Raw genomic sequence first — 143,028 nt, 5'->3', positions numbered from 1 at the left:
AGATCAGGCACATCAGCTCCACAAAATCAGTCAAGCATTAATATTTGATTGTGATTCCATAAATATGTGATTATTCTCTAATTTTAGCATAGTTTACTAAATACTCAATTAACATAGCCTTGGGTATAAATAGAGGTTGTAACCTACGCAATTGATATAGTGAAAATCCTACGAAGTTCTTCTACTCAATCATTGTTTTTCTTTAACTTTAACTTGGTATTCGTCCACTGCAAAGGGAGAGCTCCCAGAATTTGCTATGGCGCATCTTCTCCTAGTTTCGACTACATCATGTCTTCGTTTACACATCCAGTGACAATCAAACTCATATAATTTGGAGGTCTCAAGTTTTGCCCGTATTAAAAGGACATGGATTATTTCAATATATAAGTGAAGATGTAATAATCCCTCCTGAAATAGTTTCTTCTACCAATGAATATGGAGATTCGATCAGTGTTGTCAATCCTGATTATCTCGTTTGGGAGCAACAAGATTAGCGTCTCCTTAGTTGGTTTCTCTCCACTCTTTCTGAAACCATCTAGTCATATAGGTTGTCGGGGTTTCGTGCACCTCATCACAGAGTCTTTGGCTCTCCCTAGAGAAAATGTTCTCCTCCCAATCGAAGGCACAAGTAATGCAGCTCCGTCTGCAACTTCAAACTGTTAGAAAAGGAGAAACTTCCATCACAAATTACCTGCAACATATGAAGTCGATATCAGATAACCTTGCGGTTGTGGATCAAAGAGTTCCTGAATCAAACCTCATCCTCTATATTCTCGATGGCTTGGGCCCTGAGTATGAAAATTTAATTGTGTCAATCACAACGAGGTCAGATATGGTGGGTATTGATGATCTTACTAGGCTTTTGTTAACCCATGAATACCATCTTGAGAAACTCCACCAGAAGGACTTCAATTCGGCACCAACGGCCAACATCGCGATAGGCACCTTTGGCTGCATGCATCGTCATCCCTTTTCTGGCCATGGTAGGACTTCTTCTTCTCCTTCTGGAACTATCCAGAGTTTCTCTTCTATAGGAGGACCATCCAACGCCGATGCTTCTAGAAGTGGGCCTTCTTCATATGGCCCAAGCAGACCCTCTTCATTCTACAACCCATCAAGGTCCGTTAACCCAACATCTAATTCTCGCGGTGGTTGGAATAATAAAGGACGCAACGGAAATCAATGACCCAAATGCCAATTATGTGGGTTGTTTGTTCATATTGCAACTAATTATCGATCGAATCTCTCGTGCCAAATTTGTAATGGTATAGGACATTCTGCTGTCTCCTGCCAACGTTGATTTGATCACAACTACGGCTCCACTAACAATCCAATTGCAATGGTTGCTACACCATCTACTATTGTTGATCCTACATGGTATCCAGATTCGGGTGCTACTGATCACCTTACTGCTGAATTGGACAATCTCCATCAACACTCTCCATGCTAAGGTATGGAAAAAAGTATGGTCGAAAATGATAATAATCTCCCAATCTACAATATTGGTCATTCTATTGTTAAGAGTACCGATAAGTCACTACACTTGCATAATATATTGCATGTGCCTACTATAACCAAAAATCTTTTAAGTGTTGTCCACTTTACGACCGATAATAACGCCTTTTTTGAATTTCATCCGACATTCTGTGTTGTTAAGGATCGGGTCACGAAGAAGGAACTTCTTCGCGGAACACTTGATGGGGGCTTGTATCTACTAAATCGATCTAAGGAATTCAACACCAAACGAGCTACTTTTCTTGGAGAGCGCTCCTCAATTACTACATGGCACCATCAACTTGGACATTCGTCTTCAGTAGTAGTATCATATTATCTCTACTTTCCAGTTACCTATCTCAGGAAATAAGATAGTTGCTTTTTGTGATGCTTGTCAATATGAGAAAGCTCACAAAGAACCATTTCCAAATTCGCAATCTCGAACTACAAGTCCTTTAGAATTAATACATTCAGATGTTTGGGGTCCATCACCCATTTTCTTCTCTAATGGATGTCGTTATTTTGTGTATTTTGTATATTTTGTGGATGATTATAGCCGCTATACTTGGATTTATCCTCTCAAGAAAAAATATGATGTCTTATCGGTATTTATAAAATTTAAAACATTTGTTGAGAAATAATTTGATATTTTATAAGGTTTTTAAGTAACATGCATTTTATAAGGTTTTTAAGTTAGTCTTATATTTGGTATTTTTTGTTGTTTAAACTAACTTAAACCACCTAACCCTCTCCCTTTGACATTCATCAAACACAATATAGAAAAAATAAGGAAGTAAAAGAAAATGCAATCGAGAAATTGAATTAAAATCAGATTGACTCGGGGGAATCTAAATTAGAAAACATTGAAAATTTTTCAAAAACTAGTTTTCAAATATAGGTTTATCAAATTAGATTTGCAAAAATAAGTCAGATTTTTTAAATAGATTTAAAATATTTTTAAGGAAATATTTTTCAAAAACTAATTTCAAAATATTTTTAATTAAGGGAAAATAAGTATAAGAGCAATTAATCCTCCCTTGAACCTTACATAATTTTAAAATAAAACTTTTGAAAATATTTACTAGAAAAATATTTAAAGTATATTTTTTAAAAAAAAATTGGGGTAGGATTTTAGAAAAGCAATATAAGAAATTGAAATAAACTTTAGGAGATAATTTTTTTTTTAAAAAAAAAAATATTCTCTCTCTAAATTTGATATTCCTCTGAATTTATTACTCCTCCTTAATTTATCTCTTCCCTTAAGTTAACATAGTTTTCTACCTAAGTGTCAGTGTTAGTAACACTCATGTTTATCGAGTATATTATTTACATAAATATTTATATATATACTTAGTATAATTGTTTGATAAAAATAAGATTATTGAAATTAATCAATAATCAATTATTCCCAATAATAAGTAATAAGTAATTTGCTACAAACTTAATAATAGTTAATCATTATCAATAATTTATTGATTAACTTTTATTTTACTTGACTTATTAAATTTCGTATTAATTGACTTAATATCAATGGATTAAAAATAATAGTTATACTTTATATTTTGTTTTTCATTTACTTAATCTTTTAGTTTTGATTAAGTAACATAAGTTACGTTTAATTAGGATTAGCTAAGTTTATAATTAGTATTAATTTACTAAGGTTCAATTTGAATCAATCGTTAATGATGATAAATTATGATTTGATTACAGTGAAGTTAAGATTTTGACTAACGTTAAAATTAAGATTGATTGAGTTAAATTAAGGTTAAGTTTTAAGGTCATGTCTAATTTAGAGTACAACTAATTTTTGAAGTTTTTACTTCAATTATTTACTTATTAATTATTTAATTCAGTTTAGAATTTTAAGTTAATAATTTCATTAGGATTTAGATTTAGTTTAACATTAAGTTTACTTGAAATGCTTTTTAAGTTAAAATAATTGTTTAAACAAATTTTTAAGTTAAAACGATTTTTAAAATAATTTTTTAAGTTAAAATAGTTTTTAATAAATTTTTAAGTTAATTTTAAAAATAAATTTATAAGTTATTTTTTTAAATAAATTTTTAAGTTATTTTTTTAAAATAAATTTTTAAGTTAATTTAAAATAAATTTTTAAAATAAAATTTTGAGTTAATTTCCAAAATAATTTTTAAAATAGATTTTATTTTAAATATTTTTGTAAGGATTTTAAAATAGTTATTTAAAATAAATTTTAAATAATTTTTATAAGATTTTAAAATGAGTTTTCAATAATTTAAAAGGTTTTTTCATAATTTTTAAAACAAATTTTAAAATTATTTTAAAATATTTTTTAAAAGGATTTTTTAAAATACATTTTAAAATAATTTTTAAAAAATATTTTTAAATAATTTTTAAAAGGATTTTTCAAAAGATTTTTAAATAAATTTTAAAAGGATTTTTAAAAATATTTTAAAAATGTTTTTAAAATAATTTTTAAAATGATTTTTAAAATAATTTTTAAAAGGATTTTTAAATAATTTTTTAAAAAAAAATTAAAATATTTTTATATAATTTTAAAATGATTTTCAAATAATTTTTAAAAGGATTTATAAAATGATTTTTAAAAGAATTTTTAAAAAGATTTTTAAATAATTTTTAAATTGATTTTTATAAGTACTTTAAAAATATTTTAAAATTTTTAAATAATTTAAAAATATTTTTTAAATGATTTTTAAAGTAATTTTTAAGAAGATTTTTAAATATTTTTTTTAAAAAAATTAAAATGATTTTCAAAAATAATTTTTAAGTTAAAATAAATTTAAAATAAAATTTTTTAATTTAAAGTAATTTTTTTAAATGATTTTTAAATTATAATGTTTTTTAATTTAATTTGAATTTTAGTTTATTTTGATTTTAATTTTAATTTTATTTTTATTTTAATTCTAATTTTAATTTTGATTTATTTTAATTTAATTTAATACAATTTTAGTTTAATTTAATTTAATTTTAATTTAATTTAATTTTGATTTAATTAATTTTAATTTTAATTAAATTTTGAATTTTTAGTCCTTAGTCATTTCACCCGATCTAAATTTTCAACTAAGAAATCCTACAATTTTATGAAATCCTACAATTTATGAGCACACAAATTAGGTTCAGTTTTAGGATTTGGTTTAACTTTGTGTTAGATTCAGATTTAGCTTTGGGTTCAACAAACAGACATTCTTTGGATAAATTTCTGGGTTATGGTGAGTCACTTGGACATCATTAGAGTAACCATACCTTCGAGGTTTTCCAAATAGTCTTATCCACTAAACTTAATACAAAACTTTGGTCTAACTAGTTAGAATCTGTAAGGGGTAACTTCAGATAGTTCCACTTTACCAAATGCACCAGGTCAAAGCCATATTTTCCTAGAAATGCATAGACTAAACTTCCCTAACGTACTATCATTCAAAACTTCACCAACACCGTAGGTCAAGTTAAACTTTGTCCCTTTTTATTCTAATTCTAATTACCTTGTCGGGTATGTTAGTTTTGGATGTGTCAGCTATTCCAGAGTCTCCCTCTGAATTATTGGCCTGTATTTTTAAGTTTTAGTTCTAGGTTTATGTCTGTTACTTTTATAATTATATTTAACTTGATGATAATCTGATTTTTGATGGGTTCTAAAATATTTTGATTTTGATTTTGTCGTTCTAGGTTTATGTTTTGGTTTTTGATTTGATTTATCAGATTTTACATAGTATATTTTATCTTTGAGTATGTAATATTGATTAACTTCTACTTATGTGGTTAAGTACGCTTTCAGAATCCAAGATTTATTTTGTTGTTTATGTTGGGTTACTAGTGATTTAAATATTTTATTTGAACTTGACTTGTAGCCAAGTCCGATTTTATTGTAGATTGCTTTTTGATTATTTAAAATAAGATTTAAATTTTTAGATCTTGTTGTAAATTTTTCTAAAAGACTTTTTAATTTATTATTTTCTGATTTTAGTGTTAAATTTTCCTCCTCAAGTGTTAGGTCTTGAGTTGGATTAGAATTTGTGATTTGTTCCTTGAGGTTTTGGTTTTCCTCAAGGAGCAATTTATTTTCATTTTCTATTGTAGTTAATTTTTTATCTAAACAAGCAGTTATTTTAAAAAATTACTTATTTAAATTCTTTATACCAAGGCTAAATCCCATAGCCTTAACCTCTTCTTTATCACAAGGCTAAATCCCATAGTCTTAACCTCTTCTTTATACCAAGGCTAAATTCCATAGCCTTAACCTCTTCATGACAAGGCATAAATGAAGGTTTCCTTCATTCTCTCCCTTTCATAGAGGGCAAACTCCCCCTGCTTGGGATGAAGGCCTAACTTAACCTTCCATTCTCCCCCTTTGTCACACATCAAAAACTGAAAACAAACTCTTCTCCATAAGAGTTAACTCTACGTTGTTGACAACCTCATATGTTGTTAACAACCCCACAATGATTCATTGCCGCCTAAGCTCCCCCTTAAGCTCTACTTCACTTCACGATTCTCATCCTAGAGCATGCATCAACTTCCTAATGAAACTCTCATTCATTGTATTCAATGCTCCCCCTTGAGCAGTAATCTTCTTCACAATGCTCATCCGAGAGCATTTATCATCCTTGCAATGAAGATAACCAATATTCCATTATTCTCCAATACTCGACCCTGAGTATTATCTATCACGAAAGTTTAACCCTCTTCCAAGGTTCTTGAAAGTAAATTTTCATGCATTCAATAAGTAATGCCCCCTAAAAACATGGTCACACTTCTGTCATTGCACCAACAATGACTTGGGGTTCCTAAACAATTAGGAAAACCAAAACTTGAAGTTTTGAGGTTCAAAATTCAATAATGAAACTAAACCCCAACATAAACTTCACCTAAGTCTACCTTAACCAATCCATACTTACTTTCATCATGAAAACTCCCCCTAAATGTATACAAGTGTATTCCAAAGGGTTAGGAATGATTATTGAAACTTGAAGTGGCTTAAAGTGCTGAAATCAGACTTTTCAGGCCAAAATCAGACTTCTCAATCGATTGAAGTTGGGACTCAATCGATTGAAGCTACTTCAATCGATCCATTGATTGATTTCGCAAGCTTCTGCTTGTAGAAATTCCCTTTGAATCGATCGACTGATCGATCCAGCCTGGGTCAATCGATCGGCTGATCGATCCACTGACCCTCTGTTCACGAGAATTGGCTTCCCAATCGATCGACTGATCGATTAAAATCATCCCAATCGATCGACTGATCGATTGAGTTTCTGATTTTCTGAAATTTAGTTTCAGCGAAATTTAGAAACTCCCAAAAAATTCTACAAAATTAAAAAAATTATGAAAATTCATGTAGATACTCTTTAGGGTATACTCTATCAAGGAAAAATCATTTTTTATGAAAATACTTCCTATTTTCAAAGAGTGACACAAATTTGAAAACTCTTGAAAATTTCAATGTTTTCTCCTAGTTTGTGTCTAACTTTTCAATGATGAATACTATCAAAAGATAGTCTTCGCCAAGGTTTTCAAAAGCATTTTAAAACATTTTAAAAACCAATATCCAACCATGTTCTTTGGGCTCAATGCACATGACTTGTACATTAGCTTTCCCAATGATTGGAAAATACATAATTATGTGTTTTGATGAACCTAAAACTCAACAAGATGCACTAAATTAACATCTTGAGTTTTGTTCACCATTATAACATCTCACTTGTATCTAATGTGTACTAAAACACATACAAGTCACCTTATGATTCTTTGTGAGATGTAAATTTGGTTTTGCCTTACACTAATGGATCATGCATATCTATCTAGGCATTATGAGACTTCTGATCATCCACCTAGGATGTCACTAGGTATACTCCTACTTGTTGGAATATTTACCATTCATAATAGATGTCATTTGTCCTTAAGAGCAAGGAAATTGACATGATGCATGATGATTAATAGCATACATCAAAATAAGCAATTTTCAAAAGAAAAGTATGCTATAGCTACATGATGTATGTATGACATGACATGATATTTTTGTGTTTTTCATACTAAAAATGAATGCAACACATGATGTCATGACATGTGATAAGCAATCAATCATGGCAAATTAGCGTAAATAAAATACCTAGATTACCTATCTAAGTGTCCTTAAACCTTAGCTAATCTTAAAATTGAATCCTAGATAGCCCAATTTCATCAAGAAAGTGTCAAACCCCAACTTGGCATTTCTTTAATCTCTTGATTTATTTATACCAATTAAAATTAAGCACATTCGTCAAATTTTGGCACATTTATCCTTCCAAAGGAGTAATCATCTTACATTTTAAGCCCAGATTTGCCCTTGACTCCCTAAGAACATATCAAACTCCCAACTTGGTAGTTCATATGATTATCTAAATTGTGCCAATTTAATTCAAACATAATTCCTTAAGATTTGACACATGTTACTCTTTCCAAGAGTGACAATTTGGATTAAGATTTACATTTTCCTTAATTCTATAAGAAAATCTCGAATTCTAAATTTGGCATTACTTTTGTTTCTCTCAAGTGTGTCAATTTAAATTAGATTCAACTACTCAAATTTTGACATATTTTACTCTTTCAAAGAGTAACACTAATAATCTTTTTCATTTCCAAAGGTTAATAATAACCTTGAAAATGCTCTCAAGTGTCAACTTTACCAAGGTTGGGTTAACTACCTTTCCCATTGGAGTTGACACTCTCTAAACTCATCTAGGGTGTAGAGAATATGCTCCTAGGAACCCAAAACCTATTGGTACTCCTTGGATGCTCTAGGTACTCACTAGAGATGACTTCCCTAGATACCTTCCTAAGGACCTTTCTAGGCTTCTTAGAAGCCTTGGTCACCTCTACTAGGTCACTCCTAGGGATAACTTCCCTTGTAACCTTCTTTGTGACTTTGTTAGACTTCTTAGAAGTCTTAGTCACATTGGTCATGCCAAAAGAACCTTTAGGGATTCCTTCCCTAGTATCCTTGACTTGACCTTTACACCTAGGGTTAATCCCATAGCTATATGGAACCCTATGAAAGGAAGTCACATTCTTTTTAACTTTAGGTTTGTATCTCAAACCTCTATAGCCATTGGATGTCTCTTTGTTAGGACCAAAAGTAGTTAGAGGGGGGGTGAATAGCTCGTCGCGTTCGCTCGGTGCTCGGCGTTGCTTGTTTCTTCAAGAATGCGCAGCGAAAAATACAGAAACAAATACAACAACGCTAACACGGTTGGTTTACTTGGTATCCACCTCACAAGAGGTGACTAGTCCAAGGATCCACACCACACACGCACCCTCCACTATGAAAACACTCCTTTTCGGTAACTACCGAGGGCGGAGAAGCCCTACAAGACTCTCAGTACAAGAAGAAAGGAAAGGGAAACAAAATACAAGCGCAAAGCTTACAATGAGTACAGAAAACCCTAACCCTAGCTTCTCTTCTTGCCTTTGATCCGCCTCTTGACTTGGAAAGCTTCCAAGATCCTTCAAGAACTGGCGATCTGATCTTTGAGAGCGCTGTGGAGGAGCTGGCGAGTAATCTGGAGTGAATCGGTGAAGTTCTTGCCGCAGCCATCGAACGCCTGCAGCTATAAACGACGCCAACGGTCGGATCCCGATCGATTCGAATGTTCCCAATCGATCGGGGAGGCTTTGGATCGATCCACGGATCGATCCAGAGCGCCTCTGTGCAAGACCTGCCGATCGATCCACGGATCGATCCGCGGATCGCTGAGGGCCCCCAATCGATCCATCGATCGATTGGGACCTCTCGATCGATCCACGGATCGATCCGGGCTCTCCATCATCAGACAGTCCGATCGATCCATCGATCGATCCAGACTTGTTTTGTCTAAAACCAAGTCCTAAATCTCCCAAACCAACATCCGGTCAACCTTGACTGTTGGTATGTCATGCCTAGCATCTAGTCACTCCTTGACCTGCTAGGCCTCCCTTACCAAGTGCCCGGTCAATCCTTTGACCCACTTGGACTTTTCTCTGTGCCAATATCCGGTCAACCTTTGACCTACTTGGACTTTTCTTTCATGCCAAGTATCCATCAATCCTTTGACCTACTTGGACTTCCCAACACGGATGTCCGATCATCCTTGATCCATCCGGATTTTCCTGCCCGGCTTTACTCACTGGGACTTTCACCCAGCTTCACTCACTAGGGTTTTCATCCGCCTAGCTTCACTCACTAGGACTTTCACCGACTTCACTCACCAGGGTTTTCCATCCGCCTAGCTTCACCACTAGGACTTTCACCGGCTTCACTCACCGGGATTTCCATCCGCCTAGCTTCACTCACTAGGACTTCCTTCCCCGGCTTCACTCACCAGACTTCCTCCGGCTTCACTCACTGGACTTTCATTTTGCCTAACATCCCGTTAGGACTTCCCATCCAAGTATCCAACAACCTTGACCTACTTGACTCTTCTTCAATCGATATCTTATTGTCAAACATCTAAACCCAAACCGAGACTCGGCTTGGTTACCCAGGTCAACCTTGACCTGAGGGATATTGCACCAACAATCTCCCCCTTTTTGATGTTTGACAATACCACAATAACACTTACAATCCCATATGTAAGTTAGGCTAATCCCATAGCCTCCTTCTTCATGCCACTAGGTAATGAAAGCATAAATTAAGCTCTTCATTCTCCCCCTAAGAGGGCAAACTCCCTCTAGGTAATGAAAGCCTAACTTACTCCCTTTCATGAGTCCTTTCATTCTCCCCCTATGACCTTCCCATAGGTAATGAAGGACTAAGCTTAACCATACATTCTCCCCCTATTGGCACACATCAACCCATCGTTGGACACACATCAACCTATGCTCCAATTCTGGGCACACTTCAACAAATCCATTTGTTGAAGACTCTCCCCCTGAAGAGTTGCTCATCGTTGTTCACAACATCACTCGTTGTGATCAACACGATAATGAAGGTCCCATACGCTTCATTTATCCATAACGTCTCCATCAATGTAGACAACTACTCAACCTTGAGCATTATCGACCACTTGAATGTCCACTTGAAATAATGAGGATATCCACTCCCCATTTCTCCCCATTTCAAGTTTAAATGCTCAACCTTGAGCAAGTTCACAACAGAAGGTTAACCACCTTCCAAGGTTCATGAAAAATAATTTTCATGTCTTTAAAGAGTCCCTCCCCCTAAAGACATGGTGGTAACTTCTGTCATTGCACCAACAACGACTTGGAATCCCTAAACCTTTAGGAAACCCAAATTTAGAAGTTTTGAGGTTCAAATATTCAAAATTTGAAACAACCTCAACCTAAACTTCTACTTAGTCTTCGTTAACCAATCCATCCTTGTTTTCAACATGAAAACACCCTTTGTTTGTATACAAATGTATTTAAGGGGTTTGGAATGGTTACCTAGACTCAAAGAGGTTCAAAGATGCTGAAATCAGGCCTTCCCAGCCAAAATCGGCAACTTGGATCGATTGGAGTTGGGTTCCAATCGATTGAACCTTTCTGAATCGATCCACGGATCGATTCAGACTCCTTGGATCGATCGGCTGATCGATCCAGCGAGCTCCTGAAGCCGTTGAATCGATCCATGGATCGATTCATGGAACTCCAATCGATCCATGGATCGATCGAGCTCGATAGTTGCTGAAATTTCATTTCAGCCAACTTCGAAACCCTAGAAAATTCTACAAAATCCAAAAATTATGAAATTTCGTGTAGACATTATTTAGGCATACTTAATCATGGAAAATAGTTTTCTATGAAAATACGTCATATTTTCAAAGATTGACACAAACTTGAAAACTTGCAAAACTTTAGTGTTTTCTTCAAGTTTGTGTCTAACTATTCAATGGTGATTACTATCAAAAGATAGCCTTCACCAAGGTTTTCCAAAACATTTTAAAACATTTTCAAAACCAATATCCCATCATGTTCCTTGGGCATAATGCACATGACTTGTACATTAGCTTTCCCAATGATGGGAAAACACATAACTATGTGTTTTGATGAACCTAAAACTCAAAAGAATGCACTAAATCAACATCTTGAGCTTTGTTCATCATCCTAACATCTCACTTGTATATAATATGCACTAAAACACATACAAGTCACCTTAGAGGTCTTTGTGAGATGTAGATTTTGGTTTTTGCCCTAATCTAGGGATCATGCATATTTATCTAGGCATTTTAGAAATGTTAGACCTCCACCTAGGATGTCACTTGTCAATAAGTATCGTTAGATGCCATTTGTCCTTAATTACAAGGAATTAAACTTAATGCATGATTATGTTATGGCATACATCAAAAGAAAATAATTTTCAAAAGAAAATATCCTATTGCTACATGATGTATGAATGTCATGACATGGTATTTTTGGATTTTTCATGATAAGTCATGAATGCAAAATACAAATAAGATAAAATATGATGTCATGGCATATTATGAGCAAACAATCATGGCATGGTTTAGCATAAATAAAATATACCTAGATTACCTATCTAAGTATCATTAATCTTAGCTAATCCTAAAACTTAAACCCTAGATTGCCCAAAGTGCTTCAAGAGAGTGCCAAAACCTAAGTTTGCATTTCTTATTCCCTTGATTAATTTATGCCAATTAAAATAAACATGTCCTCAAATGTTGGCATATTCCATTTTTCCTCAAGAGTAGCACTTTTAAATTTAAGGTCCGGATTGCCTTAAATTTCCTAAGAACATACCAAAAACCCAACTTGATAGTTCTTATGAATTTTCTAATATGTGCCATTTAAGATTAAAATCAATTCTTCCACCATTAGGCACATTTTACTCTTTCAAGGAGTAATCAATAATTCCATTTCATTTTCAAAGGTTAACAAAAACCCTGAAAATGCTCCTTGAGTGTCAATTTCCTCAAAGTTGGGTTAACTACCCTTCTAATCGAAGTTGACACTCTCTAACCCATCTATGGGGTAGAGAAGATGCTCCTAGGAACCCAACACCTATTGGTGCTCCTTGGATGCTCTAGGTACTCACTAGGGATAACTTCCCTAGATACCTTCCTAGTGACCTTGTTGGGCTTCTTAGAAGCCTTGGTCACATTTTCTAGGTCAACTCTAGGGATAGCCTCCCTTGTGACCTTGTTTGTGACTTTCTTAGACTTCTTAGAAGTCTTAGTCACATTTGTTGTAAAAATACTCTTAGGGATGACTTCCCTAGTATTTTTGGCTTGACCACTAGACCTAGGGTTTGTTCCATAACTATATGGAACTCTATGGTAAGAGGGCACATCCTTCTTAGCCTTTGGTTTGTATCCCAAACCTCTATGGCCATTGGATGGCTTTTGTACCCCTAAACCTAGGTTATGCTCATTTTGCCCTAATAGGATATTTTCCATCCTTTTTAGGGTCTTTTCCATTTTATCAAGCCTTGATCTCAAGACTTGATTTTCTATCACTAAGTCCTTAGTTTTTGGTTTTTCATTTGATCCATGAGCATTTTTGTTTCTAGGCTTGTATCTTACATCCTTAGAGTTATCGCCTAGGTTTTTACCTACATTCCTAGCCTTAGGGATAGTAGTTTTGGCATGTAGGGCCACATGCTTTTCCTTAAAGCCCTCATGCTTCCTATTCTTATGGTAAATCGCATTAAAATGATAAAAGTTAGAACTATCATGCTTTTTACCATAATGTAAAGGGTAGGCTCAATAAATGTTACCTTCTTCTTTACCTTGGAGGCTCCCCCTTGCCTAGTGCCTCCTTGAGCCTTGACCACCTTCTTCCCCTTGGGGCATTGACTTCGGTAATGCCCCTTTTGATTGCAAGAGAAGCATATAATATGCTCCTTGCTCTTCTTTGTGTTGGGAATGATCTCCTTGGGTTTCGCCTTGCCCTTTTGTGCCACTTGGCCCTTCTTCTTGGCCAATTTAGGGCACTTGCTCTTGTAGTGCCCATGTTCCCTACACTCAAAGCATATAATATGATTTTTATTATTAATTGAAATATTTATACCTTTGCTTGTAGGGTGGCATCTTTTTCTTTGGATCCGGAGGTAGAAGCTTCCTCTTGATCGGACCTTGATTCTCCTCCATTTGATTTTTCTTGACTTGTGGAGGTAGAAGCTTTTTCCTCCTCTTCTTCTCTTGACCCGGATGTAGAAGCTTCTTCTTCTTCTTGATCCGGTGTCACCAAGGATTGCTCCCCCTCAATCCTAGAGGTGGAGGCTTCATCATCTTGAATATGAAACAAGGAGTATGCTCCCTCCTTGTTCCCTTCGTTGCATTCCCTTGAGGATGAAGCTTCTTGGATTTCCTCTTCTTCGGAGGTTGAGTATCTCTCAACCTCGGAGTCCTCCTCTTGGTCTTGCTCCAAATAGTCACCCTCTCTGGATTCTTCATGATCTTGTACAGTGGAGGGGATCTCTTCATGAAGCTTGGCCAATTTGCTCCATAGCTCCTTTGCATCTTCAAACTCTCCAATTTTGCAAAGGATGGTGCTTGGCAATAAATTGACCAAAAGCTTGGTCACTTTGTCATTTGCCTCGCACCTTTGGACTTGCTCCGGGCTCCATTTGCTTTTCTTTAGAACTTTGCCCTTTGAATTTCTTGGAGCCTTGAAGCCTTCCATTAGAGCAAACCATTGCTCTATCTCCATCATAAGAAAATTTTCGATTCTTGATTTCCAAGAATCGAAACTCGTAGAAGTGTATGGTGGAGCCACCCTTGTGTCAAATCCAAGCCCATCTTGGAATTGCATCTTGAAGTTGAGCTTGATAAAGTCTTGAACTTGAAGAATTTGCTCCAACTTCTTCACCCTCTAGCTTTTCTTGTTATGCTTGACCCTTCCGGCGATGATTCCGGTGAAGAGCGGCCTTGCTCTGATACCACTTGTTAGGACCAAAAGTAGCTAGAGGGGGGGTGAATAGCTCGTCGCGTTCGCTCGGTGCTCGGCGTTGCTTGTTTCTTCAAGAATGCGCAGCGGAAAATACAGAAACAAATACAACAACGCTAACACGGTTGGTTTACTTGGTATCCACCTCACAAGAGGTGACTAGTCCAAGGATCCACACCACGCACGCACCCTCCACTATGAAAACACTCCTTTTCGGTAACTACCGAGGGCGGAGAAGCCCTACAAGACTCTCAGTACAAGAAGAAAGGAAAGGGAAACAAAATACACGCTTACCAGCTTACAATGAGTACAAAACCCTAACCCTAGCTTCTCTTCTTGCCTTTGATCCGCCTCTTGACTTGGAAAGCTTCCAAGATCCTTCAAGAACTGGCGATCTGATCTTTGAGAGCGCTGTGGAGGAGCTGGCGAGTAATCTGGAGTGAATCGGTGAAGTTCTTGCCGCAGCCATCGAACGCCTGCAGCTATAAACGACGCCAACGGTCGGATCCCGATCGATTCGAATGTTCCCAATCGATCGGGGAGGCTTTGGATCGATCCACGGATCGATCCAGAGCGCCTCTATGCTCTGAACGATCCCCGGATCGATCCAGCTCCTGGGCATCCCAATCGATCCACGGATCGATCCAGAGGCTCTCTGTTCGCTGGGACAGGTCTGGATCGATCCACTGATCAATCCAGAGCCTGGATCGATCCACTGATCAATCCAGAGCCTGGATCGATCCACTGATCGATCCAGCACTTGATTTTTGTCCAAAACCAAGTCCTAAACCTCCCAAACCAACATCCGGTCAACCTTGACCTGTTGGTATGTCATGCCTAGCATCTAGTCACTCCCTTGACCTGCTAGGACTCCCTTACCAAGTGTCCGGTCAATCCCTTTGACCCACTTGGACTTTTCTCTGTGCCAAGTATCCGGTCAATCCCTTTGACCTACTTGGACTTTTCTTTCATGCCAAGTATCCAGTCAATCCTTTGACCTACTTGGACTTCCCAGCACCAGATGTCCGATCATCCTTGATCCATCTGGATTTTCCCTTGCCTGGCTTCACTCACCAGGACTTTCACCTAGCTTCACTCACTAGGGTTTTCATCTGCCTAGCTTCACTCACTAGGACTTTCACCTGGCTTCATTCACCAGGGTTTTCCATCTGCCTAGCTTCACTCACTAGGACTTTCACCTGGCTTCACTCACCAGGATTTCCATCTGCCTAGCTTCACTCACTAGGACTTCCTTCTGCCTGGCTTCACTCACCAGGACTTCCTTCTGCCTGGCTTCACTCACCAGGACTTTCATTTTGCATAACATCCCAGTTAGGACTTCCCAGTCAAGTATCCAGTCAACCTTGACCTACTTGACTCTTCTTCAATCAATATCTTATTGTCAAACATCTAAACCCAAACCAAGACTCAGCTTGGTTACCCAGGTCAACCTTGACCTGAGGGATATTGCACCAACACTCTTGTCTAGCTTTTCCTAGGTTATGCTCCTTTTGACCCCTAAGCATGTTTTCCATTCTTGCTAGAGTCCTTTCTAAATTATCAAATCTTGACCTCAAGACTTGGTTTTCACTCCATAAATCCCTAGATTTTGGTTTTTCATTGAATCCTTGAACATTTCTATTTGTAGACATATATCTAAAGTCCTTGGTGTTATTGCCTAAGTTGTTATTTACCTTCCTACTTTCATGATAATTAGCATTAAAATGATAAGAGTTATTTCTAATATGCATTTTATCATGACTAAGAGGAATTGCACTATTTAAGTTTACCTTGAGTTTGCTCTTAAAAGCTCCCCCTTGATTTGTGCTTCCTCCTTTGACTTTAGTTGTCTTCTTCCCCTTTGGACATTGGCTTCGATAATGTCCATTTTGATTGCACAAGAAACACACAATGTGTTCCTTGCTCTTCTTTGTTGTGGGGATTGTCTCCTTGGGCTTCTCCTTGCCCTTGGATATTACTTGGCTCTTCTTCTTGGCCAATTTGGGGCACTTGCTCTTGTAGTGCCCATGCTCCTACACTCAAAGCAAATGATATGATTTTTATTTTTTACAATTGAAGTTTCTATACCTTTGCTTTTAGGGATGATGCTTGATTCTCCATTTGATGTAGCTTGAATTGTGGAGGTTGCATCATCTTCTTCTTCTCCTCCTCTTGAGAGTGTGGGTGCTTCCACCTCTTCAACTCTTGAGGATTTGGATACTTCCACCTCTTCCTCTCTTGAAAATGTAGAAGATCTCTCATCTTCTTCCTTCTCCTCCTCTTCCTTCTTCTCCTCGAATGTTGACCTTATGTCAACATCGGATTGGTCCTTCTCTTCTTGGACCAATGAGTCCTTCTCCTTAGGCTCATCCACTCCTTGAAATTGAGTGGGGTTCTCATGATAGGCAATGACTTTTTTCCAAAGATCACTTGCATTCGTGCATTCACCTACACTCAAAATTATGTTAGAGGGTAATAGATTTAATAAAAAATTTGTTACCTCCTTATCCGCCTCCGCTTGCTCCATTTGTTCCTCGGTCCAATATCGAGGTCGGAGGCGCTTACCCTTCTTGTCCGTTGGAGCTTCAAATGGGTCCTCCAAAACAACCAATTGGTTCCAATACATTTAGAACCATGTCTCCAACCGAGTTCTCCAAAATTGAAGTCCTCTTTGTCATACGGTGGTGAAATCCGGATGTCCCATCCGAGCGATCCTTTGGACTTCATCTTCTTCTTCGTCTAGCTTCTTGCTCTCTTGGCGATTAGTCCGTAGAAGAGCGACCTCGCTCTGATACTAATTGTTGGGACCTTTGTGCCCACTAGAGGGGGGGGTGAATAGCATTTCGTCGAGCTTACGTCGGTTTGCTTCGTCTTGTTGTTGTGCAGCGGAATACTCGAAGATAAACACTCACAATGCTAACACCTAGGGTTTACTTGGTATCCACCTCAAGAAGAGGTGACTAATCCAAGGATCCACACACGACACACTATCTCCACTATGAACAACTCCTTCTCGGTCGTAGCCGGAGGCGGAGAAGCCTCGTACAAACTCACACTACAACACAACACTTCCACAAGAAGAAGAAAGGCAAATACAAATGAATACACTCTTCCTTTAGCTTACTTGTTGCCTGTAGTAGCCTCCTGAATCTTGGAGATGCAACCCAAGAGCCTTCAAGAACTAGCTGTGAAGATCTGGAGAAATCACTGTGAAAATCGGAGAGGAATCACAGGAAAGAATGCAAAGTTCTAGTGAAGAAAATGCTCCGTCCAGACTTTAAACAGTGCTCCCAATCGATCAAATTCATCCCCAATCGATTGCCACGTCAATACCGCTCCATCGCAGTCGTCCATCACATGCATCCCGCTCAACGGTCATTCCCAATCGATCGACCGATCGATTGGGACTTTCTGAATCGATCGCCCGATCGATTTAGAACTTTTTTGTGCTCTCGTATCCACGTGAGAGCTTTTGCTGCCCAATCGATCTACCGATCGATTGGCAGCTCCCAATCGATCGCCCGATCGATTAGGAAAGTCTCTGTGTTCGCAATTTCATATCCCAATCGATCGGTCGATCAATTGGGCCTTCCCACAATCGCAGCACAGTCCAATCGATCAATTGATCGATTGGACCCTGGTTCAATCGATTGACTAGCTTGGACTTGACTCAATCTCAAGTCTAAAGTCTCCAACCCAACTTCCCAGTCAACCGTGACATGTTGGGTCTCCATGCCTAGCATTTGGCCACACCCGACCAACCTCGAACTAGCCTTCTAGCCTCCTCCATCAGTCTTGCGTCCCTCGGATATCTCCCCATCCTTCACGCCTTACCTTCAGGAGCTTCCTTTGGCCTCATCCTAGTTGTCGGGTCTTCCTTGCCAAGTCATACTAGGACTTACCTTGCCAAGACAACATGCTTGGACTTACACCCTTTACCAAGATCACACTTGGACTTTCCAATTGCCTGGCTCCTCACCAAGATTTTTCCTTTGCCAAGATCACACTTGGACTTTCCAATTGCCTGGCTCCTTACCAGGATTTTTTCTTTGTCAAGATCACACTTGGACTTTCTCCTGCCTAGCTCCACACTAGGACTTTCCCGTTGTCTGGCTCCTCACCAGGACTTTCTCCTGCCTAGCTCCTCACTAGGACTTTCTCGTTGCCTGACTACTCACCAGGACTTTCCAAATGCCTAACCTTCAGCAAGGACTTTCCCAGTCAAGTCTCCTGTCAACCTTGACCTACTTGCCTTGTATTCTCATTAACCTGGTCAATCCTTTGACCATCTCCACAACCGGACGATTGCTCCAACAATCTCCTTATATTGTCAAACATCAAAACTCAAATCCTGACTCAAGCTTGACTCAACTCAAGCTTAGTCAAACTGGTCAACCTTGACCTAGGGAAATTACCCCAACATCTCCTTCCTACATTTTGATATTAAATAGTTTATTTAAAAGAAGGTTATGCTTAGTTACCTTGGCGTCGGTCGTTCCTTCGTGTAGTTCGATCAGCTTGTCCCATAATTCTTTCACATTTTGGTGCGGTCTCAATCGGTTCAGTTCTTTCTTCGTCAACCCACATTGCAGCGTGTTGAGAGCTTTGAAGTCCGTCAAGGATTTTTTTTTCTCATGTCCGGAGTCCACTGTTCCGGGTCTAGTGGATTTCTGGAGTTGTCGACCGGCACCTTATAGCCTCTGGTGATACTGAACCACTGGTCGAAGTTGGTTTTCAAGTAGACCTCCATTCGCATTTTCCAGTAGGGGAAGTCGTCCCCGTTGAATAAGGGGGACACACTGTGCTGAAGCCTTCGACTTGAGTCATTTTTATCCTGCACACAAATAAATAAAGAAACGAGGAATCCCAAGACTTGGTCTTGGATTAGTAGTGCGGAATAAAATTAAAAAGAATCTAAAACTGAATTGGTGTTGCACCAATTCAGCTTAATTACTACGAAAAGATTTTCAAAAAGGTAACGATACTAGTTTGGATTTATAACATAAAACTGAAAATCGAAAAAAATGTAAAAGAATTTCACCCCCTGTCTGATTGGTGGTTGCACCAAGTCAAAGTGGTACATGTTCTGATACCACTTATTAGATCGAATAATTCACTAGAGGAGGGGGGTGAATAGTGATTTAAAAATTCGAGTAGAAAATTGAGTACGCAGCGGAAAGATAGAATCAAAAACAAAACAATGTTAACACAAGTAAGTATTTAATTCAGTTTAAAATTTTAAGTTAATCAAATGTTAATAATTTCATTAGGATTTAGATTTAGTTTAACTTTAAGTTTACTTGAAATGCTTTTTAAGTTAAAATAATTATTTAAACTAATTTTTAAGTTACAAAGATTTTTAAAATAATTTTTAAGTTAAAATAGTTTTTAATAAATTTTTAATTTAATTTTCAAAATAAATTTTCAAGTTATTTTTTAAATTAAAATTTTAAGTTAATTTAAAATAATTTTTTAAAATAAATTTTTGAGTTAATTTCCAAAACACTTTTTAAAATAGATTTTTTAAAATATTTTTTTAAGCATTTTAAAATAATTTTATTTTTAAAAGAATTATTTAAAATAAATTTTAAATAATTTTTAAAATAATTTAAAATGATTTTTAAATAATTTTAAAAGGATTTTTAATAATTTTGAAAAGATTTTTTTAAAAATATTTTAAAATAATTTTTAATAGGATTTTAAATAATTTTTAAATGATTTTTAAAAGGATTTTTAAAATATTTTTTAAATAAATTTTAAAAGAATTTTTTAAAATGATTTTTAAATAAATTTTAAAAGGATATTTAAAATATTTTTTAAAGAATTTTTAAAAGAATTGTTTCAAAAGATTTTTAAATAATTTTTAAAAGGATTTTTTAAAAAGATTTTTAATATGATTTTTAAAAGAATTTTTAAAATGATTTTTAAAAGGATTTTTAAGAAGATTTTTTAAATAATTTTTAAAGGGATTTTTAAGAAGATTTTTTAAATTATTTTTAAATAATTTTTAAATAATTTTTAAAAGGATTTTTTAAATATTTTTAAAAAATATTTTTAAGATGAGTTTTAAATATTTTTTAAAAAAATTAAACAGATTTTTAAAATGATTTTAAAAAATAATTTTAAAGTTAAAATAAATTTAAAATATTTTTTAAAATAATTTTTTTAAGTTAAAGTAAATTTTTTAAAATAATTTTTGAATTATAAAGCTTTTTAATTTAATTTAATTTAATTTTAATTTTAGTTTATTTTGATTTTAATTTTCATTTAATTTTAATTTTAATTTAATTTAATTTTGATTTAATTTTAATTTTGATTTAATTTAATTTAATTTAATTTAGTTTTAATTTAATTTAATTTATTTTTAATTTTGATTTAATATATTTTAATTTAATTTTTATTTTTAATTTAATTTTAATTTAATTTTCAATTTTTAATCCTTAGTCATTTCACCCGATCTAAATTTTCAACCAGGCAATCCTATAAATTTGTGAGTTGAATTAGGTTCTGTTTTAGGGTTTGGTTTAACTTAGTGTTAGATTCAGGTTTAACTTTGGGTTCAACAAACATACATTTTTTGGATAAACTTCTAGGCTATGGTGTGTCACTTGGACATCATTAGAGTAATCATGCCTTCAAGGTTTTCCAAATAGTCCTATACAAATTTAATACAAAATCTTGGTCTAACTAGTTAGGATCCGTAAGGGGTAGCTTTAGTTAGTTCTGTTAGGATGTATACTAAAAGTCTAGCTTTTGGTATAAACATTTATTTAGAAATAAGAATCACATTGGTCAAATGTCTACATTTATGATAAATGTAGTTGTTCAATTAATTTATATTGTAGATAACATGGTGTGTGGTGTCACACACAGAGGATCATGTTATTAGCACCTTATAAATTATAAACAGTAGCTCACGACCAAGATGGAAAGGAACAAACCATTGGAAGGTCGTAGTGTAATTAGGTATTAGTTTATCTTAACTATATAATTACACTAGTACATTTAGAGTGTATTGAGTAGGACCATTAGAGGTCGTTTCTTTTATATTGACTTCATAAAGGAACAAAGACCTTAGTTATTATGGAAGTGTGTGCTCTTAATCCTAATATAATAACAAACACATATATTTGATATTTATTTCTTTAATTTATCAATGAGTGAGATTTAGTTTGATAAATCAATAAGCCCGATAAGTCTGGAAATGATATCACTTATAGTGTGTGTTGTTTATTATAAAAGGAAACTATGTCCTAGAAATCTAGGTTGAGAATGTCCCCAAGAGGAGCTCATAAGGATTGTCATGTTAAACCCTACAGGTGGACTTAGTCCGACATGATAATAAGGTTGAGTGGTATACTCTTGGACTAAGATATTAATTAAGTGAGTTGTTAGTAACTCATTTAATTAGTGGATATTCATTATCTTAAACACAGGGAGACTAACATACTCATAATAAGAAGGAGCCCAAAAATGTAATTTGGGATTGGTGTGGTAGTTCAATAATAGTTCTCTAGTGGAATGAATTATTATTGATAAAATTAAGTTGTGTGTTCGGGGTGAACATGGGATGCTTAATTTTATCGGGAGACCAAAATCAATTCATCCTCTCGGTCCTTATCGTAGTCTCTTAATTATAGAGTATTATACCCACCTATACCCACCTTCGTACCCATCTAAAAGGGGCCGACCAAGCTTTGCTTGGAGCCCAAGCAAGGGCCGACCAAACCATGTTTAGATGGGATTGATTGTGGCCGGCCCAAGCATGGGTTCATGCCTATGTGTGCCCGGCCATTATAAATAGAAAAGGAATTTTAATTTTAAATTTTTTCTTATGTGGAATACATGATTTAAAAGAGAGTTTAAAAATTAAAATATTTCCTTTTATAAGATTCTACAAAAGATTAAGAGAAGAGTTAAATCTCTTTCTTTATTTGTAGATTAAAAGGTTGATTTTAATTTTGGTAAAAACTTTCCTTATTAATCATTCACATGTTGAAAAGATAAATTTTAAAATTATAGAAATTTCCTTTTATAACATCAACCATGAAGGGATTATTAAAGAGAAATTTTATTTTTAAATTTTTTCGGAAGCAAATTAGGAAGCTTTAATTTTTCTAGCGAAAAATTTCCTTGTTTGCTTGTTTTGATGTGGCCGGCCATATGCATTAAGAAAAGGATTTTAATTTTAATTAATTAAAATTTTCCTTTTCAATGGCAAAATAATTAAGGAAGGTTTTATTAAATTTTTCTTATTTGCCAAGGCTAAGGATTATAAAAGAGTGGTTTTTGGGTGCCTTCATGGACACAACCTCTATTTTATTTCTCCTCTTTTTTCCTTTTGGTGGTGGCCGACCATATTCTTTTCTATCTTCCTCTTGTGTGGCCGAAATCCTTTATCTCTTGGAGCTTGGAGGAGGTGGTCGGATGTAGCTTGAGGAAGAAGGAGAGAAAACTTGCATCCCTTGGAGCTTGGTTGGTGGAAAAGGTTCTTCATCCTTTGGAGGTTTTGTGCTTGGCCGAAACTTGAAGGAAGGAGAAGAAGGTGCTAGGTGGTTCTCGTCTCGGAAGATCGTTACCCACACAACGTCCGAGATTAGAAGAGGAATACGGTAGAAGATCAAGAGGTCATTATTCACAAAGAAAGGTATAACTAATAATTGTTTTCCGCATCATGTTAGTTTTGTTTCTTTGTAAAAATACCAAATACAAGAGGCATGCGATTCTAGTTTTTCGAATTAGTTTTTGAAGTTGTGTTCTTTTGTTTTTTCTTTTCCTTGTGATTTGATTGTTCTTAGTGGTTAACCTAGGGTTACTATGGGAAGGTTAAATATTTAATTTCCTTAAAAGGCTTTGTCTAGTCGGTGGTGGTTGTTCCCATATCCAAGAAGGCCAAGTGCCTCGTCATGCAGTACTGGAAGTCGTTTTTGAAAATAGATATTTAATTGTCTTCGTGACCTAGGTGATTTGGATTGAACGTGTTAAGTTCTACAGGAGATCCAAGTCTAAACCTAAAAGAACAAATAAATTAAACTTAGGATCAAACGTGTTAAGTTCCGCAGGCGATCCAAGTTTAATTTAAAAGAACACATGGTAGCTAGGAAAAAGTTCATACCATTGTATAAAATTTTTGTACAGTGGAACCGTTAGGCTTTCCGAGTAACAACCAACAAGTTCCACTTAGTCAAATGCACCAGGTCGAAGTCATATCTTCCTAGACGTGCATAGACTAAGCTTCCCTAACGTACTATCATTCAAAACATCACTAGTGTCGTAGGTCAAGTTAAGCTTTGTACCTTTTTATTCTAATTTTAATTACCCTGCCGGGTATGTTAGTTTTGGAGGTGTCAGATATTCTGGAGTCCCCCTTGAATTATTGGCCTGTATTTTTAAGTTTTAGTTCTAGGTTTATGTTTGTTACTTTTATAATTATATTTAACATGATGATAATCTGATTTTTGATGGGTTCTAAAATATTTCGATTTTGATTTTGTCATTATAGGTTTGTGTTTTGGTTTTTGATTTGATTTATTAGATTTTACATAGTATATTTTATCTTTGGGTATGTAATATTGATTAACTCCTACTTACGTGGTTAAGTACGCTTTCGGAACCCATGCTTTATTTTGTTGTTTATGTTGGGTTATTAGTGATTTAAATGTTTTATTTGAACTTGACTTGTAGCCAAGTCCGGTTTTATTATAGATTGATTTTCGATTATTTAAAATAAGATCTAAACTTTTAGATCTTGTTATAAATTTTTCAAAAAGACTTTTTAATTTATTATTTTATGTTTTTAGTGTTAAATTTTCCTCCTCAAGTGTTAAGTCTTGAGTTGAATTAGAATTTATGATTTGTTCCTTGAGGTTTTGGTTTTCCTCAAGGAGCAATTTATTTTCATTTTCTATTGTAGTTAATTTTTTTTTATCTAAACAAGCAATTATTTTAAAAAATTCTTATTTAAATACAAATATACCTCTTCGGGACCTTCAGAACGAGTACGGACTCATGACTCAATTCGGATTCGGACCCGTCTTCTGATTCGTCCTTCGATTCTACTTCGCGAGCCATCAACGCGAGGTGACTCTGGTGCTTTTGATCTTCGGCCTTCGACTCTTCTGAAGACGAGTCGTCCCATGTTACTTTGAGAGCTTTCTTCTTGGTTGTCTTCGTCTTGTCGCTCTTCAATCTTGGGCACTCGTTCTTGTAGTGACCTTTCTTATTGCACTCAAAGCAAGTCACGTTCCTTAGTTCAGATGGGGAGTTGATCTTCTGCAGGTCCTTTTTGTTGAAGCTCTTCTTCCTCTTGGTGAACATCTTCCTTACCAAGTTCACCAGGTACTCTTTGTCTTCAGAATCCTGATCGGACTCATCTTCAGGTTCAGGCTTGGTCTTTGTCCTTTCCTTGGAGAAACCTGCAAACAAGACAATATCTTTCTCGGTTCCGGCGTTAGTCTGCTCGTGTAATTCAAGTTCGCAGAATAACTTGTCTAGTTTCAATTTAGATAAATTTTTTAAAATTTTGTAGGCATCCACGATAGATGCCCACAATAAATTCCGCGGAAAAGCATTTAATGTGTACCTGATTAAGTCACGATTTCCATTTGATGGCCTATCGCGTGGAGTTCGTTGAGGATGTTTTTGATCTTCGCATGAAGTTGACTCACTGTTTCTCCTTCCTACATTTTGATATTAAATAGTTTATTTAAAAGAAGGTCACGCTTAGTTACCTTGGCGTCGCTCGTTCCTTCGTGTAGTTCGATCAACTTGTCCCATAATTCTTTCGCATTTTGGTGTGGTCCCAATCGGTTCAGCTCTTCCTTTGTCAGCCCGCATTTGCAGTGTGTTGAGAGCTTTGAAGTCTGTCGAGGATTTCTTTCTCATGTTTGGAGTCCACTGTTCCAGTTCTAGTGGATTTCCGGATTTGTCGATTGACACCTTGTAACATCTGGTGACACTGAATCACTGGTCGAACTCGGTCTTCAAGTAGACCTCCATTCGCTTTTCTCAGTAGGGGAAGTCGTCCCCGTTGAATAGGGGGCGCACTATGCTGAAACCTTCGAATTGAGTCATTTTTATCCTGCACACAAATAAATAAAGAAACGAGGAATCCCAAGACTTGGTCTTGGATTAGTAGTGCGGAATAAAATTAAAAAGAATCTAAAACTGAATTGGTGTTGCACCAATTCAGCTTAATTACTATGAAAAGATTTCCAAAAAGGTAACGATACCAGTTTGGATTTATAATGTAAAACTGAAAATCGAAAAAATGCAAAAGAATTTCACCCTCTGTCTGATTGGTGGTTGCGCCAAATCAGAGCGGTACCTGTTCTGATACCACTTGTTGGATCGAGTAGTTCGCTAAAGGAGGGGGGGTGAATAGCTATTTAGAAATTCGAGTAGAAAATCGAGTACGCAGCGGAAAGATAGAATAAAAAACAGAACAATGTTAACATAAGTAATTTTTTACTTGGTTCGGAGCCTTCGTCGACTCCTACTCCAAGGTCGGCACTCTTTGAGTGTTTTCGTTGGACAATCCACTAACAGTTCAAAAAATATGATTACAAGTGAAATTACAAATGCTTTTAAAGTAGAAATACCGACAACAATAAGGAATGAAGAAGAAAGGCAACATGTTGTCGGAGAAGCTTCGCAGCAGGAGCACAGCACAGCAGAGCAAGCGTTAGAAGACGTTGTCGTCAATTGTACTTTGCTCCAAGGCTCACCCTCCTTATATAGGAGGCTCCGGACCCTCGGATCCCTTCCGGGCGCTTGGAGCGTGACGTAGCTCGGTCAATCAGAGTGTTCCACATGACGAAGCAATAAGGGGATAACATTTGCACTCCGGGCACCCGGATCCCTTCTGAGCGCCCGAACCTCTATTTTCCAGCAGCCTGCAAGAAAACGTTAGTCCGAGGTAAAATGCAAAATTACCCTGCAAAATAAAGTGTTAACATAGTTTAAAAAGGAATAGTAATTAGATTCCGTCTCGCTGAGATTGGAGCTGAGATCGGAATTTAGTCAGGATCTCAACTTAGAGTTCCGAAATGGTTCTAAGTTGGATCGGCGCTTAAGTTCCCTTTCCGGGAACGCGTCCTCATAGTCACTTTCTTCCAGTGACTTACCTTAACTTACCTGCTAGACGTTCGGTCAACCCTTCGACCCGTCTGGACTTCGTGCCAAATGTCCACCCTTCGACCCATCTGGACTTCGTGCCAGCTATCCGATCGGTCCGTCGACCTAGCTGGGCTTCTCCTGCACACTTGGTCACAGCGTTAGATCACAATGAAACTAACTTAACCTTTTTTATCATTTATCAAAACTTGAGTTAGATTGTTAGTGTTAACCGCACCAATAATTATATTTTAATTTATTAGAGTATCCACAGTCGTAAACTTTTTGTAGAATTCTCTATGCTATATCGCTACTATATCAAAAGTTAAACCCGACTTTTTTTTTTAAAAAAAATTTCTTCACTATCATAAACCTCTTCAACAATTTTTTATAATCCCATTATCAATTTATTTATGTTTATTTTTCATTTATCTGTATTTATAATTTCATTTACTATATATAATATTAATTAATAGTTTAATTTAATATTTATAATTATATTAATATTTTAAATTGTATACATTTATTTATGTAGAAATAATAATTTGATAAAAATAAATAAATATTTTAAAACATATAAATAAATTATATATATATATATATATATTTTAAAAATTAAATAGAAGAGCAGGCCCTTGCTGCCCTCACGAGAAAAGAATAAATCATATATATATATTTGGGACATATTTACAGTGGAGGTGAGTTTTATAATGGAATTTTTATAATATAAATCCCATACTATAACCGCAGGTGCCCCTATACACATTGATGAGCAGGACGATTCCGGTGAGCCGACTCACTCGACTCGTCATCCAAAACTTCAAAACCAAACCCGTCCGAGTTGACTCGACGTCCGAATTGCCTTCCTCCTCCCCCGTCTCGCGTAAACCCTAACCCTAATCTTGTTCCTCATCTCCGGTCGATCTCTCCGCCATGGGGAAGTCGCGAGCCAAGAAGAATCGTTCTAACAATCGCAGCAACAAGAGGCGTAAGCTTGGGCTAAAGCCAACGAATCAGCGGCAGCAGCGGGCTTTGCTCCCTGGTAACCGCGTTGAGCACCAGGAGGACCCCGTTCTGTTTGGCGGCGGCGAAGAAGACTCTCCTGTTCCAGTTTCTTCTCCTGTTCCAGCTTCTTCTCCTGTTCCAGTTTCTTCCCCTGATCAGATCCAGCCCCTTCTCGAGTCGTACAACAAGGACCAGCTCATCGGCTTCCTCCTCGACGCTGTTGCTGCCGATGCGTCCTTCCTCGCGCACATCAACGCCTTGGCGGATCGCGTCATCTCCCATCGCAAGGTCTTCGTGCATGGTCTCAGTTGGGATTCCACTCGCGAGACCCTGCTGCAGGTCTTCGAGCCCTACGGCGATATTGAGGACTGCAACGTGGTTGTGGATAAGGTAACTGGGCGCACCAAAGGCTACGGATTTGTTCTATTCCGCACTCGCGCCAGCGCGGTTAAGGCTCTCAAGGAGCCCGAGAAGAAGATCAAAAACCGCATGACCCATTGCCAGCTCGCATCCATCGGACCCCCTGTTGTTGCTTGTTCCGTCGGTGACAGCTCTGGACGGAAGGTGTACATCAGCAATGTTCACATCGAAGCCACGCGTGATAGTCTCAGGGCCTTCTTCTCCCAGTTCGGGGAGATTGAGGGGGGTCCTTTTGGTTTTGATATTAATACGGGTAAATCAAGGGGTTTCGCTATCTTCGTCTATAAGACCCAGGAAGGGGCGAGAAAAGCACTTGAGGAGCCGTACAAAATGTTCGAGGGCCACCAGCTGAACTGCCGACTAGCTTTCGAACAAGGGCAGAAGGAAAAGGTACCGGTTGCTGCCAATCCCGCAGTTTTGGCTTCGAATCCCACTGTTCTGGCTTCAACCCCGACAATTGCAGCTCCCTCTCTGGCTGCGACTCCGCCGTCTGTATTGGCTGCTGTGGCAGCTGCACAGAACATAGCGCTGTACAACCAGAACCCAGCAGCTTACCATGCTTTGCTTGGACAAAACCCTCTATTAGCAGCAGCTGCACCTAATCCAGCAATTGCTACAGCAGCTCTGAACCCCACAGCTGGATTACTCGCATCACAGGGTCAACATGGAGTAGTAGGCATTGGAAGTGGAACTCTTGCATTTCCAGGCGTTTATGGTTCTCAGGCATTGGCGGGTCTGCAAGGATTACAGTCATATCAAGGTGCCTTTTACGGGCAGTCATCATCCATGAGGCCTAGCGGGTCTTTTGGAGGATTTCCTTGATGCTTATGGTATGCTATTTAGTTTGGTTATGTAGAGGATTTCTAAATTACTATAATCTGTTTGTTCTACTAATTTTTTTTTGCTTCTCTGGTAATCATTATGATTTTAGAAATGACCAGCATATTTTACATGCTGTTAGAGCTCAATTTTTTTTCATGATTTGTTGGTCATTAGAGGCTAACCATATTTTCATTATTCTGCTGACTGATAAAAATATCAACCATGTTCGTCCCAGCTATTGGGTTGGCTAGTTCCCTGCATATTAGTGAAATAAAAAAATGCTATTCCCACTTGAATTTAATCAGGCAACGAATGGAATTATGAAACTGAACTGAATATTTCCTTTTGAACACATTTGTCTACATGACCACAACAGCTATCATGTAAACTTATGGAGCACATGTGAGTGGAAACCAAGTTTGATATATTTGAAATACATAAAAAATCAACCTTTTACATGAGATTTTAGGTTGACTTTGGCCATTGTTGTTAACCAATAATGTCTACTTACTTTACTTTCGAATATAGATAATTGAGAAAATAATAATTCTCAATATATACGTTACTTTCAAACTAATATGTTTCCTATGAAGGAAGGAAACAAAGGAAGAGAGAAAATTTTTCCCAGTGGCACTTTCCCTCTTCTCCTTTGGTAGAAAAAGGGGATGGATGTTAAAGACTAGGGAACTCTTTGCTTACATTTTTTTTATAATCTATATTGCTTCTGCCTGATTTGGGCACAAAACTCAATATAGCATGCAATTAATTCAAATTTGATCTCAACAAGTTAAAAAAGTAATTCTTTTTTCAAATCTTCGTTTTTTTGAGTGCGTCTTTAGCAAATAAAGGTTTGAAAAATTTAAGCTTCCCTTCCTCTTTCTTTCCCTTCAAGGAGACAGTCTGACAAAAGTTATTTTACAATGCCTAAGCTGATTGCTACTTTTGTAGGAAGCAAAGCCTAATGATTTTGGCAACCTTGATTAGTTCCTGAGCATAGAAGTTGCTGGTCACACAGGAGATTTGTCTCTCTACTAAAATATATGCTTGACATTCTTGTATATGATTGACATGCTTGGGGAGGCTAGTATTGTAGGAGTAAGCCAACTATAGTTCCATTTTATCTCTATATTAAATGATGCCTAGATAGGGGAAGTTGTTATGTTATCCTCAATAGCATAAGAGCCTTGATGAAAAGTTTAATCACCTTAATTCCATGGATCTCATTTCGCTCGAAGTGTGATTACTCAATTTCTCCATGCTACAAGCATTGGTAGGTAGTTTGAAGATTTTGTGATATTCTAACTATGCACTAGGATATCTATTTTTTTTTTTTTTTTAATTTTGTGATTATGTACATTTTTTGGTTACAAGGTATATTGATGTGGATCCGGCAAGCTGTCCGATGGATTAATGGCTGTTTAAATCTAGTTATTGTATTCTCTTAAGGTAATTCAATATCTTGGAAGAGCAAGGAATAAGTAATTGTAGCTAGGTCATGTGTAGAGTAAGAATTCAAAGATGGATTTGGCTATATGTGAGCTTATTTGATTTAAACACTTAGATAATTGAGTTGGGTAATGCTCCTATATAGTTGACTTACTAGGTTGCTGTTTGTATTGCTTCCAACGTAGTATTTGATTTTACCTAGGAGACTATGACTTCATTCATTTGTTTTAATGATTATTTAGTAGACTTACTAACTTAATACTTGCGAGGCCCTAGAATACAGCTCATTTGAGGGGTTAGGATGCAAATAATTAGGATAATAAAAAACTGTGAATATACAACTCCTAGAAATGCATGTGTAAAAAAGACAATGATAATGTATATATTAGATAGGGGGTGTATCTAATTAATTTAATATTAAAATGTAAATTATTTTTTTAATTTTTTAATTTTTTTTAATTAAATTCTAATTATTTGTTGTCTTATCTTTGTTTTACATAAAGCCAACTTTTAGGTTGTGTAATTGCTTTGCAATGTAATTTTGAGATATAAGTTGCCAAACAATGAATTATTTTCACACAATCTACTTCAACTAAAAAGTATTGCACCTTTGATAGTCAAGTGCAATGCCAAACCAAGCCTGAGTATGTCTTCCATTTTTTTTTCTCTATTTGTCCCTAATTTAGCAGACCCCCCTTAGTGGGATAAGGTTTGGTTGTTATTGTATTTGGTCCCCAATTTATCTCTTAGTTTGTTCTCTTTTCAATTGAATAATAATGTTCTGTGATAATATCACTTGAATATTAGCTAGTAATCACCTATTTCATCCATTTACAAACTATATCATGCACTAATTATTATTTGCTATTCATTGGAATTAAGAAACATTTGTGAGATTCATGTACTCTGGCCCGAAAAATAGTTGTACAATGAGCTCTATAGTGATTTTGAGAATGTTTCATATGCAAATTCCTGATATGATTATATTTTTGGTGGATTTGGTCCAAACTACTGCTTCAAACAATCATCTGCAGGTTGTTAGGGTGATGAATCGTTTTTTCCCTTATATCTCATCTTTATCAAAACACTAATAATTATTGTGAGTATTGAATAATAACACACGTCTTTTAGTTAAAGTCCCTGAGATGATCATATTCTTCAGTGGATTTGGTTCAAACCACTTCTTCAAACAATCATCTGCAGGTTGTTTGGATGATGATTTTTTTCCTTTATATCCCATCTTTATCAACACATTAATAACCTTTGTCAGTATCGAGAATTAAAATATCTTTTAGTTTGTCTTTGTTTTGAGTGATATAGATCCTGTTAATCTTGTTTACTTGAAAGAATTAGTAATATAAGCAATAATAGGGTAAGTTACTTGTTCTTCAGAGAGGTTGATCTAATTTTTTCTCATGCTAGTCTGTCCATTCTCATATTTTAATTCAGTTTCGATGATGAGCAATTGATGAGATGAACCTTGGTGGATGAGCATATGCTGCAGTGATTATGTTTCTCTAACAATTAAAGACCTATAGTAGATACTAGTTTTTGGCTCTGAATGAAATAATGTACGTCCAAATGTTTTGGAACAATTTTAGGTAACTTGATATTCCATTCCGGTCACAATTTCTTCTCTTCAAGTTGTCACAGATATAATTTTGTACGATGTTGGGTGGTTGATATGCATTATGCATAGTCCACACTGATATTTGATTTTTTTTTTTTATTTCTGCTTCTTGTTGGATGTTTTTGTTTTGACCTGTCATTATTTGAATTACTTTTTTACTTGGTTGTCAGGTATTTATTCTTTTAAGTTCTTTCGATGCTCTTCTTCCTTCATGTTTTGTAATTTGACCTGTCATCATTTGAATTACATTTTTACTTGATCATCAATTATTTATTCTCTTTAAGTTCTTTTGATGCTTTTCTTCTTTCATTTTTGTAATTTGATCTGTCATCATTTGAATTGCTTTTTTACTTGATCATCAGGTATTTACTCTTTTTAAGTTTTTTTGATACTCTTCTTCCTTCATGTTTTGTAATTTGACCTGCCATTATTGGAATTTCTTTTCACTTGGTGGTCAGGTATTTTTTTTTTCTTTTTTAAGTTATTTTGATGCTGGAGAGAGCATATACTAGCAACTAAGCTAAAATTTTCCTGCATATACAATATCCACAGTTCAACAAAATTCGCAGATACCTGACAACCAAATGTTGAATTTTTTTTTGTTAATCCTCCTGAGACCTTATATTTGCAGATGCAAGACGAAATGTTGACCCGAAGGAGGTTGTTCTGAAAAGACTAATGTCGGTGCCTAAATGGCCAGGTCTTCCATTGAAACTTTTATGCTTTGTGTCTCAAGTTCTATCTGTTCTAAATTGTAACTTCCATGAAACTTTTGATGATTTCCTCATTTTCAATGTCGTCTATTTTGTTAAATTTAAATATACTCTATCTTAAGCATTTGGTACATTTCTATATCTGTGAATATATTTATATGATTTTCTTTTTTTTTTCCTTTTCCTTTTATTTTGTGATCTAGAAAGTTTTATTTTTAATATTCTTAGATGACCGGCTTGATACTTATCGTGAATGATTTTGTTCTTCATACTACCCCTGATTTTGCCTATAAATTTCTTTTTGGAATTTCTTTATTCTATTCTTCTAACTTTTGTAAATATTAAGATTCGGTTTCTACTCTCAACGGTTTATATTTTATTTATCATATTAGTAATTTTGCTTTTTTTAGTTTTTAATAATCTTGCCATTCACCACATGGTTCAGAACATTTGTTACGACTAAATTAATTTACCATGTAGGCATTGCTGAAAACCAACTAGTGTTGGTGAAATCACTCTCCTTGACATGTAGCAATGAATCATATAATGTGTCATTACATTTGAGTTATAAATGTGCTCGATTATATAAGCGTCTACTTATGGCACACTTTTTCTTTAATGGATTGTGGTATAGACAAATAGTTTCCCTATTTGAAAGGTTCTATCTTATGCAATCACTTGCAGCTTTATGCTCTATCTTGTTCTTTATAACTTAAGCTAATGTAGCACATTGAATTCGCATAACACCTAGGCTAGATTATTAGTTTGAGAAATTGGTTTCTCCTTCGTGCTGTTGGCATTTAACTACAATGCTTTGATAATTGTCAAATGCTGTAAATTAGACGTTTGTATTTGATTCAACTATAAGAGTGCAATTTTGCTCTGACTAAATTAAGAGAAGAAGAAGCTTGGTCTCAATGGATGGACCATGTTTCAACCTTGAGGATCACCATTAAGCATGTTGTTAGACCGGAAGACACTAGGTTTTCGGTAGTGCTTAACTAGATGCCTAGCCACCGAGATGAAAGTAAACCTATGGGTCAATTAAAGAGAGATTCTAAGAGCCTGAATCTCTAAATAGGTTGGTTGACTAGGATCTTTTATGTGGTTAAGCAGGATTGACAGGTACTTGAAAGTTAACTTTTTTTAGGTAGGGAAATCTACAAATTTTATAGGTCAACCTAAAGGTTAGTTGACTAGAGGGAATTGGAAGGTCCTCCTAAGGATGGTAGTCTAAGCAGTCAACTTATAAATTGTAAGATCAATCTATTCTTTTTGATAGATAACTCGAGGTGACTGAACTAAGAGTTTTGTTTGGTCAGCTTAAGATATAAATGCTGGTTCCAATAGTCAGTCGAAAAATTTAAAAATATGTCAACCTAAGGCTTTGTTATTTGGGAGGAGGGAAATAAAAACCGTGGAAAGATTTTCGCGGTGGAAAGATTTTCCCTTATTGACTTGAGAAAAAGGAAGGATTATTTTCTTTTGTTTTGTTTACCTAATTGATAGACGGATTCAGAAATCTATCCTTTTTGTTTGAGATAGACGGATTTATAAATCCGTCCATCAATTGATTTTTGATCAGTTTTTCTTTCGCTTAAATCTGGTGGAAAATGATTTCCTGCCTCCCTCCAACGTTGCCTTCAAAACCAAATTTCCACACACCTCACCGTAAACCCTTGCAACCATCGTTGTCTAGTTCCCGTCCTCTCTCCCTCTCTCTCTCTCTCTCTCTCTCTCTTTCTGGCCTCAATCCCACATTGTCAATGAGAGAAGGAAGCGAAGGCGCTCCTATGACATGTGGAACGATCCGAAGAAACAACACAGGGTATGGTGGGATCACAAGGAGCAAGAGGAGGTGTTCCTGGGGTCCCCGGTGGGTGAATGCGAGGTTGCACACGATCTTCAGCAACTCTGTCGCGATCCTATCGAACTCTTTCCCAACCCTCCTCACCCTCTTCCTCTTCTTCTCGGTAGGTCTGATAGAGGATTGAACACCACTCTTGGCGTTGCTATCCTTCCGAGGCTTCTCGATTGCCACCTCTCCTTCGTTTCTCTTTGATGGGTGAAAGATCTTGCCTGCAGCAGCTCCGAGCTTTGAGATCGTTGGCTTTGTTGGCATGGTGGGAGGAGAAGAGGCAGCAGTTCATCACGGGATCTTCTCTTGCTTAGCGAGGAGCTTCTTGATGTAGCCCTCAACGCAACCCTTGTGGCGATGGCGACTGAAGCTCAGACCGCCCATGAATCAATGCACCTCGTTGGCCCACGAGAGGAGGGATCACTATGTACTGAGGTGACGGTTGTGGATGGTGTCCTCCAGATGGAGAGCCTCGCCTAATGGAAGTCTCTCAACAGGGAGCAAAGAGGAGGTGTTCATGGAGTCCCCCCAGGGTGAACGTGAGGTCGCTTATGATCTTCAACAACTTCGTCGTGATCCTATCGAACTCGTCCCCAAGCCTCCTCACCCTCTTCCTCTTCTTCTCGGTAGGTTTGGTAGAGAACTGAACATCGCTCCCGGCGTTGCTATCCTTCTGAGGCTTCTCGATCGCCACCTCTCCCTCGTTTCTCTCCGATGGGTTAGAGTCGAGGCATGAAAGATCTTTGCCCGCAACGGCTCTAGGCTTCGAGATCGTCTGCTTTGTTGGCATGATGAGAGGAGAAGAGGCAGTCTGCCACGACATCTTCAGGACAAGAGAATCAGAGGATTCGGTCCCCTTGATGGAGCCCTCAATGCAGCCCTGGAGGCGATGGCCACTGAAGCTCTGCCCGGTCCATTCAGTCTGCCCGCCCATGGACCAGTGTGCCTTGTTGGCCCATGAGAGGAGGGATCCAAGATGGGTGTTGGCGGATTGACTCGTTCATCATTTGTGAAGAAGCGGGGATTGTCACGGTTGGAGGTAATACGATTCTCTTTTCATTTTTTTTTTTCTTTTCCATCTTTCCCTTCCTTCCGTAGATATTTTTCTTTTCTATCTCCGAATTCATTTCTTTTCTTTTTTTCCTTTCTCTTACCTTTCCCTATGGATTTTTTTCCAACATCAATTCTTTTCCTTCTCCTTTCCATCTTTGGAAAAGTAAAAGTCGAATTTCATCCTTAGTTTGAATCTTTTGGTAACATCTCTTATACCTAGTATTTAAAAGGAAAATTATAACTAATAGATGTGAGTTTTCAAAACCTTCCAAGAAAACTATGTAGTTTTGACACAAATGCTGTTGCATATCTGGAGTGGTAAAAGTTGTCGATTATATTTTACTTCCATCCACCGAGTGTAGATGAAATTCAGTTTGAATTTTGTTCTTTTTGGGAGTCACATAATGGAGTTAATTGATTGTTTCTTGTTCAACCTTGATCCTATGTTTCCTGAAACAATTAGGCATTGTTACTCTAAAGGAGACTTATAACTAAGGGATGTTGGACTTTTAGGTCGTCCGTCGCTAGTACATCTTGATTTATCTTGATGGATGATAGAAAATTTTTTATGAGATCATAGGCCATCGGACCGATCGCCTAGATTCTTATCCAATTTAATTAATCTCTTTTTTTTCCTAAACAATTAGGCATGCTTAATTGTTGTCTAACATCACTATTACCAATTTCTAGATCTTTCATAAGTAATCTATATTGCCATCGTATGCAAGCTACTACTTTGTTGCCAATTGTTCTTGTTTGATTGATTGACTTTGCTCAGCGCCTCTTTAGAGTACAAAACACAATCCCAACTCATGAAAGTAATCTCATCAGTTGAGTCTAAGAGCGATCATTGTGACAGAGACACAAATTGTCAACATGAGCACACGTTGCCACTGCAACAGGGGCCGTGATGCCATGGCATAAAAATCTCTGTTGGCAACAGAGGAGGTTCCCCCCCAAAAAATAAGAAAAAAAATAGCAAAAAGGCAAAGCGAGATGGACTCGCACTTGGAAGTAAGCAAACAGTCGAAGAGCTTTGAGGGGCACACTTGGGGCCGTGCATGGGACACGCATGTTGGCTCCACATACCCTCCATTTCATGAGGCTGTAAAGCTTAAAAAGGAACTCTACGGCTGTGGGCTCACTGATATGATATGGCCTCAAAAAAAAATCTATTTAATTTAATTTTAGATGTGACGAGTTGATATTTTTCTCATTATTTATAAATCTAAAAAAGATTATGGAAAAGTACGATTCAATTTATTAATGCATGAAAGCGGCAGATGGAGGTCGGAGGTGGTCCTCTTGCGGCACGTGTGTTGCATGTGATCCGCTGGCGGTACTACTTCTGTCGGAATAACGGCGTCAATGTTAACGGCGTCAGCTCCGTCAGACTGGACTTTTCCGGGCGCTTCGTCACCCACGTGGCGGTTTCCGGATGCCGCGATGCCGCGCGCGGGACTCAGATCTCCCGCATACTATAACCTACGCGCCCCGCCGGGATGTGCTCCGTACAGAGAGGTTCTATGCGAGCGGCCTCCTTTCGCCGTGAGTCTCCCCGACCAGTGAAACTCGTCCACGTCGCGAGTGTCGTCTCTCTATAAATACTGGCTGCGAGGGATCGTTGCGAGACCTACGAAGCGGAGGAGCCCCAAAAGGACGGAGGAGAAGGAGGAGGAGGAAGCGGCTGCTTCGCTGATCAGATTGGGAAGATGTTTGTGGAGAAGTTTAGAGTGGAGAGCCCCAACGTGAGGTATGGGGAGGAGGAGATCGAGGCGGTGTACCACTACGAGACGACGGATCTGGTGCACGAGAGCCGGGACGGTGCTTACCAATGGATCGTACGCCCCAAGAGAGTCCGATACGACTTCAAGACCCAAACCCGCGTCCCCAAGCTCGGGTATCCCTTCTTCCTTTCCGCTTGCTTGAGTTCCGTTTTGATTCGCCTAACGGTGAAAAACGATTTCGTTCTGTTGTGGATTGTAGTGTGATGCTCGTGGGATGGGGTGGGAACAACGGTTCTACCCTCACCGCCGGAGTTATCGCCAACCGAGAGTAAGATTTCGCCAAAAAGTTTGTGAATGTTTTGTTGTTATTGTCGATTATTAGAATGCTAATGTTGCTTTATGTTCAAATTATTGTACAAATTAGTTTTTTATTTAATTCGGAGGACTTGTTTTGATGGATAGGGGCATCTCTTGGGTAACCAAGGACAAGGTGCAGCAGGCCGACTATTTTGGATCGCTGACCCAGGCTTCTACCATCAGGGTTGGCTCCTACAATGGGGAGGAAATCTATGCCCCTTTCAAGAGTCTCCTTCCTATGGTAAAAAAAAACAAACTCTTCTTTGCTTGTCTCACCTTTTCAACGCCCTTTCCTATCCAAGAAAAAAAAAATTGAGGTTCTTTTGTGAAATTAGTTTTTCCGAATTTCTATCATCAAATTTCAGAACCATGACCTGGTGGGAATTGTGTGTGATAGAAATTTGCTTTTTCATTGAATTTGTTAGGTTAATCCAGATGATATAGTGTTCGGTGGATGGGATATTAGTAACATGAACATGGCAGATGCCATGGGCAGAGCCAAGGTCCTGGACATAGACCTGCAGAAGCAGCTTAGGCCCTACATGGAGTCCATGGTCCCCTTGCCTGGAATCTTCGAACCCGACTTTGTTGCGGCAAACCAAGGTGCCCGGGCCAACAATGTCATCAAGGGAACCAAGTCGGAGCAAGTCCAACAAATCATCAAGGATATAAGGTGATCTCCTACCTTCGTGTTCCAATCTCATTTCTGAGCAATTAGAATTCGAGGAATAAGTTCAGATTATCTGATTGATGTTTGTTTGGGTTTAATGGTGTAACTTAGGCGTTACTAATAATTTTATCATTGGTTGTCAGGGAATTTAAGGAGCAGACTCAGGTGGATAAAGTGGTTGTGCTGTGGACAGCCAACACAGAGAGGTATAGCAACGTGATTGTTGGTCTGAACGACACCATGGAGAATCTCATGGCCTCACTTGAGAAGAATGAAACCGAGATATCTCCTTCCACATTGTATGGTATAGCGTGTGTTCTGGAGAATGTTCCTTACATTAACGGGAGTCCACAAAATACCTTTGTGCCTGGTACGGTGCTTGAGCAAAGTGTGTTCTGAAACTTTAGCTACTGATATTTAGAATACCTCAGTCTTCTCTTATATGTGTGCAGGGCTCATTGAGATGGCCATTCAAAGAAACAGTCTTATAGGAGGAGATGACTTCAAGAGTGGGCAGACCAAAATGAAATCTGTCTTAGTTGAATTTTTGGTCGGGGCAGGAATCAAGGTATCAAGAGTTTTTTTTACTATATTTGTATTCATTCCAAACCTAATTAGTTTAATGTATCTTACATTGAATGTTACAAATAGCCAACATCTATTGTTAGCTACAACCATCTGGGAAATAATGATGGGATGAACCTATCTGCCCCACAAACCTTCCGATCCAAGGAGATCTCAAAGAGCAATGTCGTTGACGACATGGTCTCCAGTAATGGCATCCTTTATGAGCCCGGGGAGCACCCTGATCATGTCATTGTCATCAAGGTAGGTTTCAATGCACAGATCCCTTTGATTATTTATTGGACTACACTACAAAACCCATCCTTTGCTCTATTGCAGTATGTACCATATGTTGGTGACAGCAAGAGGGCTATGGACGAATACACGTCCGAGATATTCATGGGTGGAAGGAGCACTATAGTTCTTCACAACACCTGCGAGGATTCCCTGTTGGCAGCTCCCATAATTTTGGATCTTGTCTTGCTTGCTGAACTGAGTACTAGGATTCAGCTTAAGGAGGAGGGAGAAGTACGTTATTGACATTATTTCTCATTTGGTAGCTTTTTAAGCAAAGCTGTGAGTGTTGATTTTTTTTCTTCTTGTTTTGCAGGGCAAATTCCACTCTTTCCATCCAGTCTCTGCAATCCTCAGTTACCTTACCAAAGCTCCACTTGTAAGTAAAATTTATAATTAACTGTTTGCACTCACTTTTATAGTGTGAATTAGTCAAGCAATTAGTTCTCATGCTTTGATTGTCCAAAAGTTGACGTACAATGAAGAATTCCATGAAGATGCATATATTCTCTTTACAGTTGGAAGCCAACTTCTCAAAAATCAACTCTAACTCCTTTTCTGAAGAAATCAGATTATTCTCTGATAATTTTATCAAGCACGCAGTATCAATGTCATAGAATAAACAATGCACATAAATATTGTTGCTTATTTCTGATGATCTGGAACCAGCTTCAATGTTAAATGTCTTGCTTTAACCATTTTTTATTATTGGTGTTAGCTTTCATATAGTCAAGATGAGGTGGCATGACTGTGTGGCTTTATTTCGTCCTAGCGAAGATGCCTTTTTTTGTGTTTTTGTGTTGTGTGAACAATATTCCTTTCTTTATGACACGAATCTTCAACATTAGGAAGCTGCATCATTCTTTAACTTCGTGTTATGGCTAAAACAGGTTCCTCCCAGCACACCGGTGGTGAATGCTCTGGCGAAGCAGAGGGCCATGCTGGAGAACATACTCAGGGCTTGCGTTGGCCTGGCTCCTGAGAACAACATGAACCTGGAGTACAAGTGAAACAAAGCATATAGAGAGCGAGGGGAAAGTGATCAAAGAAAAGTTCAGAAAGGTGTCTCTTTAGCTGGTTTTTCGTGTCTATGCCTTGGTCGTCATCTCCTCCTCTCAGGCAACAGTGAGAGTAGTGCCTCTCAAGGCAAGAGCTCAATTTATAGGGCTTCTAATATATATAACAATAATAATGACTCGCGTGTTTTCGTTGTGAAGTGTGATGGTGGATCTTAAATCATAATTCTAAAGTCTGAATGTCTCCTGCTTATTTTAATCATAATTTCTGGCTTGTCTCTTTTTCCTACAACTATTTGTTTGCTTTTCTTCACTGCGACTGTTTGTTCTCTCCAATTTAGATATGAAAGCCAATGAACACTATTGAGTAGGTTTCAAAGAAAACCTTCACAATTGCTGCTCGATGTTAGGAAGATTGAGATGCATAGCCCCTCATGTTCAATCTACAACTTACAGTTGCCGAGGACGATCGGAGAGGGCAAAGAGCTTTACTTGTTGCTCTGTTCGCAGCTCAGGAACAAGCAGAGCTCCTCTGAAGTCTGAAGAACATCAGTGTCGCTCCCTCAATAGATAATCGATACGAAGGAAGAGTATTCATGGTACATGACAAATTAAAATAGTCAAAAAAACATATTGTCTAATATGGAAATTGTTTTATACCAAATATAAAATCTTGAAAAATTAACTTATTTGTGGTAGATATGGACTATAAATATTTTTAATTCTTACCATACAAACACTAAAGAATTCCTTAAAATTCATTTTATGAAACTAAATTCCTTATTTTTTAATTCTCCTATGCGTCTTAACTTTTTAAATCAACTGTACATCATTAATAATGAAACTATCTTTTATCTTCTTTTTTTAATAAATTTTTAATATTAAACTTCATTCAATCCAAGTTATCTAAATAAATAATTATAAATATATAGATAGATCTGAATCGAATATTAAGATAATTTGTATTTCTTCATTATACTTTTAATTAATTATAACTTTTGTCCATCGTTTTTTTATTGAAAAAATAAAGAAATTTAAAGATTTATCTCTTTTTTTTCTAAAGACATCAATATAATTTATAATAAAAGATGATTATACTCATCCTAAACACTTCTCATCAACAAAGTAGTCATAGGTTTCGAAGGGTCACATTGAAGAGTTTGATCAATGGTGATATTGAAGTTCAGTCGATGACCTCACACTCTCGCAATTTGTACAACTTCTTATGGCTCTCTATTTTTTATCTTGCCAAGTGATTAACTAGATAGTTAGAATTTGATCAACTAGAATTTATTTTGTAAATCATTACTAAAGATATTATATTAATATCATCTCTATATATTAATTATAAGTATGCATTGCAATTCAATTGGTCAGCCAATTTTGAGTAGATAGATTTAACATTTTTAATTATAGATCGAATTAATTGATTTGAATTTTGAATAGGGAAGTGCACTGAATTGAAGAAGCTCCAATATTGGTGGGTGTTGGCATTTAAGCAAGACCAGTGGTTCTCATTTAGAGCTAATGAGCCTCCATTTAACTAGTATCTACTCTACTTAAATACACTCATTAATTTAGAGAATTCAATACAATTTAATGGAGGCTGGTGTGTGTATATATACATATATAAATGTTAAACTGCAAATGACCCTTGTGAGTATTAAATTTTTTTTTTCGGATTTATGTATTAAGATATATTTAAGCTAAATGAAGTAATTTTTTTTTTTAAAAAAAATAACACTAATGCTAAGGGGTGCGTGTGTGTGTATATATATATATGGATTTATTATATTTTCTCAAAAGAACATTTTAATTTGTATGGAAGGGCGCACCTAATTTTTAGAATACCCTTTCTGTCTATTTCAATCATAAATTAACGTAAACAAATTAATTTTAGAATACCCTTTCCATCTATTTCAGTCATAAATAAAGTAAAAAAAATATTTCTTTATTTAAACCGAATCAAATTTGTTCCATAATTAAAGTTGTCAATTATTGTCATATTAAAGTCCTTCCTAAAATAATTAAAATGTTACTTTATTAATTTTATTTAACTTTTCTTTATTTTCTTATAGTTAGATATTAAATAATAAAAATCATTTTAAAAAAAAATTATTAACACTTTTTGTATTTTTAATTTTTTTATTAAAGCTATAAAAAAAAATATGGATAGATTTAGAAGGTATAACTTATGTATTTTTTTAAAATCAACAATAACTTTTGCCTGATTTATTTTTGATGAAATAATTAAATTTTTATTTATTTTTCTTAATTTAGTTCAGTTCGGTTTTGATTTAAATAAGGAAAATCAAATTTTACCTTAATTTAAGGCAAAAATAGATGAAAAAAATATTATGAAAAATTAGATGCTTTGATAAAAATCAAAGCGCGTACTCTTTAGAAAATTTTTAAAAATGCTTTTTTCTACGTTCTTCATATATTTCTTATCCAACCAATAAGCTATACAATCTTCTATTAAAAAATAAAAAATAAAAAATAAATTGCTCAATGTAGTCCCGAGATAATGAATGGTACACCGGCAGAGCATTCGCACCTTATCGGTTTCTAAATATCTATTAAGTCTGAATTTTGATGTATTAATGGATAATTTTTTTTTTATTGGACGATTGACTAAGCGCTTCTCGATTTAATGGTCAATAAGAAATTTCTATGGGATCAAAATGATCATCCAGAATTAATCAACGTAAGTTGGACATATGGTGTTATATATATATATATATATTATATTTTTTTTTGTTTTTTAAAGTTTAGTTCATGCTTTCACCAAAACAACAAAACTCGAGGACTATATTTTAGAGAAGGATTTTTTTTTTTTTTTTGATCAACAAGGATATTTTTTTTAACCAACAAGGATTTTTTTTTAATTAATAGAATTAAATAGGAGAACTAAAAAGGTGGTGGCTGCTTTAAATTTGAGTTCATCTGGTGACTCAAATGTGGAAGCTGGAGAGTTAATAAGGAGGAACCACCATACCATGCATTCATATCCCTCAACTGCACTCCTCCCTCACCAACTAATTCATTTCGCATTTGTTGCATCAAATCCATTTCATTCCTCTTCTCCTTTTTGTTTTTCTGATTTTCAGTAAAAACTTCTTTTTTGTTTTTCTGATTGTCAGTAAAAACATATCCACATAAAAAAGTAAGTAAATCAAGGATATATCATGTTGGCAATCCAGTCTCCTCCTTTTGTATGTGGCATCCTCTAACTACATTCTTACTCCCATTTGGAGCCTTTATAAGTAACTCAAAAGCATATCCTCCCCTGAACAAGAACTAGTTCTCTCACTTCTCCTGGACTGTTACATTGCCCATGGTGTCCTTGCAAACAGCCATCTCCCCCGCGGAGGAGGAAGAGGAGAAGCCGTGCGTGGAGCTCGAGAGCCGCATGGTGACGAGGAAAAGGAAGTCGCCGGCCGTGGAGGCATGCAAGTCGGCAAAGAAAGCTAGAGAGGAGGAAAAGGGAGGTGTCATGGAGCTTAACCTCCTCGATGCTCACCCAGAAATCAAGGTGAGTCGTAGAAGCTTTGGATGTCAATCGATGTCATTTTGCTAAATTCATTATGTATTTACAGTCAGAGGTCGACCCTAGAGCAATGAAGGTGAGCTTGAACCTTGACCTTGAGCTCAACTTGTCAAGCACCCAGTCGGAGACGGGTTGTGTCTCCAAAGGAGAAGAGAAAGAAGAAGACGAGGTAAAGAGGACAACGGAGGAGGAGATAGAAGAGATGGTGGCGACGGTGTGCATGCGTTGCCACATGCTGGTGATGATGACCAAGGTCGCCTTGTCGTGTCCCAATTGCAAGTTTGTGCACGCACCGGACCAGAGTTCATCCTTAGCCTTGATCAAATCGGTCTAGGCTATTTGTGCCGCAAGGATTAACAATAAGTTATCAGACCACAAGCGAACTAAGTGTGCACCAAGGGAAAGAAAGCAAAAGAAGTGATAGAAGGTAGCACAATATTGGATAAAGAGTGAAAACATTGTACAACTTCCACATAAATATGGTGGAGAAAGTAGGGGGTAGGCGATGTCGATCGATTATAAATATGCATACTCATCCAAATGGTTTCGTAACTCGTCCGACCATGAATAATATGCAAACTACAAGCATTGGGGCAAAAGTTTTAAGAGACTACAGATATGAAAGATACACGAAGAACAGACCGTGAGGCATGCGTGTAGCATTCAACGCGCGGTTTTTCTCTTCAGAAGATGTTCAATCTTGAGGGAATTGATCTTTGCAGCGAGAATAAAGTCGTTCTCAGTAAGCCCTCCTACATATTGAACAAACATTTATGTTACACAACATGAGAGGAAAAGGAACTTTCAGAAAGATAAATCCAATAGCAAGAAGTATATAACATAGTTTTCGATAAGGACACATGAGTATCAATCTCATGAAAGTGAATTGGTTTTTTTCTACTAATTCCCACACTAAGTTACAAGCCTAAATCAAGTCTAGTTAAAAGAAAACTTGAATATATCAAAAGAAAAGAGGAAAAACATTTATCATGTTGATGTCCATCTTTTCATAAATTAATCGAGTTTAACTAAAACTTAATTGACTGTCAAGATGGAGATAGTAATGTGCAAATTTTGAATAAGGACTATGTGTGGCCAGCATATATTATTAATAACACATATTAAAAAATGACAATTTAACCATTAACTTTTAATCAAATCCGAGTGCTAAAAACATATAAAATAATTCTGAGAAATCAACACAAGGATGTATCAAAACAACTATAAAATGCATCAATAAATATCTTGTCAAACTAAAAATAGATTTTTAAGACAATTGTGTAAAGCAAACTGAGAAGGTTTTATCCGGTACTGATGCAATATATCAAATATGAAATTTCTTTCATTTTTATTGGATTTTCTGTTGGCTTGCAATATATGAAGGTGGTTGTCTGAATATATGAATTGATGCGGTAGATGATTGACCATCAGTGGATACACTTGTGAAGTATACGTTATGAAAAATAAAAAATGAACTGAACTATGTGATATTCTACAGAGAAAACAACGGAAACTAAATGCACCAGTAAAACAATCAATGGAAGGAACTGCTAAGCTTCGTGTTAAAAGATCAGAAGCATGCACTCTTAGACTTGCTAGATTGGTGGCCACAAGCAATTTGAAGAAGCCCATTTAACCATGAAAACCTATCTATTATATAATGACATTAAAACTTACCAACTGAATGAGTCCACAAGTCAATTTTGACATTATTCCAACCAACCAGATGAAGATCAGGATGATGACCTGCATAAAGAGCATCTGCGTCAGGAGATGTACAAAGAAAATTATTTTTATGGTAATTTGAAATCATTCATTTTTTTACAAGGACTGACAATAACAATTAGTTCATCCTGATCTTCTAGGGCTTATTTAGTTACGCGGGAAAAGAGGAAAAAAAAAAAAAGTGGTGATTGCTGAACGTCACTGATGGATTGCAACCAGAAATCCAATACTTGCGATCACAAACAATTGGCCAGCCGAGGTCCAACAATTGCAAATGACCTTTGACAACCTGTAGGCAATCGTCTGGTAATCTTCGAAGGACACTTATTGTTGGTCTGGTGATCGCTGTCGACTAACTAACAGTAGACTAAAACTGCCGGTGGTTGGGGGGTGACATTTTGTTTCCTTTTTCCAGTCCCTCTGGTTTTTGAACAAATCAATTTCAGTTGAAAGCGCAGATTGAGAAAATGATTCTCGATTCATTTCTCTCTGTCAATGAATCCATTCAAGTAAATAAGATTTTCCTATCTTTCCCTTTCCTCCTCCCCATCCATTTTGTATCCCGGCGCTGACCATCGACCATTGGTAAGGCCTCATTGATGAATCCATCAAGTGAATATTTCTTTCCTATTTTTCCTATAATAATGTCGCTGATGACTATCAGACCTTCAGCTGTCAGAAGCAACTACCAGATCACCATCAGCCAACACTTACAGATTGTTGGCTATCGACAAACTACTAGCAGTTGATTGGCAATAATCATCAAACACAACGTTGTCAGTTACCGAAAGTTGCCAGTGATTGCCAATGGCTTGAATTTGGTAATTGTCAGTTGTCGATAGTTGTTAGTGACCAACACTACCACCATGATCATATACTCCTTTAGTCCTCACTCTTTTCCTTCTCTTCCAAATAAATAAGATCTTTCCCTTTCATTTCTCCTCTCTTTCTTTTCTCTTTGCTACAAGTAAATAAGGCATTCAATTCAATTTTAAAATAAACAGTGCATCCCTAAAGTTTCTTAATTCTTGTATTACCTCGAAGCACTAAGGCTATGTTTACTTGGGAGAGTGGAAAGCAAAATTAAGGAAAAGTTTCCTGGAAAAGTTTCCGTCGTTTACTTCATTAAAATTTTCCGAAGGAAAAGTAACGCAATCCATCCGCGGATAATTTTTGAGCCAAAATCGATCACCTCAAAATCGGACGAAAAGCAGCAGATGGAAAAAAAAATGACGCATGTACCCCTTTTGCATTCACAAAATTACACCATATACCAAAAAAAATGACGCATGTAGCCTTTTTAACTCATAAAATTACACTATGTACCAAAAAAAAATGACGCATGCACCCTTTTTGATTTACAAAATTACATCATAAGTATTCACCTTCCTCTATCAAGGTAAACAAGTGTGCAAAGGAAAAGATTTCTTCACCATTTCTTTTCTCTTCCTCCAAAGATAACTTTCCATAGTTGATTCCTTTCCTTTCCTCATCCACACTCTTGAGTAAACATAGCCTAACAGTGTTACTTGATGGAAAGATGACATAGTAAAACATATGACATCGTTTAACTGGAGGTGAAAGAATTATAAACAGATCTATACTGGATTGCTAGAATTGCAAAAGGTAAGACAAACATTTAGACTCTAAAAAAAGTAAGATAAACATGCATGAATTTATAGGGAAAATTATTTGTATGCAAGTTGTAGAGAAAACTTAGACCATATCAATAACAACAACCAAGTCTTATCCGACTACGTGAGGTCGGTTATATGGATCCTTCTATGCCATTAAGCTCCACTCCCTACTATATCATCATCTATACTTCAATAAATTTGATCTTATTTTATTGTTACTAATCAAGTCTTTTTTGATCTTCCTTTTTCCTTGTTCCTTGTTTAATGTGTGTATTTGCATAGTTTCACATTAGGCGAGAATTTATTGGTCGTTTGTGTTGGTGCAAGTTGCACCAGAATCAAACCTAAGTTTTGACGTTGTCAAAAGTTCAAGTTAAGTCTTGTTGTGATCTAACAAGTTGACTGAGTGTGCAGGCTGTTTATTCAATCAGAAAGACCTAATTGGAGCCTAGGCAGGAGAAATCTTAGCAGATCGTGGAACCCAGGTGCAAGTCTAAGTGGGTCGGAGGGACCCGACGCTTGGCAGTGTGATCGAGAGGTCTGAAGGACCGAAGATCAAGGAAAAAGTCCTGGTGAGCCGATCAAAGCTAAGTGAGAAGTCCAAACTAGATCTGGAGGATCTAAGTTTGGCAGGTAGGTTGAGGTAAACAACTGGAGAAGCGACAGTGAGGTCGGGTTCCTGTAGGAACAACTTTAGGTCGCTGATCCAACTGAAGAAACCGGAAAAGTTTCAAAGTTGAGATCAAGACAGTTCTACTGTCTTTTATATTACTCATGCATTATAATATTATTACTGTGCTAACATCTGTTTTGCAGGATTCTTTTCTGTCAAACACTGTGTTGCAGGTCTAGCTGGATCGGTCGATCGAACCGAAAGATTGGTCGACCGAACAAGAAGAGATCAAAGCAGTGTTCAGATCAGACCAGAACGAGTCCGATTAAGCCATGATCGATCGACCGAACCCTGATGACTCAGCACAGTATCAGCACCGATCAGAAGCAGAAGGAAATTGAGCTGATCGATCGACCGAACCGTAAGATCGGTCGACCGAACCAATCAACCATTAATGCACAGTAAATGCGGATCTCAGTAAATCTTAACGAACAGGGAAGGAGCCTATTCGGACGATCGAAAAATGGGATCGATCGACCGAACCCTTAATGGACAGTTAATGCCGAAGATCGAATCAGCAATCGGATCTCAGCGGAAGGAAGGGAGCTGGTTCGGTCGACCGAACACAGGGATCGATCGACCGAACATCGACGATCTTATAAATTGAATCTCGAGGTCTGAGGCTGGTAATGTAATCAATTGTGGTTCAATTCTGTGCTAGTGCTGCTCGTGCGACTGCTCTACAATTCTTCTACACGCAAACAAGTGCCGACCAAGCTTCAACTCCTACACATAGTCGGTATATTTTATTGTTTTTGTATTGCACTTAATCTTATATAAGATAGTAGGTTGTTACTATCTTATATCATTGTATTTTGAACGCATTACTTCTTCCCGAGGTTTTCGGGAAGAAGAATCTTAGTGGATTGTTCATCGATGCGGTCAAGGACCGCGAGTCTTCGAGTAGGAGTCGACCTAGACTCCGAACGAAGTAAACAAACGTGTCTATTTACTTTTAGAATTTTTTAAAAAAAGGCGCGATATTCACCCCCCCTTCTATCGCACCGATTCGATCTATCAATTGGTATCAAAACCTCGTAAGCTCTGAAATAACTTAACCGTTTTTCAAAGCATTTTTTTTAAAACTTTTTCTTTTCTTTTAGAATTTTTTTCTCATCTCTATTTTTCAAGCACTACTAATCCCAAGACGAAAGTCTTGGAAATATTTTTTCTTTAATTCTTTTCTTGCAAGGATGTCGAACTCGTATCAAGAAGGATACAGTGCTGTCCAGCCTCCACTATTCAAAGGAGAAAATTTCAGTTATTGGAAGAATAGAATGGAGTGTTACTTGAAGTCCGATATTGAGCTTTGGTTCACTATCTTAAAAGGCTATACTCCTCCGACAAAAGACGGAACACTATTAGAACCAGAAGAGTGGACTCCCCCAATGATCAAGAAGGCACAATTGAACTATAAAGCGATCAATACCATTCAATGTGGGCTCACAATGGAGGAGTTGAACCGAGTCGGTCCCTACGACAATGCTAAAGAACTGTGGGACTCTCTAGTCAAACTACACGAAGGGACTGACGAATCTAAGGTAAATAAAAAAGATTTACTTTTAAATAACTTGTTTAACATTAAAATGTTTCCCGGAGAAACGGCCTCGCAACTACACGCCCGACTGAAGGACATCCTAAATGGCCTACATCTGATCGGACACAACTTGAAAAACCGTGACACAATAAGGTACGCGCTGAATGCTTTTCCGAGGAATACTCTGTGGGCATCAATTGTAGATGCTTACAAAGTTTCTAAGGATCTTTCAATTCTAAAGTTAGATGAATTATTTTGTGAATTGGAATTACACGAACAATCTAACAGCCATGTCGAGAAAGAAGTTGCTTTGTATGCAGGTCCAAGCAAGGAAATAAAATCAAAAACAAAGATCGAGTCAGAAAGTGAGTCAGACTTTGACTCGACAAATAAAGAAGAACTGGTCAACATGGTCCGGAGACTTCTGACAAAGAAGAAATTCAGAAGAACTGCCAAAAAGACACCTCTCAACCAGACCCAAAACAAATCAGAAATGATTTGTTACGGTTGCAACAAGGAGCATTTCAAAAACGAATGCCCAAATCGGAAGGAAGAAAGGCCTAAATCAACAAGACGAAAGAAGGCTCTTTAAGCGACATGGGACGAGACTTCTTCCGACGAATCCGACATGGAGCATACAAAGCATTCGAGCCATCTTGCTTTTATGGCAAGAAACGAAGATTCCAACTCCGAGTCCGACGAGGAGTACGAGACCGAGATCGACATTGACTCCGAGGGAAGCCACGAATCAGAAGATCCAAATATGGTAACGATTTATTCTAAGTATAACTTGCTGAAAGTAGTTAAATGTTTGTTTAGAAAATTGTCAAAATTTGAAAAACAAAATAACTTTTTACTTAAGGAAATAGACCACCTTAAGCAACAAGTTAACTTAAGTGATTCGACTAACCAAGTTCAAGTCGGAACCTCAACTCAAGTTGAAAAACTTGAGGAAGAGAATTCCAACTTGAAGGGTCAAGTCAAGTGACTCAAGAAAACGTTGGAAAAGTTCGAACTGGGATCCAAGTGTCTAAATATGGTACCTGGATCGCAACGAGCTGTGTACAACAAATCAGGACTTGGTTACAACCCTAAACAAACAAACAACAAATCATATTTGTCATTAATTAGCCAAAATATTAGAAGTCAAGTCCAAGCATGGGTCCGAACAAAATATTTAACCAAACCAATTAAAACAAACATCTACTTGGTCCCTAAGAGTCAAATTCATTACTTAGATAGACCTTATCTAAGCTATGACTCAGGGGGAGCAACTAGAAAGACAATTCAACCAACATGATTAACCAAACTCATACATTTAGGATTAGGTTTGCTTTATGCTTAGAACGGTTAGATAAAAAAGGTTTACCAAACCCTACAACATAGCATCGGAATGGATTGGGATGATAGTACGTCAAGGAAACTTTGACGAAGGCATGTCTAGGCTGAATCTTGTGTATTCTACCTGGTGCACTAGACTTAATGGATCTGACCGAAGCTACCCCAGTCAAACATGGGCTAGTTAGACCAAAATTTAGTATTAAGTTCTTTGAGCGGGAACAGTTTGGAAAATCTTCAGCAAGTGGTCTACCATTGATACACAAGAAGGTCATAAGCCTCGCCACTGAACTGAAAACTTATCCTTAGAAAGCATGCTTGATTAACCCAAAGCTAAGTTTGAATCTAACATGGGTTCAACAACCTTTTTAAATAATTCAATAATTAAAACTTAATTAAAATTATTTTAAAAAAAAACTTAATAAATTATTTTAAAACTGAATTAAAATATTTTTAAAACTTAATTAAAATTATTTTTAAAACCTTATTTAAAATCATTTTAAAACTTAATAAATTATTTTTAAAATTTAATAAATTATTTTTAAAACTTAATTAAAATCTTTTTAAAACTTAATAAATTATTTTTAAAACTTAATTTAAAATCATTTTAAAACTTAATTAAAATCTTTTTAAAACTTAATTAAAATTATTTTTAAAACTTAATCAAAATTATTAATTTAAAATCATTTTAAAACGTAATTAAAATATTTTTAAAACTTATTTAAAATATTTTAAAAACTTATTTAAAATCATTTTAAAACTTAATAAATTATTTTTAAAACTTAATTTAAAATCATTTTAAAACTTAATTAAAATCTTTTTAAAACTTAATCAAAATTATTTTTAAAACTTAATTTAAAATCATTTTAAAACTTACTTAAAATCTTTTTAAAACTTAATTAAAATCTTTTTAAAACTTAATTAAAATTATTTTAAAACTTAAATTATTAAAAAAAAAGAAAAAAAAGGATCGATCGACCGATCATATTTACCGGTCGATTGAACAAACTTTGTTTTGAACCAGTCAATTTTATTTTTTTTAAATGGATGAATAATAAATTCATCGGTTGACCGATCACTGTATTCGGTCGACCGAATACTTTATGATCAACCGTTCACTCCGTGTTGGTGCACGGAAAACCGTGCATCTTTAAGTTATCGGTCGACCGAACCCCTTGGATCGGTCGACCGAACATCCAACACTCGGCTTCGGATGACAGCGAATTTATTGGATCGGTCGACCGAACCGTTTATCGGTCGACCGATCGAGGTCTATATAACACCCACAGAACCGAAATCTTTCATTCAACTCTCCCTTCCTATTTCTCCACATCTATTCGACGATTTTTCGAGTTTCTGCGTTCACAAGCCATGCCTCGGTATGAATTGAAGTTCAGTTTTTTCTTTTCGCATATTTACTTATTTTTTATTCTCTTTTTTAGTGAAAAACTGCGTAAACTTGCCCAAAAGGAGGCTAGCTCCTCAAATCCCAGCCAAGGCCCTAGATTCTCCATAGAAGACTTGCATCAATCTTTTTCCAACAAGACTTTTTTAGTTGTGGGTATTAGATGCCTTGATCTACCATTTTATCAAACCTACTGTCCCGAAATAGTCGATATTATATACCATTACTCGTTAAACAGTCTGGTTCTCTGTAGGCATGCATATAATCTCACACTTTGTACTGAATTTTATCATAATTTATGTGAGATTGATACATATCATTTTAAAACTAGAGTTGCTTCGAGGGATATGTGGTTTGATTTTAATATACTTTCTCGTTTCTTACGCATGCGTCCCTCAACTACCCGGATCTTTCCTTATCCATCGTATCCTGACATTTTGCCTAATCCATTTTCCCATCTCACACTAGACCTCATGTATGCTGATTTCTTTCAAGGTCCTCGACCAAGGAAGATGTCTTCCGTCCCACTAAGCTTAAATGACAATGCATTATACAAAATGGTCGTCTCATGCATTCATCCTCTTTCATACAGAGATCAAGCAGTTCTTCGTCCTGTTCATCTTTTTCTGATGTATGTCCTTAAGCATAAACTAGATATAGATTTTGTTTATTGGGTTTTTAAGTCCATAATCTACTACTCTGGCTATAGTACCTCGTTCAAGGTACACATGATTCATTGTCATATCCTTACAGCTTTCACCTTAGGAGTAGGTGTTAGGCATGGTGAGTTGATTGAGTTATCTGATTTTGACCTTATTGGTGTTCGTCAAATGTCCTTGGCTGGGATTAAGACTAGTCCTCAGGGTCTGGTTTACAAGCGTACTCATCCATACTATATTGCACCGGTCGAGGAAGCAGTGGATGCTGAGGACATTCCCATTGCTGTAGAGGAGCCTTATATACCGCCATTAGCTATTGAGTATTCCCAGACTGCAGTCTTTGATGCCGCTCAGGCGACCTCATCTACAACCCCTCCTCCTCAGTTTCATGATCCTTAGTCAGCTCCGAGACGATATTTTTGGTCGTTTCGACTCTCTTCAGACGATGTTTCAGGACCAGCTAGCAGATTTTCGTTAGGATATAACTAGACGAGTAGAGACGTTGGAGGCACAGAAGACTAGGATGTTGGCTATTTTCATGCTGCCCATGATCCTCCACCTCCTGATACCTGACTCTTTATATTTACTTCTGGACTAGTGTGTGTTATCAGACTTATGTATATTTGGACCTCGTACTAGTAATTTGTATTTCTGGTCACTAATTTTTGCATGACTGTTGGTTGTGTTTTATAAAATAGGTTTCTTAAAATGCTTTCAAAATATTACTTAGTAATTTTCAAAAATATATTTTTGTAAAAATTCCTTTTTTAAAATTTTGGTTTTCAAAACTCTTTCAAAATATTTTCATTTTTTTTTCGGAGTAGCCTAGGACCTACCGTAGAATTGCATGATCCTATAGTTCTAGGAGCCAGCATCTCACAAGCACAGTAGGATCCCTTGCTTGATAACTTAGAATGGGTGAGATGCTTAGGACCTAGCCTAAGATTTCAGATGTTTATGTTAGTGCATCACTATAAATCTGGGCTTTAAACAATATACATGGATCAATTTGAGTCAACTAGCTAGTACAACCTAGTTAGTACTAAATACTCAAATTGATCAACCGTCAATAGCTGCTATCTTGTGGTAGTTAGTTAGCTTCGTATAATAGTTGGACATTTCATCATAAGGACATTTTTTCCTTAGTCTTTCTAACCATGCTTGGACTTTTTAGGTTGTCATCAATTTTAGGGGGGAGCTTTGAGCTATTTTTTTACGACTATTTTAAAAGTTTTAAAAACTTTTTCTTTTTTAATTTTATTTTGAATTTTTTAAAAAAAATTTTTTTTCGAAATATTTCTAAAAATTCACCTTCGTCGAAATTTTCACAATTATGTATCTTTCTATGTTTTTCAAAATTCATCTTTAACTTCATTTTTAAAAACTTTTTCGGAATATTTCAAAAAGTTTTACCTTAGTAGAAATTTTCACATTTCTAAAAATTTTCAAATTTATATCTACAAATTTTTTTAGTTTGTGAACATTCTAATCCCTAAAATTTACCTTTTATTTTCCAAATGGTTTTCAAAGTAATAATAACTTACCTTGGTATAAATTTTTCAATTTCCTTAATTTGTCAGAGATTCTTCTTGTGTTCAAAATTTCTATTCTTCTTTCAAAATTACAACTTAGTAATGGTTTTATACATGTTTTCAATTTTTTAGAATTTTCTTTTTGTACTCAAAGGTTTTCTTTGACCTTAATTGTTTTTACATGACTTTGAGGTCTTCCCCTATTTTTGATGTGCGTCAAAGGAGGAGAGATAGTGAATTCAGGGGGAGTTGTTTAACTCAGGGGAGAATTAAAAGTTTAATTGCTTGATTAAATTTTGCATATTTTAACTTAACTTTGAACCTTGGTTACCAAACATCAAAAAGGGGAGATTGTTGGTACAAGTTGTACCAAAATCAAACCTAAGTTTTGATGTTGTCAAAGGTTCAAGTTAAGTCTTGTTGTGATCTAACAAGTTGACTGAGTGTGCAGGCTGTTTACTCAATCGGAAAGACCTAGTTGGAGGCTAGGTGGGAGAAATCTTAACAGATCGTGGAACCCAGGTGCAAGTCCAAGTGGGTCAAGGGGACCCGACGCTTGGCGGTGCGATCAAGAGGTCTGGAGGACCGAAGATCAAGGAAAAAGTCTTGGCGAGCTGATCAAAGCTAAGTGAAAAGTCCAAACTATATCTGGAGGATCTAAGTTTGACAGGTAGGTTGAGGTAAACAACTAAAGGAGCGACAGTGAGGTCGGGTTCCTGTAGGGAACAACCTTAGGTCGCTGATCCAATTGAAGAAAGCAGGAAGGTTTCAAAGTTGAGATCAAGAGAGTTCTACTGTCTTTTATATTACTCATGCATTGTAATATTATTACTGTGCTAACATCTGTTTTGCAGGATTCTTTCCTGTCAAACACTGTGTTGTAGGTCCGGCTGGATCGGTCGACCGAACCGGAAGATCGGTCGATCGAACAAGAAGAGATCAAAGCAGTGTTCAGATCAGACCAGAACAGAACGAGTCCGATCAAGCCATGATCGGTCGACCGAACCCTGATGACTCAGCACAGTATCAACATCGATCAGAAGCAGAAGGAAATTGAGCTGATCGGTCGACCGAACCGTAAGATCGGTCGACCGAACCAATCAACCATTAATGCACAGTAAATGTGGATCTCAGCAAATCTTGACGAACAGGGAAGTTCGGTCGACCGAAAAATGGGATCGGTCGACCGAACCCTTAATGAGCAGTTAATGCCGAAGATCGAATCAACAATCGGATCTCAGCCAGGAAGGAAGGGAGCAGGTTCGGTCGACCAAACATAGGGATCGATCGACCGAACATCGACGATCTTATAAATTGAAGCTCGAGGTCTGAGGCTGGTAATGCAATATGTTGTGGTTCAATTCTGTGCTAGTGCTGCTCGTGCGACTGCTCTACAATTCTTCTACACGCAAACAAGTGCCGACTAAACTTCAACTCCTACACATAGTCGGCATATTTTATTGTTTTTGTATTGCACTTAATCTTATATAAGATAGTAGGTTGTTACTATCTTATATCATTGTATTTTGTACGAATTACTTCTTTCAGAGGTTTTCGGGAAGAAGAATCTTAGTGGATTGCTCATCGGTGCGGTCAAGGACCGCGAGCCTTCGAGTAGGAGTCGACCTAGACTTCGAACGAAATAAACAAACGTGTCTATTTACTTTCCGCCGTGTACAACTTTGACTTCAAAGGAAAAGAAAAGTTTTTAAAAAAAAGGCGCAATATCCACCCCTCACCCCCCTCTATCGCACCCATTCGATCTATCAGTTTGAGTATATGTCCGTACTATCTTAAACGTGTCTCTTCAAATTTTTCCTTAATAGATGCAATCTCAACTTTCTCTTTAATATTTTCATTTCTTATACTGTCTATCCTCATATGTCCATACATCCACCTTAACATCCTTATTTTTACAACTCTCATATCTGCTCATGTGTTCGAGTCATAACTCAACATTCAGCTCCATGTACCATAGAAGGTCTATTTGTCATTTTGTAGAATTTTCCTTTAAGTTTTAAAAGTATTTTACAATCATATAGAACACCCTACTCTAAAGTTGTTGCTTTGTGACCTAAAATGGTCACGGGTTCAAATCCTGATAATAACCTCATGCAAAAAGCAAGGTAAGGCTGCGTACAATGGATCCTTCCCAGACCCCGTATGGCGAGAGCTTCGTACATCGGGCTGCTCTTTTTTTTTTTTATAGAACACCCTACTCTCATTCATTTCAAACATCCTACTTGTATTATATATCACTACAAAAGAAAAAAAAAGTATTAAAGAGGTTTTAACACAACCTTCTGCCTCAGCAATTTCTGCTACAAGTTTAAAGAACTCCAATCCTTTTGTAAAGCTCTTCACTTTCCATGATCGGTGTAACTTCAGAATACCTCCTTCAGTTAGCAATCCCCATCCCTGAACCTGTTTTATCAAACAAGCATCAGAAACATGCCTTGTAAAAAGTGAAGACAGAATATGAGATATGAGGTTTGCTAGTGTCCATATTTTGAGTTGTAGAATAAATTACTATCAAGAGAATAATTAGCTACACAATACTTCTTAGCTTTATAAACAAAAATAAGTCAGAAGATCATACAGAACCTGTGCAAGTAGTTCATTAGCTGATTGCTCAGACATTGCTTGTAAATCCTTTGCATTACATGGTGCACATTTCTTGCTAGCTAAATCTGCAGTGATAACAAAAGAAGGAAATCAAGATAAATACCAGTCCTGATACATATTGAAACAAATAGTTCTTGTGGTCTGGAATTCACAACACGAAATAACAAGAATCGATAGAACATATGACATAACATGGTTCACCATTGCATATCTTTCTAAGAAAACAACTGAATGGGAAAGTAGTAGAGAAGAACAAGTAACATCTTAGACTTCTAATTGTCCTACATCGGACATATAAAAAAAATCTTGAAGTAGGAGGGTCTTCCGTAAAAACTATAAACAAACTTCCACTTGGTCTCGATATCCACTACATCTAAATACATATGTCTGACCTAAACCAGATAAAGAAAAACAATTCTAGTTATGTGCGCTTGTATGCTAACTTATGCTGATAAACAAATAGCAAAGAAGCTTAGTACTGATGACTGCAAAATTATATCCCTTATAATGAGATACTTATGATATGACTGGTATGTGGAATAAAATTGATAGGGAATAGAATTGGTTATTCGTAGAGAATGGCAGAGGAATATGTATGCTTTAGTTCGGTTCATATAAATAAAACAAACAGACCATTCTAATTCCTATGCTTTGTTTGTAAAAATGTTATTCTTTCAACTAAATGACTATGTCCCCCCACTCCTAAATCCACTCAACTTCTCCAACTTGCCCGCCCATAAGTCCACTCAATCTACCTAGCCTGCCTACTTGACTCAGCCCGCCAAACTCATTCAGCTCACTGAAAATTTATATTTGTTGGAGAATTGAATCGAACAAAAAATTGTGCTAATCAAATACATGCTCAAATCATACAACCAATTGGAACTACATTAATTGATATCAATTAGTAGAAGAGCAAATATAAGATAGTGCTGGAACTTGTGACCCATGGAAGATCTTAACTGTTGATTTATCGACGGATGACTCCTAAGAAGTAATTCTAGCTACATAATATATTGGAAAGCATACTACAATGAAGGGGATAGAATTCACAATGGGTCTGATTATAAATAAGGTGGCAAATCAGGTTAGTTATAGGTGAAAAACTCTTTTGATACGAGGCTTCTAATATCTGCTGCATAACTAATGGCAAACAAGAGCCAATCAAGGATTTATTTGAACATAAATTCTTTTGTCCTTTGCTATAAGGTAACATAGGGTAGAGAGAGCTGATACACACCTTGGGACAAAGAACAAGAACTAAATCCACAGACAACTCTCCTATTAGATGGTAGGCTAACATGGCCTTGTTGCAGTTTGACAACTCCATGACCTGAACTGCATGTGTAGCTTAAAGGTTTTAGATAAAAAAGAAAAAAAACAAAAGCTAATCTTGAAAGACAAACTTAGAGCTGTAAATAACCAATCAAAGGCTTAGTAATTGTACTGCATGCAATGCTCATGACTTAAAGCAAAAAAAGAAAGACTTGACATGTATGAAGGAGGCACAGACCAGATGCAGTATAACAGGCTAAATCACAACTAGGACAAAAGGTACTTCCTTTAGATGTGGAAGTCCACACATTAGAAGCCTATTGAAGAGGAAAACACATATGTCTAATACTTGCAGGAAGTAAGTTTGAAATTTAACGACGCAGATGCTAGTCTATAAAAAATAATAACAAGGGTAGTTTCTCATAAACATGACAAGGATAGGAAACAGGATTCAGATGGAAGTGGAACTACAGCTCCAACTGGTGAAAAGGAAAAAAATGGCACTCATAAATGCATTTAGTGTTGGCGCAACGGGGCCGGCAAGAGAGGAGGGGTGAATTGCCTGAAATAAAAAAAATAAAACCCTTCCTCGTTCTTCAACTCAGATTAGTAGCACACTTATACAAATGAAATTAAGTAACTAATAAATCAAAAAGACACAAAGGAATTACTTGGTTACAACCTAGGTGGTTGTTAATCTAAGGCAAAAGAAAGCGCAGAAAGATCTCCTTCGTGTAGGCGGAGAAGCCTATTACACTCTTAAAAAGCTCAGGAATGTGCTAAGAAATGAAAACTAGAGTTGATCTCAAGTTGTTGTTGATTTCCTAGGTCCAAGGGTCTTTTTACAGCCCCTGGGAAATCTCATCCGAAGGTTGAAGGCGCCTCCAAAGGGTTTGGAAGGCGCCTCCAAAGGGTTTGGAAGGCGCCTCCAAAGGGTTTGGAAGGCGCCTCCAGCGTGGCAAGTGGATAAAGCTTTATCCACTTGCAAATGACTAGTTTGACTGGCCGAAGGCGCCTTCCATAGCTTTGGAAGGCGCCTTCGCATTGTTCATCGAGGAAGGCGCCTTCCACAGAAGGCGCGGAGGCGCCTTTAACAACCTTGCGCCTTCGCAACACTTGCAGCTCCTTTTCGCTCCTTTGCTGCTACGATCTGGGTGATTTCGGCCATCGGAATAGGGCTCACCCGAACCCAATTTCCGACCTTTTCCTCAAGCAGGCTTTCACTCCAGCTTCTTGTCCCTCGAACGTCGCGTACGTTCTTCTCGTCCACCGGTGTACTCTTCCGTAGCCCTTTCGTCCCTCGGATGCACCGAACCCGTCGACTCCCTTCTTGTGTCATTTTTCTCACTAGCTGCGTCTTCCGCTCGACTTGTGCTCCTAAGCTCCTACACACTTAGACACAAGGATCAAAACCAAACAAGACCTAACCTAAGTTGGTTGATCACATCAAAACAACCACGGAGTTTAACATTTAGTTCAAATTTCAGCAAAAAAAAATAGACACATGGATAATCCAAGCCCACCAAAAGTTGATTTGCTGAACTTATATTCACTTATTGACTAGGCACACGAGATGTAAAATGCAACGTGGAATTCCATTGTTGTGCGTGTGATTTCCATTGAGTAAATTATCTGACACTTTACATTGACTCGTAAACACACTAGTGACATCATGGAGACATATCATGTATTGTCCCTACTCCCTAATGCTCTCGTAACAATAAAGGATGTCTGTGCTATATGCGAGCCAAATCGTATGGACAAAGCATTTAGAACAGGAAAATGAAACAAAACGACCACTTTTATTAGTTCTAAAATATGTGATCTCGTTCCCCGTGATCTGCATATTCCCCTCCCTAACAAGTAACCCTGACACACAGCAGAATACAAGTTCGAGGAGAAAAGTCGTCTATTTATCTTCACATAGGAATCATCGTTTCCCATACCAAAACACAGGTTGCAAATAATTTCAATCGCAGAAGAAGATCAGAAAAAAAGATGATTTTTTTTCAGGAAACAAAATTGTTTAGAGAAAAAAAAAAGACAAAATAGCGAGGTATATGTACCATCCATCGGCAAAGAGCGAAGCGGCTTTCAAAAAGGACACCTGCGAAGGAAAGCAAGGAGGGATTTTCGATTATCTCAAATTAACAGTAAGGTGGAAGGGGACTAAGAACCAAACATTGGCGAGAGAGAAGAAGCGCGTTTGTAGCACACGATTCATTGCTAAACGATCAGATCGAGATGGGAACGAGTGGGGCGGAGGATGAACCCACCGAGAAAAAGATTATGCGCCGCCGACGAGCGAGAGCACCTGGCCGACCGACTGGCAAAATTCAAAATAGCTCCTTTTATTTTTTGAAATCATCGAAGATTATCCACTGGTGAATATTCAAAAATGACTCCTTCATATTTTAATAATTTCAACCTTCTCTAAGTCAAAGTTTCAAAGAAAACCCTCAATTCTACCCATTGTCCACTAACCTACATCACCCTGTCCCTACCTTTTGTGTGGGACCCACCGATATATTGCTACGTGGAAGATTCTTGCTAATTTATTTATTATTGTCCACCTCATGACGTCATCTATATTTTTAAAATATTATATAAAAATATTATCTCTCTTTTTTAAAAAAACCATCTTCATATTTCGTCAATGAAAAATTTAATACTTCAAATATTATACACTCTATTGACTTGATCAAGTTTGATGGATATTATTATTTTAACAAAAAAAGAATATTATAATAGTTTTTACAATAATATTATTAATTTAATTAAGGAACCTTATCAATAAAAAATATTTTGTTCTTATTGCATTTTAATGATAAAAATTAATTTTAAAAGAGACAATAAAGTTTAGAGTATATTTTAAAAATAATCTAAAATCTTAGGTTAATTTATTAAATCACCACCCACCTAACTTTTAAAATTTCTAAATTATTGTGATGACAGAGTATTAGACCTTTTCGAAAACAAGCTAGAATGAACCAAACCGAACCGGCCAGACCGAGCTGAACCGGCAATCCCGTTTGCCTGGAGCAATGGTAGAAGACAGTAGGATCCACTACAAGCCGACTCTATCGGAGTCTCCATTAAATTATCTTGACCATGCTATTAGCCGTCCATCTACCAGCACATCGGATAATGATTGGAAATGGAAGAGCACCGGTTCTCCTACTTATTTGAGAGGATCCAGGGATCCTTTGAATGAGAAAGGCCCAAAAGGCAATGGAGGAAAACGACCTTCATCGCGCCTTACGTAGATCCCAAGTTGTCGCACACGCTTTACACGACGATACCTAGCACCTACCCACCTGGACCCACGGTGGGACCCAGATCTCATTGAATAAGAAGTCTTGTTGGTGAGTGAGTAAAGAGGTTCCAGGTGACGACACGGCCGCAAGACAAACAGGCCAGAGAAGGGTATTTTGGTAAAACGGCTGGCCACGTAAATAAATTTAATATAGTATTAAATAAATAAATAAATAAATGCGGTTGGATGAAGTAAATCCGCCGTCGATGATGGCCGTCTCCTTCTAAGCTTCCGCACTGCACCCGCACGCACCCACCCGTTTCCATCTCGGCGGCTCATCGCCCAATCTTTTCTTCTCTGGCTCTCTCCTTCTCCGAACGTTCACTCTTTTGTCTCTATCGATGTGTGTGGATGTGGCGCATCTACTACTTGGAGCCCTAGCCGGTGATCATCCAGGAAGTTTCGCGCGATCAGTTCTCGCTATTTAACCTGGAACTTAACGGGTTTGGTAGTTATTCTTTCGGTACCTTGTCAGTGGATCTAGCTCTGTGTCTCAATTATGGCGGAGGATATGGGATATCGAGGAAAGTTGTGATTTTGGTGAATAATTTGTCGAGGACGATTGATGGCGGGCGCCAAACGAGGTGAAGTAAACACATCTTTCGGTGAGAGGTTTTCTCTGCTTGTTTTTTGTTAACTTTTTCCTCTTCTCTCAGATGCCTGTTGAGATTTTTTGACTTGATTTTGGTGTTATTCTGATGCTCGATGTCTCCTTGTGCGAAAAAATGTTTTTTTTACAGTTATATAATTTTCGTTTCTTCAATTCATCGGATGATGGTTACTTTTTTTTTTCCTTCTTTTTGTTGTTTTCTGTTCTGTTACCTTGGGATGAGATCGATGCGTGCAGTGCAGTTGCACAAATGAAGTACATGTGAAAAAGGCATAGGAAATGAAGAATTTTCTGTCCCGTGAATTTTATCCTTTTTTTATTTTGATGAATCAATTATAATTATTATTATGGTTTTTGGAACTTTATATCTTTTTTGATAAATGGTGCATCCTCCGCTAGTAATGCAGACAAGGGTTAGATCCAATGCTTCATTAAATTTATACAAGAGTGTATGTGATTGGCACACTGTCTCTAATGTGATTTTTCCTGAATGAATAAAAGTCACAAGCATGCTGGCATATGTAAATCTACTAAAGGGTTAATTATTTCCGGACCAGGGTTTGTAACAGATCAAAACTTTTAGTAAGAATTTGACAGATATGTCCAAAATTTTTTATTGTAGCAAATATATACATGAGCTTTCAAAATCATAATTATTGCATATAATGTTTATTTAGTAATTGCTCAGATTGTACTTAACTGACCCAATCAACATGCCACATCAGTTACCATATTATTCACTTGCTAATGAATCTCTAAATCCCACTTGTTAAATACTTACCATAAATGGACTGTATATTCCAACCCAGATGTTTTGGTACATGCAATACAGACATGAAAGTTGGGATTTTTTTTCATTGTTATTAATAAGCCGGTGTTATCAAATGCACTAAAATGAAGCAAGGCACGATGAATCATGCATAGCCTGGGTGAACACTTGATACTTTTGGTGCTTGCATACCTGAAATATAATATGTTAACAAGCAATGCAAAAATAATAAATAAAAAATCATGCTGTCGTTGGATGGATCTTTAAGAGATTAAAATGCATTCGAAGCAACCAATTTATTTTATTTTTCAATTTTTCATTAAATCATGTAATTTAAATCTTCATTTTGGAAATGACATTGTTAGAAACATGGTTTTTTTAACCAACACTAACCTCTCTGCTCATTTTCATCATATGTTTCTCTTCTATCCTCTTCCTGATGATACCACACTTAGTATAATAACCTCACAAAAGTAAAAAGTATGTGCTATTATTTCTTTTCAACGAACATGGTGGTCAAAAAGTTAGTTTGATATAATAATTCTACTTACTTTTGAATTTGTACTTCTTTGCCCTCTTTTTAAGTAATCAGCTATTTCCATCAAAAGAATAAAGGTTTGAATGTATTATATAGTTGTCAAATATAGTGTCTACCTAGTGCCTCAGATAGTGCAATACCTCAGCTTATCTGCTCGCCATTTTCATTTCATGTGAAACCTGTCCAAGAAATAACATGGCCAGTAGGAACATGTGTCTTGTGGAGGTATAACTACTATTCTACTCCTTTAATCAGTTTCCTAAGCTGATATGATACAAGCCTCATTCCGAATTAGAATAGTTTTATGTACTTAGGGTAAAACATAATGTTTTAAAAGATGGATATTGCATTTTCCTTTTTGTGCCAGGACATTTCTCCTGACATGTGACTTGCTCTTTTGTTACAAACCAGAGACAACTATAATTCATTTCATCATTTCATAAAGCTTATATCGAGACAAACCACATTGCTTGTCAGAGTAATTATATATTAAATATAAAACATAATGTTTTCAAAGATGCATATTGTATTTTCCTTTAAGTTTTGCCAAGCACCAAAGGGTGATTTGATGATTCCCCTAACATGATTTGCTGTTTTCCTACACACCAAGAACTGCATGAATTGGCTAAATGACGTATTGGCTATGGGATTAGACTACTATGATATAATATGTCTTTCCATCTTGTGATACCCTCTGTCCATCTGTCTCTTCACTCTGCAGTCATCCACTGCTTGGTCACTTTTTTTTGTTAAGCTAATTGATTTGGTTGCCGGTTATATGTTTTCATTCGTGAAGGAATAGTTAGCTCTGGTGTGCTCTGAGTTCCTAAGTTCAATTTTGCTATGCTTTGAAACACAATATCACACTAAACATGTCATGCAATATATGCAAGTATTTCATACCAGTATAACATAAGTACCACCTGCCTGTCTGATGTGGGATACATTACTACAACAACTTATGGCAGCGGCTCAACTATTTTTCTCTTCACAACAAAAAACATCTTGAGTGGGACTTGAGTGTATTTGTCATTTTAATTTCTTGAGCATTCTCTTGTACTTATTTCACTCACCTTCCTTTTGTTACACACATACATCACTTTCTTCCTGTAAGTGATTGATTTTTATTAGTTTACTCTTATGAGGGGATATTTTTAATGAATATGCAGATATTGAGCAATTGCTTGTGGAAGCACAACATCGATGGTTACGCCCTGCTGAAATTTGTGAATTACTTCAAAACTATAAGAAATTCCGTATTGCACCAGAACCGCCAAATAAACCTCCCAGTATGAAAACTATGTAAATTTTTTAATATCTCGCTTATTCCTCATAATTGTACTTATTGGTTGAGATTTTATACTTATAATGTGTTTCATCTATGAGCCAAAATATGAATCTTGAGTAGCTTAAGTCAGTATGTTTCGAACCATATTTTTCAAACTTGCTTATCATGGTTATCCCTAATCATTTTTTTTTCTAAATTTTGAATTTTGAATATTCTATTGATGTGTTTAACTTGCTTCCGATTTTCATTTTCAATTCATTGTCAGTGGTCTGCGATTTTGTAGAGATGGATAAAGTGAGATTGGGATGGCAACATATACTAGTGATTTGGTATCAAGTACTCGGCATGTTTAAGTTGGATTCCAGATTTGCTTATCATTCTTACCCTCAATTCTTTTTTCTAATTTTTAATTTCAAATATTCTATTGATGTGTCTAACTTGCTCCAAATTTGCTTCTATGTCTACTTGTCATGAAATATAATTTTAATTCATAAAGCAATGAGACAGGGATGGCAATGGATACCTGACCCATATAAGTTGGGTTTGAATAGCTAGTTAGGTTAGGGTCAATAGGGTGTCATCATTAGGTATACTTAAAATCATGGAGACCTGCATTTTTACCCATTTAAGTTGGATACTCATTTATCATCTAAAGTAGCGGTAATTGGTTTTGGGTAGTGGTTTATTAATTAGATTTGAGTTTGGTAGTATCTAAAAATGTGGGTAGTCAAACTATTGTCATCTCTAAAGTGAGATTGAGATTATATATATATATATATATATATATATATATATATATATATATATATATATATATATAGGATTTTGTGGTGCCGCACACCATATGGTGCACACCCCATGAGCACCTAGTGTAATTTTTTTTAGACTAGTAAAGACTACTAATCGATCTCTACCTGTCATTATTGTGTGTGCTCCTCCAGAAGCACACACAATAATGACAGGTAGAGATCGATTAGTAGCATATTCGATCAAACGAGTAATTTTCTCGCCTACTACAGATCCCATACTACCCTCCATAAACTGAAAATCCATAACGCCAATAGCTACGGGAATACCATTTAGTTGACCTATGCCTGTTTGAACAGCTTCAGTTAAACCTGTCTTTCTTTGATAGGAATTGATACGATCTATATAAGAATCAGAATCCAGTTCTTCTTCTGAAAAATCGATATGATCTTAGGGTTTAAGGGTTAGGGGATAGGGTATAGTATTTAAGCTAAAGAAATTTTTAAAAAAAATTACATTAGCTGTTCACGGGGTGTGCGCCATAAGGTGTGCGGCATAACATCTCTCTCTCTCTATATATATGCGTTGATTTAACCTAGCAAATAAAAGGGCAGCAAAACTATGCAGACACAAATATTTGAAGTTGAGCTTTTTATGCAAGATTTGTTTATGTATGGAGACTAAATTGCAATAACTGATTCTAATAAATTGATTGGACAGTGTAATTAGATTAAATTCAAAGGTTATTAAGATTAAGTAGAAAAATATGAATTATGTGAAATGCAGTTTTATTGATAAAATATGAGTTTTCAATATCTTGGACCTAATATTCAACAAGAAAGAAAGGGAGATGATTGGAGGATTATGTGATCATTGCGTCTCTCAGGATAAAAGAAAATTTTCATAACGCTGGCTACAGCTTGCTAATATCCAACAAGGCAGAAAGGCAGAGGACCTTTTGGAGGATTGTGCGATCATTGCATACCTCAGGATACAAGAAAATTTTCATAACAGGTGGTACAACTTGCTATGCTTGATGAATTTGAGTGTTATACTACGAGGAAGCAATACATATAATATAGCATAAATGAGACTTTTAATATGAAAGTGTGGAGTTAATAGAATGATAAACGAAGAATACTAATATTCCAGAGCAATTAGGTTTGGCTCAAATAGATGATCAAAAGGAGAGGTGAGTGATATTTTATAGCCAAAATAGTTGAATTCTATTAGAGGTGGAAACAAAAGACAACTGATGAAAAAAAATGATTAATTTAAGTATTAATAATATAACCTTTGATATAGATCAATGGATAAAATTCATATAGCTGACCCAAAATAAGCAGGACAAACATGTGGAATTTTGAATGTGATCAAACTCTATTGGAAGAGTGTGTTTGTTTATCAACTTGGAGTTGAGTGGGTCACCAAGGCCAAACCACTATAAACGTTGCAATTTGCATGGTTTTGTTGTTGTGCTTGTTGATTTATTTGTTATATTAGATTTTTAATTTACTTGCTTGCACATATAGTATAACTATTGTAAAATAATTAAATCACAATTCACCCTTCTCATGTGGGCTTCGTGTCATTTCATGGATGTTAATGTTATCAGTTAACTCAAAGACTAATATGTTTGCACCGTTTTAGCATATTTCAAATATTGAAGAATTGTAATTTTTTTTCTTCTCATTAGGTGGATCCCTATTCCTATTTGATAGAAAAGTATCAAGGTACTTCAGGAAGGATGGTCATAACTGGAGAAAGAAAAAGGATGGAAAGACTGTGAAAGAGGCTCATGAGAGACTAAAAGTAGGTGAAATTTGTAACTGTGTGCTTCCATGATTTTTTAGATATAGTATCTTGTAAACCTTGCTTTTGATTTTAATCAAAATAGAATCACCCCCGGAACAGTTTCAAGGAAAATTGCCTTGTGCACCTGATATCCATGAGTAGCACATTGTGGTTTTGTGTCCCTTTGTTATTTAGTTTTGCCTTGCTTCATTGGTGGCCTTCTGTGCAGTTAAAATCATTTGATGAGATTCATGGCAGTCAACTGAGTTAAGAGATTGTGTGGAAAGTTGATGCAAAAAGAATTAGTCTAGTTTTGTAATATTGTAATGTAGCTTTTCAATTATGTTTTTGATATACTATAGCCATGATATGGATGTATCCACATACTAAGAAGTATGCTTAAGAGTTTCATTTACTTTCTCAAATAAATTCCTTTCTATTTATTAAGTTCTATTTAAGTCAATTAGATATCTAGTAGATGCAAACTTAGTTATACATGAATTTCCTAGAGTTTGACTTCAAATTTAACTAAACTGAACTTACTGATTCCAGGTTGGCAGTGTTGATATGCTTCATTGCTATTATGCTCATGGCGAAGAGAATGAAAAATTTCAACGACGCAGTTATTGGATGTTGGAAGAGTATGTATTAGATATGCTTTTTATACTTGTAGATGGTTACTTGCCTTTGTTTTCTGGTTAGTTTCAAGCATATCTAGATAATTGTTATTTATCAGTTTGTTTGTTTTTTAACTTTTTCTTGTGTTAATGTGTGTAAGACATCTTTTCAAAAAAACAATGCGTGAGTTCTGTTGGAAGTGTCAAAAGTCATCCAAAATTTATCACAACATTAAGTTGCTCAAAATCAATTTCCAAAGGCTGGGCTTTTCCAAGTTTACAAAAAAAAAAACATGTATTATGTCTTTGTTTTAAAACTTGTATTATGTCTTATCTCAAAATTTTGAATATATTTTCTTATTAGTCATCATTGTATAAGCCACTATGTATTAAATTATTAAAAAAAATAAGCTACGCATGACATCCACTAATATGAAGATAGAAGCCTTATCTGTTGTTTTCTATGCTGTTGAACTGCAATGTGTACACAAACTCTCTCAGTTAACCATAGACATTGAATCTTCAGTGTTGGAATTCTGAATAGATCAAAATCCTTGCACGGTTATTGTTAAATTAGTAGCTAACTTCTGACTATTAAGTTTGCTTTAATTCTTTTTGGATTAATCTTTGTGTAGCCTTAAATCCCTTAACTATTGTTATTTTTTCCACATGAACCTTTATTCTCACTATTTATATTTTCTGTAAATCTTAATTCGCTCCAGATATTTATTGATTTATCTCCTGTTGCAGGGATCTAATGCACATTGTCCTCGTCCATTATCGTGAAGTCAAGGTTGCAATTCACTTTCCTATTCAAATACTTGCATTCTCATTAGAGATTCCTTTGTTTATCTTGCTTATTTCTGTCTGACAGTTAAGAGTACATAACATTTAGGGGTATTTTTGTCCCAATGTTAAAATTGACATGAATTATGCATTTTTCTTCTTGTTATTTATCTTGGGATTGTTGTTGAACTTTGATTTCATTGACTTACATTACCTTAGACCATTGACTAAGAAGTCAAAGCAAATTGCTAGACATTTGCAATCATCTTGATCCATAGTTGGGCTTTTACTCTTTAATTCAATAGACTTTCTAATTGTTATAGACTTATACTTGATTGTAAACAAGTTAAAATAAATTGATGTCGGCATGCTTTGAACCATGCTGGTATCACCAAAGCATTACTGAAACTATGCCATTCTGGTTGGAAACTGAAACTTCAGTACAGATTGATACTTTATACCTTGATTGGAAGTAGCCAAGGCATGAAGATGCTTGTTTCTTTTTTATAGATGTAATCAACCATAAATGACTATACCCATAAATTCACTAACATTTAATTGAAATATATTTCAGGAGAAACCAAGTTTCAGCCGCACAACAAGTCTCAGTCATGCACGAGAAGTAGAAGAGGTTAAGCAAGTTACCCAAATGTGCAAAGTTTCCATTCCAAATTCTACCATGAGCCAGAGCCAGCCGCCTTCACAGACGATGGGTGCTGATAGCCCCGTTAGTTCCCACACATCGGAATATGAAGATGCCGAATCAGGTTATTTGTTATGCATCATCTGGAAGTGCAGTTCAGGCTTTAATATTCAGCTCACATTGCAGGATATCCAAAGCAAACTTTGATGCAGCGGATAATTATCAAACAACTTCCAGATACCACCCTTTCGCTGAGATGTGGCAGCATGATGATCGACAAATAATAATACTATCAACCTTTCGCCCTTGTGTCACTACTCCTGGCAGATTGGGGGAATTACAATTTTGCACTTTTCTTCATGTGGCTTGGATCTCTCAGGGCATTTCCAGGGGAAAATAAGCAAATCTGAAACAAGATAGAACTACCTAACAAGCCTTCAGGTTATACTGAGCCCAAAGGCACAGTTTGATACAGCAATACAACAATCAGGGACTACTTTCAGGAGATTTTTACGAGCTTCATGAGATCATGAATGCCGGGAAGTGTTTTGTTTCAGCTAGATTACTCATAGAAAAAGACTGGAATTCTTTTATTTCCTTCCATAGATCTTTGGCTCTTTCGATGTAAACTATCTTTTGTCACTAATCTATAGGTTTCAAAAGGCCTTCTGATTGAGCAATTTGTTCAATGATTTGCTGAAGCCTTTATATATTATAGTAGGGAAAGTGTATGTAGGCCGGGTACACCTTTGCATACAGAGCTCAAAGCTCTTGTACAGAAATTTTTTAAGTGATTTATTGTGGGATTTTAACTTGCTTGGATGGAAATAAATAGGAAAATATTTAATTTGCATTAAATACTCGTCATTCTTTTATTATTTCCTCGTTCCCTGGCGGTTTCCAATGCGCTCGGAGATGATCGGTTGCTGCAGTCGCGTTGCTGCCTGAGCAGCTGCAGCGGCGAGGACAGTCTGAGGAGCACAGCGGCGTTTCCGCCGCCTTTTTCCGCCGAAGATGCTGACGATCTACAACCTGCGCCTGCTGAAGCCCCGCCTGCTGACGATGATCTGAAACCTGCTGCTTCTCTGGCGACATCTTCTGCCGAAGATGCTGACGATCTACAACCTACTCCGTGGCAGCTCCTGTTGGTAGTGCATGGGTCTGCTTCTCTAACTTTGAGAATTTTCAAAAAACCACACTTATGTTTTATACGTTTATTTTACCTCTTCCTCCATCAATCACTATGTAATTATTTAAAGAACAGCATCACTAATATTACATTTTAAAAATCAACAATGACGTTGATTTTAAAATTTATACAATTTGATTTTTAAAATACAACACATGCTATTCTTTCAAATACAGTGTTAAAATAGAAAACAAATGGATCAATTGTTGTATAAAATATTTTATTCTCTTAAGAAAGTGTTAGTTTTAAAGTCAATCAAATTTTAGATTGTTTTAATGGAAATTCTCCAACCCACGATATTAAAAGTTATAAAATAATTATTAGGTGCATTTACTGACTTTCATCTATTTTGCTAATTACTTAACCATATTATAAATTAACCTGTTACTGCTTATGACTAATAACCTGCTAAAGATAATCTATAAAGAATTTTAAAAAAAAAGGCCAAATAGAAGAGATTCAAAGAGACATGTCAAAAACTCACTGTCAGATTTCTAAGTTGACCAGAGTAATAGCAACTAGTAGAAATGTAGACATCGCAACGAATTTTCACTGTTGACCGGAGTGATAAGCAGCAGACTGCTTGGGAAGAGCTCACTTCGAGAAGTCAACATGCAAAGAAACCAAACAAAAAAATAAAATTGTACTCGGAGATCTTCTGACCAGGGCTGCAAATGAATGACTCGAAAAATATTCGATTCGTATTTGAATTTATCGAATTCGACACCATGTTCGAACTTTTTTCCAAACCGAACTTGAGCCCAAATTATATTGTTCGATAGTTCATGAGCCGCTCGCGAGCCTTAATATTTTATTAATATAAGTTAAATATATATTAAATAAATAAATTTCGAGCTTTTCGAGTACCTATTTTCAAGTAATAATTCGAAATAGTTTGTGAACATGTTCAAATCTTTCGAGCCGAACTCGAACCCGAGCCCTAATTCGAACCGAACTCGAACACAACATCTTGAATTTTTCGAGCTTCAAATCGAGTTCGAACTCGAATATACCTATTTCGAGCCGAATTCGAGACTTAGAATTTTCAGCATATTCGGCTTGATCGATTCGTTTACACCCCTACTTCTAACAATCTTATCTTCTGTCTCTTTTATTGCCCCGAATTACGCTACAGTGCATTTATAAGGATGTTTTCTCCCAAAGGGACTTGCATCCGCGAGATATTAAACTTCTGAACCATCAGTCGCGAGTGCTTCCCGATTTACCCTAGCGGCCGGTGAAAAACTTCCACGAGGCTGGGCCAATCACTCCAGCTTCGGTGTTATCCGGTTCATCATTTTTCTATCCCTTCTATTGCATGAACTTTACTTGTAGTGGCTCTAGAGTCTTTTCGATTACTCGTTCGAACTACGATCTTTAGCTATAGAACTGAATCATTTTCTTGTATATGAGAAAAACTTCCAGATTAATAGGAAGCTTGATTTGAATGAATTAGAATTTCTATTCTATGATTGGCCGGTACAAACATCAACAACTTCGAATTAGCCTAGCTTCTCCTCAACAAATAAAGGCTTAGGCCAATAAAATCTTATCTTATGGAGTGATAGTTGGAAAGGTGACAAAATCCTATACGTTTCATTATAAGATCGGAAATGATGGATTGTTTTGTGAAAATATCTCTAGAGCCATCTGGACCCATAAAAAGTGGAATTTGTACTTGTGTAAATGATCGAGGGATTGAAGTTGAAACAAGAGACCTGAAATTTTGAGAGCAATGTGGGGGTGGAATTTGGCTATACAGACAACTTAAATGCAAATTCAAAAAAAAAATCACAAACTTTATTTAGAAATTAACAACATATAATTTTTAAATTATCATCAAATAACATCAAAAAGATTGTGTTGATTAAGATAGTGCATAGTAAACCCAACAACAGAAGAAAAAATATTGATTCAGATTTCCTCCCCCTTCAAGGGCATGATAAGTGAAGCTGCAAAGAGAGAACAAAGGAAGAGGGAGGAAAAGAAGGAAAATGAGAAGAGGAGTTTACGCTGAGGAAAATTGAGAAAAGCTTCATCTATACGAAGGAAACGTGTTTAACTTAACCTTAAAACATCATTATTACTAAGGTCTTTCATGTTCTACTATGGATCTACTTTGACTATAAAATTTATCTTGTAGGATGAAGCATCCTCTTCTCTACCGACTTTTTGTTTACAATGGAAAGGTAGGAGTTTGATGTAGCACAATATCATGCTTTAACCTATAATAAGTATAATTATTATTTGTAATCAATTGATATCTATAGCCTTCACCTTGAGACAAATAATCAAGTAAATAGGTCTTCAAGCTTTATTGAGATATATCAATCAAGATTAAGATAACGTATCAGAAGTTAATGAATCAAAATGCAAGTTCACAATGGTTGAAGCAAAGTATGAACATAGAACAGAAGATTAATGTCAATTCTAAATGGCATAACTGATTCAAGAATAATTAAGTCATTCAAATAACTTTTGAACATAGAGGAGAGCATAACTGGATTAAGCATACCCTTTGTGACCGTGAATATTTAGGTTGCAATCAGCTATTTGTCTTCACATTGCTCCTTGACATCTGAAACATTGACTGTGCCTAGAAGTTCTTCGTCCGGTATCAGAGACCAGTTGGGAGACTGCACTGCTCTTAACCATTTGAAGTCATCCACATTGGCCCAATTTCTTGTTTCCTCCCCAAGTCCACAGTCTCGTAGCTCTGTGTCAATCCCTTCATAAAACAATCGGTAGGGAGCAAATCTCACTGCACTGCAGTCCTCAATTATTGGCCGACTTCTGACCTGGAGATAGAAATCAGTAGCTGTGGCATGGTGGATTCTGATCTGGTGCGACGCAAGCATCAACAAACAGTCATTCACCTCTTCTATTAAGATCGACCCAAGAACAGGACCAGCATAGACCCGACAGTTCGTGAGCCTGTGAATGAAGAGAGCTCGAAGCCGGCCTTTGAGATAGATCTCGCAACAATTGAGATCGGAGAGTGTAAAATCACCCTCTTCCTCCTCGGAGACCCTGAAATGTTTGATCAAGATCGAGCCTTCCTTGTTCCTAAATCCCGGCGAGTCCCGGACCGCCGCAAGAACCCTTTTGTCCGAAGAGGGGCCTTTTTCTTCCTCGATTTCTTTAACCAAACAAATGGGATCTTTCTTGGAAGTTTTATTTCTGAAAGAGAACTTTTTCCTGGGTAATAGCTCGGAGTTCGCGGCGTCCAAGGCCTCTTTCAGAACGGAAATCGCCTTCAAGGAGGACCGAACCTCGTAGGTTGGCAGGAAGTAGGAATTCTCAGCGACGAGTCGATCGAGGTCGGCGATGGAGGCAGCTACTTTCTCGAGCTCGGGCTTCAGGGAAGGAGCCGACGCCGGGTCTACGGAAAGGTCGCGGCATCGCTTGATTTCGGCCTCCACGGCGCGTCCAGATTCGTCGAAGCGGGTAAGGAAGGCGGCAACGGACTCGAAGGCAGGTGAGGCGGCGGAAGAGGCGCTCCGGGCGGCGGACTGCTGGAGGCGGGACTGGTGGAGGTTAGCGAGGCGGTCGATCATTGCGGCATGCCTCTTCTGGGTCGCCGGATCCAGGGTTCCGGCCGGGTGGCGCGACTGCTGCGATTCCGAACCGTCTTCGCCCTCCATTCCACAAGCCGAGACACTAGATCTGCAATTCAGATGGAATTTATGTGGGCTGGGCATCAGTTAAAACTGGACTTGAACCGAATTATAATTGATTTAATGGCAAATTACTGAACCCGAAGCTCCAGAATATTTAAATCATATATTTAAGTTTTAAAAGTATTAATCAAGCGTTCAATTTCATTTTTATAAATCCTTCTACGTCATGTAGCAACCAGAACTGAATTTCATATTATTTTAAGCTCAGAACGTAGAGAGCTTTAAATAATATAAGATTAAATTTTATATATTTATTTAATTTATTTAATTATATTTATACTCTCGAATATTATTTTAATATATCATATTAAGAATAATAAATTTTTGAACACGAATTAATTTTTAAAGATATAATATAATTAAGAGAACTAGATGAATAAATTATAGAGAACTCGAAATGATATAGAAATAAGTCTTACCTATTCATTTAATTTTCTTAATTATATTTATATCTTCAAATATTAAATTTGATATATTATATTGACTAATAATTATTTTTAACTCATTTATAATCGAGTAAAATTTCACCATTCAATTAATACATTTAGCAATTAATTGGTGGAATGTACCCAGCCACATAATTATTTCAATTAATTGTTAAATCTACTAATCAATTGAGAATAGTTAAAAGGGTAAAATGAGTATTAGATACATCATTATCATTTGATAATTTTAAAATTCTAGTATATGATTTAGATATTATGAGTGTTGAATTAAATTTGAATTAAAATTAGTTCTTTTATATATATATATATTTATATATTTTTTTAAAAGTATTTTTTAAAATATAATTAATATTAAGAAAAATGATATGTTGAAAGAAAGAATCTTAAAAAAATATTTCAAAAAATATAAAATATGATGGACCATCAATTTATATATCTAGCTTTAACTATTCGATTTTTCCATATGCTCTAATATTAAAATATCACTTAATATCTCTAGCAAATTAATAATCTGAGTGGAAATTAAGGAGAATAAACTTAAAAATATTAAGTACCTGGAAAAATTTCATTGGGGTGAGAGAGGCTCGAACTCTCGACCTCAGGATCACTCAAGCAGCTATGAGACCTACGCGCTAGCCAACTGCGCCACCACCCCATTGTGAAACTCTAGTCAAAGATAGTTAATAAAGACATTTATTTTCTGGTATTAAGCATTCCACAAAAATATTAATTAAGACGACTAAGCTCGTTGCTCGAACACTCACATTCGCCGCATCATGTTTTATTATAGTTGCTGACCCCGCGAGTCATCCAAGTTGGTATGTGACAGGTATTGTCACAATGAGATCACAGAGTCGATCCTTGGGACAGTTGGAAAATAAATCTCCTATCCTCGTATTACACCCTGTCCGTCACATGTTTATTCGAATGCTACGATTTACCTTCCTCGTGATGACCTTGAGTCGGGTACGACGGGAGCGCTGGAAGACGAGTGTTTCACCTTTTTGCCACAATGTTTTACTATAGTTGCATCAGAGCGGCTGTTCAACAATTCATGTCAACACTAGCAGACTCATATCAACATGAAGCTCCTCATCCCTTCAAAATGCAGACTTCCATTTATCCACTACCTTATCAACTAATCCAGAGGCGCGCTTCCATGTATCGGTTACCTGCAATTTTGTGTTTTTTGTCTACAGATTTATGTACAAAAAGCATCCCTCAATGTTTTATGAATTTTCAAGAACAACGAATATAACAGAACTTTGAACTGGCAGGGTTGCCATTAGGGGTACAAATCAAGAAACAGCCAAATAACTAGCAACATAGAGCGTGGTGCTTATCTTGCCGATACATTTTGTCCATAATAATAAGGTTGCAGTTGTCTTAAGAATCAGTAGGAAACACACCAACTACTACGCTTTGCTCTTAGAAAGGCCGGTAACGCATTGGCCTTCTAAATCTAGGCATCTTCCTGCAAAAAAATAAGATAAGGTTGTAAATATCATGTTGTGCGAAGTATTGCACATAAAATCCACTAGTGGAAGGATGATAGACTGACCCATATGCATAAGGCGGGGGAAAATATGGCGGCGGCATGTAAGGCCTTCTCGTGAGATATCCCATATATGGATTAGACCGTCGGGGACGAAACTGCTTCATCCCAGGGACATTAGTCCGTTTGGCAGCCACCTGCAGCATGCATCCACAATCAAAATTAATGTAAATTGTTTCAACAGATGAAAACTATCATAGATAATACTAATGGATGTACTTTGATTTGACGACCATGTAACTCTGATTCATTTAATTGGAGAGCTTCTTGAACAGCCTCGACCTCCAGAAATTCAACATAAGCAAAACCCTTTGGCTGACCAAATTTGTCCGTCAAAATAGTGACCCTATTGACTGTTCCGCATGACTGGAAATGCTGCTGGACTTCTTCAGGCGTACAACTATAATCCACCTGCATTTTTAATTCGAAAGTGAATACATCCAAAATGCCGCTACTAGCTACATTTGATGATTAAACTGTAGAAAATATGTTTTTCAAATTATAATTTATAGAACTTTGATCAGGCAGATCTGGGTGGCAAGACAGCCCCAAGATAGAGCAAATACTTTCATGGTGATGCTTCTATGGTAACAGAAGACAGCTGCCAGACTTGTTGATGACTGGAACTACTACCATAAGAAAAAGTTTTTTGGGTGACAAAACACTAGTCGTCTGCAATTTAGCTTATTTATAAAAGCATGGCCTCCACTGATTATATTGGGTAAGAAGAAGAAGCTGAGTTTCAGTTAGTGAGTGGGGATCAACTACATGGCTTTTATCTTTTCATCAATAATGATTCATAAATACCTCATTTATTCTTCATTTTTAACAAGAAATTAAGGTAAGAACTTAAAAAATGTTCTAGTGTAACAAAGATAACACTGCTAAAATGAATATGTGATTACTTGAAAAATAAATCCAAGAATACTTACTATCCAAGAGTAACTAGGTGCAGCCCCAAAAAAAAAATTTAAAAAAAAACCTACATAAAGATAAAACCAAGAATACTATCATCCATAAGTAACTAGGGCAAGTCCAATTAATGATGAAATGCCAAAAACTAATTAATCTGGAATGGATGTGTTCAAAGATGGCAAATAAAGTCTAGACAAGTTGAATCACTTGCAGTCAAAGTCTAAGGAGGGAAAATAAAGAAAACTCTAGCTGTTAATTAATAACAATTTAAGAGATTTGAATATAACTAGTGATATAATCTTGAATAGATGATGACTAATGAAGGGTTAAGATAAAAAAATTGAGACTAACCCAGCTAGTTGTGATGATGATCATGATTTTCAACTTTTATTGATTCCATTTATACAAATAAAAAATTTGTTGATCAGATTTGAATATGTTCACATTTTAATCATTTTTCTCTGACTTTATTTGATTGCTTCTAATAGTAACATTTTTTTTTATAACCACACCTCACTTTTGTTGCAAAAGGTCATACGTTGACTAGGCACCCCCACATGGCTAGCCCCATGCCATTTGTAGAGAGGTAAATCAGAAAACCAAATAGGCCACTATGTGGGAGGATATTTTTCGAAGCCGGGAATTGACCCTTGCCCATTTCTACAAATCTACCACCTAGTGACTAACTTGGCTATGCCCTAGGGGCCACACCTCACACTTCTTGTATGCATGGATCGATGAAAAGAGCAAATAGTACTGTTAATTTATTTCTGTTTAAATGACTTCTGTTTGCAAAGAAAAGAACCATATACCTTAAGGTTCAGTGAATTAAAGGTTCATTTAGTCCACATCACTTCCAGATACAGAAAATTATTGGTTGATCATTATCATTAGAATCTACTCTCTAGTCCAACCCTCTCTCGTCCTGTATGACTACATACTATGTAGGTTTGTTCAGAGAGGTAGATGAAAGAATAAATTTTAAGAAAATCAGAATCACTTAGCCAACATAAGCATTTCTGACTACAAATCTACTTAAAGAATAAGTGAAAAAAAAAATCTTGCATAAAGGAATAGGTATATAGTTTGTAGACCGAAACAATTGAAGAAGATTAATAGGCCAAGCGCAAGAGATCAAGGACCTCTCACCATTATTGCCATGCAACAAGATACTTCAAGGAATTCCAAGAATCAGTTGGCTCCACATCTAAAATTGCATGTCCCATGAAGGAATAGATCAAATGAGAGAGTATTTGTCTTCACTCCATCAGCTTGGCTTTTCCATTTAACAAGAAGCTGTCATCTATCAAGCCTTTCCCTTAAGCTATCAGCATTAATATCATAAAATACCCTCCAATCTGCCATCTCCACATCTTTTCCTACCTTCTGCAGATATAATTACTATCATTTTTCCTTTTCAATTTTTTATTATCACTACACTCTTTTCCTATTCTTTCTAACTCTTTCATTTTCTTTCACTCTCTCAGAATTTCTCCTTACTCTTTTTTTTTAATAAGTCTTTTTTTCCCATGATCTCTTTGCATCAATCAATCAAAATACACGATGTTATTCCTGACTACAAGCTTATCCAAATAAGAGGTTTCTGGAACCCAACAATTGGGTATCAGACAAGACACAGACAATTCCTAAAACAGAAAATCTGCACCTGCACATTGTTAGTTGTAGAGTTAAAGCATTAACCTGAATTTTCCAAAGGAATCTCAATAAATGTACCCATGAACACAAAAAGGAAAACAAGCAATCAATACTAATATTTGTAGGTCATTCCAAAACCACCTTGTTGCAAATGTTATAAAAAATATTTGAAATGAGTATCATGGGGTAAAATTACAAATTAAAAGAACAGAAATAAATTATGAGTTAGCAGACAGTTAATATGAGAATAATGTGTCTGAGATTCTACAGAGTGTATGATAAAAAGCTATAGGGATCACAGTACATATAAAGGCTCAAGTGAATGAATCACTAACTTAAAATGGAATTGATTGTTATTGCAGAAGAAAAGGATAGCTTGTATGAAACTTGGAGATATGATAGCCTTTCTTTGGTCTTTGTTACTTAGCGACCAGAACTTTTGGGAGAACTGATCCAACACTTCACTCTAATAAACTTCCTTGGCAATTTGTTTGAAAGAGGAAAAGAGAAAAAATATTCAAATTTCAAGGAATAGGTACTGTTGGCATTTCAAACAAGTGCAACTCCACTAAGCTAACTACTTGTGCTCAAAAACAAGGTCAAGTAATTTGCCTTGCAAAGACAAAAGGCTGTGTTCAAACAAGTTCTATCTCAGGATGGAAGCAAAATGCACATGGATCACCAATCTTTTGTAATCATCACAGTGATAGGTATGAGATGACCAGTAAGAAACAGTTATTTTATTCATCAAACAAAGAAATTTATATCTCAAAGATAACAAAGTAAACTAATTTTCCTTTCCAAGATATGAAGGCATGTTAAAAAAAAATCTACCAAAGGATGAAGCAAAATAAACTTAAATGGTCCATCTTGTATTTAGAATAATATTAGAGATGAGATAACCTCAAAAACAGTCTTTTAGTATTCAAATCGATATAAAAGATAAATCCTAACAATGGACAAATATTGATTGCTTAAATGAAGTAATATGAAAGATAAAAATTAATTTAATGTCAAAATTAGAAGTCTAATTTACTTCAGCCAAATTTGATCCCATATTTAATTAGTTTTAGACAATAGACACTTTACTTTTTATCTACGTTTTCTTTTGTCTTTACTATAGACGTGGTTTTGTAACCGTTCATTAAACCAACAGTCCTTATTGAATCTAACTTGTTTACCTAAATTAAATTTAACCAGGATGAAAGCAAAGATCAATCATTTAAGCAACAACTTAAGCTCTTTTTTTTCCTATGAGGGAAAGAAACAATTAGGAATGAAAGAGGGTAAGGAAAAACTCATGGGAAAAGGATTTGAACATATTAACCTAGTTTTGGTTTCCATGGAGGCCAATTGTTTCCTTGGAGAAAAGGAAAAAGGGAACTTAAATCTCAGAACTTTATTTGTTAACATCATTAAAAAAAAATGTAAATTGAAATAGATTTGAAAAGAATATTTCAATTTTTAAGGTAAAATTTGAGCTCCAAAGCACCAAACAATGACTTTTTCACACAAGTAGAATGGAAGTAAAATTTTGAAAAACTGAAAGAAAAAATCTCTCAGTTTTTTTACTTACCTCCATCTATTTTTGCCAAAGAAAACATAGGATAAATAACGTTGAGGGAATCATTTTGCCACCTTATGTACACATTTCCCTCCTCATAGGAAACACAATCAAATAATTTTGTTGAAAAATGGTGGCATGAAGCTTCCAAATGCAGATTGTAAAGCCACTTTCATCACTATTAAGCCATAGTTATCATTTCCCTTCTCAAATGAAGTGATAAGGCGATATAAAAATTATATATATAAAATGTTCTTGAAGGGGAGCCTTGGCACAATGGTAAAATTGTTGCCGTATGACCTTGTGGTCACGTTCGAGTTGCTAAAACAGTCACTTGCAATGCAAGTAAGGCTGCGTACAATAGATCTAATATGATCTGACCCTTCCCTAGGACCCGCATTGGTGGGAGCTTCATGCACCGTACTATCCTTTTATATATATCTTATGTTCTTGTTCTTCTCCTTCTTGCTCCTCCTTTTCTATCTCTATCAACAACCCAAACCATAATCCAAACAATAGGCAAGTAAGTACTTACTGGACGCTTAGATGCTTGCCATATCAACTCCTGATCAATATTCATAGCTTGAGATAATTTAAGACACTTGAAGTGCCTCACTGAGTTTTATGTCTAGGCACTCACTGATAGCACTTCTTCATAGGATGCCAAAGAACATAATAAGATGATTGAAACACAAGCAGCCATCAAACCAGATAAGTAAATAGTCATTTCCAATAAACGTGCATCAAATAATAAATATAAGTGCAATTAATAATTGCTGGGTCAAACTCAAATTGTATTGCCTAAGATAGTACCATATTAAACATTATGCCGGATCATAAGGTCACACAAGTAAGTTGTTTGGGATGTCTATGGAACTCTTGTACTTACATTGCCAACATATACTGATCGAGCATCAACCTCCTCTTTACTTGCCTGATTTGCAGCTGTGCCATCAGCATCTAAATATAAGAGAGGGAAAATTATTATATTTATCCAAACATAGAAAGATAAGCTTCATAAAAACAATTTAACTTATTCAAAAGTTAAAGTATTTGAAAGGATCATGTTTATTACAACTGAATTTGTTCTGGTTGTTTAAGAAGCAATTTTTGCGATCATAAAAAAAAAGTAATTTTGTGACTCAAATTCACATCCTGACAACATATTTTGCAATTATCAAGTACGATCAACCTTATTCCTACTCCCACACCCAGTTTACAGATTATAGTCCATCGTGCCCAAATTCTCAATGTTGACTCAGCAAACTTGAAATAAATACGTTAAAAAAACAACCATCTAAACAATAACTAGAAGCTACAAGAACTCCACGAGATAGAAAAGGACTCTCAAGGGGTATGGCGACCTTGAGAGGCGCCCATCTCCTTCTCGACCTTGGCCTGCATCTCGCGCAGGGCAGCGGCCTCCTCCTCCATCTCCTTGAGCCGCTTCTTCATATCGTCCAGCTCCTGGAACAGGACGCCGCAAAGCGAATCAGGAATTAGGGCTTGCGCAAATAGAACAGAGAAGAGAAACCTTGGTGTCTGCTTCTCCAGGTTGGGGCACGTCGACGTCCGCGTCCATGTCGGTCACGTCCGGGATATCTCCGCCATAGACCTCGTGCTCTTCCTCCTCCATTGTGCGAGAGGAGATCGAACTACCGCTCCAGCTCGAGCTTGCTCCGGCGTGCGGATTTAATACACACGATGAATCCAATCCCACTCACACATGAATGAGGTCGGATGTAATTACTAAAGTACCCTCCTCATAAATAGTCACACGTGCTCAAATCTGACTTTTTTTAATGATACAATTTCAAAATAATTTGTGACTTTAAATAATTTCTTAGTTTTTGAGGTGTCTTTTGAATAATTGAGCGTCTAATTTAATAAAATTTTTATATAATAATCAAATTTACATCAATTTCCCTAAACATGAAATTTATTTTAAAATTTATATTTTACATAATTTTTTTTATAACAGTTACTATATCTATTTCTTAAATTTAAATATTTATAAAATTAGTAAAACATAATTATTTAAATTTAATAGGATTGATAATTTCTTTTAAATTTTATTGATATTATAGAGAACTGACAATAGAATTTAAACATAATTTAAATATTAAACATTTAAACGAATACGGAGTCGAATTGTTGTACCCGATCCGTTGGAGTTGCGAGTTTTTAGTTGGGATTTGAGGCGTGTAAATTGAGGAGAAGCCCTTATTTTAGCCGATCCATTGTTGGCAACGATCCCTACAACCGCCGCCGCTGCCGCCGCCGCCGCCTCCATCCATCTCTCCTCTTCCTCTGCTCCGACGCCACTGTTTAGGAGTCAAGGAAAGCCCTTCCATGGCGGAAGTTGCTCCGGAGAAGCGTCCCACTCTAGCCGAGGTCAGATTATTTGACGCCACAATCTCTTCTCCAAAATCCTGCCTTTTTGGTTTTTAGACCTAAAAGAAACTCAATCTTGAAGTTGTGCTTAATTTCGATTTTTTTTTTAATTTCCGGTGTGGTTTGCTTGTTTAGTTTTCGCGTGTACGTGATGAAATTTGTGGATTATACACGATTGATCTGGATGTTATATTTTTGTGGAGTAATAAATCTTTTTTTTTTTCAGTTTCTTTTTTGGGATTGGAAGTAAACTGTAGTAATAGTTGCAAACATGTATCGCGAATAGGTCTAGAACGTGTAAAAATAGTTCCTTTGTAGATGTAAGCTGATAATGGCACAATTGCACTTTATTGGGAGTTGAAAAGTTAGAGGTTTAATTGATGATCTTATTTACATTGTCGTGATGATGGGCACAGGCTGATCACATCTTCTGAAGTAGAGGATGAAGGTGAAAGGTAATTTAGCCGAGGGGAAAAAATACAGCAAACCTGTGAGTGACAGAAGATGAGATGAAAGATGCCAGTTTTTTAGTTTTTTTTTTTCCTTATGAATTGAGTGAATTGTTTGCTTCCGTTAACTTTTAGAGTACTCTATATTTCTAGATCTAAGATTTCCTATGGTCTAATCGTATAGGCATTTAAAGGCTGATTTTGTTGCAGTATGGAGTCTTCTGACCTTGCAAAGATTTTATTAAGGATTTTGATTTCCAGCCCTCACGTTGAGTTCTGATTTACCTAGTCTAAGCTCTAGTTTGCTGGTATTTGGATCCTAGGAAATTATACTTGTCAAGTGATATGCTTAGGAAAATTATTTGTTCTAATGATAAATCCAGATTATGTTTCAATTCATTTTTGAATAGTTAGCAAGAAGTTTGAAAGATTTGATAATTGTATGGCTGCTTACTATTGATATAGCATATGTATAAAGCTGGATGATAAGATTGATACAGTTGACCACCTAACCCTAAATATCTGAGAAAAGCACGGATTGATGACGATATCTATTAGTTAGACCATATAAATTATAATTATATTTCTTCTTAAGAATCACATTACTTAAGACCAAAACAAAGATCAAGAATAGATAGTGATTGGAAAAAGGGATACTGACAAAACCATTAGCATCGACTAATTTTTAATATTGGTATTTAGAAAAAGTTGATCTCCTGTTAGATTTTGTAATCTCATGTTTATAGAAAGTGAAATGTATGATGTCAGAAAATGTGAACTCAATTCTGATGGAATCTTGTTTTGGACATAAGACTTTGCAAACTACATTGACATGGAAATTGAAAATTCTTTACCAAAATAAGGTTCTCATAGGATCCTTAAAACATAGAATATGTACTCAAGAGAATGATACTCATTGTGTAGATTGGATAAGGGTGATCTTGTTATCGTTCTTGCTCTCATTACCGAGTCTGTTGATCAGTGCTTCTTCCTCAAAATACATGAATCAACCCTGATTTTTAATTCCATCTAGAAACTTTATTTTCTTTTTATAGTAAGATGACACATTTTAGCTGATTTACGGAAAATAAAACAATTGGAGATTTATTAAAACATAGCCATTTTGATTAAGAAAGACAAATCTAACATATTGAAGATTACTGAGTAGTACATATTAGCTAGCTAAAAAAATACAAAATTATCAATACAAGTATAACCCAAAGGCAGATAATAATAATGTTCAAGGACGATACCATCCGAAATGTAATTTAAGTAAATACTTTAATTCTGATCCAAAAGTGAGTCAAGACGCTAATTTATTAGTATTGACAAGTATTTCTTTGGTCAATGTAAAAAATATTGAGCTCTGATTCTTTTTGAAATTAGCCTCATTTGGGCACCACTTTCCCGAATAAACTTAATCTTTTAAATGTTTTTTCTGCCCTCTATTGTTAATTTTATCACTTTTTCCTATTTTCCTTATTTATTGCCAAGTTTTATCCTAGAAATTAGCAAGGCAAACATATGACTGACTTTTATTACTTTTTCCCATTAACTTTTTACGTTCATTTAAAAAAACAAACATTACTCCCTTGTAGTTAGACTCCGCATTTGGCGTGCCCGTGGTTTTGTTTCATTTATGTACCCATGGCATTGTTACTTTTGTGCCTAAATGTGGTTAACAAACTAATTATAACATGTGAATAAGCTTATTTAAGCTTTAGTTAGTTGTGATTTTTTGAGTTGTCTTTGTCCGTATGTATACCCTAAAACATAGATGGCTAGTCATGAAGTTAATGTGATGTCCCAGTAATTGTAAATGGGCAGTGATTTATAGACTAAGATGGGAAAACAGATGCCCCCGGGGCAATGATGCAATGGTTAAGTCCTCCAATGGATAACCAAGGGATCTAAGGTTCGAGTCTCAGCTACGGCAAAAGAGTACATAATGTGATGGCATCATAGCATTACCTATAAATGGGCATAACAACAAAAGAAATTGAGTCCCAAGTATCAGGGTTGACTATTTGCAGTATTATTCTTATCACACCATTGATCCCCATATAAGGCATCAATTATAGATGCATGTGGTACATGATTAATCACTGACGGGTGAAAAACAATAATAGACATAATCAACATTGGTAAATATATTAAATTTTAAATTGATAATGGTTTATGTTTTATTGCTGATCCTTTGGACAAGACAGCATTAGAAGTTGTTTATTTTCTTCTTCTCTTTGTTCGCTATTTTATTCAATAGTGTAGGACTATATTTTCCAATTTCATGTCTTGTAAAATGTAGCAATATTCACTGCAAAACATTAAGAAAACAGATCTGGTTGATGTTTCCATTGAACAAACACCTCAGGAGAATACTGCCGATGCCAGTTTAGGGGAAATCATTGCGGGAAACACTAGTGAAACTGCTGTCGCTGAATTTGCTGAGCAGAAGGCAGATGAAACCCTTGCCGTAGAGGAAGTCAGTGCTACTGAAAACACCACTAATGAGACTACACAGGAACAAGATGCCGAAGAACCAGAGATAAAGGTATTTCTGAATATTTGCAATCAGCGTTTGCATGTCTCTTAGACAAATAAAAGGAGTCTTAACGAAAGTTATGATGGTTGTATTTACAGATTGAGACAGCACCTGCTGATTTCCGTTTCCCGACTACAAATCAAACAAGGCATTGCTTTACTCGCTATATTGAATATCACAGGTGAGATTCTACTATTCTAACTGTAATTGCTGCTGACAGAAGATGGAATGGTTGATAATTGATTCATGTGCGGTGATGGTATTTGACAGGTGCGTCACTGCCAAGGGAGAAGATGCTCCTGAATGCAATAAATTTGCCAAATACTATCGCTCACTATGCCCAAGTGAATGGGTGTGTGATCTCTTTATCCTTTTGTATTTGCTTATTGCTCCTACTTAAACTTGTACATAATATACTTCGCTAATTTTTTGCAGGTAGAACGATGGAATGAACAACGAGCAAATGGCACCTTCCCTGGCCCTCTGTGAACTGGGTTCATAGATTCTGCAACAAGAGGCTTTTATTGTGGAGGATGTTGATCGATAATGATATGGACTTATGAATTGTTAAAATTTGTGTTCTAATAATTCGGCCAAAACTCACTTTCCTCAACGAGCGCAGTTGTTCGTCTAGATGATAACTTTGTATCATTTATTTCTCGATAATAATAATCTCTTGATGACAATCTATGTATCATTTGGACTATATTCTGTTTTGATATTGTTCAAGTCTCGAGTTGAAGCTGATTTGCCCTATTCTGTACTCGTTAGTGCTGGAGAAACCATTTGGCTTAGGTTTACTAGGATGGAAAGTAAGAGGAAAGGAAAGGAAGAGGTTTGCCTAAATTTAATTTTATACAATTAAGCGTTTATTATGATAAATTAACCAAGTCAAACTATTTTTATTATTTTTAAGGTAGAAACCTAACTCTCCAAATGTAATGTAACAAATCTTTTTTTATTAAATGATAAAAAGTATTTTTAAAACTAATTTAAATAAAAGCATTTAATCAAAATCACAAGAATCATTCCCAATAAATCGATTTATGCTGTTTGATACACATAGCCAGAGCTAACTAGAGCCATAAATGAACAACACAAAAGAAATATATGTGAAAAATAGAAAATATACAAAAGTAGCTCTTTTTTGTTTAATATGTGACACTTAAAGCACTACTATTAAAGTATTTAAATCTATTTTTTTTTTTTTAAAAAAAAGTTGAATGATGATATCAAAATGAACAAACAGCTGGATCATTCACATTTCACATGAATCTCTGGCTGTATCGTACGTCCCTTCCAAAATAAAATAAAAAAAAAGGAAAAAATAAAAGAGGGATATTCAAACGGCTAGTTGGACTTTTTCGCAACGTTCAGTTTGCTCGTAAGCGTAGGCCGTCCGATCCGAATCGGACGGCTGACTCTCCCGCTTCCGACGCGGAAACGGTTGGTCAAGTGCTTGACGAATTGTAACAAGGAAGGTTGCAGTCGAAGGAATCTCCCCACTGACGGAGGCCCCGCCGATCGCATAACGATCGTTGGATTTCTTGATCGAACGGTTAACAGTGATGGAGCATACCAACTTTCCTACGGCACTTAGGCGGTGCGCTTCCCCGCTAACGACGCTGTCGAATGCGAAAAAGAAAAAAGAAAAAAAAAATTATTATTATTTTTTTTTTACTGAAGAAGCTCCTCCGTTTCCCTTTAAATACTCCTCCCTCCCGCACATCGCCCACCATCACCGATTCACCGTCTCTCTATCGCGTTCCTGATCTCGATCTCTCTAGGTGGTGGAAATGGCCTCCAGTTTCGCCTTGATCGCCTTCGCCTTCTTGTCACTCGCCGTGGCGGCCTCCGCCCAGGGCCCAGCCGCTGCCCCCTTGAGGCCGCCCGCCGCGGCCCCGGCGAAACCCCCCGCTGTGGCCCCGGTTCAGCCGCCCGTTCCGGCTCCCCTGCCTCCTCCGCCCTCCGCCGCCCCAGTTACTCCCCCAGCCGCGGCGCCCGTATCTACACCCCCTGCCGCCGCCCCTGTTGCCAAGTCGCCCGTTCTCTCCCCTCCCGCACCGCCGACCTCCGCCCCCGCGTCGTCGTCCATTACCAGATCCCCCGCCGCCGCTCCCACCTCCCCGCCTCCGTCTAGTAACGGCGCAGTCGCCCTTTCCTTCAGTTGGATCGCCTTCGCGGCCGTCACCGCCCTCGCGATGTAGATCCAGTCTCCGGTTGCCCCTGACGATGTCCGCCCCGTTGGATGTTAATCTTTCGAGCCCTTCCATTTGTCTATGATTATTTACATTTGTTGTACTCGTTTATCGCCATTTCTTTATAAATTCTTTCATCTGTTTTACCATCCTTTTTGGCTCCGATCTGGTTCTATAGAATTGTTGATCCGTGCAAAAAATTATGGAAAAGATATTATCGATCAATTTATCACAACTACAAAAGAATCATCCACGAATCAAATTCCCAACGAACACATCTTATTCAATTCCGATGTCTAATTTTTGTGATCTTCCTTTCCGGCGTCGAGAGTAATCTTCTCCACCTCCTGCCTCACTTCATTCACCTGCACATTTCCTGCTTTTAATTTCGAATTCTTTTGTTGTTGAAATCGAAAGACAACGAGAATAACCTTGTGGATGATGTCTCTAGCAGCTTGGGCCTCCTCCGCTGCTTCCTTCGACACCTGCTCGACCAGCAGCACCGCGCCCTTCAGCTTGCTCTCTTCCGGAAGTTTCTCCGCCACCTCCGACGAGACCTTCTCCACCACTCCGGCGATCTGCTCCACCACCTCCGCCGCCACCTCCGCCGCATCCGCCACCTTCTCCACCTCCTCCTCTATTCGCAGCAAGGCGGGCCACCCCTTCTTCCACAGGGGAATCAGCAGAGCCAATGCGGAGCCGATCAACCATTTCGCCCTGCCGCATTTGGGGGTTTTTGCTATTCACAAAATACTTCGACAAATAAACCAGCATCGATCAAATCACACGAACCAAGACGAGAAGGACGATCGAGGAGGAACGAGTCGAGGAAGAAGTAGAAGCTTCCGTCCGGATGATCTCTCGTCGTCACTGCGTCCGCCGCCGTTCGAGGACGACGCCGGCCGCCAATGATCGAACCTACCTGGCCGCTGGTTCAGAGCCATAACAGAGAATCCATCAGGCCGACGGAGAGGAGGAGGAACCCCGCATCGAGAGTAAGATCTCCATCCTCTCAATAACTGCATCATATTTAATTTTCTGATCACTAGTTTCTACAAGCTACGGATGGATCAATAGAATGCAACAACCTTCATGGGGATTTATATACGATTCGATACCTTCGCGTGATCGGCAACATTTACGAAGGGGATTTGAATTGATAAGATTGCCAAATAAATTGCTCTACTTTTTTTTTCCTTTTTTTTGATCAGGAATTTTTTGTTATAGCGTGAAGGGAAGAGTCAGATGCGGGAGCACGCCAAAGGGGTCACTGTGCGCTCCTGCATGAGAAAATGAGGTAAGAAGAATGTTGAATCATTTAATATTCGTGGGATAAATCGGAAAAGCGGATGGACAAAAGTTAAATATTCTATGAGAGAAAAATACTAACAAATATATCTATTTATTTCAGTATGTCCCAGGGGCAAATGAGGGCAGAAATTAGTTCGGAAGTTGGACGAAATCCTATTCTAAATCGTACGAATCGTAAGTGTCTGGGAAATTAGGCTGAAAAAGCTCTCTCTTGTTCGCTTGGAATGGCCCTTTTTGGTTTCATTAATTTGCCTGGTTAAGGAGAGAAGAGCTTGTAGCTTTAGTTTTCTTTTAGTTGGAGAAAAACATTTACGTACACATCATTATTGCGTCTGCAAGGATGGTGTTGGGAATTGTACTTGGACTCTTTAAAGTCTTTTACCTTGTTGCATAACGTATGCCTAAGGAAGATGAGGGGGAGTCGTGGATACGTTTAGCAACGACAGCTGGTAAGTAATTCAGGTGAACAAAATCTCGATTAAATCGGAGCAATCTATTAAATTTTGTAATAATAATAATAATAATATTCTGATTGTTTTGAATTTTATTTAATTTGTTCCATTATAAAATTTAAAATTCAACTAAACTGGTTAAATCGAACGGTTAACAATTAATTAATGTGTTATGATGAGGTAGTTAGTAGGTCCACATGGCCAACTGATAGTTGCTCGGCTAGGTAGTTTTCGTCTGGACGTAATGCACAGAATTATTGTCTTGCTTTTCGTTCGGTTGTACGATTGTTAGAGGGTTGCTCTTTGTCCGACCGGACACGTCTCCTGCACAAGGGTAGTGGTCAAGGAGAGTTGCTGCTTGACTACTAGTCTTAATCGTGAGATTTCCCAGAGCAATCATTCAGGCACGATTGGGCTGATCGGATTGTCATGCCCGGACGGACAGATGAGGTTGTCGACCTAATTGATTTGCTTCATAGGCTTGGACTTTGATTGTGATTTTGATCTCCACGTTTAATGCTTTACACCACATCATAAAATACAATATTTTACAATGAATTGTAGAATGATGTACTTAATTTTCATTAATTCTTGAATCACACACCTTTTATATTTATCAATAATTTTGAAATTAATCGGTGTAAAATATTTCATTTGGTGTCATATAAAGTTGGATAAAATATCTTCTATTATTTATCTATCTATATTTTAATCATGAGACTGATAATACTAAATTGTTTGGGATGAATAATATCATATTTTACTCTAATGATTTTAAAATTAGACATTCAAAATTAAGTTCCAATTTATAGATGAATTTCTCTTAGTAAAAAGTTACTTAAAAATATTAGATTTATGGATCATCTGTTGAGTAATTTTTAATTTATCTTAGTAGTCGATGTAAATTTTTATGAGATTGTTCATCTCAAAATTAGTCCGCAGTTAAATATTTAATATCAACTGGAAAGAAAAATTAAAACTATTATTTTAAGTAGAGTCTGGCATATCGGAATGTTCGAAGAACATATACTTCTAATTCAGATTAAATCTGATAAACTTAATTTTATCGATGAGTTTTAATTAAAGCTGAGAAATTTTAAAGTTAGAGTTACAAAAGTCCTCTATGTGTTGTTGTTATAGAATATAATAAGTCTAAGTCATTGATTTTGTAATAAACTTATACGAGATTGATTTGTTTAAAAAAAATCATAGTAGAATAAATAGTGTAAAATTAAGTTTAGAACAAGATCGTGTAATAGGTAAAAGATTTTATTTAGGCCTTTAATATTTTCTATAAAAAATAAAATAAAATTTTCTCTCGTCCTCTTTTTTACAATTGGACTTAGGACACCATGGCAGATTTATTTATTTTAAAATAAAATAATATTTCAAAATAAATTTTTATATAAAATTTAATTTTCTAATTTTTGAGATATAAAATTATTAATTAAATCTTCATATTCAAGTTTTGATGATAATTTTTTTTCAATTGATAAAATTATTAAATTATTTAATTTTTCTTAAGATAAATAAGACTTTTGTTGATCCATATTTTGAATAATAATTTTATCAATATTATTAAAAAATATCTTCATGAGCTATTAAATAGTTGATATTAATATTTGATGAATAATATTTATCATCATTAAAAAGTTCTCGACTATATTTTTTTTTTTGAAGTATTATCTTTTTGGTGAAAATTTAATTAGTTTTCATTTAAATTTTTAATTGTATTATTTTTTGAGTTTTGAATTTGAATATTATTAATAAATAATAGTCTTTTTTTTGAAGTATTATCTTTTGGTGAAAATTTAATTAGTTTTCATTTAAATTTTTAATTGTATTATTTTTTGAGTTTTGAATTTGAATGTTATTAATAAATCTATCCAGTATATCATTCTGAGATTAAATAAATTCTTTTATTTTTTCATATATTTTTAATATTCTAAATTAAATTTTATAGACATATTTATATTCAAAAAATAATAATAATAAAAATATAAGTATAAGGCACTACTATTTTATAAAATAAAATTACTTAAAACTAAATGAACAATAAAATCTTATTTATACTGTGTAATTTCAATTTGGTGATATTTCAAAGTTTAATTATTTTTTACACAAATATAATAAAAAATAAATAAATATTAAATTATATTTAGATCGATTAATTTAAATATATAATCTATTAGATAATTATTTCTCAATAGATAATAAAAGAATAAAAATACAATCCCACATGCTAAGTTAGCTTGGTGACATGGAAACACACTTTAGTACCTGTGTCTTTCTCATCGATGGTTAAAAATTGGAAATAGTATAAAAGAAGAGGGAAATAACACTAAGATCTATATATAGTATGTTACATATGATCGACTAATAAAAAAAGCTTTATGATGGACTTTGAAATAAAAAAGCTACAATATGCAAAAAATCCTAAAAAATCCTAATTCATGTTCTTATCGACAGAAAAGAGCGAAGAAAAACATAACAATATTGATTGCTATTCGGAACATCGTTCTATTTCTCCTTACAAAAATTTATACAAACACAGAACTTTACCTAGCAACCCATGTGCTCTACTGAAGTTAAACTTGGATTGTAAACGATGCTTAATATTATTAATCCAAGTTACTCTTCAGAAGTTAAACTTGTATTGGAAACGATACTTAACATTTTTACTCCAACTTTAACCGATGTGATTTTCCTAAGTTAAACCATATTACAGAATTTGATTAAATATCTATTTCAAATATTAACTTCCAGGTTAAACATGACGAGACACTATACCTTCTTGGTTATGGGATCATCCACCACTTCCTAGACAAAGCTTTTCAAAGAAATTGGATGTTTAACTTCTTACAATAACCCTAGGTTTAACTACAAAGACCACAATAGAAACACAAGATCGAAACGCAAAATCGAAATACAAAATCGATAGCACGAAATCGAAACATAAAATTGCTAGTCTCTTGTGTTGGTGTTTCAGAATTCATGCAAAGAAAACTAACTAATTAATTCGAAGTGAAAACCATTAATTAGTTATACATTTCTTTGTAGCTAATTACCTCTTGATCTTTGTTATATTTCTCTCCTCCTCTTGGACGTCGTGTAGGCGACGATCTACCAAGATAACTCCACCCAAATCACTTCTTTGCCTTCAAGAAACTCGAGCCACCAAAGAATGCCAAAATAGGAAATTTCCTTCTTCTTCTTCTTCCCCTCAAAACAACCGGCCACTAAGTATCTCTTCTTTTCTTTTCAACTTTCGGCCACCAAGATGAGATAGGTACCGACCTTAGAAAGAAGAAAGGGAAGAGAAGAAGATGGTGTCGCCAGCCTAAGAGAAGAAACAAAGTGAGAAGAGGAAGAGAGAGGGCACCCAACAAACAGAACAGAAAATAACATCTGTAATATCTACCTTCCACTACATTGCAGTTACTCCCAACAAAATAGCATAGCTATTCTTCACCCTCCTTAGGAATCCTCTCTCTCATTAGAAGAAGAATAGAACAAAATAATAAGAGACCCAAAGCCAAATGCCATAAGCAGTCAAGCATCCAAGACAAAGAATATATGTGTTGTACTTCGTGGTTGTTTTGATGTAATCAACCAAGTTAGGTTAGGTCATTTTGTTATTGATCCCTATGTCTAAGTGTGCAGGAGCTTAGGAGTGTTGGGAGTCGAGAGAAAGACGCAATTAGCAAGAAGGACGGTACAGGAAGGGAGCCGACGAGTTCGGTGCGTCTGAATGATGAAATAACTGCGAAAGAGTACACCGGTGGACGAGAAGAATGCGCGTGACGTTCGAGGGACGAGAAGCCGAGGCAGAAGTAGGCTCGAGGAGAAGGCCAGAAAATGGGTTCGGGTGAGCTCTATTTCGGTTGGCCGCAATCACCTAAGTAATCAAGACTTTGGAAGCTAAAGTGAAGATGAAGAAATGTTGGAAAAGTAGTTGGAGGCGCCCTCAACAGTCATTAGAGGCGTCTCCGCCCTCATCAGATTGAGGGCGCTCTCAACAACATTGAGGGTGTCCTCAACAACATTGAAGGCGCCCTCAATGCCCTTGAGGGCGCCCTCGACCTGGTCAGATTATCGTTGGCAAGCGGATAAAGTTTTATCCGCTTATCCCTTTGGAGGCACCCTCAACTCCTTTGAAGGTGCCCTCAACACTCGAGATAGAATTTTCAGGAGTTATATAATAGCCCCTAGAGCTAGGAAATAATCAATCAACTCTAGTAATCAATTTCTAGCAACGTTTGAGTTATTATTGAACTACCGCACCAATCCCAAATTAATTAGATGAGTTAATCAATCAACTGTAATAATCAATTTATAGTAATCAATTTCTAGTAATCTCCCTGTGTTTAAGATATCGAATGTCCATTAATTAGATGAGTTATTGACAACTCACTTAATTAATATCTAGCTCCAAGAGTAGTACCACTCAACTTTATTCATTACAAAAAAAATACCCGTATAGGAGCGGTTTATTAGGAGTGATTTTAACACCGCTCTTGAAAATCAAACAATAGAAACAGTTTGAACTAAATCGTTTCTAATACCTTACCTTTTTAGAACGGTTTTACAACCGCTCTTGTTGAATAGTTCTAACACCGATTTGAATAAACCGCTGTTGAAACCACTCTTAATGATTCAACTATTAAAAGCAATCTTGAAACTACTGATATTGGGTACATTTTTAGCAGCAGTTCTATGTTAAATGCTGCTACTAACTGTTTCTATTGCTCTAATATCTAATAACAGTTATTAAACAGTACACTTTTAGCAGTCATTCTGTAAATAACTTTTATCGAAGTTAAAATTAATCAATATTTTTTTTAAAAAAAATAACAATTATAGTGTACAATTTACTTAACGTAATTTTATTTTGTACATCTCAAATTTAAATTTATTTATTTAATATAAATATTTATCAGACAAACAAATTATTCTTTAAATAACTTATAAAATCTCATTTTATTTATATTGATTTTCATTCTTTTCTTATTTTTATTTTTATTAAAACAAAATTCTTAATTTTATATATACCAATTTTCTTTCTTTTCTTATATGTATTTTCCTTAATATTTTTTCCTTAATATTTTTTCCCTAAACACATAACTTTCATTCCTGACATCGCACGCAACCTCCACACCTTCATCTTCCTCTATCTATCTCCGAAATTCTAAATCTCATGTAATAAATCTTTCCTCTTTTTCTACTCAACTCCGAACCTAAATCTCACGCCAAAAACTTTTCTTCTTCCTCTATTCAACTCCAAAATCCTAAATCTCACTCTGAAAAAGTTGTAGTAAGGTGGACGAGAAGAATGCGCGTGACGTTCGAGGGATGAGAAGCCGGGGCAGAAGCAGGCTTGAGGAGAAGGCCAGAAATTGGGTTCGGGTGAGCTCTATTTCGATTGGCCGCAATCACCTAAGCAATCAGGACTTCGGAAGCTAAAGTGAAGATGAAGAAATGCTGGAAAAGCAGCTGGAGGCGCCCTCAACAGTCATTGGAGGCGCCTCCGCCCTCATCAGATTGAGGGCGCTCTCAACAGCATTGAGGGCGCCCTCAACAACATTGAAGGCGCCCTTAATGCCCTTGAGGGTGCCCTCGACCTGGTCAGATTGTCGTTGGCAAGCAGATAAAGTTTTATCCGCTTATCCCTTTGGAGGCGCCCTCAAAACTCAATTGTGGCAAAAGGCAAATACGCTCGCCCCCAACGCCCTCGCCAACCCGTTCCAGGGCCAACACGAAGGAGGTAAATTACGGGCGACTACTAGCCTTTGGAATAATGACTAGCACATAAGGGAGACATTTACCTCGGTTTTGCTGAGATTCGAACCCCAGACCTCATTGTGGCAACACCTCATGCGCTAGCCACTAGACCCATCCGAGGGGACCGCCCTCAACACTTGAGATAGAATTTCCAGGAGCTATATAACATCTCATGGAGCTAGGAAATAATCAATCAACTCTAGTAATCAATTCCTAGCAACGTTTGAGCTTTCTTAGTGTATAAAAGGCTTCTCCGCCTACAGTGAAGGAGACATTTCTAGTGGAGCTTTGCAACTGCCTTGGATTAACAACCACCTAGGTTGTAACCAAGTTAATTTCGTATCTCTTCTTTAATTCTGCTCTTTTAGTTTTTATTATTTTACTGTTGCAATTTTTAGAGTTGAAAGAATGAGGAGGGTATCTTTTTCTATTTCAGGCAATTCACCCCTCCCCTCTTGCCGACCCGCTGCACCAACAATTGGTATCAGAGCCCAATAGCCTCAGAATGACTAACCGCCGTCTGAAGCAGCAAAGATCAAGATGATGGTCGATGCAAGTATTCACCCCCGAAATTTGACTGAGATTTCGCTATATGGAAACACCGAATGGAGGTATTTTTAAAAATGAATTTCGACATTTTATTAACAATGAAATATGATTTTGTAGTTTCAAAAGGTAAAGAAGAGTACCAATGGACTAAGAAGGAGAAAGCCGACTTCGTGGCCAACGGAAAGACAGAGTTCCATATGCTCAGCGTTCTGCCGCCCCAGGAGGTAAGTCTGATTGGAAGCTACGACTCCGCCAAAGACCTCTGGGAAAAATTCCTGGAAATCCACCAAGATACCTCAGAAGCGAAGTTAGCAAGGTGGGACATCCTCCAGACTCAACTTACAAATCTCCGGATGAACAATGGAGAGAAGGTAGCGCAACTCCAAGCAAGAATCAAAGAACTAATAACTCAATTGAACAACCTCGAAGAATCGATAACAAATCGAGATTTGATCCGGTATGCGCTCAACACCTTCCCGAGAACATCAGAATGAGCGTCCTTAGTAGATGCATACTACATCTCTAAGAACTTTGAGGTAAGTACGCTAGAAAACTTATTTTTTACTTTCGAATTTCACGAGTCTCGAATTGCAGAACCTAAACAAATAGAGAAGTCAAATCTCAATGTTGCCCTACAAGCTGAGATAGACGATCCCGACTCCGAAGTGTCGATCGGTGAAACTGAAGCGGTGTTATTGGTAAGGAAGTTCAATAAGTTTATTAAGACTAATAAATTTAGATCGCAATAAAAAAAGCATCAACGCAACAAAAGGACGGTCCAGTGCTACAATTGCAATGAAGAAGGGTACATCAAGGATGACTGTCAAAAAATAAAGAAAAAGAACAACAAAAAGGCGAAAGGAAAGTACAAGCCAACATCCTCCAAGTACAATGCCCTGAAGCCACGTGGTCAGATTCGTCATCCTCCGAATCTGAAGTCGAACCCTTCTCGGGATTAGCACTGATGGCTAACCATCAAATTGAAGAAGAAACCAGCTCAGAGATGAGCATAGATGAAGAGGGAGAATCATCAAAAGAAAGCTGCGATTAAAGGGGAGCATCAGAAATAGAGGTAAGTGAGGTACGTACTCTAAACTCAAAACAGTCTTTTCATTTTATCAAAGTTCTTACAAAAGACTTAGTAAAATCAAAAAAAGAAATTGCTGATTTAAAAATACTGTTAGATAATTTACAAACATAAAATGATAATTTAAAAATGCAAATTCAAAATCTGAAAACTGATGCATGCTTAAAACCTAACAACTTTCAAAAATCAAAACTTAAGATTTATGGAAAATTAAATTGGTATATTAGAAAATATCAGGGACAACTTAGAAAGATTCCCAAAGGATATATTCCTCCTAAAATTTTGATTAACCCAGTAGGAAGGAACCTATATTAGGTTCCCAAGTCTTATTTAGATTAAAAATTCTCTTATGTTTAGGCTTTCAGAGAAATTAAATGTTTATATTCCTTAAACGGTTTTGTCTAGAAGTGGTTGATGATCCAACAATCAAGAAGGCCTAGTGCTCGCCACAGCCTGGAAGCTGATTATCAAATTGAATATTTAATTGACAAATTGATAGACATATAATTAAGATAATATCATTAAACTTTTGTCAATCAATTGAAAATTTGATGCTATAAATATTTTTCAAACTTAGAAATTTAATGCTATCATTTGAAACTTTCTTTGTTAACTTAGAATTTATTTTGAAAATATTTTAAATATAATTTTTTTTCTTTTAAATTTTACCCTATTTTTTTGCTGTGATCAAAGGGGGAGAAATAAGTACAAGTTTAGGGGGAGTTAATATTTTTTATTTTTTTTCAATTGTAGTTAGTGTTGCAAATTCTATTATTGTAATATTTATGCTTAAAATGTTAGTTTAATAATTTCTTTAAATTCCTACTTGTCTGTTTTTACCCTAACTTGAACTTGGGTTGATGCACATCAAAAAGGGGGAGATTGTTGTACCCCGTGATTATTTTGATGTGATCAACTAAGTTAGGTTAGGTCATATTTGTTATTGATTCCTATGTCTAAGTGTGCAGGAGCTTAGGAGCGCAGGAAGTCAAGCGGAAGACGCAGCTAGCGAGAAGAACGACACAGGAAGGGAGCCGACGGGCTCGGTACGTCCAAAGGACGAAAGAGCTATGGAATAGTACACCAGTGGACGAGAAGAACGTGCGCGATGTTCGAGGGACGAGAAGCCGAGGTGGAAACCTGCTCAAGGAGAAGGCCAGAAATTGGGTTCGGGTGAGCCCTATTTCGGTTGGCCGCAATCACCCAAACAATCAAGACTTCAGAAGCTAAAGTGAAGATGAAGACATGTTGGAAAAGTAGCTGGAGGTGCCCTCAAAAGTCATTGGAGGCACCTCCGACCTCATTAGATTGAGGGCACCCTCGACAGCATTGAGGGCACCCTTAACAACATTGAAGGCGCCCTCAATGCCCTTGAGGGCGCTCTCAACCTGGTCAGATTGTCGTTGGCAAGCGGATAATGTTTTATCCGCTTATCCCCTTGGAGGCGCCCTCAACCCCTTTGAAGGCACCCTCAACAATCGAGATAGAATTTTCAAGAGCTATATAATGGCTCCTGGAGCTAGGAAATAATCAATCAACTCTAGTAATCAATTCCTAGCAACTTTGAGCTTTCTTAGTGTGTAAAAGGCTTCTTCGCCTACAGTGAAGGAGACATTTCTAGTGGAGCTTTGCAACTGCCTTGGATTAATAACCACCTCGGTTGTAACCAAGTTAATTTCGTGTCTTTCCTTTAATTCTGCTCTTTTAGTTTTTATTATTTTACTGTTGCATTTTTTAGAGTTGAAAGAACAAGGAGGGTATCTTTTTCTATTTCAAGCAATTCACCCCTCCCCTCTTGCCGACCCACTGCACCAACAATAAGGACCTGGCATTTATTGAATTAGGTAATCGGTCTTATAAATGAGTGTGATTTAATTATAACATGTATTGGTAAAAGGCAAATGCATAATTAAATTGCAGTAATTAAAGAGATAGGTGAAAGTGTAAATAGGGTCGGGCATCGAAGCAGTGTGTATGTTCACTGTTAGATTATATATATTTATTTGTTTATAGATTTTAGGGCAATTTGGCCTTTTTCCCTTTTATATTTAGAGTTTAGGGTTTCTTAATTAAACTATATAAAGACCTTATACTTTGTATTTCTGATGATCAATTTTGGATTCAATAATATGACTAGTTTTTTCTTTTTCTTAATTTTTATATCCGCATGATACTCATGCAACTTAAAATAGGACTTGACAATTAAACATTTTATAAAAAACAATAAAAAGAAATTTTTAACCATAATGGGGTCCAATAAAATTGGGGCCCTAATCATAAACCTTAATGTCCTATACCTTAAGCCGGGCTTGGTTCGAAGGATATGATTTGAATTGATTCAGATGTTTTGGTTGCAGTAAGAGAATGTGTATGAAACAAAAATTTGCAATGCTCTAGGAGAAGAAATTAGAGAAGTACTTAACCTTAAAGAGTAATTATGGACGAACAAACAATCCTTCACTATTTACAAACCAAATCCCTTTCCGCTTCTTGATGTTCTATTCACACACCTTTCTCTGATTTCCTTGGACAAATATATAGGAATACAAGTGGTAATGTGTGCAGTGATTATACGTAATAGAGGAAGATGAATGGGTAAGTAACGCCCATTCTTTCAATAACGTGTGCAGTCACTGTACACGTCCAACATCTCCTACACACCCAAGTCAATTCATAAAGGTCATATAGCCACAAACACCATATAAGAACATTTAATTCACACTTCAAGGAAACTAGTTCGTGCGACAACAAATAAACTGAGTAATTACTATTAAGAAAGTTGTTACACTTAGTTGTTCTATCAAACGAATCATAAATATCAATATCTTACCTTTATTTCATATTAAATCATTTACATCAATATGAATATCTTTAATCCCTCATAATGACTAATATGTCGAGAGCATGTTCATTAACTCCAATCAATATAATTATTCATAATCACATTTTAAATACTGAACAAAAAATATAATTGGTTGATAGTGAATAATGTCAAAAATATAAATCTATTTTAATCTTCTTTCTTAACTAGAATCTATTCATTTCAATAAGTCACTTTTCTAATTATGCATCATAGATAGAATCATCCATAGTCAATAGGTTACATGCTAAAGTAGTATACACAAATTAAAACTTCAAATAGACAGCTAAATAGTTATTTAGGGTAAAGCTGAGATTCACTTATAATCTCAAGGGTCTCATGTAGTAGAGAAGCACAGATCCATTCTCCTACTACCCTTATTGTCGTCATAGCATATGTGGTATAAATCACATGCTACGATACTTTTCTCTTTACCAATCATGAGTGCATATTTTTCTCAAAATTTAAGATTGTACATATTTTGATCTAAACATACCTAATGTCTAATCATAAATTTAACATATAAATTCCAATATGACCTTTAGTAGATTCAATAAATGGTGGGTTCATTTACTCTGATCATTGTTAATACATAAATAATCTCATCTTGACATAATTATCAAGTCGACCCCAACTTATGGATATGTCTCTATTCACAGTTACATAAGTTATTCCATAAGTAATTATCTTACCTTTATTTATACTTAACAAATAGAGATGATTGTCCATGTGTATGGATCAATCTCAACCTGTCAACATGCTTACTGAGACTTTTATCTAAAATATAACAACATATACATTGAATAGATCATAACATTTTCATCTATTTGATTATCTTTACATTGTGTTACATTTTTTAAAGTTCCAAAAACTCCACATGTCCTTGAAATGACTCTTTAGTTAATGACTTAGTAACATAATCTGTAAGCATAACATGTGTAGGGATTTACTCAAGAACTATCTTTTTCATGTCAACAATATCCCTTACAAAATTATGCTTAATTTTATATGTTTATCTTTGCTGTGATATTTGAGATCCTTGAAAAAAAGCTATAGCAGCTTGATTGTCATAATACACTGTAATAGGACTACCACTGTCCTCAGCAGTCTTCAAATAGTTCATGAACCTTCTCAATCAAATAGCTTCTTACACAACCGTTGAAGAAGCCACATACTCAACTTCCATTGTCAATAGTACTACACAAGCCTGTTTCATATTGTTCCATGAGATGACACTACTATTCATCAAGAAGGTCTTGGGATATATATTTTTTACTCGGAATAGTACTTCTTACTGTAGGTGTTTGTTCAATGTTGCAAGCTACGGTATTGAAGTATTATAAGATCTTAGTGTTAGGACCAAAAGTAGCTAGAGGGGGGGGGGGGTGAATAGCTCGTCGCGTGCTCGTTGCTCGGCGTTGCTTGTTTCTTCAAGAATATGCAGCGAAAAATACAGAAACAAATCACACAATGCTAACACGGTTGGTTTACTTGGTATCCACCTCACAAGAGGTGACTAGTCCAAGGATCCACACCACGCACGCACCCTCCACTATGAAACCACTCCTTTTCGGTAACTACCGAGGGCGGAGAAGCCCTACAAGACTCTCAGTACAAGAAGAAAGGAAAGGGAAACAAAATACAAGCTTACAAGCTTACAATGAGTACAAAACCCTAACCCTAGCTTCTCTTCTTGCCTTTGATCCGCCTCTTGACTTGGAAAGCTTCCAAGATCCTTCAAGAACTAGCGATCTGATCTTTGAGAGCGCTGTGGAGGAGTTGGCGAGAGCTCTGGAGTGAATCGGAGAGATTCTTACGCAGCCATCGAACGCCTGCAGCTATAAACGACGCCAACGGTCGGATCCCGATCGATTCGAATGTTCCCAATAGATCGGGGAGGCTTTGGATCGATCCACGGATCGATCCAGAGCGCCTCTGTGCTCTGGAAACGCGCCTGGATCGATCCACGGATCGATCCAGCGCTTATCGCGCGAAGCAGCATCGTCCCGATCGATCGGCTGATCGATCGGGACCTATGGCTGCCACGGAATCTGGATCCATCCACTGATCGATCCAGATCCTGGATCGATCCACGGATCGATCCAGCACTTGGTTTTTGTCCAAAACCAAGTCCCAAACATCCCTAACCAACATTCGGTCAACCTTGACCTGTTGGTATGTCATGCCTAGCATCTAGTCACTCCCTTGACCTGCTAGGACTCCCTTACCAAGTGTCCGGTCAATCCCTTTGACCCACTTGGACTTTTCTCTGTGCCAAGTATCCGGTCAATCCCTTTGACCTACTTGGACTTTTCTTTCATGCCAAGTATCCAGTCAATCCTTTGACCTACTTGGACTTCCCAACACCAGATGTCCGATCATCCTTGATCCATCTGGATTTTCCCTTGCCTGGCTTCACTCACCAGGACTTTCACCTAGCTTCACTCACTAGGGTTTTCCATCTGCCTAGCTTCACTCACTAGGACTTTCACCTGGCTTCACTCACCAGGGTTTTCCATCTGCCTAGCTTCACTCACTAGGACTTTCACCTGGCTTCACTCACCAGGATTTTCACCTGGCTTCACTCACCAGGATTTCCATCTGCCTAGCTTCACTCACTAGGACTTCCATCTGCCTAGCTTCACTCACTAGGACTTTCACCTGGCTTCACTCACCAGGATTTCCATCTGCCTAGCTTCACTCACTAGGACTTCCTTCTGCCTGGCTTCACTCACCAGGACTTCCTACTGCCTGGCTTCACTCACCAGGACTTTTCTTCTGCCTGGCTTCACTCACCAGGACTTTCATTTTGCCTAACATCCCAGTTAGGACTTCCCAGTCAAGTATCCAGTCAACCTTGACCTACTTGACTTTTCTTCAATCAATATCTTATTGTCAAACATCTAAACCCAAACCAAGACTCAGCTTGGTTACCCAGGTCAACCTTGACCTGAGGGATATTGCACCAACACTTAGTTGATAGGACCTTTGCGTATGGCTAGGGGGGGGGGGAGAGGTGAATAGTCTTTCTTCAATTTTTCACCTACAACTTGTTAGCGAAAGCAAATAGAGAGAAATGAAAGATAAGAAAAACAAGAAAATAATGCAAACTCCTTGGTTTACTTGGTCTCCACCTCCTTGAGGTGACTAATCCAAGGCACACACCTATATGATCAAGCTCCAATATGAACTTCTCCTTCTCATTATCACACACGAAGGTGGAGAAACCTTTATAAGGTTGCCTCTTCCTCTTACAAGATGAGATCTAGGCTTAGGAGGAAGAGACTCAAAATCTTTTGCTTTGAAATCACTTGGAGAACTCTCTTTTTGCTTATCACAATAAGTATTCAAGTGTGTATTTTGCTACAGTACATCTCCCCTTTTTATTCGTCTTCAAAAGTAGCTGTTTCTCATGTGATCGTTGTCGTCAATCGATTGAGCACATCTCCAATTGATTCAAATATAGTCGTTGAGCGCCGTTACGATCGATTGGGCCAACATTGGATCGATTCAGTCGCATATTTTTTAGGTACAGAAGTGGATTCAATCGATCGGTCGATCGATTAGTTAGCTCCAATCGATCGGCTGATCGATTCAAAATCACTCCTTCATGAAGAAACCTTGTGAATCGATCGACCAATTGATTGGATTCCTCCAATCGATCGGCTGATCGATCCAAGTTCCCTCTGTGCTCTCGCGCAGAGGATATCAATCGATCGGCCGATCGATTGGTTTCCTCCAATCGATCGGTTGATCGATTCAGCAGTATTCTGTTCCATAATTATGCGCCTCAATCGATTGCTTGTTGGTTTCCCAACTAATACCTCGTGCCAGATGAACGCATCCCTAGACTTTCTTGCCAAGACTCTGGTCTTCGACCTTCTTGGACTTCTCTTTCCTTACACCCGGTCTTCTGACCTGCAAGGACTTTTCCTACCAAGACTCCGGTACTCAACCTTCTTGGACTTCTTCCTACAAACCTTGCAGCACACGTTAGATCCAAATGTATTAACCTAAACTTAAATAGTTGTCAACACATTGAAAACATCCAGGGCATGATTGCACCAACAATCTCCCCATTTTTTGATGTTTGACAATCTATTTGAGTTTAGGCTAATTTTTAACACACCATAATAATAAGATGATAAGCAGTAAATAGCAATAAGCATGAGCTAACAGTAAATAACAATATCATTATTAACTATGCATAAAATTCATCTTACTTGATCATAATCAATAATAGCAAATCATATATGACTAAGCATGAATCTCCTTCCTAATTAAGCATAAACTTTAACTTACATCTCCCCCTTTGTCAAATATAAAAAAAAAAACAAAACTCCCCTTCAATTTGTGCATTAAACAAATATGATAAACCCGAGGGGTACTCGCCCTAAATCACACAGATATCAACATAATATAACTAACTGGATTGTAGAACCGAAATATAATTTATAAAAATAATATCTCATACACCCAAAATAAAGTGAAGTTCACAAGATGACTTCACAACAAACATCCATATAACGTACAAGATCACATGTCATAAAGATACAAAGAACTCAAAAGTATCATCTCCCAGAAGAGTAGGAACAGGATCAGAAATGTCGATAGGATCAGAAGGAGGGGCAGCTGTAGTAGCAGGAGCAGGAGCATCAGCAGACACAACAACATCCTCAGGAACAGCCGCAGCAGCAGGAACAGACGGAGATGGGCGACTCGTCGCCCAAGAGCTCACCAAACCCACCAGAGTATCCAGAGTCCCCTTCATCGTGTCAACCTTGGTGGTCAGAGTAGCCATCTCCATATGTAGCTCCTCAAGACGAGTATCTACAAACTCCTCGAATGTCGGAGAATCAGGCTCCACAATATCCTCCTCGGCATCAGCCGCCGCAAGAACCAGTAACTGTGCGACCCCCCTTTGGCGAGCCTTGGGTCCCTCACCAAGAGCATGCCCATCGCGCCATCGGAAGCCCGATGGACCAACCTCTAATCCCGTCTTCGTGAACGAGCATGAAGAAATCCTAGAGTAGGCAACGGTCATGGGCTCCAGCCACCCCCGAGAGACATCTATCTCCATGAACTCCAGCCAGTCAGTGATGAGATGACGAAAATGCATGTGAATCGTCTGCTGCACCGGCTGAGAAAAATGAATGATGCAATGAAATATGTTTAGAGCAATGTTGATGTCAAGGGAATGGCGTATGACATATAATGCGAACATGTGAGAAGGTCGAAGAGCGGCTAAGGCACGTGAGACAATGGGAAAGAGACAGTTAATGACCACTTTAAACAGGACGGCGTTCTCAACCGATAACGCAAGAGAAGAGAAAGAAGTGATCTGGGCATTTGGCCCGTCCGGACGAGGACGACCAAAAAGGGTCTGATGCATAGATGCAATGCTGATATACTCAAAGGGTGGAGGCAACTCATCAGGAAGAGTGGGATAGAAAAAAAAAATCATTTTCGGATGATAGACACCCTAGAAAGGATTGAAGGATCGCATAGGGAAAGTCCAAACTTTGCTTCGCAACGCGAGTGCGATAGTTGACACCATCAGAAGTGTGCAAGTTGTTATAGAATTCAGATACAAGGCTTACATTTATACTCTTCTCACAAGAGAAAATTGACTCAAGTTTATAGTGCTTGAAGAGGGAATAGATATTAAAGCAAGAGTCCTTGTAGAATTGAAGATCAACAGACCTAGGGGTTATAAGTTTGAAGGTATGTTTGCTAAAGGCCTGCTGCATAGCAGCATTAGGAAATCGCTGATCAGTGGGAGGGAGAGGGCGACGTGGCTGCCGAGATGAACCCTCACCTGACTCGCGGACCTTATGTCTCTTCCTAAGAATAACCAATGAAAAGGAACAAGAAATGACAAGAGAAATCACAGTATAACAGAGAATGCAGAGAAGAAAATGCAGGAAAATGGAAGGACAATGCATACAAGGCAATGCATGAGGGAAATGCAATGCAACACACAAAAACACACAAGACACATGTAGATTAACAATCCAAGTATAGGAGAAAGAGCCAAAGAGAAAATGAGAAAAGAGGGAAGAAATTACTTAGGGTTCGGTGTTTTCATCGTGTGTGCGACGCAGAGATGAGGAAGAAGGAGCGGCCCCGGTCGTCGAGAGAGGAGGAGTGGAAGTGGGAGAGAGACGGAAGAACGCCCTTCGCCGGAGAGGACCGTCGGAGAGGACAGCCGATGCAGGTGGGAGATTTGCCGAGAGAATCGCCCAGGCTAGGGCACGGATCGAGTTGAAAGGAAAACGAGAGAAAGTGAGGGTGGACTTAGGTCAACAGTGATTTAAGTTGGATTTTAAATACCCAATTGATCGACCGATCGATTGGGAGTAAGAGAATCGATCGGTCGATCGATTCACGAAGCCTCTATGCAAAATCGGAAACGCATCTTAATCGATCCATCGATCGATTCAAACACGCTGAATCGATCCATTGATCGATTCAAATGACCTCTGTGAAAATCGAAAATGTATCTCAATCGATCGAAACGCGCTCAATCGATTCATTGATCGATTCAACTGCCCTCTATGGTGAAATGCGAGCTTCCCAATCGATTGACCGATCTATTGGGAATTCTGATATTACTGCATTTCTAAACACTTTCAGATCTAAGTTTTAGAAATGCACAAATAATTGAACACTACTCTAAAAATCATGAAATTTTGTGTAGACACTATATATGTCTCATATTATCAAGGAAAAATAAAATTTGACAAAAATGGACTCTTATTAGCGAAGATTTACACAAAATTGAAAGTTGTCAAAAACTTCAATATTTTAGTAAGTTCGTATCTAATTATTCAATGATAACTCCTATCCAAAGACCAACTTCAACAAGTGTTTTAAAAATAAGGTTTATATGTATTTTAAATTAAAATGTTCAATCATAATCGTAGGGCTAAGTGCACATGATGTGTACACTTGCTTTCCCTATGATTGGCCCAAAGTAATGTAGGATTAATGTTACTAGATGTCATATTGGCTCAAAGTAATGTATCATGACTAACGTGTTGAACCAAAAGCATCATCCTAATCATCTCACTTAATGTCTAATTGAAGAAACACACAAGCAAGGCTTCTTAGGTCTAATGTGAGATGTAATGAGATAAATTCTTAATGTGATAAGGGATCATCTAATGCTATACTCACTATTCTACGAAACACATACCAAGTTCTCTCCTAAGTGAGATAAATTTTGTTTCAGGTAGTGGTTTGGTAAATATGTCGGCAAGATTTGACTTAGAATCTGTTAGGATCTCTTCGTACAGCTAGAGAGGGGGGGTGTGAATAGCCGACCCCAATTGCTCGCGTTTCTTTCTACAAACTAGGGTTAGCGCAGCGGAAACTAAATGCAGAAAGAAAACATGAGAAGAAATCAAACCTCTACGCAAGGATGTAACGAGGTTCGGAGATGAAACTCCTACTCCTCGGCGTGTCCGTAAGGTGGACGAACCCAATCAATCCGTCGGTGGATGAGTCCCCGGAAAACCGGCTAATAAAAACACTCCTTCTGGGTGGAGAAACCTCGCCACAGAAACTTCTTGCAACAGCAAGAAAAGAGTACAAGGAAAACAAGAAATAAAGTACAATACAAATGTAAACTTTCTTGCCTTCTCTTCGACTGGAAGAAGCAGCCGCTTCCAAGTGCCTACAGCAGACGACAGGAAGCTCACGCGAAGCTTCAAAGCAACTCAACAAAGCTCAACAAGCCAAAATCAGCAAGAAGGAAGAAGGAAGAAGAAGTTCGAGGCTCGCAGCAGCCCTTTTATAACCTGCGAAGAAAACGAAGAAACACGAAGAAATCTGGCGTTGCGTCAGCGGCTGGTACTGAATCGATGCGTGGACCGATCAGGCTCCATGTGGATCGGTCTGCACCGATCCATTCCTCCTCCTTCGCTTGTTCCGCCCCGATCGGTCCATGGACCGATCAGAACCTCTGATCGGTCCGGGACCGATCAGGGCTGATCGGTCCCTAGACCGATCAGCCCCTCTGCGCCTCGCTCCTCTTCGGCTTGACTCGATCGGTCACCGGATCGATCAGTTAACACATATGCTACGATGTGTTACGATCGGTCACCGACCGATCGAATATTCTAGATCACCGGATCGATCACCGGATCGATCTAGCTCATGGTTTTCGCCCAAACCAAGTCCAAACCAACATCCGGTCAATCTTGACTGTTGGTACATTGCGCCTACCATCCAGTCACTCCCTTGACCTGCTAGGACTCCCAGCTAAGTGTCCGGTCAATCCCTTTGACCCACTTAGACTTTTCTCTCAGTACAAAGTCTCCGGTCACTCCTATGACCTACTTGGACTTCCCGTCACCGGATGTCCGATCACCCTTGATCCATCCGGATTTTCCCTTCCGGCTTCACTCACGGGACTTTCACCTAGCTTCACTCACTAGGGTTTCACCGCTTCACTCACCAGGATTTCCACCTGGCTTCACTCACCAGGATTTCCAACCGCCTAACATCCCACTTAGGACTTTCTCATTCACCTAGCTTCACTCACTAGGATTTTCACCGGCTTCACCAGGATTTTCCCAAATGCCTGGCTTCACTCACCAGGACTTTCACCTTCACCTAACTTCACTCACTAGGATTTTCACCTGGATTCACTCACCAGGATTTCCCGACTGCCTGGCTTCACTCACCAGGACTTTTCCCCGTGCCAAACTCCCTGTTTGGACTTTCCCCGTGCCAAGCCTCCATACTTGGACTTTCCGCGTGCCAAGCTCCCTGCTTGGACTTTTCCCGAATCAGGTCAACCAAGTCAACCTTGACTTACGGTTGCACTAATAATCTCCCAAACATCTATTCTTGTCCCATATCAAGAATAGAACTCTCTCACGAGTGTCAAACATCAACATGCAACTCAACTAGGTCAACCTTGACCTAAGGTTGCACCAACAATCTTCCCAAGTCAAACATCAAAATACAACTCGAGTCAAGTCATCTCGAGTCGGGTCAACCAGGTCAACCTTGACCTAAGGTTGCACCAACAATCTCCCCCTTTTTGATGTTTGACAAAACCCATAATCAAGTTAGGTTAACCTGATAACCTAACTTAGGTTTTCCAACCATCTTCCAATGTCCAATGTTCTTTCCTTGAACATTCTCGGTTAACCCGATAACCTAACTTGGGTTCTCCAATAATTCTCCCCCTTTTTGACACACATCAAAAAGAATTCCAATGTTCTTCCTTGAACATTCCTTGACATTCTTCCCCTAGCTTAGGTTAACCCGATAACCTAACTTGGGTTCTCCAATAATTCTCCAATGAACACTCTCCCCTTTTTGACACATATCAAAAAGAAAAAGTAGAGTATCAAGGTCAAGAGTTTCTTCCTAATGAAAGTCCCATACCTTTCATTGAAATTCTTAATTTCCCCCTTGATACTAAACTTAACAATCAACTTAGTGATAATCCCATATCACTAATCCTCAAAAGTCTTAAGGAGTAAAAACTCCCCCTAAAAGTCAACTCCCCCTTGACAATTAGTTAAGACTCCCCCTAAAAGTCAACTCCCCCTTGACCATTGCACCAACAATGTCTTTGAGAGTTCCAAACCTTTAGAAATCCAAAAAACACCACTTCCATAACTGAAATTTCAGACAACAGCTGAAAAATCAGAAATTTGGCACGCCCTGATCGGTCCCCAGACCGATCAGCCCTTCACCAGATCACATTCGTGCTGCAGACCGATCAGATCTTCCCTGGATCGGTCCCCGGACCGATCCAGCCACTGAAATCAGAACTTCTGATTTCCCCTTCCGGAAAATCAGAAACTCCTAATAAATTCAAGAAAATTCCAAAAATTACGAAACTTTGAGGATACATTCCTCATATCATACACTATCATGGAAAAATAGTTTTCTATGAAAATAACTTCCATTTTTCAATCTTGATACAAAGTTCAAAAATTTTGAAATAATTCAAGTTTAACTAAACTTTGTATCACAATGTTCAATGATGAATGCTATCACTAGAAAAGCTTCATCAAGGTTTTTCAAATCAATTTTAAAATGATTTTAAACCTTTTAATTTAGGACCACAATCTTAGGGCTATATGTACATGACTTGTACATAAGCTTTCCCTATGATCCCCCATTTCTTGAATTAGGCTAATCTAGGTACAAGAACTATGCACCTTGATCCTAACTCATGATCCTAATATCTCACACACATCTAAAGTGTATCAAACACATCCAAGTCAATTTTGATGTGAGATATGAGTTTAGGTCATCTTAGGCTAAGTTCTCATGCATTTTCTAAACACCAACTTGATCTCATTATCAAATTATGTTTCTATCCTTAAATCAATTTAAATTGATCATTAATGCAAGAGATGATGACATGGCATGAAATAATATCATAAATAAAAACATGTGTCAATGTCATGATGTCATGGCATAAAGTTTGAAACTTAAATAAAGCATGACATATAAACTAGCCTAAGCATTATCATGACATTTCAAATGATAATAAAACTAAACATGATGTCATGACATGTGAGGGCAAACAATCATGGCAAGATTTAGCATAAATAAATATACCTAGATTACCTATCTAAGTATCCTTAACCACTTTGCTAACCTAAAATTTAACCCTTGATTGCCTTAAAATGCCAAAATCCTAATTTTGACACTTCTTGAACTCTAGATTAATTCATTCCACTTAAAGATCAAATTTATCCTCAAAACTTGGCATGTTTCATTTTTCCTCGAGAATTCTCTAGATTTTCCCAAATTGTGCCAATTAAAATCATTCTTTTCCATAATGGCACATTTTACTCTTTCAAGGAGTAAATGATAATTCTATTTCATTTTTAAAGGTTCACAAAACCTTGAAAATGCTCCTTGAGTGTCAATTTCCTCAAAGTTGGGTTAACTACCCTTCTAATCGGAGTTGACACTCTCTAACCCATCTATGAGGTAGAGAGGATGCTCCTAGGAACCCAATACCTATTTGAGCTCATTGGGTTCACTAAATATTCACTAGGGATGACTTCCCTAGTAACCCTCCTAATGACCCTCCTAGGCTTTGAAGCCTTGGTCATTTGGGACTCATCAAGATCAACTCTAGGGGTGACTCCCCTTGTGACCTTGGTGATGGTCTTCCTAGCCCTAGATTTTGTTCCATAATCAAATGGAACATTGTGATAAGTGGGCTTGACCACTTGGAACTTAGGTTTGTGACCCAAACCTTTCTTGTCCTTGGACATTGGTTTTTGACCCTTAAACCTTAGAGATGACTTCTCCAAGTTCTTAAGAGCCTTTTCCAAAGTATCAAGTCTTGACCTCAAGACTTGATTCTCCTTCTCTAATACCTCAATTTTTAATTTTTCATTTTTCCTTGAGGTATTCCTAGGCATGTGTCTAGTTGTTTTGGGATTCCTACCTAGGTTCTTCTTAGCCTTAGATGGATTAATTCTAGGGTTGGCTTTCCTAGTGTTATCCTTATCTAGACTCACATGTTTGGCACCTAAGCATGTGTATTGATTCCTATAATTAACATGCTTATCTTTTTTGATAATAGCAATAAGGCTACTAGCATGTGTCTTATTATTATTGCAATAATGTGCCTTAGAAATTACCTTAGGGTTTGCCTTAGCTCCCCCTATCGATGTGCTCGTCTTCTTGTCCTTGTGAGGTTGCCTCCCCCTCGGACATTGGCTCCGATAATGTCCCCTTCGCTTGCATTGGAAACACACCACGTGCTCCTTGCTCTTGCGTATCGGGACTCCGGCTTCCTTGATCTTTGGCGCCGGTGGAGTCTTCCTAACCCTCTTTGGACACTTACTCTTGTAATGTCCATACTCCCTACACTCAAAGCACATTATGTGTAATTTGCTAGAAACTAAATGGCTTGAGTTACCTAGAGTTAAGGATGGATGAACGCTCTCTCCTTCATCCCTTCCGGAGGTAGAAGCTTCTTCTCCTTGCTCCGAACTTGAGGAGGAACACTCCTCCTCTTCTTCTTTCGATGTTGAGTAACCCTCAACTTCTAATTCCTCTCCTCCATGATGTGAGCTCCTTGGCTCACTTGACTCCTTTTCATGGCTTGAAGTGGAGTTCCCCTCATGGAACTTAGCCAAGTTGTTCCACAACTCCTTGGCATTGTTGTATCCACCTATCTTACATAGAACATCATTAGGTAAAGAAAATTCAAAAATTTTCAATACCTCATCGTTGACTAGGGATTGATGGACTTGTTCCTTGGTCCACTCCTTCTTCTCTAGGGTTTCTCCTTTCTTGTCCATCGGAGGCTTGAAACCTAATTGTATACAACTCCAATTTTCAATGTTAGTCATAAGGAAATATTTCATCCTTACCTTCCAATACGCGAAGTCGTCGCGATCGTAGAAGGGTGGAATTGTGATGTCTTCTCCGAGTTGATCCATCTCTAGCTCGTGCTCCCCCGGGTGTTGATCCAACGAAGAGCGACCTTGCTCTGATACCACTTGTTAGGATCTCTTCGTACGGCTAGAGAGGGGGGGTGTGAATAGCCGACCCCAATTGCTCGCGTTTCTTTCTACAAACTAGGGTTAGCGCAGCGGAAACTAAATGCAGAAAGAAAACAGGAGAAGAAATCAAACCTCTACGCAAGGATGTAACGAGGTTCGGAGATGAAACTCCTACTCCTCGGCGTGTCCGTAAGGTGGACGAACCCAATCAATCCATCGGTGGATGAGTCCCCGGAAAACCGGCTAATAAAAACACTCCTTCTGGGTGGAGAAACCTCGCCACAGAAACTTCTTGCAACAGCAAGAAAAGAGTACAAGGAAAACAAGAAATAAAGTACAATACAAATGTAAACTTTCTTGCCTTCTCTTCGACTGGAAGAAGCAGCCGCTTCCAAGCGCCTACAACAGCAGGTGACCCAGCCGGAAGCTCACGCGAAGCTTCAAAGCAGCTCAACAAAGCTCAACAGCAAGCTTAGCAGCACCAAGAACAGGAAGAAGGAAGAAGAAGTTCGAGGCTCGCAGCAGCCCTCCTTTTATAACCTGCGAAGAAAACGAAGAAACACAGAAGAAATCTAGCCGTTGCGTCGCAACGGCTAGTGCCTGGATCGGTCTGTGGACCGATCAGGCTCCATGTGGATCGGTCCACAGACCGATCCATTCCCTCCTCCTTCGCTTCTGTTCCGTCCCTGATCGGTCCATGGACCGATCAGAGAACCTCCTGATCGGTCCGGGGACCGATCAGGCTTTGTGCTGATCGGTCCCCAGACCGATCAGCCCCTCTTGCGCTTCGCTCCTGTTCGGCTTCTGATCGACTCCTGATCGGTCCGCATCGATCAGTTAACACACAAGATGCTACGATGTATTCGATCGATCACCGCCGATCAGAATATTCTATCCCGGATCGATCACCAGATCGATCCAGCTCATGGTTTTCGCCCAAACCAAGTCCAAACCAACATCCGGTCAATCTTGACCTGTTGGTACATTGCGCCTAGCATCCGGTCACTCCCTTGACCTGCTAGGACTCCCCGCTAAGTGTCCGGTCAATCCCTTTGACCCACTTAGACTTTTCTCTCCGTACCAAGTATCCGGTCACTCCTATGACCTACTTGGACTTCCCATCACCAGATGTCCGATCACCCTTGATCCATCTGGATTTTCCCTTGCCCGGCTTCACTCATCAGGACTTTCACCTTGCTTCACTCACTAGGGTTTTCACCTGGCTTCACTCACCAGGATTTCCACAACTGCCTGGCTTCACTCACCAGGACTTTCCAACTGCCTAACATCCCAGTTAGGACTTTCTCATTCACCTAGCTTCACTCACTAGGATTTTCACCTGGCTTCACTCACCAGGATTTTCCCAAATGCCTGGCTTCACTCACCAGGACTTTCATCTTCACCTAGCTTCACTCACTAGGATTTTCACCTGGATTCACTCACCAGGATTTCCCGACTGCCTGGCTTCACTCACCAGGACTTTTCCCCGTGCCAAACTCCCTGTTTGGACTTTCCCCGTGCCAAGCCTCCATACTTGGACTTTCCGCGTGCCAAGCTCCCTGCTTGGACTTTTCCCGAATCAGGTCAACCAAGTCAACCTTGACTTACGGTTGCACTAATAATCTCCCAAACATCTATTCTTGTCCCATATCAAGAATAGAACTCTCTCACGAGTGTCAAACATCAACATGCAACTCAACTAGGTCAACCTTGACCTAAGGTTGCACCAACAATCTTCCCAAGTCAAACATCAAAATACAACTCGAGTCAAGTCACCTCGAGTCGGGTCAACCAGGTCAACCTTGACCTAAGGTTGCACCAACAGAATCAACATAATTTAGTACAAAGTCTCCTCTTGCCACATGATCTCTAATGAAATGATGTTTGACGTCAATGTGCTTTGTCCTAGAGTGGTGTACTAGATTTTTGGTTAAGTTGATGGTGCTAACATTATCACACAACACCTTAACTTTGGAATAGTGAAGCTCATAATCTTCTAAAGTATGCATCATCCAAAGTAATTGAGCTACACAACTACCTATGGCCACATACTAGGCTTCGGTTGTGGACAAGGTCACACAAGGTTGTTTTCTACTACTCCAACTTACAAGGGAAGGTCCAAGAAATTGACCTCCACCGCTAGTACTCTTTCTATCTAATTTGCAACCCGCATAATTGGAATCGGTGTACCCAATCAACTCAAAATTCTGAGTTCTAGGGTACCAAAGACCTACATTAAGAGTACTCTTGATGTATCTCAAAATTCTCTTTACCGCAACTAAGTGAGATTCCTTTGCACATGATTGATATCTTGCACACATACCTACCGCAAATAGTATGTCCGGTCTACTAGCGGTTAGGTATAACAAACTACCAATCATACTTCTATATTGCTTTGGGTCTACTAATTTTCCTTCTTGATCACTATCTATTTTGGTATTAGTTCCCATAGGAGTAGATACTACCTTAGCATTTTCCAAACCAAATTTCTTGATAAGTTCCTTAGCAAATTTTGTTTGATAGACATGAGTTCCTTCATTATTTTGTTTGACTTGCAATCCTAAGAAGAAACTTAGCTCTCCAACTAGACTCATCTCAAACTCACTTTCCATATGTTTAATGAAGTCTTGAAGAAGTTCATTATTTGTTGAACCAAAAATGATGTCATCAACATAAACTTGTGCAACAAAAATATCTCCATCCTTAGACTTTAAAAATAGGGTTGGGTCAATTGTTCCTCTTCTAAAGTCTTTGGAGATTAAGAAGGTTGAGAGTCTTTCATACCAAGTCCGGGGAACTTGTTTTAAATATAAGGCTTTCTTAAGTTTATAAACATGATTTGGGTAGTCTATGACTTCAAATCCGGGTGGTTGTTCCACATACACTTCCTCCTTAATAAACTCATTTAGGAATACCGATTTCACATCCATTTGATAAAGTTTAAAACTCATATAAGCAACATATTCTAATAGGATCTGAATGGATTCTAATCAAGCAACCGGAGCATAGGTTTCATCATAGTCAAGTCCTTCAACTTGATTAAAGTCCCTAGACACTAACCTAGCTTTATTTCTAGTCACTTTTCCTTGATCATCCATTTGTTCCTAAACACCCATTTTATTGTAACAATTATACTATCATTGGGTCTTGGAACTAATTTCCATACGTCACTTCTCTCAAATTGGTTCAACTCTTCTTGCATTGCTAGAATCCAATCTATATCAACTAAATCTTCATCAATTGATTTTGGTTCAAATTGTGATATTAGAGCAATTTGACTAGTATGATCTCTAAAGTAAGATCTAGTCCTTACCCTTTGGGCCACATCTTCAACTATTTGATCTATAGGATGATTTTGATGATGCCTTATGATCCTCAAAGTTATGGAATCATCATCTTTGGGAGGAGCATTGTCTATATTGTTTCTTTCATCATCCGAGCCATCTTTTCCTCTCCCTTGATCAATACCCCCTAAATGTAGATTTTGTATTTCTTGAGTAACGTCTTGATTTTGTTCACTTATATCCTTATCAATAGGGGATTTCCTAGGGTAAGTACTAGTGGATTCATCAAACTCAACATTGGATGATTCCTCAACCGTTTCAGTCCTTTTGTTGTATACTCTATATCCTCTACTAGTATATGAGTATCCAACTAGAATTCCCTCATTGGACTTGGCTCAAATTTTCCTAAGTCATCCTTAGTATTAAGAATATAAACCTTACAACCAAAGACTTTAAAATAGTGAATTATAGGGATTTTGTCATTCCATAGTTCAAAAGGTGTTTTCCCTAAAAACTTATGAATCAGGACACGATTTTAAATGTAACAAGCGGTATTAACCGCTTCGGTCCACAAATAGCTCGGTAAGGAATATGCATTGAGCATGGTTCTAGCCGCCTCTTGTAAAGCTCGATTCTTCCTCTCCACTACACCATTTTGTTGAGGTGTTCTTGGACAAGAAAATTCATGCTTATAACAATTTTCTAGACAAAACTTAGAAAAGTTCAAATTCTCGAACTCTCCACCATGATCACTCCTAATTCTATCAATTTTGAGGTTCTTTTCGTTTTCTACCCTCTTGATAAACCCTATAATTGTTTCTAAAGTTTTCCCCTTATGTTTCAAGATATAAACCCAAATATATCTAGAGTAATCATCTACTATCACCAAACAATATTTGTTATCTACCAAGGAAGGTGTTCTATGACAATCAAAAAGATCCAAATGCAATAATTCTAACGGTAATGAAGTACTAGTTAAGGTTTTACCTTTGTGTGATGACTTTGATTGCTTATCCTCTTGGCATGCATCGCACAATTTGTCCTTGATGTACTTGATCTTTGGTAGTCCCTTTACTAGCTCCATTTTAGCTACCTTGACTATGTTCCTCATATTGATATGTCCAAGTCTTCTATGCCATAGTCATCCTCCTCTTCTTTTGATATCAAACACTTAATAGAGGGGTTAGAGCATATGAAAGATCAACATAATAAAGATTTGCTTTTCTAAATCCTTTTAACACAACATTTTCAAGATTTTTATGCTTAACTAAACACTTATCGGAGTGAAACTCTACATTATATCCGGCATCACATAATTGGCTAACACTAAACAAATTAAATCCTATATTTTTAACCAATAAGACTTTATGAATGATAATTGTGTGTGATACCTCAATTGTACCTTTACCTATAATCTTGAGCTTCCCACTATTCCCAAATGATACCGTTCCTTTCTTTATATAATTTATTGTGGAGAACTTGCTCACGTCACCGGTCATGTGTCTTGAGCAACCGCTATCCACAATCCACATACTTGCATCCTTCTTCTCTTCTACCTAAATAACATAAAACACACAACTCTTTGGTACCCATGCACTTGATTCGGAAATGTCATTCAAATATTTCTTAGGCACCCAAGCTTATTTTACCTTGCCTTTAAGATTTTTCTTGACTTTGTTTCTAATTGCATCATTTCTAGTACCATTTATTAAAGACATATATGCAACTTCCTTTTCTTTAGGTCTATATCCTATTCCGGCTTTGTTGTAAACGACTCTTTGATCTCTAATAATCATATCTAGATACTTGGATCCATTTGTGAATTTCTCTAAACATGCTCTTAATTCAATCACGTCATCCTTCAATTTTTCATGTTCTTCCTTGAGTATTTTTGACTCACTAGACATGCATGCATCATTTCTAATGGTCCTAAGTTTTCCCTTCAAGGTCTTCACTCTAGATTGTGACTTAGCAAAAGCATTCTTGAGATAAGCAATTGTTTTGTTAAGAAATTCTACTTTGGGAGATTCTTTTACCTCATCGTCACTTGACTCCTCATCACTTGATGAATCCTCTTCACTTTATCCTTCTTCTTGACTTGACTCTTCTTTGTTATCTTCAAATGCCATAAATGACATATGTCGGGTCACATGACATAATTCATCCTCATCCGATGAGTCAACGTTTGGTGTATCCCAAGTAGCTTGAGCCACCATGGCTTCCTTCTTCTTCTTCTCCTTCTTCTTCTCCTTTTCGTCTTTCTTCCTCAATTCCGGACAATTTGGCTTGATGTGTCCTTTCTTGTTACATCCATAACAAATGACATTAGTGTTAAAACTTGAACTTTGACTACTTTTACCTTTTGAAGGTTGAAACATTTGCTTCACATCCTTTCTCGTGAATTTCCTTGATCTTCCCATCATCTTCTTGACATAATGTGTCACTTCACTTGCCGACATTTCATCATCACTATCCGATGATTCTTGCTCGGATTCGGATAATGAGTGATCCTGTCCGAATGCTGAACCAACGGACGCTGGGCACGTGGCGCTCCCTGGCTGCTGGTGTGGATCTTCGATTGGTTGCACGAAGCTCCGGCGAACCTGCACAGAAGTCGGGCCGGGAAGGGGTTCCCGGCGGTGACCCTCCGACGCTCAAGTCAGGCAAGCAAGCAGTGACAAGTGGCTCTCGAAATATTAGAACGCCTACCTCCGGCGAAGGATGAGGGCCTTTATATAGGGCAGTAGAGAAGCAAGTGCACACATATCGAGGTATACACGTGTCCGTAGCCCATACCCCAGTAAGGGCTTGTCAGTGAGCTTACCTGACCCATACTACTACAGTCCAAGCATGTCTTCGATGGGACAGCGGAACCCCCTGTCACATGATTTGAAGTATGACCATATCACGAAGCATGCCAGCTGTCAGAAGATGCCCCTTGTATTTTTCCCCGAACTCCTGCCGGGCGTCCGACCGGCCCACGTCCACCTTCCGTCCGACCGGTCATATATGATGGTCCACTCAAGAAATTATCGGTAATGTGTTTTGTGGCGACTGTTAGCAGTATGCTTCATGTCTTCGGCCGAGCGTGAGATCCGCTCGGCCCTACGGTCTTGCTCAATGAGCGTCGGAACCCCGACTTCCATAGGAGTGCCTTTTACCATCGGCTAAACACCGGGCGGCCGCCCGGTGGGTCAGACCCCTTTCTCCGGTCGGCGCAGTTGGTTCGACCTTCTTCGATGGACCGCCCGGCTCTTTGACTTCCACATGGCGTTGACCCCTTACAACGAGGGTCCCCTGTTCTTACCGCCGGATAACTTGCCTCCCCTTCAAGTCTAGTCGAAGGAGGCGATTAGTCCGACTGACTAGACTGCGAATCTGGCCGGGCGGCTCCTTCGTCCTAGTATCCTCTGATCGGCCTACCGCAGAGAAGGCCTTGCGTGAATCAATAGTGGCCTTCATCGGATCTCCTCGTAATCTGCGCCAATCTTCGACATTAAGGCTGAGCATGCGTTCATTAAATGCTTCAAATAGTCGAATGCCACGTGGCGCACTGTCATCATCGTACGGCGGCGGTGGCATGGTGCTTTGATGGGATCGAAGCGATTCGAAATGGACGGTACGATGCACGCTTTGATTCCCGTGACCTGGATCCAACGGTGGAGGCCGCCCGGCCTCCACCCTATAAATTCTTCGTTTTCTTCTCTTTCTCTCATTTGCCTCCGCGATTTCGACCCCTGCCCCCAGCGCTTTGGAGCTCCGGCGATTCCACTTCTGCTTTCCGACGACCCCCGACGTCTCTTTTCCACTCCTTCTCATCGTAAGGCCATCTTTCCTTGTTTCCGGTGCTTTCCTTACATTCCTTTTCCATATTTTCATCCTCGGGATATCCTTTCGTTCGCTGTCTTCCTCCTTTTGCCTTTTTGCCTTTTCAATTCCTTCCGATCGGACCATGGCTAGTTCTTCTCATCCAGAAGACCAGTCCCTCGGTCCATGGTACACTACCATGCAGTCCCGATTCGAACAGCGGGACTTCGATATTCTGACAGACAATTTCGAAATCCCAGATGATTTCGAAATTCGCTTAGCCGGTCCCTCCGCTCGACCGCACAAGCCGCCGCGCGGAGCTTTCTGTGTCTTCCGCGACCAGTTTACCGTCGGTCTGCGCTTCCCTGTACATCCGTTCATCATAGATGTTTGTAATTTTTTCAGTGTGCTGCTCGGCAGTCTGGTACCCAACACATTTCGTCTCCTCTGTGGTGTTGTTGTTTTGTTCAAGATTCACAACATCCCCCTCCGACCGGAGGTCTTTTTTTACTTCTATTACCCCAAGCAAGCCGAGCCGGGCACCTTCATGTTCCAAGCTCGACCCGGCTTAGTCTTCTTCAACAAGCTACCTACTTCCAATAAACATTGGAAGGATTATTTTTTCTACATCCGTATGCCCGATCGGGCCAACTTCCCGACCCAGTGGCAGGTCAGCCTACCCCCCACTCCCGAGCTGAAGAAATTCAAGACCCGACCGGACTACCTCCATGCTGCAAATATGCTAGCCGGTCTGCGCCTTGACATCAATAAGCTTCTTCACGAAGGAGTGATGTACATCTTCGGCCTGAGTCCCATACGGACTCCTCTTCCGACCAGCTTCGGTAAGAATTTTACTTTGGCATTTGTTTTAATTGCTAACTGATTTCTTTTCTTTCCTTTGCAGCGGACATCGTTTGAAGAGAAAGGCGGCAGCGTTAGAAGCCGCGGCTGCCAAAGAATGGAAGCACTGGGTATCCAACCGGTCGGATCCCATGAAGGAGAGAGCGGGACTCAGTCGAGTCGGCCGCTCAAGCTTCTCAAAGAACGTGGCCAGCGGAGAACCAACTGCCCCTGAGGAAGGTTCCGCTCGGGAGGAGGAGCAGCCTCTACAAAAGAGGCGCCGAGTGGAGACTCCCCTGCGGTCGGCTACCTCCGCGGTCCAACCATCCGAGCGGGTCACTGCGACTGCTCGGGGCAAGGCGCCAGAGGCCGAAACCATTTCGTCCGACCGGACGCCTTCTGACTGGGACGAGCCAGCTGCTCCAGTTGAGGCAACTCCGATCAGCACCCTTCCGCCTCGACCATTCATTCCCAGTTTTCTGCGCCGGCTTCTGATCCCCTTCCGACCGCCAGTCGGACGACCCCCGGTCATGGCCGCACGATTCGGGTCACTCTTCATCTCCCGACTGAAGAGCTGCTGCCAGAGGCCGACCGACCAACCGCGCCCGAGCACACCATTACCTTGAAAGGGCCCCTAGCTGAGATGTGGGCCGATGCTCGGGCACGCACAGCGCTGATCCCCCTCCGAAACTTGGCCAATAGCCACATGCGGGAGGCCACGGGGGTAAGTTCGCTCTCTCCGAAGTTTTGTATGCATTCTTTCCGATCGGCCGCTAACAACTCTAATTTTCTTTTGCCAGAGATGGGTGGAGGAGATTGCAGTCTCCAACCGCCTAACCATGGTAGATGAGGAGTTAAGGCAGCTGAAGGCGGCGTGCTCAAGGCCCTTCATATTCCGAGCTTAAGAAGGCTCAAGATTTGCTGGCGGCCGAGCAGAAAAAGACGGCCGATCAGGCCCACGCCCTGGCCGAGTCATAGCGACAAGTCAAGTCGCTCGACACAAAAATAACCTTGACCACCACTCGGAAAAACACGGCCATTTCCGACTTAGAAAAGAAGAACGTGGAGGCTCGGGGCCTGGAGCTGAAGATAAAGGAGCTAACAGAGCAGCTTGACAGGGAGAAGGTGGGCCGCTCGGCCGACGCCACCAAGCATAAAGACGAGCTGGCCACTTTGCAGGAATCCCTCGCTGCATCTCAATTGGCCTTCAAAGAGTACCAAGAGGCCGAGCCGAGTCAGGTTGCAGCTCTAAGACAGGGCTACATCCGCTCGCCCGAATTCTCGGAAAAAATCTGCGAGCGGATGTACACTGCCTTCGATCTGGCAATGACCGCCACCGTGACCTATCTGAAATCGAAAGGCCTTCTTCCGGCGTCCACTAATATTCCGGCCGACGATCAGGTGGCGCTTCTGGATAACATCCCGAAGACCCTTTATGATTATATTGAGTAGTTTTCTGTAATTCGGCCACTCGCCCGGATATCATCCTTTTTTGTAATTAGGCCGCTCGGCCTAAAGATTTACCTTTAACGCAATGTTTCCTTGTATTTGCTGTCTCTTTTCATAACCAAAATGTGTGTTTATCCGCTCGCCCATTATTACTTCTCGTGCTCCCCAAAAGGTATTTTAACAAAGTAATCGTCGTGATCTCCCTGCTCGGCGAAATATACCGTGTTCTTTGATGGTAGAGCTCGTTTACCAAATGCCAAGTACTTTTGGATACTGGGCCAATCGGAGCGTAGAGACGATCGAACGGTATCGAAATCGCGTGCCTCGGGACATTGGCCGTACTTAACGTCGGAGCTCGACGGTCTTCCGCTCGGATGATTTATAGACGCCGGCTCGTCTCTTGATTTTTAACGTCGGAGCTCGACGGTCTTCCGCTCGGATGATTTATAGACGCCGGCTCGTCTCTTAACGCCGGAGCTCGACGGTCTTCCGCCGGATGATTTATAGACGCCTGCTCGTCTCTATTTTAACGCCGGAGCTCGACGGTCTTCCGCTCGGATGATTTATAGGCGGCTCGCCTTTCGATTTTAACGCCGAGCTCGATGGTCTTCGCTCGGATGATTTATAGACGCTGGCTCTCGATTTTTAACGCCGGAGCTCGGCGGTCTTCCGCTCGGATGATTTATCGTCTCTCGATTTTTAACGTCGGAGCTCGACGGTCTTCCGCTCGGATGATTTATAGACGCCGGCTCGTCTCTCGATTTTTAACGTCGGAGCTTGACGGTCTTCCGCTCGGATGATTTATAGACGCCGGCTCGTCTCTCGATTTTTAACGTCGGAGCTCGACGGTCTTCCGCTCGGATGATTTATAGACGCCGGCTCGTCTCTCGATTTTTAACGTCGGAGCTCGACGGTCTTCCGCTCGGATGATTTATAGACGCCGGCTCGTCTCTCGATTTTTAACGTCGGAGCTCGACGGTCTTCCGCCCGGATGATTTATAGACGCCGGCTCGTCTCTCGATGTTTAGATCGGAGCTCGAGACGATCGACCGGTATGATCGCGTGCCTCGAGACTTTAGATGCTTTATTCCGCTCGGATGATTTATAGACGCCGGCTCGTCTCTCGATTTTTAACGTCGGAGCTCGACGGTCTTCCGCTCGGATGATTTATAGACGCCGGCTCGTCTCTCGATTTTTAACGTCGGAGCTCGACGGACTTAACGGCTAATCTTTAACACAACCGCTCGGCGGGCATACTAGCCATCTTTTAATTCATTTCTGCTGCCTGCATTACAAGGACATGGGCGACTAGAATATACACAAAAATGAATTACATCAGTGCACCTTTCACCCAGCTCGATAAGGCTGGAGATGATTTGCGCTCCAAGGTCGGTCCAGCTGTCGTCTGTCTTCATCCTCCAAATAGTAAGCGCCCGAGCGGAGCTTTTCGATGATTTTGAAGGGACCCGCCCACGGAGCTTCTAGCTTGCCGACGTCGCCGACCGGCTTCACTTTCTTCCAGACAAGATCGCCGACCTGGAATGATCTTGGGATTACTCGCCGGTTGTAATTCTGCTTCATCCTTTGACGGTACGCCATCAGCCGGACGGATGCCCTGGCTCTCTCTTCTTCGACCAAATCCAGCTCCATGTTCCTCCGCTCGGCGTTGTTGTCATCATAATTCTGGATCCGAGCGAACTCGACTCCAACTTCGACAGGAATAACCGCTTCGCCGCCATACACCAGGTGGAAAGGCGTGACGCCCGTCCCTTCCTTTGGAGTCGTTCGGATGGTCCATAGAACGCCCGGCACTTCATCCACCGAATTTCCTCCCAAATGGTCAAGCCGAGCGCGCAGAATGCGAAGAATTTCCCGATTGGCTACTTCGGCTTGACCGTTGCTTTGGGGATAGGCTACAGATGTGAAGTGTTGCTCGATGCCATAGCTTTTGCACCAATCTTCAAGCAATTTTCCTGTGAACTGCCACCGTTATCGGAAATAAGTCGTCGGGGGATGCCGAACCGACAGATGATGTGCTGCCATATGAACTTTTTGACCATTTGTTCGGTGATCCTGGCTAGCGGCTCGGCCTCCACCCACTTGGAAAAATAATCGACCGTCACTAGTAGAAATTTCCGCTGTCCGGTCGCCATAGGAAATGGACCAACGATATCCATTCCCCACTGGTCGAATGGACATGAGACTGTTGATGCCTTCATTTCCTCTGCCGGTCGGTGATAGAAGTTGTGGTACTTCTGGCACGAAAGGCACGTCGACACGGTCCGAGCTGTTGGTGCGGGAAGCATCCGATGATCGAACCTAAGTTTTGATAATGGCAAAGGATTCAAAGTTAAGGTGCTTTGTTATCTGACAGCTTTTGCTGAGTGTTTCAGGAAAGTCCTAACTGCGGTTAGGCAAGGTAAAACCCTAGGGGGTGGTAACCCTATGCGGAAAGTCTTGGCAGGTCGATGGCTTCAGGCAAAAGTCCTAGGGGGTGGTAACCCTAGGTGGAAAGTCCTGGTATCGCGAACCAGGTGAAAGTCTGAACTGGCCGGTGAAGCGGATGTTCAGCAGAAAGTCCGGGAGCATCGAGTGCCGAGCAAAAGTCCAGTCGATCTGGAGGATCGACCTGGCAAAAGTAAAATCTCCGAGAGGAGTAGGTGAGGACGCGATCCCCAGAGGAACAGAGGGCGTCGGGTCGACCTAGGGTTTCCTGTCGGAAGACAGTCCGGAGACTGCCATAATTTCATATTCATACTATTATATTGTGTTAACTTTGTGTTGCGGTATCTTTGGATTAACATACTTGCGGTACCAAAATCACAAAGAAGGACTCGGATGAACAATGTTGGAGGCGCCTCGGGTGCGAGCTAGGAAGAGGCCAGCGCAGCAGACTGGAGGCGCCTTGAATAGGGTTCAAGGCGCCTTGAACCGGAGGTTGAAGGCGCCTTGATAGGTCAAGGCGCCTTAAACCAGATAGAGTTCGACCAGGTCCGTGCTGATCCACGCGGGTGACTCGGCTCGTTCAAGGCGCCTTGGTGAGCAGTAGAACTTGAACCCCTTTATAAGGGGTCTCGACCAGCAGCTTCAAAATGAACTCCAAGCAATCCTTGTCTTCGCTCATTCAACGACCTCGAAGTCGTTACAAGTCCACGACGACCGTGAGCTTGAGTCTCACGATTCGTCGGTAAACTTGTTTTTAATTACTGTACTGATTGTAAATCTTGTACTCTTTTTCGTACTTATAAGTGTTGCCCACCGAAAGCGATCAAGGATCGCGGGCCTTCGAGTAGGAGTCGACCTAGGCTCCGAACGAAGTAAAACTATCTGTGTCTTTCTGTGATTGCATTCTTTACTTCCGCTGCGTATATTTACTTTGGTAGTTTTACGTTTCCGATACGACAAAAATAGCCGCGAGCGCTATTCACCCCCCCTCTAGCGCGATCTCGATCCAACAATTGGTATCAGAGCGGGGTCGTTTTGAATTGGTGCAACCACCTTTCAAAACAAATTTTTCGCAGTTTTTTTTCGTTTTCGGAGTCAAATTAGAATTTAGCCTTATAGCTATATTCTAATTTTTGTTTCCCTCGAATCGACTTTTGCTCGAAGTAGGTGCAACACCACTCGAGTTCGTTTTTATTATCCTTTACTCTCGCACTACTAATCCAAGACTCAGTCTTGGAATAGATTTTGTTGTTTTTGTTCTTTTAGATCTAAAATGGCCCAACAAGAAGGATATAGCACCGTTCGTCCCCCACTATTTTCCGGAGAAGACTTCGGGTATTGGAAGGGGCGAATGGAGATATATCTGAAGATCCAGTTCGATACCTGGATGATCATCAAAACAGGACTGGAACTGCCAACTGGTACCGACGGTAAGCCTACACCCTGTGAAAATTGGGAGCCAGCATTTATCAAAAAGGTGGAAGCTGACGCAAAAGCCACCTGCACCATCCAATGTGGTCTTACCAAAGAAGAGCTCAACAGAGTCGGTCCATTCTCCTCCGCAAAAGAACTCTGGGAAAAGCTCATCGAACTCCACGAAGGCACTGACGACACCAAGGTAAGTAAAAGAGATCTTTTACTTAATAAATTATATAATCTAAAAATGCAGGAAGGCGAAACGGCGAGTTCTCTTCACGCAAGAATACAAGACATCCTTAACTCTCTTCACGGAATTGGCCAGAAGATAGAAAATCGGGACGTAATAAGGTATGCCCTAAACTCGTTTCCAAGAAATACATTGTGGGCATCAATGGTAGATGCCTACAAAGTTTCCAAGGATTTATCTTCTTTAAAACTAGATGAACTTTTTAGTGAATTTGAACTTCATGAGCAGACTAATGCACAGCCCTACCGAGAAAGGTATTGCGTTGGTTGCAGGTACAAGCCGAACCCGGGAACCGAGACCTCGACGGAGAACCGAACCAGCATCGGAAGCTGAACCAGACTCTGATGATGAAGAAGGTGACATTACAACCGAGCTGGTAAATCTCGTGAAGAAGCTCTACAAGACGAAAGGATTCGACAAAAGAGATCTAAAGAAGGCAGTGAAATCAAAGGAAGACCCACAAAATACAAAGATGAAGTTTGAAGTTACATGCTACGGGTGTAACCAAAAAGGGCACATCAAAACCAACTGCCCTAACCTGAAGGAGGTCAAAAGCAAAGAAGGAAAAGGCCCTTAAGGCAACATGGGACGAATCTTCATCGGAGGACGACGACAACGAGCTCGAACAAACGAGTCTACTTGCATTAATGGCCCGGGACCAAGTCGTCGAATCCGGATGCGAGAGCGAGTCTGAGGCAGAGTCCGAGCAAAGCCACGGATCCGTATCCGTTTCCGAAGGACCAGACCCCGCTGTAAGTATCTCCCGGTTGAACACTTTAGTTAGCTATTTATTGCGCAAATTAGCTAAGTCAAACCTGAAGGTTAAGTCACTTCTAAAGGAAGTAAGTGTCCTTAAAGAAGTGGCTAAACCCTTACCTGACCAGAGTCAGACTGAATTTCCAACTCAAGTTCAAAAACTTGAGGAAGAAAATTCAAGTCTAACAAATCGGGTTAAAAATTTAGAAAATACCTTAGAACGGTTTACTTTGGGCTCCAAGAATTTGGACTTGATTCTTGGGACACAAAGAGCCGTCTACAACAGAACTGGGATGGGATACAAAAGTAAATATAGATCTTATTTTTCATTAATAAACAAACAAAGTGTTAAATCAGTCCAAGCATGGGTCTCCAAGTCTAACTTGGTCAATCAAGTTAGACCTGACCAATACTGGGTTCCAAAGGATCAAATATACTACCTCGATAGACCATATCGAGGCCGTGATTCAGGGGGAGCAAAACGAAAAACAATCCTAAAAATTTAAAATTCAAAATTTAAAATTAAAAATGAAATTTAAAATTCAAAATTTAAAATTAAAAATGAAATTTAAAATTCAAAATTTAAAATTAAAAATGAAATTCAAAATTCAAAATTTAAAACTAAAATTAAACTCAAAATTCAAAATTTAAAACTAAAATTAAACTCAAAATTCGAAATTCAAAATTAAAAATTAAACTCAAAATTCAAAATTCAAAATTAAAAATTAAATTCAAAATTCAAAATTAAATTATCAATTCAAAACTCAAAGTTAAAATCAAGTTAAGATATTCAAGAGTCGAAATTTAGTTAACACTGAAAATAAAAATGGAGGATCCAGACTCGCTGGCACCCCCAACTAAACTACCCGGCAGGGTAACTAAACCTAATCTACCCGAGATGGGTAAAACAAGAGTAGATTACCCGGCAGGGTAATTAAGGTTAGATTAAAACGGGCTAGGTTTAACTTGATCCACAGTACTGGTGAAATTTTTGGATGATAGTACGTTAGGGAAGCTTGGGCATCGCATGTCTAGGAAGATATGGCTTCAACCTGGTGCACAAGTGGAACTGACCAAGCTACCCTTAAATGAATCCCGACTAGTTAGACCAAGGATTGGTATTAAGATCAATGGGTAGGACTATTTGGAAAACCTCAAGGCATGGTTACTTTAATGAGCTCCTTGTGACTCACCATAGCCCAGAAGTTTATCCAAAGAATGCTTACTTGTTGAACCCAAAGCCAAACCTGAATCTAACACAAAGTTAACCCAAACCTTAAAGTTGAATTATAATTCATCTCACAACAATTATAGGGTTCCCTGATTGACAATTTTAGATCGGGTGAGATGATTAGGAATTTAAATTATTTAAATTGACTTAACTTAATTCAAGTTATTTTAACTTGAATTATTTTCAAAACTGAAACAATTTGAAAACTCTTTTCAAAATTATTTTAAAACTTAATTTTAAAACTCAATTTCAAAATTATTTTAAAAAAAAACTTAATTTCAAAATTATTTTAAAACTCAATTTCAAAATTATTTTAAAAAACTCAATTTCAAAATTATTTTAAAACTTAATTTTAAAAAACTTAATTTCAAAATTATTTTAAAAACCAATTTCAAAATTATTTTAAAAACTTAATTTCAAAATTATTTTAAAAACTTAATTTCAAAATTATTTTAAAACTCAATTTCAAAATTATTTTAAAAAAAAAAATCTTTTCAAAATTATTTTAAAACTTAATTTTAAAACTCAAAATTATTTTAAAACTTAATTTTAAAACTCAATTTCAAAATTATTTTAAAAAAAAAAACTTAATTTCAAAATTATTTTAAAACTTAATTTTAAAACTCAATTTCAAAATTATTTTAAAACTTAATTTTAAAACTTAATTTCAAAATTATTTTAAAACTTAATTTTAAAACTCAATTTCAAAATTATTTCAAACTTAATTTTAAAAACTCAATTTCAAAATTATTTTTAAAAAAAAACTCAATTTCAAAATTATTTTAAAAAAAAAACTTAATTTCAAAATTATTTTAAAACTTAATTTTAAAACTCAATTTCAAAATTATTTTAAAAACTTAATTTCAAAATTATTTTAAAAACTTAATTTCAAAATTATTTAAAAAAAAAAAAAAACTTAATTTCAAAATTGTTTTTCAAAATTATTTTAAAACTTAATTTTAAAACTCAATTTCAAAATTATTTTTAAAACTTAATTTCAAAATTGTTTTTCAAAATTATTTTAAAACTTAATTTTAAAACTCAATTTCAAAATTATTTTAAAACTTAATTTTAAAACTCAAAATTATTTTTAAAACTCAATTTCAAAATTAAATTAAAAAAAAAAAATCACTTGGAGCCTATCGGAGGCGCCTCCCATCAAAAGGAGGCGCCCTAGCAAGCGCCGGGAAGATTCCCGCCGCTTCGTCTTAAGGCGCCTCAGATCAACCCAAGGCGCCTCCAACCGTTTATAGAAGGCGCCTTAGTCCTTGTTTTAAGGCGCCTTCAACCGTTTATATCAAAACGAACAGAAGCTCTTCTGCTCGTTTTCTGCCGACGCCGAGCACGCAAAACTCGTGCATTTTCTTCCCAACTAAGGCGCCTTCAACCGTTTTTTTTCCCTCTCTACGTGACAATGCCTCCTAGGTATAATTCTAATCCCTTCCGATCAAGTTTTACTTAAAATTTTTTGCTTATTTCTGTCAATTTTTTGGTAAAAATCGTTCAAAATAGGAAACGGCGACATGTTGATCTTAATCCAGCTAGAATTCCATCAGCAGATATCAGATTCCCAACTATTCATCTTAGGGATACCTTTGCTAATTACGTCTTTGAACCTATCAAACCAAGATATGTAAATAAGACTTTTTATACCCAGTATTGTCAACCAACTATCCAAATGATAGAGCACTATCAACTGGATCAAGTAGTTTACTGCACCGATACAGTAAACCAGGAGTTGTGTGCACAGTTTTATCACAATCTTGAGAGGATTGATGATAATAGGTACAGCACCAGAGTTTCTGGCGTAGACATTGAGCTTACTCCCACTCTACTACGCACCACCTTAGGACTTAGGGATTCTGAGTCTACCTTTTTATGCTACCCCAGTAGGGATCTACCATTTGGCGATCCTTACTCCCACATTACGTTAGATACTATCTATACGTATTTCCTCGGGGAAGCGAGACCTGCTGACTTGACTGAGGTCAGGTCAGTTACTCTTCGCATTCAGGACTACATGATGTATAGGGTCTTGACAGCATGTATTCTGCCGATCTCATCTCGGGATGTCCCGAAGATGAGATCTTCACACTCATTCTTCTTGTACGCCCTATGTCATCGATTGGATATCGATATTGCCCTGCATATGTTCCAGAACATTATCTGTGCATCTGGGACAGTTACCTCCAAGATAGTCCACATGCCCTATTGTCATATTCTGACACGCTTCTTTTCGACTATAGAGGGTATAGACGTGACCAGAGGAACAGTCATTCCTCTTACTATATATGATGAGCTAGGATCCCGTAGTTGTAGACTAGCCAGTGCCGATATCACAGCTGATGGAGTTCTAGCGTGGATAGGACGACCACAGCAGGCAGCTGCCCCTATCGCTCCAGCAGACGATGATTTACCAGGCGAGGGAGAGGAGTGGGCTGATTTCTTAGCTGAGGATCTTTTCGCGGATCCCTCCCCGTCTGCCAGACCATCCACCTCAGCTGGACCTTCGACCTCTTCCTCACTCTCCGTTGAGGACAGACTTGCTCGACTCGAGGTTGAGTCCATCCAGACACGACGGATAGTTCTCTCTATTCGATCCGAGATGGCTGCTGGATTTACGTCCCTTCGTGACGAGATACGACGGCTAGGTCAGCCAGCACCTGAGCAGCCCCATGATCCTCCAGCTAGTTCTCCTCGAGCAGATGATCCTGCTATTTGATATGACTCTGTTATGCAGTATTCTGTGGATTATTGTCACACTTGTTTAGACTTCCTTATTCTGTCCATATACTTAGTTGCTTGATTATCTAAGTTTACTTATCACTCATTCAAATGCTAGGGAAATCAGTTTTCAAAACTCCAATTTTGTTAGATTTCTAAAAATTTGGATTTAACTTAAGCTTTCCCCTAGATATCATGTACCCCTAGATTAAAGCCAGAGCATCTCACAAACACCTAGGTCTACCTTGCTTGTGTTTGAAAAACTTAGAATGGCGTGAGATGCATAGGGTACAGCCTGAACTCAGGAATGCTTATATTTGTGCATCAATATGAGTCTGGGCGTTAAACACATCATAAATATTAATCAAGTCAAGTCTTCCAGCTCTAGACAAATCTAACTGGACCAAATGGACTTAATTTGACTAACCATGTGAAAGCTACTGCCCTCTAGGCAATCAGCAAGTAGCTAAAGGTTAGACAGTTGGAAAAATGTGTTTCAATTTAAGCATGATTATACTTTACGGTTCTAATCAAATTTCTTTACCTGATTATTTTAGGGCTCTGATACTTAATCAAATTAAACTTAATAATTTAATTTGACTCATGCTTGGACTGAAAACAAACTCCTACTACTCCCTCTGCCCTAAAAATAAATATTTTGTTAATTTTCTTCACAATGAGTATTCAAAACTCATTTACAGTTTTTTCAAAAACTTGACCATGAAATTGAATATTCAACTATTTTTCAAATCTAGTAAACTAATTATAACATTTTAAAGTGACCTCAAATTTTATAACTTCTAAGCAAAATTTTTTATTGAAAATTCAAATACTCATATCTTCAAACTTAGTTAAATTTTAAGAATAAGTTTACTACACTTAGTTTGATTGCATTTGGAAAAATATTTTCTCAATACAAATCATTTTGAAGCTGAATATATAGCTAAGTATTTTCAAATTTAGAAAATCCCAAAACTCAAAAAGCTAAATCGTTTTTTGTTCTTTTTTCCTCTTTTGAAAATTTTCCTTCAGAAAAATACAAATCTACTTTCAAACTAGTTTATTTTTTGATATATGGCAAAGGGGGAGAGTAGATTTAAAGTTAATGGAAAAATCAAAGTATTTAATAAAAGCAGAGAGTAGGTAAATTAAAGTTAAATTCAAAGTATTTGATAAAAGGAGGGCTTTTATTAAGGGGGAGTCTAATATGTCAAAGTTCAAAGTTTCCAGCTTAACCTCTATTGCATTTGAAGTTTATTTACTTAAGCTTGGTTAACTTTATGCAGTTATTACATATATTGTTTTTCTTAACTTTGAATTACGTGTTGCCATAATCAAAAGGGGAGATTGTTGCGGGAAGCATCCGACGATCGAACCTAAGTTTTGATAATGGCAAAGGATTCAAAGTTAAGGTGCTTTGTTATCTGGCAGCGAATGAGTGTTTCAGAAAGTCCTAATGCGGTTAGGCAAGGTAAAACCCTAGGGGTGGTAACCCTAGGTCATAGGGGTGGTAACCCCATGCGGAAAGTCTTGGCGGGTCGAGCTTCAGGCAAAAGTCCTAGGGGTGGTAACCCTAGGTGGAAAGTCCCGGTATCGTGAAAGTCTGAATGGCCGGTGAAGCGGATGTTCAGCAGAAAGTCCGGAGCATCGAGTGCCGAGCAAAGTCCGGTCGATCAGGACTGGCAACAGGTAAATCTCCCGAGAGGAGTAGGTGAGGACGCTTTCCCCATAGAGGGACAGGAGGCGTCGGGTCGACCTAGGGTTTCCGCTTGGAAACCCGATCCGGAGACTATCATAATTTCATATTCATACTATTATGTTGTGTTAACTTTGTGTTGCGGTATCTTTGGATTAACATACTTGCAGGTACCAAAATCACAAAGAAGGACTCGGATGAACCCGAGGCGCCTCCATGGAGCTTGAGGCGCCTCGGAGGGAGCTGAAACCAATACCAAAGAGGAGGCTTGAATAGTCTAAACAAAGGAGGAAGTGGGCTGGATAGCTGAAGGCGCCTTAAACCAGATAGAGTTCGACCAGGTCCGTGCTGATGACTCGGCTCGTTCAAGGCGCCTTGGTGAACAGTGTAAGGCGCCTTGAACCCCTTTATAAGGGGTCTCGACCAGCCCTTCAAAACATAACTTCCAAGCAATCCTTGTGCTGCGTGCTACTCAACGACCCTGAAGTGCTGTTACAAGTCCACGACGACCAGGAGCTTCGAGTCTACGATTCTGTCGTCGGTAAACTTGTTTTTAATTACTGTACTGATTGTAAATCTTGTACTCTTTTTCGTACTTATAAGTGTTGCCCACCGAAAGCGATCAAGGATCGCGGGCCTTCGAGTAGGAGTCGACCTAGGCTCCGAACGAAGTAAAACTATCTGTGTCTTTCTGTGATTGCATTCTTTACTTCCGCTGCGTATATTTACTTTGGTAGTTTTACGTTTCCGATACGACAAAAATAGCCGCGAGCGCTATTCACCCCCCCCCCTCTAGCGCGATCTCGATCCAACACGAGCGACGTCTGCTTGTAAGGTTGGCCAGAAGTACCCGGCCAACAGGATCTTCTTGGCCAGCGATCGTCCGCCCGGATGTCCTCCGCAGGATCCTTGATGTACTTCTTGGAGGATGTAAGCCGAGTCCTCTGAACTCACGCATTTCAACAGCGGGCGTGAGAAAGCCTTCTTGTAAAGCTGATCCCCGATGAGTGTGAACCGACCGGCTCTCCTCCTTAGCAGCTGAGCTTCATTCTGATCGGACGGTGTGGCGCCCGAGCGCAGAAACTCCGTGATGGGTGTCCTCCAGTCGCTCGGAAATGCAAGGCCTTCCATACGGTCGACGTGTGCCACCAACAATACTTGTTCGATTGGCTGCTGAAGGGCGATCGGCGTTATTGAGCTCGCGAGTTTGGCTAACTCATCGGCCGCTTGATTTTCTGCTCTGGGTATCTTCTGGACAATGACTTCTCTAAAATTGGCTTTAAGCTTCTCAAAGGCTTCAGCGTAGAGCTTGAGCCGAGCACTGTTGAACCAACTGGGAATCCGAATGAAGCGTTACCCGACCGGCACCCACATGCCGTGTTGCCTGCAAGCCGGCTATGAGGGCCTCATATTCTGCTTCGTTGTTCGTAGCTTTATAATCCAGCCGGACGGATAAGTGCATCTTTTCTTCTTGTGGGGAGAGCAATAGTATTCCAATCCCGCTTCCGAGCCGAGTGGATGATCCGTCCACAAATATTTTCCACATAGCTTCTGGCTCTGAATTCTGCACCTCAGTCACAAAATCTGCCAAGGACTACGCTTTGATTGCCGAGCGGGGCTGGTACTGGATGTCAAATTCGCTTAACTCCGTCGTCCATTTGATGAGCCGCCCAGACGCTTCTGGATTTAGTAATACACGTCCGAGCGGGCTATTGGTTTTGACAATGATGATATGCGCCAGGAAGTATGGACGAAGGCGCCGAGCGGCGAGGACCAGAGCGAAAGCCAGCTTCTTGAGCCCAGTGTAGCGAGATTCAGCATCTTTTAAAATATGACTAAGGAAATACACAGGCTCTTCTCTGCTCGCCCTCACTAGTGCCGAGCCAATTGCTTGCTCGGTTGAAGACAAGTACATATAAAGTGGCTCACCCGCAGTCGGCTTGGCTAATACCGGGAGAGAGCTCAGATATGCCTTCAAATCTTCGAACGCCCGATCGCATTCTTCGTCCCAATGAAACTTATTGGCCTTGCGCAAGATTTTGAAAAAAGGAAGGCTCCGATCGGCGGTTTTGGAGATGAATCTGGACAGAGCAGTTATCCGACCGGTCAAACGCTGCACTTCCCTTGTATTTCTTGGAGGCGGCATGTCTTGTAGAGCTTTCACCTTGCTGGGATTTGCTTCGATGCCCCGCTCGGTCACTATGTACCCCAAGAAGCGCCCTCCTTTTGCTCCGAACAGGCACTTCTGGGGATTTAGCTTGACTCCATATTTGCGTAGCGTTCGGAAGGTTTCCTCCATGTCTTTGAAGAGATCAGCCGCTTGGACGGACTTGATGAGAATGTCGTCCACATAAACTTCCAGATTCCGCCCGATCTGCTCTTTGAACACTTTGTTCATCAAGCGTTGATAAGTGGCTCCCGCGTTCTTCAATCCGAACGGCATCACATTATAGCAGTAGGTGCCGTCGGCCGTCACGAAGCTGACTTTTTCTTGATCTTCACGGGCGAGCGGCACTTGATGATAGCCTTGGTAAGCGTCGAGCATACATATTAATTCGCAGCCGGCCGTAGAGTCCACCAGCTGATCTATCCGGGGCAGAGGATAAAAGTCTTTCAGGCAAGCTTTGTTGAGATCCCGAAAATCTATGCATACTCTCCACTTGTTGCCCGGCTTGGAGACTAATACTACGTTCGCCAGCCAGCTGGGGAACTGCACCTCGCGTATATGGCCGGCTTCCAGAAGCTTCTCCACCTCCGCCCGGATGATGGCGTTCTGCTCGGCGTTGAAATCTCTTTTTCTCTGCTTTACTGGCCGAGCGTCCGGTCGGACGTGGAGCTCATGTTGCGCAATACTTGGTGAAATTCCGGACAGCTCATGTGTCGACCAGACGAAGACATCATGGTTTCTTCTGAGGCATTGGATCACCTCCTCTTTCTGATTTGCCTCTAGATCGGACGCGATGAATGTCGTGGCCTCCGATCGGGTCGGGTGTATTTGGACTTCCTCTTTTTCTTCGTAAACTAAAGAGGGAGGCTTTTCAGTTATAGCATTCACCTCGATCCGTGACGACTTCCGAGCGGAATTTGCTTCTGCTCGGACCATTTCAACGTAACATCGCCGAGCTGCCAGTTGATCTCCCCGTACTTCTCCCACTTTGTCTTCGACGGGGAACTTGATCTTCTGGTGGAAGGTGGAGACGGCCGCCCGAAACTCGCTGAGCGCCGGTCGTCCCAAAATGACGTTGTATGATGAGGGAGAGTCGACCACCACGAAGTTTGTTGTACGCGTCCTTCTGAGCGGCTCTTCTCCCAGTGAAATAGCCATCCGGATTTGTCCGACCGGCAGGACTTCATTGCCCGTAAACCCGTAGAGGGGGGTTGTCATGGGCAGCAGCTCGGCACGGTCAATTTGTAGTTGATCAAACGCCTTTTTGAATATTATGTTGACCGAGCTTCCTGTGTCAATAAAAACGCGGTGAATAGTGTAGTTGGCTATTACCGCTTTGATGAGCAGAGCATCGTCGTGGGGCACTTCAACTCCTTCCAAGTCCCCAGGCCCAAAAATGATTTCGGGTCCACTCGCCCGCTTCTGCTACAGCCGACTGCATGGATCTGGAGCTGCCGGACGCTCGCCTTTCTTGCTCGGTTGGAATCTCCTCCGATCGGCCCACCAGCAATAATGTTGATCTCGCCTCGGGAAGTATTACTTCTATTTTCTTCTTCCCGAGCGGATGGTCTAGACCGTTCCCTTGACGTTCGGCGATTCTCCTGCCTTGGAGAGTGATGCCGATCGGGAGTCTGTTGCTGTCGCCTATCAGCTCGCGTCCGATCGGATTCATGAGTTCTCTGTCGCCTGTCGACTGAGGGAGACCATCGGCCGCCATTCCGGGGAACGGGATGAGCCACGAAGGGAAGACTTCGACAATCCCTTGTGTTGTGCGTATCCGTCCGGTGGAAGGAGCAGAACATCGGGGTCCATTTCTTCTTTGGCTTGGGCCGGGCGGGGGGAGCGGATTGCTTCGGCCCTCGGTCCTCTGGGCGGCTGATGAGCGGCGTACTGTTTCCGCTCGGCAGGAGGAGCCCGCTCGGTTGGAGTTTCTTTTTTCCTGGCCGCTTGCGCTTCCTCCACGTTGATGTATTCATTGGCCCGGTGTAGCATGTGATCATAATCTCGGGGTGGCTTCCGAATGAGCGATCGGAAGAAATCCCCATCCACGAGGCCTTGTGTGAAGGCATTCATCATGGTCTCCGAGGTGGCCGTTGGAATATCCATTGCCACCTTTTTGAACCGCTGGATGTAAGCTCGGAGTGATTCACGGGCTTCTTGTTTGATGGCGAACAAACTAACGCTGGTTTTTTGATAGCGCCGACTGCTTGCAAAATGATGGAGGAAGGCCGTTCGGAAGTCCTTGAACCTTGTGATGGATCCGTCCGGCAGCCTCCGAAACCAACGTTGAGCCGATCCAGATAGGGTGGTGAGGAAAACCCGACACTTCACCCTATCTGTGTATTGATGCAGGGTTACCGTGTTATCAAACTTGCCCAAATGATCATCCGGATCGGTGGTTCCATTGTATTCGCCAATCGTCGGAGGCACGTAGTGCTTGGGCAGAGGGTCTCGTAGGATAGCCTCTGAAAATTGGCGATTAATCCGCTCGGGCGATGAGTCCGCTCGAGGGGCTTTCCCTTTTCTGTCATCTCGTCTCGGCATTTCATCCGAAGAAGATCCTCAATCTCTATGAGTGGGTGCAGCTTCGGGGGTGCGGAATAGGGTCCGATGAAATGCAACGGTGGCCTGTGGTGCTTCCGCTCGGCCACCAGATGCTGAGGTTGCTTGCTGCTCTGGCCGATCGGCTGTTGCCTTTTGTTTTTGCTCCACAAGCTTGGCGGCCCTCAACTCGATCAGAGCGTCGAGTTCCTCAGTGGAGAGTGTTACCGTGTGTTGTCGTCCAGTCTCGTCCATTGTTTCCGTTCGGATGCAGGAGCGTTCCCACAGACGGCGCCAATTTGATCATGTCCGAATGCTGAACCAACGGACGCTGGGCACTTGGCACTCCCTGGCTGCTGGTGTGGATCTTCGACTGGTTGCACGAAGCTCCGGCGAACCTGCACAGAAGTCGGGCCGGGAAGGGGTTCCCGGCGGCGACCCTCCGACGCTCAAGTCAGGCAAGCAAGCAGTGACAAGTGGCTCTCGAAATATTAGAACGTCTACCTCCGGCGAAGGATGAGGGCCTTTATATAGGGCAGTAGAGAAGCAAGTGCACACATATCGAGGTGTACACGTGTCCGTAGCCCATACCCCAGTAAGGGCTTGTCAGTGAGCTTACCTGACCCATACTGTTACAGTCCAAACATGTCCTCGATGGGACAGCGGAACCCCCTGTCACATGATTTGAAGTATGACCATATCACGAAGCATGCCAGCTGTCAGAAGATGTCCCTTGTCTTTTTCCCCGAACTCCTGCCGGGCGTCCGACCGGCCCACGTCCACCTTCCGTCCGACCGGCCATATATGATGGTCCACTCGAGAAATTATCGGTAATGTGTTTTGTGGCGACTGTTAGCAGTATGCTTCATGTCTTCGGCCGAGCGTGAGGTCCGCTCGCCCCTACGGTCTTGCTCAATGAGCGCCGGAACCCCGACTTCCATAGGGGTGCCTTTTGCCATCGGTTAAACACCGGTGCGCCCGCTCGGTGGGTCAGACCCCTTTCTCCGGTCGGCGCAGTTGGTCCGACCTTCTTCGATGGACCGCCCGGCTCTTTGACTTCCATGTGGCGTTGACCCCTTACAATGAGGGTCCCCTGTTCTTACCGCCGGATCAATGAAGATTCCACCTTCTTTTCTTTCTTCTTTTTCTTTTCCTTTTTTTCTACAATAAGAGTCATACTTTTCTCTTTTGAAACCACATTAGCTTGTTCATGAAGTTCAAACTCGCAAAACAATTCATCAAACTTAACCAAGGAGAGATCTCTAGATACCTTATAAGCATCAACCATTGATGCCCATAAAGTGGTTCTAGGAAAAGATTGAAGGGCATATCTTACTAGATCCCTATTGTCAATTTTCTCGCCTATTACATGGAGTTCATTTACTATCTCCTTGAATCTTCCATACATTTGACTCACGGTTTCATTTGTCTTCATGGTGAAGGTTTGGAGTTGCCCCAACAAAAGATCTCTCTTGGCTCTCCTAGATTCGCTTGATCCCTCATTTAATTCAATGCACTTTTCTCAAAGCTCTTTGGCGAAGTTGAATGGTCCTACTTTGCTTAATTGCTCCTTTGAAAGTCCACATTATAAGGTCGTTGTGGCTTTTGCTTTTGCTTGAGCCTTCTTTGCCATCTCTTTTGTCCAATCCTTGGTTGGAAGGGGTGCTCCCGATTCATCTTTTGGTTTTTTAAATCCATCTACAACACTAAATCAATTTTCAATATCATTCATCAAATAATATTTCATCCTACCTTTCCAATATGCAAAATCATTGCCATCAAAGAAAGGTGGTCGAGCGGTGTTATATCCCTCTTGAAACGTCATCTTGATGCTTCGGTTGACGATGAGTTCTTCTGATGCGAACCTAGCTCTGATACCAATTGATAGGACCTTTGCGTATGAATAAGGGGGGGGGGGGGGTGAATAACCTTTCTTCGATTTTTCACCTACAACTTGTTAGCGAAAGCAAATAGAGGAAATGAAAGACAAGAAAAACAAGAAAACAATGCTAATTCCTTGGTTTACTTGGTCTCCACCTCCTTGAGGTGACTAATGCAAGGCACACACCCACACGATCAAGTTCCAATATGAACTTCTCCTTCTCGTTATCACAAATGAAGGTGGAGAAACCTTTACAAGGTTGCCTCTTCCTCTTACAAGATGAGATCTAGGCTTAGGAGGAAGAGACTCAAAATCTTTTGCTTTGAAATCACTTTGAGAGCTCTCTTTTTGTTTAGAACAATAAGTATTCAAGTGTGTATTTTGCTACAGTACATCTCCCCTTTTTATTCGTCTTCAAAAGTAGCTGTTTCTCACGTGATCGTTGTCGTCGATCGATTGAGCACATCTCCAATAGATTCAAATATAGTCATTGAGTGTCGTTACGATCGATTGGGCCAACACTAGATCGATTCAGCCGCATATTTCTTAGGTACAAAAGTGGATTCAATCGATCGACTGATCGATTCAAAATCGCTCCTTCGTGCAGAAACCTTGTGAATTGATCGACCAATCGATTGGATTCCTCCAATCGATCGGCTGATCGATCCAAGTTCCTTCTGTGCTCTCGCGCAGAGGATATCAATCGATCGGCCGATCGATTGGTTTCCTCCAATCGATCGGCTGATCGATTCAGCAGTATTCTATTCCATAATTATGCACCTCAATCGATTTACCAATCGATTGCTTGCTGGTTTCCCAACTAATGCCTCGTGCCAGATGAACGCATCCTGGACTTTCTTGCTAAGACTCCGGTCCTCGATCTTCTTGGACTTCTCTTGCCTTACACCCGGTCTTCTGACCTGCAAGGACTTTTCTTGCCAAGACTCCGGTACTCGACCTTCTTGGACTTCTTCCTGCAAAACTTGCAGCACACGTTAGATCCAAACGTATTAACCTAAACTTAAATAGTTGTCAACACATTGAAAACATCCAGGGCATGATTGCACCAACATTAGTAATATAAGCATCTTGAGACAAACTCAAACGCCTTTTTGATCGATCTCTTATGATCTTTACTCTGATTATATACTTAGTTTCTCCGATATCTATTATGTCAAATTTTAATGAATGTTATAATTTGACTTCTATTACAAACTTTATACTTTATATCACTCTCGGCTATTAGCATATCATCAACATATAATAATAAGATGATAAATTTTTCTTTTTTCCTTTTTTAGGTAAACACAATGATCTTCATTGATCATTTCGAAACTATAAGACAAAAGGACTTCATTATATTTTATGTTCCATTATCTTGACGCTTGTTTTACCCCATATATAGACTTTTATATGTCGCGACTAACAATTTATGTCGTGACAACCTTTCACATCCACGACAATCGCAGATGCCAACCATGGCGGCTGATCGTCTGCCTCCCGATGCGATCGTCGGCGCTATCTTGCCACGGATGTCGATTGCTAGCCACCTGACGTGGTCGCTAGCACCCGCAATAGTCAATTTCTGCCACAACAATCCCGGTGACAAAGAAAACATGACACCGTCGCATTTTCCTAGTACGACTACACGCCCTTGTTGCGATGTAGTTGCTCGAGGAATTTCTCTTTTACTGAACCTTGCTCTGATACCATTGTTACTATAAGAGAATTCATACTAAATAAAAATTTACGGTGCTCTAGGAAAAAAAAATTAGAGAAGAATTTGTTGTCGAAGAGCGATTATGAATGAACGAACATTCCTTCAGCATTCACAAACCAAATTCTTTCCTCTTCTTGATGTTCTGTTCATACCTTTCTCTGATTTCCTTGAACGAATATATAAGAATAGAAGTGGTAACGTGCGTAGTGACTTGACTATATATTTAATAAAGCAAGATGAATGGGAGTAATGCTCATTCTCTTATTAAATGATTTTGAATCAAAATTTATTAATGGCTCGTCAGATTTAATCTAAATTATGACCAATGTATTATTGAAGTTCTTTCCTTAGTGTAACCATACCTTTCGACCTTGGTTGCACGTCCTATTTGTTTTGATGAGTTTTTGAAAAAATTCAAGCCATATATAATTTTATTATAAAATCAACAGGGACGACTTACATGTTTCATACGACTTAAACATACTCGTACAACTCTAATTATATTTTTGAATTTGAACAATTTTCTTCGAATTCGGAGGATTTGATATCAAACCCTAATAGAAAAGGATATGGGGGAGTTTTCTTAGACCTAATTCAATAATTAAGTATTAAAAATTTTAAAGTCAGATACGAAGACGGGTCTGATAAAATTATCTAACATGAATACATGATAAATTATTTTTAATATTTTTATGTTTAATTTGTTAATTTTTAACTTTAAGTGTTTTTCCTTAAGAAATTGATAAATATCCAGATTGATCAAAATAATTTAAATTTGCAAATATAATCCACGTTTTTAAATTTTTTTTATTAGTTTTTAAATTAAAAAATAATTAAAAAAATTTCACATTTCCTTATATAAATTTCTAATACATTAATATATCCCCTTAACATATTACAATATTCAATAAATACTTAAATTAATTTTATTTTAATATTTTTTTTAAACCAAACACTATAACCTAATTGGAAAGCCTAAACCCTATAGGTAAAATCTAAAAAAAAATAATTTTAATACTACAACTAAAGTCTGAACCCTAGAAATAAAATCATAAAGAAATTTTTTAATTTAAAAACTAATAAAAAAATTAAAAAACGCTATCAATCCTACAACATAAAAACGCTGATTGATATGTTGTGCGCGCACAGTCACACATTGTGCAGGCGCACACCATATCAATCGTGTATATATATATATATATATATATATATATATAATGGTCAGTGTTAATAGGATATTTGGATATGATAAAGAAATTTGATACTAATAAATGAGAGTTGAATATCGATGAGAGAAAAATGAGGTTGAAAGTATAAAATCCTATCTAAATTCAATATATTTTCATTCCTAATGATGATTAAAATTTATTATTTTAACGGGATCATTTCCACTTATTTTCATTGGGTCTAGATCCTTTGGTCCGTAATTTCTAATTTCTTCTTGCTCTCTTTCACAATTTGTGCATCGAATAACAATTAAAATTCGGTTAAAATTAATTATGATCTCCCTTGAATTCACCTTCCTATTTAAATTATAGTTTTGGATCGACCTAGACGATCTGAGATCATCACCGGTAGCTAGACAGACTATATAGTACCAAGTAGGGGCAGCCCGTTCATCGCAGGGGGCCTTTAGCTACCTGAGTCAATCCAAAACTATAATATAATAGGAAAGTGAACTCAGGAGAGATCGCAACTAATTTTAATCGGATTCTAACGAGAATTTGATGCATAAATTATTAGAAAGAGCGAGAAGAGACTAAGAATCACTGACCAGGACTCATCTTCATTTCACAAAGTATTTAACACAGTAAATTAAAAAAAAATAGTAATTTTAAAATTCTATAAAATGCGATTTATTTATTGAAAAATAAGAGGAGTATTATAAGAAAGATGTGTGTAAATTAATACATATAAAATTGTGATAATTTGGAAAAATAAGTACATGGTTTATTAAAATATCTTATAAAATATTGAATGCTATTTTTGGAAGATATTTGTCCATTTAACGATCCTATATTATGATATGATTTACACACACACACACAATACAAAATAAAAAATGTGTGTCAATTAAGTATTGCATCAATTACAATAAAAAAAAGTCAAGTTTCGCGAAGTTTCCTTTATTTATATTCTGCAAGAAATCAAAGATCTCGAAATCGAAACTGGCCATCGAGCTCCCAAAGTCCACATCACACGCCAGCTCATGCATCATTCAATACGTTTAGCTTCTCCGTAATCGCCGTAAGCCCAAGGGAGCCTTTGCCGTCTCGTTGCGGTCTTTCTTGACCAAACCCATTTTTCATTCCCTCTTTTCCTTATTTTCTTCGTCGCCCCCGACCTCGAAAAGTCAACGTCGCTCCTTTCGAAAGTCAACCGTTTTCTAGATCCTGCCCTTCCCCTGTCTCGCCCTGACCAGCCAGCGGTGGAACCGTTCTCTAGCACTGCGACACAGCCTCCTTCGTCAGCCTTTCCATCAGCACGATGCTGTTCCCTGTCGGGTAAGACACAGCGAATCGGCACTTGCTCATCTTGACCACGTCAAGATTAAGCACCACGTTTCTCTTTTAAGAGCTCTGTTTTC

The 143,028-nt window shown here is 38.4% G+C and overlaps 12 protein-coding genes and 1 non-coding gene across 20 annotated transcripts in view; 8 read left to right on the top strand and 5 right to left on the bottom strand.

Annotated features, from left to right (window-relative positions):
* Window positions 1-631: 631 nt before the first annotated feature.
* Window positions 632-1,186, top strand: LOC121972937. The gene has a single exon (XM_042524548.1). It carries the CDS (start codon window positions 632-634, stop codon window positions 1,184-1,186), a length of 555 nt encoding a protein of 184 aa, XP_042380482.1.
* Window positions 1,187-27,226: 26,040 nt separating this feature from the next.
* Window positions 27,227-32,642, top strand: LOC121971718 (UBP1-associated protein 2A-like). 3 transcript variants are annotated; one of them, XM_042523122.1, is made up of 2 exons: window positions 27,227-28,718; window positions 30,082-30,611. In XM_042523122.1, exon 1 carries the CDS (start codon window positions 27,397-27,399, stop codon window positions 28,708-28,710), a length of 1,314 nt encoding a protein of 437 aa, XP_042379056.1. In that variant the 5' UTR covers window positions 27,227-27,396; the 3' UTR covers window positions 28,711-28,718; window positions 30,082-30,611. The 3 variants fall into 3 exon arrangements, with proteins under 3 accessions (XP_042379056.1, XP_042379054.1, XP_042379055.1); XM_042523120.1 differs by lacking the exon at window positions 30,082-30,611 and adding an exon at window positions 32,418-32,642 and having other exon boundaries at window positions 27,228-28,718; XM_042523121.1 differs by lacking the exon at window positions 30,082-30,611 and adding an exon at window positions 31,606-31,859 and having other exon boundaries at window positions 27,228-28,718.
* A 4,340-nt stretch (window positions 32,643-36,982) lies between these two features.
* On the top strand, window positions 36,983-40,330 carry LOC121971717 (inositol-3-phosphate synthase). Its single transcript, XM_042523118.1, has 10 exons — window positions 36,983-37,310; window positions 37,397-37,465; window positions 37,600-37,735; window positions 37,920-38,167; window positions 38,308-38,534; window positions 38,617-38,732; window positions 38,816-38,992; window positions 39,068-39,256; window positions 39,339-39,401; window positions 39,913-40,330. The coding sequence occupies exons 1-10, from the start codon at window positions 37,123-37,125 to the stop codon at window positions 40,030-40,032; spliced, it is 1,533 nt and encodes a 510-aa protein (XP_042379052.1). The 5' UTR covers window positions 36,983-37,122; the 3' UTR covers window positions 40,033-40,330.
* Window positions 40,331-43,045: 2,715 nt separating this feature from the next.
* Window positions 43,046-43,967, top strand: LOC121971716. The gene is made up of 2 exons (XM_042523117.1): window positions 43,046-43,573; window positions 43,638-43,967. Exons 1-2 carry the CDS (start codon window positions 43,376-43,378, stop codon window positions 43,920-43,922), a joined length of 483 nt encoding a protein of 160 aa, XP_042379051.1. The 5' UTR covers window positions 43,046-43,375; the 3' UTR covers window positions 43,923-43,967.
* A 133-nt stretch (window positions 43,968-44,100) lies between these two features.
* Window positions 44,101-60,403, bottom strand: LOC121971715 (pterin-4-alpha-carbinolamine dehydratase 2, mitochondrial-like). Of its 4 annotated transcripts, none has more exons than XM_042523114.1 (7): window positions 60,271-60,403; window positions 60,061-60,101; window positions 57,960-58,052; window positions 56,699-56,784; window positions 56,395-56,518; window positions 45,266-45,334; window positions 44,101-44,340 (listed from the first exon to the last, which is right to left on the bottom strand). In XM_042523114.1, exons 2-7 carry the CDS (start codon window positions 60,065-60,067, stop codon window positions 44,252-44,254), a joined length of 468 nt encoding a protein of 155 aa, XP_042379048.1. In that variant the 5' UTR covers window positions 60,068-60,101; window positions 60,271-60,403; the 3' UTR covers window positions 44,101-44,251. The 4 variants fall into 4 exon arrangements, with proteins under 4 accessions (XP_042379048.1, XP_042379047.1, XP_042379049.1 ...); XM_042523113.1 differs by having other exon boundaries at window positions 57,960-58,057; window positions 60,177-60,333; XM_042523115.1 differs by lacking the exon at window positions 57,960-58,052 and having other exon boundaries at window positions 60,271-60,365.
* Window positions 60,404-61,505: 1,102 nt separating this feature from the next.
* On the top strand, window positions 61,506-69,916 carry LOC121971714 (calmodulin-binding transcription activator 2-like). Of its 2 annotated transcripts, none has more exons than XM_042523112.1 (7): window positions 61,506-61,894; window positions 64,397-64,516; window positions 66,959-67,074; window positions 67,609-67,697; window positions 68,424-68,466; window positions 69,034-69,226; window positions 69,289-69,916. In XM_042523112.1, exons 1-7 carry the CDS (start codon window positions 61,876-61,878, stop codon window positions 69,384-69,386), a joined length of 678 nt encoding a protein of 225 aa, XP_042379046.1. In that variant the 5' UTR covers window positions 61,506-61,875; the 3' UTR covers window positions 69,387-69,916. The 2 variants fall into 2 exon arrangements, with proteins under 2 accessions (XP_042379046.1, XP_042379045.1); XM_042523111.1 differs by having other exon boundaries at window positions 61,526-61,915.
* A 2,712-nt stretch (window positions 69,917-72,628) lies between these two features.
* On the bottom strand, window positions 72,629-73,988 carry LOC121971713 (tubulin-folding cofactor C-like). The gene has a single exon (XM_042523109.1). It carries the CDS (start codon window positions 73,933-73,935, stop codon window positions 72,841-72,843), a length of 1,095 nt encoding a protein of 364 aa, XP_042379043.1. The 5' UTR covers window positions 73,936-73,988; the 3' UTR covers window positions 72,629-72,840.
* A 998-nt stretch (window positions 73,989-74,986) lies between these two features.
* TRNAM-CAU lies at window positions 74,987-75,072 on the bottom strand. The gene is given in 2 exon segments: window positions 74,987-75,022; window positions 75,035-75,072. It is a non-coding gene; the product is annotated as a tRNA-Met (tRNA).
* A 600-nt stretch (window positions 75,073-75,672) lies between these two features.
* On the bottom strand, window positions 75,673-81,826 carry LOC121971712 (polyadenylate-binding protein 2-like). Of its 2 annotated transcripts, XM_042523107.1 has the most exons (6): window positions 81,642-81,826; window positions 81,472-81,574; window positions 80,997-81,067; window positions 76,192-76,383; window positions 75,979-76,109; window positions 75,673-75,891 (listed from the first exon to the last, which is right to left on the bottom strand). In XM_042523107.1, exons 1-6 carry the CDS (start codon window positions 81,741-81,743, stop codon window positions 75,846-75,848), a joined length of 645 nt encoding a protein of 214 aa, XP_042379041.1. In that variant the 5' UTR covers window positions 81,744-81,826; the 3' UTR covers window positions 75,673-75,845. The 2 variants fall into 2 exon arrangements, with proteins under 2 accessions (XP_042379041.1, XP_042379042.1); XM_042523108.1 differs by lacking the exons at window positions 80,997-81,067; window positions 81,472-81,574; window positions 81,642-81,826 and adding an exon at window positions 78,037-78,514.
* Window positions 81,827-82,297: 471 nt separating this feature from the next.
* Window positions 82,298-86,189, top strand: LOC121971710 (cytochrome c oxidase subunit 6b-3-like). The gene is made up of 5 exons (XM_042523106.1): window positions 82,298-82,501; window positions 85,322-85,501; window positions 85,591-85,673; window positions 85,763-85,844; window positions 85,928-86,189. The coding sequence occupies exons 1-5, from the start codon at window positions 82,460-82,462 to the stop codon at window positions 85,979-85,981; spliced, it is 441 nt and encodes a 146-aa protein (XP_042379040.1). The 5' UTR covers window positions 82,298-82,459; the 3' UTR covers window positions 85,982-86,189.
* A 1,099-nt stretch (window positions 86,190-87,288) lies between these two features.
* LOC121972936 (arabinogalactan protein 1-like) lies at window positions 87,289-87,699 on the top strand. Its single transcript, XM_042524547.1, has one exon. It carries the CDS (start codon window positions 87,289-87,291, stop codon window positions 87,697-87,699), a length of 411 nt encoding a protein of 136 aa, XP_042380481.1.
* An 89-nt stretch (window positions 87,700-87,788) lies between these two features.
* On the bottom strand, window positions 87,789-88,753 carry LOC121971709. The gene is made up of 3 exons (XM_042523105.1): window positions 88,483-88,753; window positions 88,122-88,407; window positions 87,789-88,055 (listed from the first exon to the last, which is right to left on the bottom strand). The coding sequence occupies exons 1-3, from the start codon at window positions 88,716-88,718 to the stop codon at window positions 87,987-87,989; spliced, it is 591 nt and encodes a 196-aa protein (XP_042379039.1). The 5' UTR covers window positions 88,719-88,753; the 3' UTR covers window positions 87,789-87,986.
* Window positions 88,754-142,782: 54,029 nt separating this feature from the next.
* The window catches only part of LOC121971708 (E3 ubiquitin-protein ligase ATL31-like), a 1,540-nt gene continuing 1,294 nt past the window's right edge, over window positions 142,783-143,028 (top strand). The window contains exon 1 of the mRNA XM_042523104.1: window positions 142,783-143,028. This exon is cut by the window's right edge and continues 1,294 nt beyond it. The gene's annotated coding sequence lies outside the window, so the exon portion shown is untranslated.

This window comes from Zingiber officinale, chromosome 4A (assembly GCF_018446385.1).
Source record: "Zingiber officinale cultivar Zhangliang chromosome 4A, Zo_v1.1, whole genome shotgun sequence".
In the NCBI taxonomy this organism is placed as follows: domain Eukaryota; kingdom Viridiplantae; phylum Streptophyta; class Magnoliopsida; order Zingiberales; family Zingiberaceae; genus Zingiber; species Zingiber officinale.
This window is presented reverse-complemented; position numbering and strand designations above follow the sequence as displayed.

Coding starts and splice junctions, on each gene's coding strand:
- LOC121972937 (XM_042524548.1), top strand. CDS start 632: ATGCAGCTCCGTCTGCAACTTCAAACTGTTAGAAAAGGAGAAACTTCC.
- LOC121971718 (XM_042523120.1), top strand. CDS start 27,397: ATGGGGAAGTCGCGAGCCAAGAAGAATCGTTCTAACAATCGCAGCAAC.
- LOC121971717 (XM_042523118.1), top strand. CDS start 37,123: ATGTTTGTGGAGAAGTTTAGAGTGGAGAGCCCCAACGTGAGGTATGGG. Junction 37,736..37,919: donor TCAAGAGTCTCCTTCCTATG/GTAAAAAAAAAC, acceptor TGAATTTGTTAG/GTTAATCCAGATGATATAGT. Junction 39,402..39,912: donor ACCTTACCAAAGCTCCACTT/GTAAGTAAAATT, acceptor TGGCTAAAACAG/GTTCCTCCCAGCACACCGGT.
- LOC121971716 (XM_042523117.1), top strand. CDS start 43,376: ATGGTGTCCTTGCAAACAGCCATCTCCCCCGCGGAGGAGGAAGAGGAG. Junction 43,574..43,637: donor ATGCTCACCCAGAAATCAAG/GTGAGTCGTAGA, acceptor ATGTATTTACAG/TCAGAGGTCGACCCTAGAGC.
- LOC121971715 (XM_042523113.1), bottom strand. CDS start 60,218: ATGAATCGTGTGCTACAAACGCGCTTCTTCTCTCTCGCCAAT. Junction 60,102..60,176: donor GCTTCTTCTCTCTCGCCAAT/GTTTGGTTCTTA, acceptor TTTCCTTCGCAG/GTGTCCTTTTTGAAAGCCGC. Junction 56,785..57,959: donor TTCTTGTTCTTTGTCCCAAG/GTGTGTATCAGC, acceptor TTATCACTGCAG/ATTTAGCTAGCAAGAAATGT.
- LOC121971714 (XM_042523111.1), top strand. CDS start 61,876: ATGGCGGGCGCCAAACGAGGTGAAGTAAACACATCTTTCG. Junction 64,517..66,958: donor ACCGCCAAATAAACCTCCCA/GTATGAAAACTA, acceptor TCTTCTCATTAG/GTGGATCCCTATTCCTATTT. Junction 68,467..69,033: donor TCCATTATCGTGAAGTCAAG/GTTGCAATTCAC, acceptor AATATATTTCAG/GAGAAACCAAGTTTCAGCCG.
- LOC121971713 (XM_042523109.1), bottom strand. CDS start 73,935: ATGGAGGGCGAAGACGGTTCGGAATCGCAGCAGTCGCGCCACCCGGCC.
- LOC121971712 (XM_042523107.1), bottom strand. CDS start 81,743: ATGGAGGAGGAAGAGCACGAGGTCTATGGCGGAGATATCCCGGACGTG. Junction 76,110..76,191: donor TACATGGTCGTCAAATCAAA/GTACATCCATTA, acceptor TGCATGCTGCAG/GTGGCTGCCAAACGGACTAA. Junction 75,892..75,978: donor CCCCCGCCTTATGCATATGG/GTCAGTCTATCA, acceptor ATTTTTTTGCAG/GAAGATGCCTAGATTTAGAA.
- LOC121971710 (XM_042523106.1), top strand. CDS start 82,460: ATGGCGGAAGTTGCTCCGGAGAAGCGTCCCACTCTAGCCGAG. Junction 82,502..85,321: donor AGCGTCCCACTCTAGCCGAG/GTCAGATTATTT, acceptor CAAACACCTCAG/GAGAATACTGCCGATGCCAG. Junction 85,502..85,590: donor CCGAAGAACCAGAGATAAAG/GTATTTCTGAAT, acceptor TTGTATTTACAG/ATTGAGACAGCACCTGCTGA.
- LOC121972936 (XM_042524547.1), top strand. CDS start 87,289: ATGGCCTCCAGTTTCGCCTTGATCGCCTTCGCCTTCTTGTCACTCGCC.
- LOC121971709 (XM_042523105.1), bottom strand. CDS start 88,718: ATGATGCAGTTATTGAGAGGATGGAGATCTTACTCTCGATGCGGGGTT. Junction 88,408..88,482: donor CGATCGTCCTTCTCGTCTTG/GTTCGTGTGATT, acceptor CAAATGCGGCAG/GGCGAAATGGTTGATCGGCT. Junction 88,056..88,121: donor CTAGAGACATCATCCACAAG/GTTATTCTCGTT, acceptor GGAAATGTGCAG/GTGAATGAAGTGAGGCAGGA.